This window comes from Orbicella franksi, chromosome 12, assembly GCF_964199315.1.
Source record: "Orbicella franksi chromosome 12, jaOrbFran1.1, whole genome shotgun sequence".
Lineage (NCBI taxonomy): Eukaryota > Metazoa > Cnidaria > Anthozoa > Scleractinia > Merulinidae > Orbicella > Orbicella franksi.
Genome location: NC_138156.1, coordinates 15,633,296 through 15,776,971, shown reverse-complemented (window position 1 = coordinate 15,776,971; position 143,676 = coordinate 15,633,296). Strand labels below are relative to the sequence as shown.

The following is a 143,676-nucleotide window of genomic DNA, read 5'->3' as shown; positions in this document are numbered from 1 at the left end:
AGCAAGAAAATACTGTTCACAAAAAATATGGTACTGTAATGGAATCCATTGTATGTTCAATACAGCAAGAAAAATGTTGAAATAGAGGAAAAAAATTTGACAGGTGCAAATGCAAACATTCTGCATACAAACTGCTCTTCTATTAAATAACTTAATTCCTATTTACATCAAGACAATTTCACACTTTCCACTTTGGACTGCTGCTTCTTATCACAACTGTTTTTCCTAAAAGGACAAGTTATGTCTCTTAAGTTGTTAGAATGGCTTGATTAATCAATGTCGTGGCATATTATCAGTGTAATTCTGTTGTTGACAATATCACTAGGGAAAACTTCAGATGTCTTGGATAAATAGTTCAAATGATTACCTTGTTTTCCTCCAATTCCCCATCACTCATTTCTGGCACACACTGTAGAGTAGTGGATTCCATGGCAAGATTTTCAGTTTCTTCATTTCCCTCCCCAGCTGCTTTGTGTCTTTTGGTCAGTGACTGCAATAGCAATGTTATTTATCCTGGTAAGAAACTCCTGTCGATGATCATTTTCATGTACAGTGAAACCTGTATTAAGCGGACCCCATATTAAGTGGACACCCTCTATTAGGTGGACACCAGCTTGAGTCCCAAAATACCTACTAAAAGCACCCTTAATTACAGCTTTAGGGGATTATAATTCAAAAGACACCGTGAATTTTTTTCATATTGTCAAATTTTGATAAGTACAATAAGACGCAACTTTTCACAAAGTTTCAAAAAATCTGTACATAGGGTTCAGAGCCACCTTTAATTTTCACAACTTTAAGGTGGCTCCAAACCCTATGTACAGAATTTTTTAAACTTGCCAAAAGTTGCACCTTATTGTGCTTATCAAATTTGGTAATATTAAGAAATTTCACCGTGCCGTTTTTTAATTATAAGCCCCTAAACTTATAATTAAGGGTGTTTTTAGCAGGTCATATTGTTGCTATGGTAACCTATTGTGTCACAAAAATGATAACGTGTTTACCAATGATTAGGCAGTATTTTTGATTCCATGATTGTATAGCATCAAATGATAAAGAGTGGTCATAATGACCCAGTGAGTGTCCCAAGGGTGTCCGCTTAGTATATGTAATAGGACTACATGCTGTCCAATTTGGAAATAATTGGATGAAAAAAATTCCGAGGACAGCCAAAATTGGACGAGGCCACAGGCCAAGTCCAATTTGGCTGTCAGGGGAATTTTTTGAATCCAATTATTTCCAAATTGGACAAGCATGTAGTCCTGTTACTTATTAATTATATGGCTCGTGAGGTATTAAATAAGCTTTGGAGGGAAAACTACAGTAACTGAAGAAAAACAGACTAGGCCCTTGATCTTCCGAAAGTTGGGAAAGCTTCAAAAACATCCGGTGATCTTCAGAGATCGCCAGAGATTGTCACAAGTCTTCGGAAATCCTGGGAAGTGTTCAGGTGATCTTTGGAAATCTTCGGGTGATCTTTGGAAATCTTCAGAGGTGTTCAGGCGATCTTCAGAAGTACTCATTTAAGTGATCTTTGGAAATCTTCGGAGATGTTTGGGTGATCTTAGGAAGTCTTTGGAATTGTTTGGGTGATCTTCAGAAATCTTTGGAAGTGTTCGGGGGATCTTTGGAAATCTGCGGGAACATTCGGGTGATCTTCAGAAATCTTCGGAAGGTTTCCTGTGGCCTTCGATAATCTTTGGAAGGTTAATAGCTTAATTTCATTGGCTAAGACAAAATGTCCTATTTTTTCCCAAATTGGACAGTTTCTGCGTTTTTACTCAAAGTCTTTATTGAAAACTGTCCAAATTAAATCCCAAACTGGACAGTTTTCAGAAATTAAAGGATAATAGCTGTGCTGACAAAACTGGATTAACTGACTGCTATATAATTAATAATGGTAATAGGACTGAGTTCAATTCAGTCTGTAATCATATAAGTGATTAACAAATTGGACGACCGCGAAGCGGAAGTCCGATTTGATCATGAGTATGATTACAGACTGAGTTGGATGACACAACGTCCTGTTACCAATTAATCAAAACTATGACAAAATCCAAGAAATGAACAAACCATCGATTGAGTGCTGAACGATTTTAAAAGGTTGTTATGAATGCTGAAAAACCCAGCAGTTTACTCAACAAAGTGCACTGCAACAGCGTGCGCAAAATGACGCATACTGTCCAATTACAAGCATAACGTGTACACTGTCCAATTAATGCTCAAATCGGGCTGCTGATAGCCAATCACATTCAAGAATTTTGTTATAGTTTTGATTAATACAGGTTTCGCTATACATGTATCTTAAAATACACTCCCAAGGTTATAGATGTACTGCTTTCTGAGACAATACTTAATAATTGAATTAGAAAAAGGCCAAGAATACAGTACAGGTCAGAAAAACATGTGTTGCTACCACATTCTGTTACATTCTGTAGACAATTAATTATGACATCAAACACTGATTAATTTATGCATGCATTAATCAAAGTGGGGTGAAGTCTCTCTACAACCTTTTTAGAATCCAAAAATTTGTTCATCACTTGTACAGTTGCTAAAGGAAGCCTTGTGAAACCCACTTTCAAACTTCAAAATATTACCCTGTGAAAAACTTGGCAAAATGGCTCTTAATTACATTTGTTCAACACACTGACATTTAGCATAGTTCACGTGTTGATAAAGTTGAAGTTTTATTTCGAACATATGCTAACTGTAAGCTCCATGTTTAAGTCTATTCATTTGTCAACCCCAGACACAAGTGTGGTTTTCCATTGGCTGAGGAACGAAAGAAGCAAAAAACGTTTTTCTCACAGACGGCTGGGAGTCTGGGTACAGGTGTGGCCTCGTGCATGATGTTGGTGTAAAATTGCCTAACAAAAATGGTCTTACACTAGATTTCTTATTATTTCTCGTCATTCTTAAAGCCAGTGTCGTAAAACTTCGCAGAATTAAACTTCCATCTATGTGCACCCCAAAAAGCAAAATTTTCTGTCTGAAAGAGATTTATTAGAAGAACAATAACAAAATTCCGAAAACAGGTTAGGCAAAAAGTGCCGTTTTTCCCCTATGTTTTTACCGTTATCCTCACCGATCCTTCCGCAAAGTTGGTGAACAACACCATAAGATTAAGAGGTCAACCAAGACAGCGATGTCTTGGTTTGCTTCTCTTCATGCGGAAACCTTTCAATCCCAGCCTAACTCAACTCGTCCATCCATTTCCTTATTTGGACATAACTTGAACTTGCTGTCAATAACAAAATGGCCGCAATGAACATGAAATGGACAAGAAGATGCAGGGAAGATGCTTGCTTAGTGCGTGTAAAAAGAAATAAAAAAAGACACAAAATGATTCATTCTGTCATTTTCTTGAGATCACAGGGCTGGACAAAAATTGGACAAACATGTATTTAAAGTTACATCATTTCCAAATCCTTGGTAAGCTCTCTGATAGCGTAACTTACTAGCATGTGACGTTCTCTTATAGTTTGTGTTCTGGAGAATGCTTTTCTCCATTTTTGTGATTCCATTTTTGTGATTCAAAAGAGCTCATTTGACAATAATTTACAACGCTTTGCCTTGTGAAACCTGTAATATGGTTAAGGAAGCTTACATTCGGAATTGAACCAAATCATTTTGCTGGATGCAGAATGAAGTCAAAATACACAAACAGACAAAAGGGCGTGATTTTTTTGCTGGCGCGAAAGGCAAAAGCAAAAACCACCAAAAAGAGTAACGTGCACGATTTTGGCAAAAAGCAAAATTTGGCAAAAATGGCAAATCACGCCTGCAATGAGCACAATAAGAGTAGTGTAAAATACGGCCCAATGTGTTACATTACTTGCGAAGTTTAGAATGGAGAGTATCTGTTATTTTGACTCCTTACAAGAAAGGCACAAGCGCTTTTGAAGACGTAGCTAAGATGGAAGGAAACTACATGAAAATCACTACAAGATGGTGCTCATTTGAAGAGAAAAATTTAATAACCTGCGAATTACAGCATTTTTACCACAAATTTTCGTCCGATTTTTGCTAATTTTGATTTGTGCACCAATATCATGCGCGAGGCCGTGTGCGGGGGGGTTTCAGGTCACGTGGCTTGTGTAAGGTTTCAGTTTTTGTTTTGCCATCTGCCATTGCCTGACATGCCCCACCCACCCACCCATGAAGTACTTGTAGAATGTGTTAAGTTGAGGTGAAATTATTCTCTAGCCACTTTTTGTGTCATTGTGAGACAATTATGTTCTTATGTTCATAAAGGTCAGGCTGTGTGGTTCGGCTTGGCATGGCTCCCAGCAGCACGTGAGAATTGAAGTTTAATTAATTTCAACAATGATTTGAAAACTTGGTAATCATTCAGTTATGATTACCTCTTTGTCAAGATACTCTGATATCATGTAGGACGACGAATCTTCCATTTTTCTTTTTTTACCAGTAGATTTCCTTTTGTTAGAGGTGGCTTTCTCACTCTGCACACACTCAACAGAGCCATTCAATTTCTTCAGAGCCCTTCTAGTTACTCGGCCTTCTGCCTGAGGAACCTGCAAAATACCAAACAGCAGAAAATTTTACCATGAAAATGTTTGACAGCATTGTAGCATATACAACAACTGTTTCCGAGGTTTGCACTGGTTTACTGCTTGTCTCGTAAAACTCTCTCAATGCCTCTCCCAATCTCTTTTATTCTCAAATATTAGTTTACTTCAATGTAAAACGTTCTGCAATAAATCCCTAGATTGCTGTTGTTAACTTTAGTCTCCATAAATAATAAATTCAAGTAAGCATAATACAGTTACCAACAGTTTTTGGTTCATGCAGAATAAAAGACAAAATTTTGACAAGACCAGAATCTTGCCAGTCGCCAAGGGAAAATGTTAGCTCCTGAAATATTGTGGGAAATTTTTGCGCCTAGGCTTGTACCCAAAATGAAGTAGAGGCACTTAGTCTCACAAAAATCAATTTAACTGCTACTTGGTCTTTTAGCAAAAATGAGAATTACCATTTGCATTAAGTCCTTTTCTTTGTTCTGTTTCTTCTGCAGTTGATGTGCTGTCTTTTCCCGTTGCTTTCTTGCCTCCAATTTCTGCCTTTCCATTTTTTCAAGAAGAAACTGACAGTAGATGTTTGACTTCTCTAATAATAGCTGTAGCCGAAGGTATCTTTGCTTATCCTCCACACTCTTCCACTCTTTTTCAGCCTGGGTTGAGATGCACATACAGTGTACATGACACCACATGGAAACAATATTTACTACTACAAAAACAATAGATAAGGGCCCACCTTCACTGGTTAAAAGTTGTATTTTAAGATAAAGTTTATGTTGCACCAACATATTACAAATTGTGCAAAGGGTTTGTCAAAAGTAGCAAAATTCAATCTAAAGTAGACAAATTTTAATTTCACTGCTGACAAAGTTTGTTCCACCGGAAAAAAGGGTAAATCACTCAAATTTGCAGGGTGACTCACAGACGTCACTAGGCTTGGGTAAACCTTGGAATTGCCAAAGCAAGAAAAGCTTGCTGGGCTTGTTAATGAGCCAGCCTTAGCGTTTTCTTCTCTACGTCCCTGATGGTTATCCGACACAATGTTAAGTGAAGTAAGATGAGCCGGTCACAGAACACATGCTGAAAGGAGGAACACAAATGAACAGCTACATGTACAGGACTGAAAATTTTTATGCCTATAAGGTCATAAACAAGAAAGCAATTGGAAACTAGCTATAGATCTACAATTCTCTACCTTATCCATCATTTGCTGCTGTTCTCTTGAAGTCTCTTTGTGAAGAGCTCTTTCCTCTTCCTCCATGGCTGTAGTAATCTTGTCCACCTTTGCTTCTTCCAGTAGTGATGAGTGACTTGCCTCAATATTCACCTGTAGAGATCATCAACTTAAGAAAATTAATGAACTTGTAAGCCAATACGATCATGTGTACTAAAGGCATCCCCAGTCGAGAGTCCATCAATACCCTTGATTGATGCCTCCAATCCACCCTCAATTGACCCTTATTCCACATTTCATCAATACTTGATTGACACCTCAGTTGACACTCAATTGACATTTGATCAAAATCTTCGTCGAGAGTCAACTACTTTTTGGAGACATGCCATTGAGTGCCGATCGATACAATATTGCTACTGCCATGCCTACAGTATCGTAACTTACCTTGTTTGTTTCTTTAGTAGAATCTGTGCTTTCATTGTTGTTGACATCTAAATTTGTCTGACCCACCGGTTGTGACATACTACTGCTGTCAGATTTCTGGAAAATGCAAATTGTATTTTCATTTTACTATAAATGGTTTGCTGTCTTGTAATAATTCAGTGAACATGTTTGTACATTGACTTAGTAATTGAATTACACTATCTCAGTTGGTCAGAGGACTGACCAAACATGGACGCCAGCATTTAAAGGCAAGATTACCAAGAGGAAATATTGCTATTGACAGCAGCCGAAATCTGCCTTACTGGAGTATCATTGATCACTCTGTGCTATCCGCTGCTTCTGGTAAGCAGTCACACAAGAGCAAGCCCCTGTTGGAGAAGCTGTCTGGGTTCACCATTCAATCTTTTCTCCAAACTAAAAATTATTTTGACTTGCTATGTTCAGCTAAATATTGTCTACCTTGTCAGAAACATAAACTAAAAATGGGTGACTTAAATGAATTTGACAAGGAATGCCAGTGTGCAGTAACTATCATACTGAGAACACTGCTATCTTGTATATGTAATAAGAAGGGTTTATCTTTTCCATCTTTCTTTAGTTGGGCTTCTGTTGCTATGTTTCTTAAATCTTTGTTGCAGTTTATGAGTGACATGTACACAAGTCAACTACACACTACACAGTTACTTAAAAAATATATTTGCTACAGTACATGCACATATATTCCAACCTTCTGACTCCTTGATTCCATTATTTCCTGTTCTCCACTGGAAGTAGCTTGATCATCAGCAGGGGAATGTGCACTATCACCCTTCCAATACTTTACAAACTGCAATGGTGGATGACGAAACATTTGTACAGTCATTTTTCCATGTTGACACCGTGTTGATTGGCTCAAATGTTATCTACATTTCTGTATCATTTGTTCTAATTCATACTGCACGGTTCACAGAATACACTGTGGGAGCAGAAACTAAACAGGAAGACAACAGTTATATATCTGTGAGTTTCCAGTAACAGCTTACTTTGACGTGCTATCATAACCCATTATTTTTGTGGCACACACATGGACAAATAGAGAAAACAACACATCATTATATTGAAGAAATGTGGGTGGACACAACCCTGTAGTTGGCAAGGGAAGTGGCTTTGATTTACATGCCCTTTTAAAGCTTCACTTACCATTAGCACTACCACATTGAAATCGCACAAGAGTATCAGCAGGTCAACTTAGTTTTAGTTAGTTTATTGTAATCATATAGTAGATTAACTTAGTAATAGTTCTAGTTAGCAATTAATTAAATAATTAATTTTATTGTAAATCTAGGAATTGTAATCTAAACATTTTAATCGTAATTTTAAATTTTTAGCAAAGTTAAATTTAAATACATGACCCCACAAGCTTTTAGCTTTAATTATTATCGTGTTTAAATAAAGTTTATCTATCTATCTATCTATCTATCTATCTATCTAACTTGATTAGTCTACAGTAACACAAGAGCAAGAACACTGACCTTTTTAAGTTTCACTTATCCCCTGCACTACTCTACACTGGAAACATTCAACAGTATTGGCAGGTCAAATTTGAACACATGATCTTTGAAAGCCTCAGTTATTTTGCCAGTGATAAGAAAACCAGCACCAGGTGGCAGGTGCGCAAACGAAAGGGGCAAAACAATACATAAAGCTTTAGGCTATTTTGAAAAATTGGGGCACGTAAATCAGCATGATCTCCAGGGCAGAAATAAACTATCGTAGTAACATTTTGTATAAGTGCACCAGTTGTGTTAATAATTCCAAATGTTGCCTACATTTTCACAAAACTTAACCCTGCAAGAAGCATTTCAAACTGCCGCACAGATAAACAAAATAGTTGAAAAGAACACAATTTGATGGTGCATTTTGCAAAAAATTCAAACTTCTAATTGATAGATTTTCTTCATTTTTTTGCTAGACATAGAAAATACGTAGAGAAAATGATCCATCAAAAGAAAAATAGGGGTCACCAAACTCCAAGATCGTTAAATTTAGGCAAAGCTATAGCAATGGCCATCTGCCCTATTATTGTTCATTTTATTACTTAGCGCACACTCGAAGCATGACGTGGTGTCTTAATTGGCATGCGCAGTAAGGATGTGCAGAAACAATTGGGAAAAAAGTGTTAACCATTAAATTCAATCTGCACAAACCATAACTACTTTCTTTCCCATCTTCTTTTAGTTATTTAAGGAAAAGAGTCTCATGCATGAAAGAGAAATCCTTTTCTTATCCAATTTTCAGAAAATATACATTTCCCCTTCCAAGAAAGGTTATTAGAATTTTGGAGAGAAAAAGGGGGTTCAAATGCCAAATTTTTTAAAGAAAAGTGTGAAGCTAAATTGGAATTTCCGGAGGAATGGGAGGGTTCAAAACAAAAGACCCTTCCATGGGAGGGGTTTGGGTATTTTCTGGAACAACAAACACATTGTCTCGATCTTGATGCCTTCTGCAACTATTATCATGATCTCGAGGTATCTTGTTCAAACGGTACTTGTAAAATGTACCCTTGCACATCATCGGCACATAGAATGTGATAATAACAATCATTCCGGTTTTTTTTTTTTTAGAGAAAATTACAGTTTACAGCATTTAAGCTTAAATTAATTAGGCTTAAATTATCCTTTGGACAGCACAATATACAATCGATGTAAGCTGACTGTGCCTTGGAAGTTTTCCCCCGGTATTTCCCCTCAGTTATTTCCAAAAAATCAAATTCAAATTGCTTTGAGGTCACTTCTTTGGAGGGTCGTTGGTTTTGCAAGGTCGCAACTATCGAGATTTACCACAGGGAGTCGTTATTTTCAGCAATTTCAGGACTTTACGGTGAAAGAACACAACCGCATGGTACACTTACGCAACACGGCTGCATATCAAATGAAACAACTTACCGCCGATAAAACTGGGTTCATACTTTTATCCGCATGGATGGACGTAAAAGTTGATGTTACAGGTTTAAACTTCACAAAACAAAATGTGTACACGATGTGCAGGCCAACGGAGCAAGCGACCAAACTCTTGTCGATCGATCACGCATGCAAAGATTCGCGCCAAATAGTCGCACTGATAGTCACGTGGTTTAGCACAGCTTCGGCTGTCCTTCGGAAGACCATCGCGTCGGGTTTCGAATCGGAGTCTGCTGCCAGGGAGTCCCCTACAGGGAGTCTGCAGTGATCGTTCGACAGAAAATGCGGAAATTTCCCACATTTTCCGGTTTACTTTGTTTTCGTACTGGTCCGTATTGGAAAATATACGCTGCCAAAGGTTCCAAATCATATTTAAATACCGGACATTTCCACTGGCGTGTGGTGCGATACATTTTATCCCTAGGAGAAAACCCTTGTGAGTTATATCCAAATTTTCATAAATTTCTAACCGGGATTTGCTCCCACAGGAGCTCCTGGCTCCCGCAATTTTCATTTGAAGGTTTTTGAAAGGGTTGCAGTTCGGAAATTCAACAATTCTCGCATTTTCCGGAAACTTTCTCAGAAAATTTCACGCAATAGCATGAAATTTTTGCGGGACTTTTATTTTGCGGATTGGCGATTTTTTTTTGAGGGTTGCGGGAACAAATTTTTGCGGCTCGAATCACAGGTATCCCAAGCTCCTTGGCAGCCGTGAATATTATTATATGACATTGCTTAACAACGTAAATATAAGAGTTTGTATGGGAATGTAGCCGAGTGGATCCGCAGACCACTTTGACAATGTTACGACGAAATGAAAAACCGACGTTTATAATTTGTTTTTTACAAACAGTAGGTGATATGCTTCTGTTACAAATTATAACAAATTGTCAAATTGTCCGATCTCGCTCGTTGCCACATCGCATAAATTATAAATTCATGGCACGAGCGCTTTTTGGATATGAGATGATAGGTAGCCAACGAGGCACGTAGGGACGACTTGGCTATAATCATTTCATATCCAACAAGCGCGAGTGGAATAAAACTAAAATAAAACTGAAAACGCTCAAAAAATATATATTTGTGCAGCATGGTATAATGGCTCATAACCCATGATGCCTAAGCCTGATACTCAGGTTATCTCTTCGATCACCACGCTTGCGCGCTTTGGTCAAGAAAGTTTTGCGGTGAGGTCCTGGGGCAAGTACGGTTTGGAATTCAACATGGAGAGTGTTCCAAAAGAGTTAAGAAATCTTCGAGCTTGCCTACTTTGTTCATTGGTGAAGGTAGGAAATTTTAGCGAATGGGAAACATGCTTAGATTTCTGTGTAGCTATATACGGCATAACTATATACGGGGGTGTGCGGAAATCTTGCTAAAATAACCTATTAATTAGCTGTGCCCAAACCAAAGAAAATGTGGTTCTCAGTGTTTATAAGTTTTACTTTCATTATGATTTTCCTTAATTTCTTGCGATGAAATCTTACAACCTTTTTCACAATATATCAAGTTCGGATAGACGAGAAATTTAAACACGAAAAAAGTAGGGGTTATGCCGACAAAGTTATGTCTTTTCACTCCACTTAAAAATTGGTCAGATTGACTTTCCTGAAAAACAAACAAGCTTATAACCAATGTACCCGAAAGAGAAAAACAGAAGAAAATTCACTGCCTGTTTTGCTTTCCATGATGTCCAATGTGATAAAATATAGACCTTATCATGGTTTTGGAGGCCATCTTCGGTAGGGTAGGCAATGGTGTCATAAATTACACTGTTTGTATGGTAATCTGATGGAAAGATGAATGTGACAATGACATCATTATGGCTGCCTTCATTACCCTCTGGAAGAAAATTTCTTACCGCATAGAAAGGTGGAACAATGCAGACAAAGGTTGCTTTGTACCTGGTGTAGTCAGTCAAACGTTCAGTGATCAAACTCAATCAAACTCCAATCATTTTCTTGATTTTGATTGGGTTTGGCGATCAAACAGAATCAAACTCACCCAAACTTTTTGCCAATCAAACACAATTGAATGTTTGAAAATTGTTCAGTCAAACTCCAATCGTTCAATTGATTTGGATTAGGTTTGGCAGTCAAACATAATTGAACTGTAGATTGATCAATACTTGTGACATTCTTAGCCAGTTTCAGTCAGTTTCAAACAGGACATTAAGGTCAACTAAGTTTGTGTAAGCTTGAAGTCACATCAAAAATTGCCTGTGCTAATGGGCCTCAGTTTAGCTAGTAAGAGAATATCCCCAGTCAATATTATCCCACTTGACTATATTGAAATGTGTTGAAATATTCTTTACACTTGGGTCGCATATATAGTTTTCACAGGGAAATCTCTCTTATGACTCAATTCAGATAAGACTGCAGTGCTTAGCAATTTTTTTACTGGTTTTTTAAGATTGGTTCAACTGATTGGTTCGATTGGTTCAATTTTTCCATTTGGTTTAGTAATCAAACCCCTGGGTTTGGAAATCAAACTTATCCAAATAGTGTCCAGTTCGATTACATTCAATTATCAAACCAATCGGCAATCAATCAAACGATTGGAGTCAGTTGAGTTTGATTGATTTTCATTGAGTTTTGTTCTATTGACTATGCTGGGTTTGTGATATTTTCAGGCAGTACTGGCGAGTGAGATTTGAATTACTGTAGGTGAAATGATATATCTGCTACCAATTTATATTGTTTTCATTGATGGGTAACTGGCCATTGCTTGATTTCATGATTATTGATTTGTCCCTATTAATTTGTAGACTCTTGAGCAATTTGAATATGATGGTTGTGAAAATTGCGAGAAGTTTCTCAGACTAAAGAACAACAAAGAAAACATTCTAACATGTACTAGTGCAAACTTTGATGGGTAAGTTACTGTCTGCCTAAAGTGGCAACTTGATTTATAGAGTGTTAACTAGTAGTAATGGATGATTAAAAGACATTTCCCCAACAGGGTTTTTTTTTGCATTTCTAAGTTCCACTGGATAGGAAATTATTTCACCCCAGAAATATTTTGTTTGACCAAAGTGCATTCCACTTCCCTGCTAAGAAAAGCTCCTGAAACATCTATGGAGCTGGAGAGAGCTGAAATTTCTACATGATTTGAGTGAGACATTGGTAGAATTCCTACGAAAATTAAGGTTCATAGGTTTCTCTGTCAGAGCATATACAGTGTACAACCATCTGAGTTCACATTCTCTGAGAATCTCAGGCTGAAATCACATTTTCAAACTCATTAATAATTCATCAAGTTAAAACAAAGAAAATCACAACCATGAAGGAGGTTTGGATACCTGGTCTTAATTAGCATAGATTTTGATGATTTTACTTCTTCGTTTACTCCCTAGTTTTTGTTTCGATTAGAGGATATATCAACCATGGAGACAGTGTTTCATTGGCTGTCCAAACACCTCGAATTTCACCAAAAATACTCCTCTGCACATCATATTTTCAACTCTCTTCTCAATGTTTGGATATGCTGATGAAACACTGTCTCTTGTGTTTGATGTATTACATCAAATTGCCCTGAAGTTGTATGTGACTTAGTGTTCCAGCCCTAGTACTACAAAACTATGATCAAAATTCAGTTGAAAATTGGCCATGTTAGTAAAGTCTTGTTCAAATCAAAATTTTTTTTTGCAGTTCTAAGTCCTTTGGGTTATGGGTAGATTCAAGTCAGTGAAAAGTAAAAAAAAATGTTATGAGAACTTGAAGTAGTAGACACCATGTAAATGAGGTACATTCACTGTGTATTGCCTCTCAGAACAGGCTAATTCATTGGTTATAAAGAAAATTAATAATTGGTCTTGCAAAATAGCCCAATTCCAAAGAAAAAATGCACACTGATTGGTTGAAAACTGTATTTCTGTAACTCAATAGAAACACAGAAAAGTTGTCATAATCATGTTGTTCATCATTTTCTTTGGGCTGTTTTCTAATTAAAAGGATAGAAAACATTTTCATCATGTTTCTATGGAGTTGTAGAAACACTTGTGAAAGTTTGGGAGAACTTGTTTGTCTCATGTTCCAGCAGCATTTCTTGTTCTCCCTCTAGAGGTAGTTTTCAAACAATAGAGGTAGTGTTTATGATGCAACCTCATTCCTAGGGGAATGAAACTCAAAGTAGAGGTTCAGTGCCACTGCTGACTGGTAGTTTTCTTTCCTCCTTTTATGCAATTACACCAGAATAATATCACTCATGACTCCTGAGGACAGCTGGGTGGCCAGGTGGCAAAGAATTGGTAAGCCAGATCACCTAATATTATAGTACAGTGTGATCATCTGGGTGAGTGTCTGGAAAAAACTGTTGGCAACTTTTGTACTGACGTTTCAAAAACCTGGGAAGAGGTCGTTTTCACTATCAAGTGTTTGCCAGTTGGTGTTAAAGTCAAGTCTGTTGAAACTGACTGGTCAGTTTTGCTTTGATGTTATTGGCTGTAAGACCTGTATAGAGTTTGTCAAAAGTGATTGTTCAGTTAGTACAATTTGCTCAGTCTATTGTTAGCTATTGTTAAGCCTTGAGCACAGTCCTGGTCAATTTTGTGGTTTGAATGTGAACAAAGTTCAACAATGTGATTGTTGACATCACCATTTCTCATCACTTGTCAGTGTTCAATCAGTCTCATGTTATTTTTAGTTTCCACCAGTCTCACTACTAATAGAGGAAGCCTATTATTTGAACAAATTTTGATCCTGTCAACAGCTCCCTTTCCGTCATAAGTGTGCTGTGAGATTGGAGGACTTTTTATGGAAATTTTATGTTTCACTTTTTGGGATGCAAGATACAGTATTAGTTAGGACTTTTTTTGGGGGGGGGGGGAGGGTTGAAACTTAGGGTCCTCATTGTTGTCAAGCAGTTGGAGCATTTGATCATCAGTCGTACAAACAATGACATGCAAATGACAGGTCACTGGTGTTTATTGCAAGCAGGGTCTGCAACTAAACTTGCACTCTGACATGTATCATAATGAATAGTTTAACTACTAGTAGGTAGTCTATCTGATGAAAAAACGTATTAAGCACTAATACTTCTCAATATGGCTAAATAGATCTCAGCGATTAATGTAGTCTGCCAAGGCTCTTGGATAAAAGATAGCAGCAATGCAACCTCAAGATGGGAGTCTTAAATCAAGCCGAAGGGAAATCACTGGTTCTGATTAACAGGTCATTGTGTAGTAGGCTATTATTGTTTTACCTGTAGGAGTGCAAGACACCTATGAATATTGTTGTCTGAGAATTACTTTGGAACATCCCTTTGACAATATGCGACTGGTTCTTTGTTTATTGTTAGATACACAAGCAAGAGGTTGCTATGCCATTTCTGTGAGCGGTAAACTACCAAGTCATGTGGTGCGTGAACTAAAGGCAAGAGGGGTTACTTACAGATCAAGGGACAGAACAAACCAGTGAAAAAAGCTGGTTATTAAAGAAGTTCCTATTGGACTCATCTACTTGTTCATGTAAGATTGCTGTCATGAAACAACTACTAGACACTCAGTTTCAAGAGTGAAGTCCTCATTTATTTTGACATGTCGACAGCAATTTCACCCTAGCTTGCATGTGCACATGTATTAAGATGCTGTTAGAAAAGCCTTTTGCTAGGAAATTGCTCAAACAAAAAGTACTAATATCAACGTCATACTGCATCCGCCTTCACATGTTGGCTAATGCTTACACATTTGTGAAAACCAGTCTGACATGTGAAGTTAAAATTTATGTACTTTTTTTAAGGTTGAATAGATGTGTAGAATGTAATTTAATTGGCAGAAAAACATTTCAGTAAATTCATTGTAAGTTTCATTTTTGTTAGCAAAAAAGCTCCCATTCTCTATTGAAAGTCATCAATAAAAATGATTAGCCTTTGAATCATGGGTGTAGTTTTTTCTTAGTCTTCCTTGAGGGCAGCTGTTGCATAGTCAACAGATGTCATCATAGCCTCTGTGCAGTAAAACACACTGTGCATAGACAAATTTTCTACCAAAACTTTCAGGCCAAGCTTTTAGACAACCACTGAATAATTTATCTTTGTCAGTGTGCAAAGAAAGTCCTGTGTGATAGTCAGGGGCTAGTGGATTCTGTCTGTAGGAGCATTCATGGAGCTGTTTACAGTAATGATTTGGTCAATTTGACAAGTTTTTTTGGTTGCGATGTACAGCAGGAAAGAAACTGGGAATTTATGATGTACATGCGATGTTACATCGGTCATGGTAAGATAGCTAAATAGTAAGCCATAAAATGTTTGACTGAACAAATTACAGTAATCTGACACGTCTCCAGATTAATGTAGATACCATCTTATTTTTTAACAGGCAATTTGACTCGTTCTTTGATACAAGCCACACTGTGATTGATGTGACACACGCACATGCATAACTTCCTCACTCACCAATCACATAACCCTTCCAACCCCCAAGAGGAGTTTTTGCTCAAAAATACTCAAGTTAATTAAGAGACCTTTTCGCATTTTATTCGAGTCGTAAGTTTACCCTTTTTACACAACACAACACTACTTCATCAAAAATAGAAAGAAAGAGGAAAAAAAAAACCCTCTGACACTTTGAAAGTCTGATTTAATTAAATTACACCTTAACTTGTTACCACGCAGTCTTCAAAGAACATGTGAGCAGTTTTCATACTTTTTATCTTTAAAAATATGGGACTGAAATGAATGTCATCAAATGAAACTATTGAACTGCTACTGCAGAGACGTAAAAACCGTCCAGAAATGAAAGCTGCTTTTTTGTTTAATATCCTGGAAACAATAGCCGATAACTTGTCAGCTCTAATTGAATTTACTCCCATATAAAAAACAAAAGTGTTAAGTTACCATTTGTACCTAAAGATAGCAAACATCTTGTGGGAAAGAGTGGTGACGATTTGTCAGCTCTAATTGAATTTACTCCTATGTGAAAAACAAGTGTCAAATTACCCTTTGTAACTTAAAAATAAAAATATCTCGTTATATTTACATGCAACAAGAAGAGAAGAGACGAAGATATCCATACCAACAGTATGACCTGTTAAAAACACCCTTACTTTATGGCAACTTCCACTAGCAGGCAATATCAACCAAACCATGTAGTGTGATTGACCATTTGAGTGGCAGGATGGGGTTATCCTCCTTGCTTGAGATTGCCCATTGTGTTGCAGAAGAAAAATGGATGGCCCACTGATTATATATATTGACCATGACCATGAAATGAAACAAATAAACTTCTTTAAAACTTTTTCTGACATTTTATTGCTTCTTTTTCACATCTCTAATTACAATTTCTTTAAAATTGTTTGAATTCAATGAGGATTTCTTCATAAATTGCTACAAACTCATTGCAATCTTCCACATTTCCACTCTATACTGCACTGCATCCTGTCAGCACCATTCTTAAATAGCGGCTCTAACAACTTGTGTACTGGTTGTTATCGGTTCCTGGTCATTATAGAATCTGAGGAACACCAAGGACAAAACCATTGAACACTAATGACACCACACAACGAAGAGTATTACTTACACCCCTTTAATTACTACAGTGCAGATTCGTATAATTACTACATCACATCTCATTTGCATATTCATAAGGCCTCTTCCAGAAATTTATGGCTAGTTTTATCAAAGAGTATCAACAATAGAAGTTATCGAAAAGTATTTTTTCAAATATTTTCTCTTTCAAGTATTCTCATGAAATGACAAAATACCACTCAAGGCATAAATGGAGTAAGACTGATGTATCATAAGATTGATCTATCTTTTTTATTGTATTTTTCAGAACAGTGCTTGGTAAGGAACATTTTCGGGAAGTGTCAAAAAAAAACTCGTGTGGCAAGTTTAATTTTTGAGGAATCACCTCCAGTTTTAAGTTTGCATCATTCTTTGCCCAGCTCAAGTGAAAAGCTGTGCTAGTCAACTGGGTTATATTTTGCCTTTTTTAACTCAAGTTTTAATCAAACTTTCACATATTTTGGTTCTCTAAATATTAAGTTAAGGGCTTCACATTTTGCATTCCCAAGTTACTTTGGTTTGCTCATAATGTTCACAAAATGTTGCATATTTAAGAAAACTAGATTTGGATGTAAAGTGCTGTCACTTGCACTTAGCGGGGTTGTTAGTTAAGTCATACTTACCTCTGTCACAATTCCAGCAGCAATAGTCTCACTGCCATAGCGCAGCATAAATCTTCCAAGATCTTTGTAGTCTTTATACAATTCAACACAAACTGGTTTGTAGGTTCGAATAACCACCTCAGCATTAGAATTCTTTGTTAAACATCTGGCAGAGACACATCAAAAAGTATCAGCAAATATATTATGTTGAGGACTAAAGCATAAAGAACAATTTTATGCAACTGCACATCTGCTTGGAACACTTGACAAAATGCCATGTAACAAATTATTTTGGAGTATGGAAAGTCGTTAATAGATTTTCCATTCCCCTCCTGCAAAATATTGGCATAGTTTGGATGGATCAACAGCCTGGCTTTGAGGTTGAGGTTCCTCAAAGCTCACAGTTTTCCTCAAGCTATACTCTCGGAAAACTGTTTATTTCTGGGAACAGATAATGTCCGCGGACAAATATATCCGAGCATATTTTTGCCCACAATGGAGGCTATTGTTTATTTAACAGACCTTTACATGCTCTTGCTCTTGTCCAATCATTGAAATACATAATCGACAACAATCAATATCAATCAATATCATTATTAATGAATTGGTATTGATAATCAATGGCCAATCAATGAAGAGGATTTGTGTGACCTTTTATTGATTGTCATTGATTTCTAATGACAATGGATAGCCTAATTGGTATCGATTTTTGTTGCAAATTTGGTCAACAAGCTGTTGGGGTTAGGTGCCTAATATCACAGCTTTGGACATAATCCTTAACAGATTTTATTTGAATTCTTGGAACATTTAACAGAGATATTTGTGTGTGGTGAAGAGCCTTCTACTATTTATTTTGTCTCCTAAAAGCGGTTATACATATTCACATACAAAGTCTTCTAATTTTGCCATCATCACATGAGCTCTATTATGCAGGATGATATTGCTTGCAGCTTGAGCTTGGCTGCCAGTTGTGATATATGCTTTGTGTTGAGAAGACTGGGTGCCACTTGTTTTCCCAGCTGATAGTGAAAACTATACATTTTTGTCCACTTTCCCAAAACCTCAGCATAAATGGTATTACGTAGAAAATTGCAGTTGGCACCTCATACCGCAATGGTTATTGCAAGCATTTTCATGATGCCCATAACAAGGGATTCTTGACCAAAACAATTTTGGCTGATTATAATAATTTGGATGCATCATGTATAAGTACTGAGTATGCTTAAAGATGAATTAAAGAAATTATGTTACCTGGGCTTCTTTTGTAGAACTTCTCCTGTGCTCTTGTGTAAGACACTACAAAGCCTCTCCACAGTGGCTGGTTCATTTATTGTTTTATAGTGAAACAATACCTGCCAACAAAAAGTTTGCTAAGATGAGCAGTGTTACATATTCAATAGTTGGTAGTATCCTCTATAAGCCCACAAAATTTAATTGACATATGCAGGTGGATTTAGTGACCCTGTGGTAATGATGACTTTGTAGGAACCTTAGCCCATGCCCATGTAGGTACATGGGAGGTTTGAGGAAGGGGAAACCATTAATGAAGTATTAAAACAGCTAGTCCGTATAATTGTACTACCGGTATGTATTAGCCATTTAGTGAAATAAAACTGTCACACTAATGGCAATTTACATACTTTCTTGATATGCACCAAATTTCCACATATATTTTGTACTTGGCACATTGAAATTTATTTTACACGCTAGAAATGTAGCTTGCCCAAAGGGCAAGTTAAAAAAATGATTTTCTTTGCACCCTAGTAAGATCTGTGAAAAATCCTCAAACAAGTCAGATTTCTGAGTCAGAAGTGAGGCAGTTACTCACCATAAATCCTTTTGTGATTGGAACATGAATGTTAAAAACTAAAATACGAGCTCTCAGTTTTGTAGTGCACTTGATTGGTGAAGAGGGTATACACAAAACACTTCCAACTCTGAAGATTAAAAAAGAAAGGGCATTATCGTTTATTACACAACCTTAATTCTGAGCTAAGAACTGACAACTCTTTTAATAGGTTAATTTGAAACATAATGTTTACAAATGGCTGGAAGCTTCACCAAGCCAAATGAATCATAGTATACAGTATTGCCATATTATTTATTATAACAAAATGTTTGCAATGCTTGTGTTAGACCTTTCAGCTTGAGATGATACATTTTTCATGGCTAGTCTTGCACAGCTCGTTTCATTCCCAGCCAAGGGACTCATCAGATACCTTTCCGCTCAGCAAACTCATTGGGCATTGTGCCCAAAGTCCCATTTGTTAACAAAGTGATGACCGCAATCTCGCCTTACATCACGGCTGCATAAGACTGGCCACAAACAATGTATTATCACAAGTAACTGTCAACTTTCTTGTCAACTTTCAGCTTGAGAAATAAAAAAAATGTTTCAGATAAATCAATATTTACCCAAGATGCATCATGTCCAAGCCTGATAATACCAGTGTCAACTGATCGCCAGCGTATGCTAATTGTACTGGATCATCATGTACACTCAGTCCTATGTCAACATATCATAAAATATTAAGCTGCCAAAACTAAGTAATTTTACTTGTCAATACCACGAAGAAACTTTTAAAATTCAAACTAGTCATTGTATACAAAGTATTTCTTTTTCCATACTTTGAATAAGCTCTTTAGCTTTCATTGCAAATGAGTAACAATGATCATAGATCAGGGAATTGCATTTGCAGTCACAATCCTATTTTAGAGCTGCCTTGTTCAGTAATCCTCCCTAATCCACAGAATCAAGAAAACTGGCTAATAATACTTTAACTACCATAAAAAGTTGCTTTGTGACTGCATCTAATTTTGGTTGGTTAAATGGTAGTCAGAACAAGATGTCTCTTTTTCCTGTTATGTTTAAATCTTCCTCCAAGAGGTCCCCTGTTAGTCAAATGAGTCATGAGTCACTGGTCAAATTCCACTCCAGTAAGCAAGAAACTTAAAAAACACTTTGGTTACCCTTAATAGCCTTAATTTTGGTTTCAAAGCCTAAATACAGTCATGTAGAACTTGGGTCAGCCTAAATAAGGACTCTGGTACATCTGAATAGCACTTGGCTGGTTAGCCTGAATAGTGCTCTAGTAAGTCTGAATTTCACTTACTATGTGAATATAGATTAGCCTGCATAGTAACTTGGTTGGTCTGAATAGTACTCTGGATAGCCTGAATAGCACTCTGGTTAGCCCTAACAATTAATTCTTGTGTTAGGTTGTTTACGTTAGCATAATGACGATGGTAACACAATAATGTATACTTGAATGAACTATTGACTCATTGACTCACAGACTCATATGACTCATCCACACACAGCGACCACATTTCTGGAATCCTCTTGCCAAAGTCATTAATGGGACAATGAGATTGGCTGATTCAAGGCACATTATATAGTATCCAGTGAGCAGTTGAAAAAATAAACCACAAAAGTTTCAGTCATTGCTAAAAAAATGTTGCTTGTTTTTCTGTGGGAAGTATTTACAAGACTTCCTGAGGCAACAAGTTTGCTTTGTGATTGTTCTTTTAATTTGTGTTGCATGTTCTGAGATTTGATCAGCAGGGTCTGGAAACTAAGATAAGCTTTGTGTTTAGGTAATATTGACCTTTCAGTATCAATATAAACACCTCTTCTAAAATCCTTAAGCTAGGTGCATGTAACTGACATTTCTTTTGCCTTAAGTCTGTAGTATGGGGTTAAACACTGCATGATGACCATCATCAAAGCTTCATGGCCAGGAAGCCTTGTGTGACTGTTATTTCACAGTTGTTGCTTTGCATTTAGTGGTAATTTAGATGTTTACATAATAAAACAACACTTCTCTGCACTGTAGGGTGCAACATTGTATGATGATCACAATAAAGGCTTGATGTGAAGAAGACAACCGTAACACACTGTACACTCACCCTTCACCAGTCCTTGCTTCCCTGCTGGCATGACAACAACCTTGTCACCAATTTGAAGTTTACCAGCTTCTAGCTTTCCAGTAACATTTATTCCAGTTCCCATTCCTAGAATAAGAAAATTTCTCACAAATCATGTCTTTACATATTAAGATATTTTGATTGTAACAATTAAAGCTAAAAAAAAAACATTATTGAATTCTCCATACTAATCACTGCATATCCCCAACAGTGTTTTCCTTAGCTCAAGTGTTGGTAGTGGTGCAGTAGCCAAATGGTTGGGGTACTGGACTCTGGATCTAGCAGTCTAGGCTCAAGTCCTACACACTGTTCATACATTAAGTCCTTTGAAAGTTGGCAATGACAGACTTTTACATGCCTGACCCCCTTAGATCTTCAATTGGTGGCAAGTAACTAACATTGTTGTTGCCTCTCAGCTTGCAGATGATGGATTGTATTTCCCATATCTCAAGCTTATTATAACTCATAATAATTCAAGTTTTCTCACATACATTGCCATGCTATGTGATTGCCACTCATGGGTCACTCTGTATAAAGGGTGGCAGTTTGATTCCCATCGCTGGTCACTGTAACCCTCTGCAGATCACTACTATTTGCCATGCTTCAACTTGCTAATGTCGGCAGATTGCTATCACGGTTACAATCATCACCAATGTTATGTATTAGTCCTTGAGTCCCATGTCAACTTGTTAATGGTCCCTCATCCCAACCTCATCTATTAGTTAGGAGTTTAAAATTAATGAAGACTATAGCTTACCTTTATAAACATCTGACACACAGAACCTAAAGGCTTTGTCAAGGTCCCGCTTTGGAGCCTTTAAATTATCTGCAAGAGCAAAACAGTGACATTATGTGGTTACCTCTACTGAATCTTTTACGTTCCACTGAACATTGTATCATTACATTTTCAGATAATGTTGTGAATAACCTAAAAGCTCAAATTCTCTTCAGCTATCTTTGGAAGTTAAATTTCGACCATCTTCTAAAAACTCGCATAGTATTTGAGTGCCTTTGTACTTACCTCAGAAATCTTCATTGTAATTTGCACTGGTGATACACTTTTAATTCTGCATTAGTGTTACACTTGAAGGGCACCACTTTTAGTCAATAGGAATTGAGTATTTGTTTTCAAGTGTATTATTAACAATGTAACTTGATAAAATCAAAGGTCTTCATCCAAGCTTCAGTATACCTTTATGTTAGCAAAAGGGAAACTATCATTGCTAATTCTGCTTTCCTAAAGTAGCTTCAAAATCTGTTGATGCATTGTACATTGTACTCAGAATAGTGATTGAGTCACTGAATTTTTCTCTCAAACTATGCACATGTACCTATTCTGTCCAGTAAGGAAGGTCCATTATACCATTTCAATAGTAGGGGCTCTTCACAAGGCCCTACAAGGTTCTCACCAGTGAGACCACTGCAGGGAACATACACAACATCAGAGTCCTGTAAGAGAGAGAGAAAGAAACTCCACTGACACGTGGACAAAACCAGACAACGATCATGTTAACTTCTTCCCTATGCTGCTGACCCCAGAATAGCATGAAAAATAGCCTGTTGCTTGAATTCACTGGTCACTTCTAGTTCAACTTCCTATTCAGGAAAAATGGGTGACATATCACAGGGCATAGACTACTGAGCTGCATAGGCTGTAGAATATGCACCATGACTTTGCAACTGAAGTTGTTTTGCTCCTGAACCTTCAAACTTCCAACTATATATTAGATAGACACATTTCTGTATTTTCATTGCAACTTTGATAGTCACAATTATAATTTACTACAATGTCTGCATTGTACGTTTAGAGTTTTTCATGTTTTCTATATGTAGTGTACATTGTCAGAGAATACACATACCTTAAATCCCGCCTGTTTTAGGAAGTGCTTAAGCTTTCCCACAATATGATCATATCGAGCTTCTGACCAGAGAGCCTAAAAAAAAGAAAGAAATATGTCCTCTAATGTTGATAAAAAACGCCCTGTAAGAAAGCATGGCTAAAGGCCATACATGGATATAACCCCGAAGAACATTAAACTAACACAAACTACAAGCTGTTGACACTGCAATGGCACAAGTGCTGGGAATTAACATTTTGATAGTCAAAATAAATGAGTGATTATCTTTCATTTTTGCAAAGTGTATTCTAAGCTAAAAAGAAAATATTTTCTCAGTGGGTCTATTTAACAATTAGATTGTGAACTTGAGAGTTCTCTCATGTGATAGTTGACAAGGGCACAGCTGCCTGGAGTCACATCTTTTTGCTCTCAATTTCAGACATAGTAAAGATACTTTGCCATCAGTAGACACTGCTATCAAATTCTGTACCCTTAGACAAGTTTGCCTGTATTTGATGTTAGTTAGGACACTTACATTATCAAGCTTGTTGACTGCGACAACAATCTGTGTTACACCCAGTGACCTCACCAGAAGTGCATGCTCTCTAGTCTGTCCTCCAGCTTCAAATCCTGACTCAAATTCACCAGTGCTGGAGCCAACTACCAATACAGCAACATCAGCCTGAAAATCACTTTGTCTTGGTTAGTATGAGTGAAGTGTTTGCCTCTCACTCATGGCAACCATAACTCTAGACAAAACTGTTGGAAACATTGGCATTAACTACAAGAGTCCCACTATTTTATATTTAACAATTAGATTATGAGCTTGAGATTTCTATAGCGTGACAGTTGACGAAGGCATAGCCTTGACGAAGGCGCCATCACGCATAGAAATCAAGAGCAAATAATCTAATTGTTTTAGTATAAATTTAGTAGTCATTCAAAACTTTAATCTAAATCCTCTTCAAAGACACTTAGAAAACACAAAGAAGGGGGCCCCAGCTGCCCCCACACTGCTAAGCTACTCACTATTTACAACAGAATAGATAGTAAGTAGCCTAGCCAATCAGAGAACAGCATTCATGATAGAAAGCTAGTAGATTAATGCTAACATAAATTATACTACATAACCTTCCAAAACGTTGAAGCTTTGGTTTCCTGTCCTAAATGAATTATCTTGAACAGGTTAGTATTTCTTGTGCTCCTCAAAAAAAGAAATCCAGTGCTACAACATTTTTTTGTCAATATAGTATTTTAGTCATGTTAGTTCCATAAGTTGTGTTAGTATCATTGTAAGTGCATGTGTCAGTGCATGTAATGTTATAGTATTGTACCTCTGGATGGTATTCTTAATAAGTAAGAGAGGAGAGGGAAAAATTTATTTCTAAAAATAGTTTAATAGGTGCATTGTTTCTCTAATGTACATATGAGGTGCAGAAGTCACACTAAAGTAGGGTCTTCTCTTTGTACCAAGGACAATTTATTGTGCCTTTTGCTTGCCCTCTCTGTGCCATTTCTCTGGACCAAACTACCTCTGGAGATAGGGTCCAGTCTGATGTTACTGTTTTCAAATCAAAGTTGAAGATGTGAAGCAAGTGTACAATTCGTGTTGATTGTTAATATCTTTATACTTCATAATGTTTTGCTATGTTATTACACATATTTCTAGTCTTTTGAATAAGCACTGCATTTAGCGCTTTGGAATATTTGTACAATCTTAGCACTGTATAAATGTAATTTATCCTTATTTTTTATAAACAAACCTGAGCTGCTCCAGTGATCATGTTAGGGATGAAGTCTTTGTGTCCAGGTGCATCCATGAGTGTAATCAATTTGGTATCTGTCTCAAACCTTGTTAAACCTACATCCATTGTAATACCCCTGTTAAAAGACAGTTAATGTACATTGGTGCAATTCTAAAAGTACATAGTCAAGTAGTGCCTTTTTAAATCCTTTGCTGGAGAACAGAAAACTACTCAAAAATTGGATTATTTGCTCTCCATTTCTATTGCATGATAGTTGAAGAGGGCGCAGCCCAAGTCAACTATCACACATAGAAATCGAGAGCAAATAATCTCATTCTTTTAGTATAAATCTCCTAGTCATTCAAAACTTTACCTAAATCAGCTCTTCACAGACACTTTGAAAATGCCAAGAAGTGGCCTTCATTTTGTTATGATAAATCAAGGGTATGCTGCTACGCTGCCCACTATCTATCAGAGAATAGCTACTAAGTGAGTAGCGAAGCCAATCAGAGAACAGCATTTGTGATAGAACGCTAGTAGATTTATACTAAATTTGATTATATATTGGTATGATCATGTTCACTTGAGTGTGTTACATAAAACATGTATAAATATTGGACTTTTACAAAGCTTAATGAGAAAGAACAAGGGGAAAACAAAAAAAGTACCGGGTCTGGAAGAATCCACAAGGGAGTATTGATCCACAAAGATCAGATGAATGAAATGCACTGGTAAGGCAATACACTAAGAGAGCCAGCGAAATGCCCATAGATTTACAAGTCTCTTACTAGAGAATAGGAAAACTACTGAATGCACTAGCTCAATATATACTTTGTCTACATAATATTCAAACACATTTGTGACTAAAACATAGACCTCTATAATGTAGAAGCATATAGTTAAAAATGTGATGTGTAAAATGAGATTAAACCATAGAGCCATTCAAGTGTGGAGTTTATGAAGCACACTAACTGTGACTTAAATGTAGAGCCAGCGCTGCCGGTCTTAACCTGTAATACCTGTTATGTCTTAGTATACTTGATAGGTCTATTATATCATGCATGAAATTTCCTTTTGTAGATATAACTCACCCACAAGGTAACAAGTTTGTTAGGGGTGCAAAGACAATGGCTAGAGGTGACTCAAAAATTAATGACAGCCCTGATAGCCATAAAAGTGAACAGCTTTCACAATAGATATGATGCTTTGACTAAAATGTAGACCCATTGAAGCATACAATTTACTGAAAGCAAATTTCATTAATAAAGCTTTAACGTCAATCGTTAAAGCGCACTTAATGGAGCGTGACGCTATTTACGTACAGTCACTAGCTACAATCTTGGACAAAATAAATGGAACATCTGGACCACCCCTCCCCCCATTTCAATGATGCCAAAATGGTGCACTTTTGCTCTTTCACGCCTTCATCATTGCTTTGGGGGGGATGGGGGATAATTGTTCCATTTTATTCTGTCCAAGATTGTCTGAGGACCACACTGGCATTACAAGAAGCTATATTTGCTATGCAGATCACATCTGATCTGTTGTCGCACGTTCGATAACCAAGGGAAAAGAACGTTAGCTGAAATAAAATCTGATGATCTCTGTGAGCGATTGAAGCAGAATTGAAATAAAATCACGACATGGTTTATGTTTGGTGTGTCATGTACTTTATTAATAAGAAAATTGAATATGCATAAGTGCGTGCTGAAGCGTTGGCCAAATGCAAAGTTATTTCTTTAACCAAGCCGAATATATTTTTATTGTTGGTATTGCGTGCACGGGAAATAAAAATATTAAACGTTGCACATCATTGATTAAGCTCGTTTTCTTAGTTTTTCAGAATTTAATTTTGAATTGCGGTCCTTTTAAAAGTACCTTATCGATACCTTCACAAGGTGATTTTCTTTTTTTTTTTTTGCACCTCTGACGTGGTGGCAATATGTGGATGGCAATGGTGCACGTGGAGGGAGGGTTCATTGATGTGAGGGAGACAGAGTGAACTGATAGCAGTGCATTGGCACTGTTTGCCAGCAGATGTTACGACAAAAAAAATATTTCAACTTACCCGCAGAAAGAAAAAAAAAAAAAAGAAAAGAAAAACAGCAGAAGAGGAGGACGTTCTCGAACCCGGGAGAGTTCTCACACTCCACCTTGACCCGCGACTTACGCACTACTCCAGTGCACCATTTAAGCCCTCACGCTTTCATTGCATTATTTTTAGAGCCTTAACTTTTCAGGCAGTTATTGGATATTTTTCTATTGAAGTATTTTCTTTCTGTAGAATAGTTTTCTTCATAAAAAAGAGTCTTGCACGATTTTTATCTACGTTGAAATCAAATTCAACGATTTACAAGTTTTTATTGATGACTTTTTACGGTTTAGTACGGTTTTGTAGCAGGGCAGTAAAATAATATTCTTAGCTTAGTTTTTATTTTATTGATCGCTAAAATCGTCAAAAACCGTTTTAAACCGTCCAAAAACCAACTTAAATCGTAGGAAATATGTCGTAAACCGTCACTTAAACGTGTAAGCATCGTTTTAACATAGTGCAAGTGCCTATAGGAGAACGGTAGTTTTATTGACTTCAGTCTTTCATGATTACTTCGTATTATGGCAGTGATACGACTATTCATAGACTCGATAGTTTTATTGATCAGCTCCTGTGAAGTACGATAGATTGTTCTGTATTAAACATCTCGCTTAATGTGAAATTCAAAGTTGTCTTCAGGTATTTGTACTGAAACTCAGTGTTTCGTTCGGTATTCTTTTTTTTTTCAATGGCATGTTTGTACTGAGTTTTTCGAGCACTAATATGATTCGTTATTAATCCCAATACTACTCTGGAAAGTTGGGATGAGAATAACGTTTTTATTTATTCATTGTTATCAAAATACACTCTACTTGTAGTACCTAAACTTAGGCTATCAGTGTTACCATTGAGCTCTGACGTGTGTGACTGCGACAGACACCACTTCCTTGTACTGACGATAAATGTGTTGACATATTAGTTCCTAATTACTGGCTCCCTTTGTCTTGTCACGTTGAAACCTTAAATACAATCTTGGACAAAATAAATGGAACATCTGGACCACCCCTTCCCCCATTTCAATGATGCCAAAATGGTGCGCTTTTGCTCCTTCGCGCCTTCATCATTGCTTTGGGGGGGATGGGGGATAATTGTTCCATTTTATTCTGTCCAAGATTGTAGCTTACTATTGTTAAACGTAACGCAGTAGAACTGTTATGCGGTAGAACATTATATGTCTTTCTCATCTAGTTTAAACAATATTCACGATAGCCTTTCATGCATACATGTCGCAACAATGTCTGGTTTAACTATATCATGCGTTTTGTATGGCTAGTCTTTTAAATAGCCCTATTCTTGTTTCATTCAAGGCCGCATGGGCTCTGTACTTTTCATGGTACACGATTTTATATTGGTCTAAACCCAGACATTTGTCTACCTATAAAAGAGTCTTAGCTTGGACTTAAGCATCATTCACTCGTTACATCACTACTGTAACTTTTAGTTAGCCCTCGAAATTGTAACTCCCACCCTTCCCTCCCTTTAGAGGTTTATTGTTGTTGTTCATTCATTGTGCTCGTATAACGCAGTCCTAATGCAGACTTGAGTCGCGTTTCATGGGACAGTGGGCCTTTGTCCGAAGTTGCGACACCGATTTGGCCGCCAAGCAGCAGGGTCAAAATGAATGACATCATCGCCAAACCATGTGCTGTACATTTCTTTCGAGTGCAGGTCTTTGTTTCATTCAAGTGCAGGTTTTTGTGGACATTTACACTGTAATTTGGAAGCTGTAAGTATTCAATTGTGCTCTCAGCGTTGGATTTAGGTGAATTTAAATGCCTCGACGGTGGCATTTATCAAAATCCGGTGGAATTGTCCTTGTTTAATTTATTTGTTTTAAAACGAACACAACTTTGAAACGCCTTGGCTTTCCGGATGTTAACCGTGGGAAAAGCTATATTTTGATTGCATTAGTTGATTATTTCCAGTCGCGACAGACACGTAGATAGCTCAGTCCTTATCCGGTTGAATATTGTTTGGAATCGGTGGAAAAGTACTCTGGAGGCAAGATCCATAAGAGTGACCCTGAACCAAGGAACGGCAAATTATTTAAATACTGTCTACCTTATTCATCAGGGGAACATGATACGCGAATTAGTCACACGGAGTTTGTTTACGCTGATGATAAACGAGCACACGATTGCAAATGTTTGCTTACATTTGTGTTTCCAGTTTAGAATAATGTATGTAAAATTTACTTTTACAAATTAGCTTTTACGTTCAAACATTACCAGTTAATGTGAGAATATTTAGCACGAAATTTGAAGGCTATAAATGTAAATATTTTCGTTCTATTAAACTTGTGTTTCTACGGAAACTTGTGCTGTCACACAACATGTCAACAAATGGTGGACTTTGACACTATGATAAATCTGTCTGTATAAAAACCGCTGTTGTCGATGAAAAATGTTGATTTTAGCAATAGAGAGAGGTTAAAAGTCAGCCAGTGAAATCATTTACATATATTTAATTAAGTGATGACGTTGAACGCACTCTCATAATCTTTGATTACTTCTAGTATAAATAATAAAATGGGGTTCACCTCTTGTGACACGCTATCGGTTAAGTCTTGCAGCGACTTCCCCAAGCTTCATTTTTGCTAATTTAGTGGCGCTATTTAACGCTCTTTTATGCCTCTTCTTGTCCGATCCAGCACATGCCGGCGGAGTCGGCTCATAGTGCTGGGAAGATAAGTAAGGCTTGAGAACTGTCTACACTCTAGCACGATGCTGACCGGAGGTCAGCTTGTAGTGCCATTTAGAGTTATGCTTATAGGACGTGCAAGCTTTTGGCCTCGCCCACTTGTCCGATCCAGTGTGGAATTAACCGCTGGGGAGATAAGTTTGGCATTTGGTCACGCAATGGAAATTTGTCCATCACACCAATTGCGGAGCGGTGTTCCCCCCTTTACGCCATAGAACGCGTGTTTATTGCTTGTGATTGTCAGGGTATTGAAAGCATTACTCCCTAGGAACTGCAACATTAATCTAAACATGTATCACAAAAGGAAAGCTTTACAATCTGTTGAGCAGCTACAGCTACAGTAGTGTATTTCAAGTGTAAATATAGAAATTACTATGATCCAATCTACATTCCATGGTTAATTTGTACATGGTTATTAGGGCAGGTTTCTTTGCCTCTGTTCTAAATGATATACACTGATACTGATATAAACCTGTGACATGAAAATGGTGGTGGTGTAACAAACTGTATGGCCTACCGCTCTCTTTCCTCGCCAGTTTCATCTAAAATCCAGGCATATGCAAATGAAGCTTTTCCTGCTTTTTTGGACTCCATCTCATATGTACACAGGTCAAAGAAAAACAAATATCAAAGTAATTATAAGGGTTTTGCCTCCTCCTATGCCATTATTCGAAAGTTTTTAAATCTGTTTTCTATGTAAATATTCCCAACTTTAAAACTGTCGTCTATTTTATATATTGTTGCCTTTATTAGTTTCCCTAACTTTTCACTCAAAAATACAACTGAAAGAGTGTGCCTCAAGCTCACACCAAATTCTGGGAACACAGTAATGCAAACCACAATATATCATTTTGTTGACTATACTTAATTTTCTCAGTTCAGTTACTAGCAAAGGTTGAGTGAAAAGGATATTTATGCATAGACTTTTTTGAGACATTTCCAAGAAGATAAAGAAGATGACCCATCAGTGTACTTTTTCCAGCATCAACATGACCTGCAAATATAACAACACAGATGTTAAATAGAGAATACATGGGCATGTGTAGATATGGAATTTCTCATAGATTGTTCAACCTCAATATCTCATGAGTGAGTGCACCAAACAAGTCACATATAAAGTTAAACACATGAAGAGAAATTCTATATCTCCAAGCAACCATGCATTATTTTGTGTATAATATAAACATACTAATACAGGGATTTCACTAGGGCAGGTACCAGGCAAATTGAGCAGCTGTGAGAACAATTTTGCTCGCCTGGTCTGACCATGAAGCAGAAAGTTTTCCAGATAAAAAAGTTCAGTTCAAATAGTTTTGCCTGTCAGTGAAGACCAGTTGCCCTCCAGCCTGCAAAAAATGTTAATGAAAACAATAGTGATGATTTTGATGATTTTCTGAGAATTCTGACCACTTTCTGAAGATTTCTGAACATTCTCCAAAAATTGTCAAAAGACCACACACACAAAAAAACAAAATCTTGTTACAAATAGAACGCAAGAATTCTCCATTTCTGACACAATGAATGTTCTTACCAAGTCACTGCAGCTGTATTCTAACACTAGATGTTCAATGCATGTATTCTTTAGTTTAGAGACAAATGAGAAGTCTTGAGTAAATTTTTTCATACATTGCTGTAGCTTTCTGCGAAGGTGGAGATGATTGATGTCCACCAAACAACTTGCCTATTCTTTTTGCTCTGTAGGTCGCATGTGATTGATAACAGTTGTAAAGACCAACTTACCAATGACCACTAAATTAAGAAGTGTTTTTCCTTTCTGATGTATGTCATATTCTTTTTCTGCATCAGCTAACAACTGTAGATGGTAGAAAACAGACAACAGTTTACATACACACTAACTACCATGGATCTCCCAGTCTAGCAAATGGGCAACTGCAAATAAACCACAAACTCCTTGCAGATGAAAAGAATGAGAACAATAGATTCAATAACCTGCTCACTGCTTTTTCCAGCTGTTCTTTGCTTGGTTGTCTCTGTCAATTTTGCTTGGTCAGTTTCCACCTCAACTTGCCCTACAAAACAACTACAGGAAAAGTGTGTAAACATTTCAGATTGCACTAGAACCAGAGAGGAGTCAGAGGAGTGCATGACCAGTAATAGGCCTTTTTCATACGATTTATTGTCATCCAGTTAGCATAATCCTACTACCCAGGGAGGGATGCCACCAGGAATCCCAACTCACTGTATATAATTATCCTGCCAAGATTTGCATATTTGATTTACTTTTACTTTATTCCCTTATTTACCATCGAACATTATGCATGCACCTTCATTAAGCAATTTAAATCCTATATCTATTAGATCATTTGTGTCAATTTTAAATCAGGTGTAACCCGTCAGGGACATGTATGCAATTTAATTAGGGTAGCTTTGGGCTGTATTTAAATCTTATTTCATAATTTTTAGTGTCAATTTTAGTATGCAATTTCATTAGGCTAGTTTTGGGCTGCACTTAAATTTTAAATTTCCCTTCTTAATTTTTTTTAGAATGCTTAATATTGGAGAATATTCTTTGTATGGGAATTAAGCTTTCCCCAATTATTCTCCAGTCATGTACTTTTTGTAATTTCTGTGATTTATTCACTTGTACTAGCATGACAAAGTATTATTAAACTTAAACATTTGGAATATATATATACGCAACAGACCCACTTCTACAGAATATGACTAAGATCATTTGCCTCTGTTGACTCCCCTTTGATATTTTTAACTTTAAACCCCGTAGACCATGCTGAATTACGTGCACCAATTTTTCAAAAGCAGGGTAGTTTTCCACACGCTTTATCTCTGACACAAAATGGGTGACCCCCAATTTTTTTGCAATTCTGACACAAGTAACTCATTATCTGATTGCAGTAAAAATTTATAAAAATCTATCAACTGGAAAATTTTTGCGCAAGGACTTAAGTCTTACTTAAATAAATCACCTAGAAAGTGGAAGTGCATGTCTTGATAAAGTTGATTTGACACAGGCATTATTTCATGATTGTCTCTAGAGTATTGTTCTCCTAAGACTATGAGTAGTCCCTCTTTTGCTTAGTCCATCATGCACAACGCAAAAGAAACCGTGAGAAAAAAATGGCCGCATGAAATCCTGGGGGCGAGACGCAGGTGAAAGAAGAGACTACCAACTAAGCCACAGAGTTTGAATTATGCGTTGCTCTCACAATGCAAAGGCGTTGCTCTCATGACGCAAAAATATGATTGGCCTATGCTAGGAGCGTTGACAACACGTTGTCAACATTCGAGATTCGATATATCTCGCTCTCTGAAAATGGAAAACTTTGGAACCAGAGCAAATCAGAGTGCTGGAATTGCATCTCACAGGTGGTGCTGTTCTTGCAATTCTGCCAACAGGCTGTGGAAAGAGTTAATTTATCATTACAAGTATTTTGTTTGGCAAAGCTTTTCGCCTCGAACCCGAATGCGAGCATGTTAGTGATTTGGCTGCTTAACTCCAGGTCACCAGCATTGTCGAAGAACAACTGGAACAATTCTGTAAATATGGATTGATTGAGCTTGGCCTTTCTGCTGTCCATTTTAAAGATTGAACCAGACTTTCACTTGAAGCTTTCCACTGCTATCGGCAAACATATCACCACAGTTGGATGATCTCCTATGTCAAATGGATAATGTAAATTCCAGTTGAAACTCTGCATTTGAAAATTTTACAACAACTTTTAAATTTAAACCTACAGACATGGCAAAAATTTGTCACAAGATGACTCCTTTGCCGTCGTCTTTTCGAAACTCCTTTAGCAGTTCCGCTTAACAAACACCATAATGAAGATATACTTCTCATGGCATGTTTTTGCCTCGCTACTTGAAGAGAAGAGATATTTTATTCAAGACATCTTCCGGGATGTCAAGATAAGGAATCCTACTGGATACCCGTAATGAAATTGAAAATTTACATCGAATAATCACTCGGCCATGAAAGGTCAAACTCTGTGACTTAGGCGGTAGTCCCTACTTTCGTGTGCTTCTCACCCCGAGGAGTTCGCGTGGTCATTTTTATTGCAGTTTCCTTTCGCTTCACGCACGACGGACTAAGCAAAAGAGGAACACTTACTACTCGTAGTCTATGTCCTCCTTGTATGTTTGGGATCCAGCAGCAATCTACTCTCCTACAAACTTCAAGTGGGGTACCTTCTCACCTTTGATAAATCTTTTTCTCCCCCTCGTTTGTTGCTATTTTTTAGCTTCCTTTACTCTTTTTCTGGGGGTTTTTAAAATCCTTGTTCATACATTTTGCACATGCCAACTTTTTCCAGCCTTTCAATATTGATGTTTTCAAGACAATTTCAACAAGTTCTATGTTTAGTTGGGTTCATTTGTCTCATTTTGGCTGTCATTAGCTAGAGTTGTTATACTGGTGGGACATGATGAAGATGATGATGATCTAGCTCCGAGAGCTTCACAGTATATTGGTTGCCAGTACAGTTTTTGCTTGTATGGGAAAGGCAGTCCAACTGCAATAACAATACCCAAATAATTAACAATTATTGGATGAGTTTTTGTGAGGTTGAGGTAGGGGTTATAAGCCAAAGCCAAAGGCCAATACTGGTAACCCTTCCTGATACTTTGATTATTCTGGATATCACAAAAAAAGAATCTAATAATTGTTTTATTATACACTGAACCAAAAAAAATGAAAGTCATGTTTTTGTTTCTTCACTGGCGGCAAGCAACACAAAGCACGCAAACTTGACATGATTACCCTTAAAAATCATGCAGTGCGGTCATACATGACATGATTAAATGTGACCTTGAGTGTGCCAGTCAGTCAGCCTGATCTGATCACTGTTAAGATTTCACTTCTACCTCATCTGAGCAAAGTCAATTACCATAGGCAAAAACCAACATCTCCAAATTCCAATTCCACCAGGATAGAGGTCCCACATGAAAACCAGCTAAGGATGATGTCGCTTCCACTCTAAATATTGTAATTTATTTATTCATTTACCATTTCATTTGTAGACCAAAGCCAGACAGGTGGAAAACTGTGATCAATCATGTTTGACAGCAGACCATTAGATCATGAGTGAGACAAAATAATTATTTCTGCTCCACAGCCACAAGGTTAACCGTGACCCAACTGCTAACAGTACCCCTAAAACTTCCAACTCATCCATTCTTAGCCTGGAACCTATATGGACACACCCCTCTGGGTTAACACTTTTGAGCAGTAAACCCCATGATTTATACAGTGTTTGAAGAAAAAAAGACTTCAAAACTCAGTTAACTCAACCTGTTTTATACTTTTAAAAGTCAAACACATAATTCTTTATTGAAACTCCCTGAAGAGGACTTCTACAAAAAACTCTTTTTCTATGGAAGATTGCAGAAATTCCTTTCTGCACAATGCAATGTATTCTTGAAAATGTATAGTGTTGGAAAATGTTCTTACCTTTCCCTCAATTTTGATTTGTCAACTGGAGGAGTTGAGAATCCTACAACCGTTTTTTCTGACAAAGAAGTAACCACAGGAACATGTGAATCCACCACTCCTTCCTTCTTGATGCCATTGGCTGTATGATTTAGCAAAGGATGTTGAAGTTTTACCTGCAGCTCAAGGTCTTTTCTTGGAGTGCTGAAGATGCCTAGTTTATCAACCATGCAACAGACATTTCATTATAAGAAAAGCAATCTTATGGTAACTTCTTGTCCCTATATTATATTTTTCCTTTTCATCCTGCACTACAGGGCTTTAGTTAGCACATGATGTGAATGAATTTTCTACAAAGTAAACTGTAAGTTAGAATTACCAAGACTATGTGCTAAACAAAAGAAATATACGCATACCAAACAAGAATACAATACTTAAACAAGAGTTAACAGCCAAGTCGCTAGTGGAGGGAAGGTGCCTATGAAGCCCGGGGGCTGCAACCACAGTCACATCCCCAAGGCGCTAGAACACCCGACTGGCCTGCCCAACCCGCAACCAAGCCACAAGCCCCCCGTGCCAAGCCCCCTACAGGCACCGGTCACACTCAAGCCAGATGGCGTTGGTGGAAAAAAAAAAATGCTGAAAAGAAGGGGGGGGATAGGGAGGGAACGCCGAGAACCGCTAAACTATAATTCAATCCACAACGCCACACTAACAGAGCGATGAACACACTGCGAGCACATGGGACAACAACACATGTACTAACCACATATACCACTGGACAATGTCAGCCCCAGGGCTCTCACAACCATATGACTGTTGCAAACGCTACAGAACGCACCAAATGCTAAACAAACGCTAACAGATGGCCAAGGCACTAACAAACGCCTACAAAAACGCTACTGACCAGACTTGCTCCTGGTCATAAACTATGTAAAATTTCATTGAACTATATCAAATGCTACAAAACGCACCAAACGCTAACCAAAATGCTCACAGACGGCCAAGACACTAACAACCGCCTATAAAAACGCTACTGACCAGACTAGCTCCTAGTCGTTAACTATGTTAAATTTCATTTAACTATATTAAATAACAATAGTTTTCACTTTTCAGCTTGTAAAACTCCTGTAGTAATTCCTCCCTATTGACAGTTAATATAAATATAACTAGCTTCCTTCAGTGCCTTAAATCTCAAACAGAAAAAAAGTACAATACTGCAATCAGAACTTTTGTGGGCCCTAATTCCTAAAATGGGTATGCAATTGCATACATGTGTCCAGTGCTAGCTTGTTGTTTCTATACATCTTGAATTGATGCAGTAATAAGCAACATCTTCTTCTGGGCCACTGGTGAGAGAGAGTTTTGTTGCCAAAGGCCTTAGTGTTACGTTTGGGATGAATTGATTCTCATCAAGGAGATTTGTAACATATTGATGCATTGCTGTTGTAAGAGAGTATATAAGCAACAAACATAATTAAAAACAAGGAATGTATAACACAACACTTTTAGTAACCAGAAACTGCTAAGGGACCACTCCTTTTTTATAAAGTGGGGGGGGGGGGGGGAATTTGGGGGGCCATGCCAAACAATGTGGCATAATAAATGTGCGATGTTTAGGGGGACCTTATATTACCTTATTGACAGCTTCCGCAATAGTCCAAAAGCTCTGCCAGAACTCCTAAAATAACATTCCCGAGGTTCTGAAAATTTAAAAAGTTCGGCCCCCTACTTTGTAAGGTACCCTACAACAGGAACTAAGCCCCTACTAAGCATTTGGTTGCTAAATATAGCTCAACCTCCACAAATAACCTCCCTTTGATAATACAGCGGCAATGTCAGCTTTCTGTCATGCTTTTGTCTATTTTCTATAGGTATTGTTAAGTAATGACAGCATCTATAACAGTGCAAAAGTTCTGCCAGAATACGTAAAATCGCGTTCATGGGGCTCTGAAATTTAAAATTTTCAGGTCATGTTAAAAATTAAACAGGCTTGAAACTGGTATAATTTGTTTTTCAGACTGCAACAATTTCACTTTTTAATTTTCATGGGGGATCATTCCAAATATTTAGGGCTACATAAAGGTGTCTATCTATCTACAAGGGCATGGGGGTCAGGTAAAAAATTTCTTATGAAGGGGGGGGTGGTCATTATGTGTAACAGGAACTATCTATCAAATCCCACCAGCCCCCTGCAAGATAGTTTCCAAAAGAAAATTTATGTGGAGACAGCTTTCACTCCTATCTTTGACTAGTTTGTCAGAAATTATGCCTGCCTAAACAAGTGCTCCAGTCATAAAACCTCTTTGAAGTTGAAAAAATTTTATTAATTAGAAAGATTAGTTCTTGAAATTTATACATCCCCTACCTAAATTACTATTTACCTTTGGCTGATTGAGGTGCAATTGTCAGTTTACAATGACCAACACTGAAAAATGTTCCAGCCATGCTATTTAATTCTAAACTGGTTGCACCTGTCAGTAATTACCGGTGATCAACACAGTCATTGATAAGAAAATTATAAAGATTACAACGAAAAGAAAGGAATGTCATTTGGACCATGACTTTCTAGCATAAAACCAAAATTAAAAAAGTAATGTCTGTACATGTACAATCCTAGCAAAAAGTCTTGTGTGACACTTCACTTATTGTTTAGGAGCAAATGGATATACTTGGTATTAATTTGGCTTGCTATGAATAATGATCTCGTTCCAGATTAAGTATGATTTGTACTATTTGTTGCTAACAATAAACTAATCAAATTTGTCAAGTTTCCTTCCAAGGTAGTAGATAAAAGAAATATATGTACATATATAGTTAAAAAAAATTCACGCAAGCTACAAAAGAACTGAAGTATACAATAAAAGTCAAGCAAAATATAATGTACAATTTGGTATGATCTTAGCAAACCACAGCGCTCCAACCTATGAAGACAAGTGAGTGTTGAGCCTCGATCCTTCACTTCTTTCTTGAGAAAGCTCTTTTTTGCTTTTCATTCACAACATCATCAGGTGATGGGGAGCAAAAATTAAAAGGAGTTATGTTTATGAAACTTGAATTGTTTATGTCATTAACAACATTTTGCTTTACTGGTTTGTCAGCAGAGGGTTTTTTTGCAGATGCCTGTGTAGAATAGCATAAGGCCAAAGCAAACATCGAAGGCTTGGCAGCCAAAGGAGGAGTGCTATCCAATGTTCTGGTCTGCTGTCTTTCCCTGTCAACATATTTTTTCTGAAACCTTGCATTGCAAATGTCTACTGTAAGTTTAATAGGAGAAGCCAGGGGTTTCTCATCAATTGCATATAGTGATCTTGTTCCTTCCTGGACAACAGATGAATCAAATGTGGATGATATCACTGATATGGCAGAGGGTTTCTTTTCTTCTTTATGGTTGTGGTTGTAGTCCTTTTCTTTTGGATTACTATCACTGGCATTTCCAACACTGTCTGCATTGTGCAACTTTTGGCACAAAGAATCTGATGTACCATGTTTATGTTCTTCTTCTTGTACTTCCACTGATGGGATTTCTACAGCTCTTGAAAGAGTACTTAATGACTCAAATGCTTTGGAGGTTTGAGATGCTATAAGTGGACACACTGGTTGTGATAACAATGATGATGATGATGATGATGAGGCTGATGATAATGATAATGAGGCTAATGGCTGACCCAATGAAAATTTTCCAGAAGATGATGACGATGATGACATTGACAAGGCTGATGGCTGACCCAATGAAAAATTTTGGGAGCATGATAAACTGCTGAGTGAAGTTGATAACAAAGGGTCTCCAAGAAAGTTTGCTTTTTGCACATCACATTCAGATGTTGGAGTTTGAGATAATGTACTTAGGGAAATGGATAAGAGAGGGGTTGGATATGATAATGACGATGATTCTGGTTTGCATAACAACACAGGAGGATTCTGCGGCGTGGTCTTTAAAGGTTCTGACAGTGATTGTGATACTACTTGGCCTGAGAGACTACTGAGAGGAACTGAAAGCACTGAGTGTTGAGATGATGTTTGAAAAAGACTCAGCGGTGATGAACCAGATAACAGCTTTCCTGGATGTGACAAGCTACCCAGAGGAGCTGATAACAAAGATTTGCTTGCAAATGACATTGTCAGTCCTGTTGATGGCTGGCTTAAACTTTTAGTATAAGATGATTTTGATGCCCCATCACCCTGCCTGCTTTCCCTAGAATGTTTAGCTTTTGTTACTAAGTGAGTTTGATAAGATACAGAGCCTTACCTTGTTAAAGCCATACAGCGAACAAATTGCACAGAAAAGGACATGAAAAAAAGAAAGAACAGGCAGCCCGTTAGCTTTCAACTCCTGTCAACTCTAAAAGTACCACAACCTATTCTTTTGACTGCTTTTGTTAAAAAGATCCTATTAAGAGAACTACATGTATCAGGTACCGTAGCACCAAAACTTTAGAGTATGTCTCAGGGTAACATTTCCTAAAAATATCTTTTTTTCTGAAAAACACCCAGATGGGCACCCAGGTATCCTGTGAGGATGCCCACTTTTTAAAGAATTTTTTTTTTTTTTTGACAGACCGTAAAAGTCTTTTTTCAGTCCATATACAGCTTGAAAATTGCATCTGATTAAGGGGACTCAGATTATTTTCACATCTTCCTTGAGCGAGGGGGTGAAGGTGTTTGTTGATGTATATGGTTTGTATGAATGGTAAAGGTGGTTCTTGATCACGACACAGTAAAAAAATTGCATTGCCTTAAGAGGACTTAAAATAATAGAAAATAAATCACTTTTCATCTGAGTGAGGAGGTGAAAAGGCTTCTGGTTTTCAGAGTTTTAGGGATGCTAAAGGTGGTTTTCAGTGTGTATATAATAGTGACCAGTCTAAGTCATTTCAATTTGTAGCATGTCTGAAGGTCCATATCTAGTGGCACGGAATGGTCTTTGCGAGAATTTGCAAGCATGTGAGCAATGCGGTTTTTTTTCCAAGCACAAGCAGTGATCACACTTGTCTTGCAAACAGCAAGCACTTTAGAAAATTCAAATGGCGAGCATCAAGCACTTCGTAAATTTTCCGCTAGCAGGAATCTCTCTTTTGTTAAGAGGAAACGTTTTGTGCCAAGTAATCTGGCTGACACCTCCAAAACAGGACAATTGGTACATTTACTCTTCAACCAATCCCAGCAGCTTACAGCCAATGACGCCTTGTTTGATGCCAAATTACGTCACATAGCTTCACAAGAGTCAGTGAGCTTCAGGGGGTGGATGCTTAAGGAGATCTAATTAAAAGCTTTTCCTTTCTAACCTGACATTGTGAACACACCACAAGAAGAAGCGAAAAGTTACAAGAATTTGGAGTGTTGGGACAAAGAAGGTTTTTTGGTTATGTAATTCTTAGGAAATGTAAACAATGTAGCATTGACTAGTCTGACAAGGATTTTGACTTTCGGTTTCAATGATTGGCAAACTGGTTTCCCGCTGATTGACTGAAAAAGATTCAATGCAATGAAGCTTTATTGCGTTCGTAGAACGCAGTCCTAATGCAGACTTAAGTCAAGTTTCATGGGACGGTGGATCTTGGATCTTGGATCTTGCGACACTGATTTGGCCGCCCCGCAGCGGGGACAAAAACGAATGACATCATCACCAAACAATGTGCTGCACATTTCATGTCCATGTGCATTTCGTGTCCATCTGCAACATCATTCTTGTTCTCTTTTGTGGCTTCTTTCAATGTTTTGGAGTCTTCTTTGAACTGGTTTTTCACTCTGATTGCATTTGACAAAGAAGGGAATGCAGTCCCAATGCAGACTAGAGTGATATTTTGGCCGGGTGAAAACAAATTAGCACGTGTAAACAAGATGATTTGCTTTTTAGATTGTTCCCGATCACTTGTTTGTTGTTTTGATTCTGGACCGCGAGTGGCCTCTTTTGTCAGGATGCGACACAACATGCTTTCGTTACATAACTGGGACAACAATTATTTATTCTGTTCATGACCACGACTTTAAATCGTCTTGGCTATGGGATGTTAACTGTGAAAACAGCTATATTTCATTGGCTATATTTTGAGTACATTAAACAAATTTTGTTGACTTTAATTACTTAGTTCTAGTGGCCAAAAATATTTCAGTGTTCAATGAAGCTCAAAATTAAATCAATGGAAGAGTACTCTGAAGCCAAGATCTATAAGAGCAAGCCAGAACTAAGGAACAGCAATGTACAGTACCACCTGAAAGTATTCACCCATTTCCCACATTCTCACCGCGGGGCCTCAACGCATCATTGATGCGGTAATGACATGGTATTCCCGCACTCGACCTCGTCTTTACCTAGGTAACCCAAGGATGGTATTCGTCCTGCCATGGCAACGTTTGGACGAGGTATTACCTCGGTAAAGAAGACGCATCAGGTTTGGATAGCATTTTGTTTTCTGTTTCTTCGCGACAAAGCGTGCTTGAATGCTCAGTCTTGAATCTCTGCATTTTCAACACAAAAAAGCATTTGATAAAGCCAATCATCCATGTCAGTTACAAGATTGATAACACAAAAAAAAATTGGTAGCTGCATTGTATGAACTTCACCAAAAATATCTGTAACTTGGTAAAATATACAGGTAATGTCTCAGTTCTTAAACACTGTATTTCAAAAGCACTCCATTTTGCCAAGAAGAACGTGACAGAGCATGTGTTTGCTATCTGATTTTATGTCCACGCATCATGCAAATGTTACATCTGTCTGTAAAACATCTGTCTGTAAAACTTTAGCTGTTCACAAAGATGATGATTTCAACAACAGACAGCTATTTAAGTTAATCACCTGCGTAGAAAACGAGTGCACTCATAATCTTCGATTACTACTAGTTTAGAGGTTTCTAGAATCTAACCAATTGAAGCCATACATATTTGACAAGCTCTGAAGGCCAAATAGTTATATAGAGGATATTACACAGTGGCAAGAAGATATGAATTTTAAGTTTGAGTGGCAAGAACTACATCTCACTTGTTCCATGCGCTCACCCGTGAGATATTGTTTTTGTCACAAGAACATAAAATTCATATCTTCAAGCTAACATGTAATGTTCTTTTTATCATATAGACATGCTGATGACACCGTTTTTGACGATTTTCCGAAGATTTCCGAAGATTTTCCAAAATTGTTCCGAAGGGCAGATGAACATTTCTGAGCATTTTCCAAACATTTCGGAACATTTTCCGAACATTACCAAAGATTGCCAAAGATGACCGAAGAAGATACGAAGATGTTTCGATCATACACCAACAAATTTAAGCGTAGTTAAAGGAACAGAAGAGAAATGTTATCAAACATGATATCTTCACATGTGAGGATATCATATCGTTTTTATCAATTTGTTACAAGTCAGTTTAAAACTGATTTTTATATAATAAAGCAATATTCTACATGTCTTCATGTCTAGATTACTTGCTACCTTTGCAGGTGCCTTTCACAAAGAATTCTTGCATGCGTCAGTTACAATAAAACGTCAACAAAATGAGCAAAACCTGTTTCCAGAAAGATTTGCGCATGTTTCCCCAATGTTTACCAGTTTTGCCATATGGGAATCAAGCACATTTTAATGAGAATGCAAGCATGCAAGCAATTGCAAAAATTTTGCAAGCACAAGTAATTTGAGCAAAGGCCAAATTTTGTGAGAACTTTTAAATTGAATAGGACCATTCCATACTGCTATATCTAGGCACTTCAGTCTGTTAGCCACCTTGTCTTGTCTGACACCAAATGGACAACAACATCTGCAAAGATGACAACCAGTCAACTAACCATTCTTTGCTTTGCCAAAAATCACCCTGTATCTAATAAAACCTGCAGTGTCAGAATAAACTTGAAAATATGGGAATGGCACACACTGGGGTAACAGCCAAAGACTGTAGTCATTCAAAGAGAGGAAAGACAAGTGCCACCAGGTAAAGTCCAAGTCAAAATGCCTGATGAGGCATATCAGGTGGTCCTTGCGCTGAAAGGCCAATGGTAGATTAATCATGCAGGGAAGAAAGGTGCCATTGGAGGAACCACTTGGTAGGCAAGTCAGAGAGTGCCAATTAGTGAGTGACTCAAGATCCTCATGTGTACAGGAATGTTTTTGTGACAAGGAGTCTTGTAACTAAAGAATTTGGTCAGATTTTATTTGGGAGAGGCATGCCTGATGCTGAAGAGCAACAACCTTTGTCCACAACACTGTCAAACATGTTGAAGGACCCTCCAGTCTCTCCGGGTGTAGAGGAATACCCTATTCCTTAATGAATGAAAATAGCTAAATTGTGCTAGCACGTCTGAAAGTGAGACAGACACAAGGAGTGGAAATCTGCACATCATACCATAATTTTCCTTAAGAACCCATTCTGCCAGATCTGCTACTAAGTACAAGATATACTGGGCTGAGGGTAGACCAAATGGAAGGCCAAAGTCATTGAAGTATTTGCCTCTCCACTGCATGCCCAGTAGGTAGTGATGATGACGATGTAAAGGGACAATGCGATAGGCAGTTACCACATGGAAATGGCTGATGAGCAGAGTAAGCAAAGGAGAGGTGGAGAAAGGGCCAGCAACTCATCCCTTAGCTACTTCATTCTGCATTCTGCAAGTAGTCGTGTGTATTACTGAGGTTTGAAGACTACTGGATGGCATATTCTGTCTGCCAGATTTTAAGGAAACAGCAGCTGGATTATCTCAGCAAACAGCTTATCCTGATTGGCACATAACCTGGGCAAACAATGAAGGCTTTGCTGACCATCAGCACCATGATAGAGGTGCTGGTGTCCAGCCATGTAGGAAGCACAAATGATGATAGTGCTGGATTGTGCACAAGGGTTGGCTGGGTAACTGTAAAAACAACTGGAATTTCCACCGAACAATACACGAAGTTGAATGAGGGAACCACTTAATAACCTGTCACCATGCAGCAATTTCAACAGCATTTGGAAGTTGGTGGCTACCTAAGTATAGTACCTGACAGAGAGTAATGAGAAGCCCAGAACAATTTTTCTCAAGAAAAAATTTGTAAAAATTGTGATATGGACGATGCTGTGGTTTCATAGTCTTGAAAATTGAATGCAGCTGCAAGGCTGCCTACAATAACTCAGCAAACAGGTTACAGAACCAAACAACCAGCCCATGCAAGTCAAACCAACAAACAACAGGGGAAAATTGGCCCCCAAAGCTCTCAGCGAACAGAGTGTGCCAAGAAACCTTGAGACTGCCTCAAAATGCCACACACATGAGAACTACATGTGCCGTGCCGCTCGTAACCACCCATGCAAAAAACCTCTCCAATTTCCTGTGCTGCCCGTAACCGCCCAAAATAAAGCCCCTGGGGACAATAGCCTTTCCTACCCTCCCTGAGGACTTTTTGGTTCTCTTATTGTTCAATTGCTCTTGAGGACAAATAAACCAATCAGAATTGACTTACTGAGCATATTTTTAGAAGACTTATGGGGTCCAAGAAAGACGGTTTTTCTTCTTAAAATCGTGTGCTCGTAAAGTGCAGGTTATCATGGCGTGCTGTGAGCCAAATGTAAAAACTTCAGAGGTCTTGTTTTCATTCCTAACAAGGTGAAATTACTACTTTGGGATTTAAAATAGAAAAGAAAAATACAAATTAATGTTCAGGTGGCCTCAGAGTGGAAGATCAAGGAGTACAGAGTCCTCAAACCTTTCTGGTGAAGAATTTTTCCTTCCTTCAACCGCCGCGAAAACATGACGATCGGTCTGCTTTCAAGTGAGTTTTGAACACAGATCACAGACTTAAAGCAGCTTCCTGGACTTAAGAAACAAAAATGGTAATGTCTATTATCACTTCAAAGTTGAATTCAACTTTTGGAACGATCGGTAAAGCCAAGGCTGATAAAATGACTGCAAAAGTTGTAGGGAGAAACTCAGAGATTTCGCTTTAACATGAAGAAGTAATTTGAACATGCTGTCGTGCAGCGAAGCACGTCTGCAAAATTTTCAACCTTTTTTTTGCTTTAAAATAGGTTTCTTCACCTCAGCTTGAATGAAAATTTATTGTCATTGAACTTCCTTTCGCATTTCTTTTATCTAGTGTCCTGTTTTGGGGAATTTTAGGTTTTAAAAGTGACCAGTATTTTTGCACACTAGCTGGATTTCTGTGATGTTTAATTTACGGCGACCTCTGCGGTTTGTTTGATTAGTTTATTTGCTTCATTCAAATATATTTTTTCAAGGCTTACTCAGCTATTACAGAACTACCAAGAAAAGAACTAAGTGGCCTCTAATTTAGCACAGTTGAAATACGATTGATCTCAAAATAATTAGCTTGTTTTTGTTGTCTTTTTGACTTACAACTCTTCCTTTCACAGCACTGCAATATTTCGTCGTGCAGCAAAGAAATTATTTGATTTCTTGCTTTCAAATTGGTTTTTACATGTGCCTTTCGTGTTTAATTTCCGTTGTTTTCTCAAGTGTTAGCTGTTATAGTACAAGAATGGAAATTCTGTTGTATTTGGTTTCAATTTGTTCTCCGAAGTGAATAATAACTCATTTTCGCATATTCAATTTTCTCGGAGCTGTCGGGCATTTTGTAGCGCAGCAAAGAAATAATGTAATTTCTTGTTTTCTTATCAGTTTTAAACATCAAGTTGACTTCTTTTTGTCGATATTTTTTTAATATTTTGGCCCTTCATTTATTCAACTTAAAATAAACAAAGTCTTGAAGCCTAATCTTGTGTGTGTGGTTACTGTGCATCTGGTTTATTTTTAGCGCTCGTGCTCGCTCTCAAATGTCCAAAAATTGCCCGGGAATTTAGGGGTGGGTCGCATGCAAATCATTAAGGAGTCAATGGGTTAAACTACATTTAAAGGAATTAAACTCCCAATGGAAAATATGTGATCTTTAGGGAGCAAGAAACGGGGTAAGGATATTTTATAAATAATACTCATTTTGAAATCTAGCATTATATTATATGAAAACAAATAAAACTGATTCCTACCATTCAGTAAATTCTTCATAATTTATCCCAGATTCATATTAAACTAATGAATATATACATAGGAAAGCAACTGTAACACTTGCAATTAGTAAATTATACACTGCCACAAACTTCTAAGCTCACCTTCAGTCCCAGAAGGGTGACAATTTGCTTTCAAGTCTTGTTTTCCCCCTGAAAAACAAAGAAGTTAAAACTCTCTCTTCCGTTCCCAAATATATCATTAACAGGTAAAATAACAGTTATTATGAGTTAACTTAAGATTTAAAATGGAAATGTGTTTAGCTGAAAGACAAAATTGAGCCAAACATAGGCAAAATGAAAACAGTTGTTATTAAAGAGCTAAGTAAATCCTTGCAGGTTGTATTGTTGTCATTTCTTGATTACTGATGGCATACCATCCTCCAACATATAAGTAAATCAGTGAAATCACTAACACTAAAGAAACACAAATTCTCAAATGAAATGATTGTTCCATTAATAACTACCAATTGGTATTTCCAGGCCTGTGTCGCCAATAACATAGAATGCTTTTAATAACTGTGGAGACATTTCGAATCTGGCATGTGTTTATGCGTTCAGTGTTACAAAAACTCAAGGCCTGTGTTTCAAAAAATGCAGAAAGGTCAGAAGGGTTTTTTCCAACTGTGAAGACATCTCACATCTGGCAAAATGGTACAGCTTGTTTGCAGTTGGTTCAAAGAATATGCCTTCCAAAACAATTGTCAATAGTCAATTTTTTTGTTGTTAATAACTATGTTTGCATGATTTATCCAAGACTGTTGACAGTGCAAATAAAGTAAATTATAATTCCAGTAGTTGATAGTGAGTCTACAATATATTTGATACCTTGACTGAAAATGTGATCCAGAGCCCTTTCTGTGTCAAAGTTACTTTGTATAATTGCTGTGACAGCTGTGGGTTCATGCAAGCTCTCACCAAGAATAGAATGCAGTTGATCCAGACAAGATAACAGCTTGGCTGAAATTACATTGTAAAAAAGATAAGGACCATGGGAAAGCCTACATGTAGAAGCCCGTATGGCCATGCTAAACTTCTCCCCCCCTGGATGGGATACTAGTCCTCTGCAATTGTTTACCTCAGATAGTTAGTTAACTTACCATTAATGGGTATGGTGAGTGGCAGAAAGTTTGGTTGGCTAATAATATTTTGGACCATTTTGAGTTCAAAGAACTATGAAAGAAAAACATTTTACTTATAAATAAATGTGAAATCAAGCCTAATTTTACTTTGACAATGCGACCAATAGCTTTGTTTATTGGAACTTCAGTAGAACTGTTCACAGCAAGATGCTGTAAGCAAGAGGGATAGCACGTACAAGATCCTATGGCAAAATACCTGGCTCTGAAACCTGCCATGAAGAGCTAATGTCTCAAGTCTTAGGTGAACTCATTAAAAAGTTGCCATCATTAACAAAACATAAAAAAATTTAAGGAACATAAACTTGTACATTGGTAATAACAGCCATGATGAGGACAGGTCCTTCCCAAATTTGTACTTTGTTGTTGTCCTTCTCTGCAAGGGTTTCAATTTATTTTATCCAGGTGGGTAGGATGGCCCAGAGGGCATGGCATGTCCATCCCCCACTGCCCCCCTTGGAAAATTTTGAAATTCTGCACTCTCAGACATGCATAATTCCCTGCATTCTGAGGCAAATTTAGGGTCACTCTGCAGCACTTAACTACTGAGTACAATGTAGCATGAATTCCAGTTATCACTTAATTCAAAGTTGCAAAGTAGTTTATCTTATTCAATCAGACATGCTACAGTCAGCTCAGGTATATTGTGCTTAGCTATTTCTACCTGCTACTCAGCTTTTGTTGAAACCCATGTGGAGATTCTCTTTAAAAAAAGTATTAACCTAACAGACTCTAAGACCATACAGTGTGGTACAGATAACTTCTGAATCAAACTGCCACTTTCTTAAAAAACAACCATCAACCATCCTTCTTTCCTATCTCCCTCATTCACAGTGCTATTATCAACACATGATGGTACAAGAGGTATTCATAACACCATATGCAATATATAGAGTTACCAAAAAAGTACATTAAATTTATGCACACCTTCACTAATTGGATCTAACTGAGGTCTTCTGTAATCCTGAGAAACAGAAAGAGGTTCTTCCTCGGACTCCTCATCTTCTTCCTCTACACTAGCGAACCTGCCAGCCATATAGGCAGAGAGACTTGAATCCCGACTGTTGCTACGTCTGAACATAAACTCCTCAGCTACAAGAAATGCAAAATCATGTAAAAACAAGAAGCTTATAAAATAAGGCAGCTTAAAAGCTGCACATTAAGTAATTTAAAGTGAATTTTTGCTCATAAAAATAGTAGAAGATTAAGAAGTTCAAATTGTGATAAATAGAGTGTGTGAGTGTGGTTTTTGGGGTTATTGTTGTAATAAATGTTTAAGGTGATTCCTCAGTATTGCATTGCGATCACGATTTTCACATTATTAGCGTGTGCACGAACACAACATAAGACATGACCTTAAGTGTGTTATAATGAGGCAAAATTTTGACCCAATATGGTCTAAGCTGTCCTAGGCAACCACCTCCCATAAGCAACCATCTAGGCTTGACATTTTTGGTGGTCATTTACGGGAGGTTCAGCTGTATTGACCAAAAAAGTTACAGAAAGGTTGTTAGCAAATGGTACGTCCTGTTGAATGCTTCTTCTTTTTCTTCTTCTTTTTTTTTTGTTCGTTGAATGCTTCTGCTCAAATGTTCAGTATAAACAATATCAACAGTTGACTGTAGAATGAAGGTCAGTGAATGTGTTACGAAAAATTGTCTAGGTCTAGTTCCAGAACAATCTAGAACCGGAAGTCATTCAGCCGTGACCAATTTGTATAAGAACATTCCAGAACATTCTAATCCTTATGTAATTTCTCAGATTAGAAAATGTGTCAAACTACTTAATTTAGTTCCAAATAGAAGTTTCTAGAACTTTAAGCCTCATGTATATTAGAGCGAGAGGTTCTGCTGTAAAAGAGATTTATGCACATTTGAAGAAGCTTAGTGCTGTAAATTCATGAAGTTACCTTACAGAAATAAATTAGTTTGTTGCTGTTACCAGCGATCCTGAGTTCTGTCTGGAAACAACCCTGCTCTTCAACGATACTTGTAACAGAATGTAGCCCAGGACCCGGGGGGGGGGGGGGGGGGCACAACCATATATGGGCTATATAGGTATGTGCCGCTGTGAAGGGTATGGTTTTCAAGCAGTTTACTCTAGGATAGGGTATATAAATCAAAGCGTTTGGGTCTAGAATAGGGTATCATTTTTCGCAAAACTGACTGGCTGGTGGAAGAGTTTATCTAGAGTAAGGAAACCAGGAATTGCCACTCAAAAATATAAAAAATCAAATTGGCAAGTTTAAATTTACACAAATCAGCCTCAACAGTGTCGATAGATGGGGGGATTTGGGGAGTTTACTCTAGTATAGGTTAGCAAAATTCAGCTGAACTAGCTCTGGTATAGGCTAAGGGTTCCAGGGTCCCAGTGGCACATCCCCACCCAGAAATTCCCAAAGTACCCCTCCCCTCCCAGGCCCAGGACAGGAATTCAAGAAGTTACAAAACAGTAGAACACAATAACTGTCCTAACCAGTTGTTGGTGATACAGCCATGTCATGGTCTTCCACTGAATGTCCATAAACATCATCAGACATGTCTGAAATTCAAAAAAAAAATTATCAACTGATAAAGATCATTTTTATAGTACTTTTCCAGTCATCACCTACTATTCCTTCACATTGATTGTAATGGATAAACAAATGTCTGCAAATAATTCAGTTTGCTTCTAATTTCACTTAACTCCTTTTCATGCCTTTTGCAAACAGGTTTGCTAAATCATACACCTACTTACCTATTCTTGTACTTACATGCTAATTATATCCCATAAACAGATGTTGTACTGGAAATTTAAAAATCCAAGTAATAGTCACAAATTTCACTCTCTACAATCATCTTAGCAACCTCTTGGGAAATACTTCATCAAGTTCAAAAGGTCATGTCTGAGAGGTTTCAATCCAGTTTGTTAGAGTATCATTGAAAGGTATGTAATGCACTTTGTTTCCACATGCATGGACACACTCTCCTCTCCCTCCATCCTCCTTATAGTCCTTCCCTCTTTCCACTTTACCTACCAAAACTGTTGAGAAAGTCTAAAGCACATACATACATGTATGTATGTATATTTTTGCTTATTTTGTTCGACAGGGTAATTTACCAACGAAGGTATGAACTATGTATCTGATATAGTGGAGTAATTCCAAATCAACTGTTCGCAAACTCTAACTAGATTATTCCAAGCAGCACCACGTGATAAGTTTTCAAGCTTAGATCGTCATGTTAACCTTTCATAGAAAGCTTAAAACAAAAGAAAATAAACAAAATAAGACTCGACAAGGCCACCCGGTTGAGGCCGCGTAGAACTCGCGTAAAACTTTAGACCATTACTTTTGATTGCCCTGTTCATACATGCACCAGTTGCTTTAAATATCGCAAACAACATCAATGAAATGTTTTGTATAAAATATGTGGAAGCTTTAGTTCAAATCTGAAATAGCTTATCTTCTCATAAAAGTCTAAATATTCATGAATATTGTAATATTAAGGAACGTTCCCTGTACCGTCTTCATAAGCATAATTCCTGTAATTTCTATGCCTTGCCATTTTACCGATCTCTTCTAGTGAATTAAATATCGGTGGTCTTTTAAGTGATAAAGTTGTGGAGAGCCGAAAGGCCTTCCTGAAATCCAGGAAGCCATGTTGGATTTGCAAAAGTGAACCTCGATTTCGGTCCGATTTGAACTGAACCAAGAGGAACCCAGACCCTCTCTGCAGATGACGAATTCCAGATGGCATTTTTTTTCCCAAATTTTCGAAAATGAGGACAATCTAGAGATATAAACCGAAATTTTTGAAACTCTTTTGCAGGAAATTTTCCGTTCCACTAGATTTCGATGCGTGAATTTTCATAAGTTTGGATTGAAGGGTTCCTATTCCGGAAATTCCACAATCAACAGTTTTCCTCAAGTTTCATGAAATGACACTACGGCAATATAATTGAGCCTGGCTGAGCACTGTCGAGTCAGTGATATTAAGGCTAACTTGAACGCTATTTAGGCTAACCGTAGCGCCATTTCATCATTAAACACGCCCAGTTTTGATCGAATGGAAGGCGCTCCTAAAGGCGCCCCTAGTTTTTTGACCGCGTGCTTTCTAATAAAGACGAAAGCTTTGGTATCTCGGAGATAGGACACCCAAAGGTTTTAGAGAACATAAGAAACGTGACAATTTATTGTTTGCAAAGAATGGAAATTTTTTTTTATTACTTTTAAGGTATTCAGGGAATTGTTTCGATACATTGAGGAACATTTACTCTCCACGGATTGTAAACCATTTAACACCATTTGTTAACGTTTAGTTGCACATGGTCATGAAAATGGGGGAATTTTTGAGATAGACAAGAAAAGGTAGAGGAATCAAGATATCAGTTACCAATGGCGGTTCATCTTGTTGGAAAGCACATAGTTTAGCTAACTAGAGTGACAACAGGTTGGCATTCGGTGACAGAGGGACTGTTGAGTCCCAGTGATAATTAAGCATTGGCAGGAGCCAATTGGGTTTGTCAAGGGTTCCCAGATGGTAGCAAACCCCAATTTTTTCAACATGCATACATACTCTATTTGATAAATACCAGTAGGTGATTACAAGAATGGCAGGCGAAAGATGATAATTTGATTAAAGGTTGAGCAGAACGCTTGAAGAGTCGAGAAGGGCAGTGCTTAACACCATACGCTCATACTTTATTAGTTCCAGTCCACCCCCCCCCCTCCCCCCCCCAAGCACCGCTGCCAAAAAAGAATATTGCAAGCTTACTAGAGAACAAGTCTGTGAGATGAGAAACTAGAGTTATTTCGGTATGGACAGAGTGTTCTGCAAAAAAGTGTCCGTAATGTGAGGACCAAACTCTCCATATTGACTTACACACAGTGGGACCTCTAGATATTCAACCAATTGATTTATAGATCGTTTTCACGTGACGTCATCACTTTCGAAAATCCAAAACTAAAGAGCCACCAAAGTTTTTATCGTCATCAGGCATAAGAGGCGGTAAATTTATATCTGTTTACAATTTTACAGCTCAATAGCGTGCTTCGTTTGGAATCCAGAGCATTTTGAATTTCAGGTTATGGAGGTGCGTGACACAAGGCTACGATCGAGTTTGTCGAAAAATATATATTTATCTCATGATTTTGAGCCTTTTTAGAAGTTAGAGCATTATGAAAAGTGCTTATGTAAATGCTTGTTTGGTCAGTACTGATAATCAGTCGCCTAGATAGCCAAAATAAGTTCCAGATGTTTACACTATTTTCCGGCCGCCATATTGGTGTACCACGGAGGTACACCAATATGGCGTTTTCATACTGGCTCTGCAAATATCTGCGAAACATTTCGACGAATATCTGAAGTTTGGGGAAACGCACAGGCCTAAAACTTGCAGAAGTGTCTTATTTAGTTATCTTCTATAACATCGTAAGTTCATAGCTTTTTCCACTGGATGGTTTATATTTCATTTTTTTATTGCGTGACAGTGAAAACGATCTATTGAACTTAGAAACTACGTTACAGCAAAGGCTGCATAAAGGACAACAAGAAATTGTACAAAACAGTTCAGTTGGGGGTGACTCAGTGGGCTCAGTTAACAATAACCTTTCTTCAGGAGAGTGTTGGAGCTGGTATGAAGACCCGAACCTGAAAGCTTATAAAACATTTACTCAAGATCCCTTTAATCCAATACGTTTTGTAGAGGACTAGTGATCACTAGTGTATTGAGATGAACTATAAAATGCGTTGGAATACAATGTTTATCACGGCTATTTGTGTTATATTCTGTAAGATAAGGTTTCTTCTCGATGGCGTATGACGGGACGACACTGTTTATCACCGCTGTTTATGTTATGTTCTTAATCAAGCTACAATAGAGATTCCAGAAGTTGTCGAAGACGAAGACTCAGAGTCGTAACAGTCATCCAGAAGAAGCTTTAGAACGTGTTTTGGGACTGGATGACTATGTATATTATAAGTAGAAACGAAAATTGCTTCGAATCATGTGAACATGTAAAATAATTTCTAGGAACAAGGGAACCTGACGAAAATGAAAATCGGGGAAAAGTTGAGTTTACTGTTTAGCTGCACAAGAGAAACACATTCCGATATCTTATAGACTTTATAATACCAAAAATGAACACGAAGAGCATAACTTTTCGTGTTTCCGTTTAATTTGGCAGAGTTGTGTTATGTAGACAGAGGGAAAACAACTCCCAGTATTGGACCGGGCACTGTCCCGAAAGCTCCCGCTCAACGACTCTGGAAAATTTTCTGGTACGTAGTTTTCTGACTAACTTGTCTAAAAAAAGACCTGCTTTCAAATAAGATTCCTTTTCTTTTTCTTCCAACTCTCTTTCCATTCTGTTTTGTTTAACATCAGACGCGAGAATACTCCTTGTCTGTTACTAATCAGAATTGCGTGCTTGAAGTTTGCGATGTTTTTCCAGTCCGTGATCGCGGCATATTTTCTTGTAAATCTCTTACTAACCAAGCCCTGGTATAATTATGGACTTTGATCCGTTCTGTCAAGACCTCGGGCCGCTATTTAGGCTTTTGTACATTATGCTTTTATTTCCTCACCTTAATGCTCCATTTTTTTCCACTAAAATGCTCGGGTTCCCCCCACCCCCACCCCCCCTCCACAAAAAAAGTCACTGAAATGCTCGGTTAATGCTCATACATAGGGTTTTTTAAATTTTAATCATTTTAACTTTTCAACACGATTAACAGTTCAGAGTGCTTAACAAAAACGTATACTGAGTATAATAAGTTAACAACAACGACTATGGATGGCTAAGGATGGAGAAGATTAACACGAATTACAAACGACGAATTTGAAAAACTTTTTAATATGCGCAAACCGTGACTGAGCCCCTTTAATACACCAAAAGATAATTCTCTAAATGATCTGTTGTTCTGTTAATCCTTTGTCCCCTTTCAATAATACTTAAGTGAAGAGGCGAAGTTTAGTCTTCATTTTCTCGTAAAAAATAATTTTTATTTCTAATTTTTATTTCTAATTTTGATTGTGGAAAAAAAATGTCAATTTTCCGAGAAAATGCCACCAAAATGCTCGAATAATGCTTGATGCTTTTGCCTCACTAAAATGCTCGAAAAAATGCTAGCATAATGTACAAAAGCCTACCGATATTCTCCCGAGAAAAGGTTTCTGATCTGTACTTCCACGGAATGACCCCAGATCGGAACCGAAGTGATCGTGATGATCCCCATTTTATTTCGAATTGAGCCCGAACTCATCCCAATAAATTTTGCAATTGGACTGGCATGTAGGGGCCTTAAAATAACTGCAGGATACTGAAAATAGCCTCCTTGGTCAACAACCCATATATAGCATAAAACCAATTAAAAAGCTGACCGGACGGCTGAAAAGGGTACCTTTAATGCCCAATGTTTCGGTTAAACAGGACTAACCTTCTTCAGAGGCTACACTGAAGCTAAGTAGATATGGATAAAACGGTTACAAAATTTTAAATGATACTTAAGGAAATATTTGACATGAGTGGTTGACAAAAATAGAGAAAAATGAAACGTGTACTAACCTTTCTTAAGAGTTATGAACTTTTCCTGGACTTATCGTTGCAAAATCTGTCCATGCGCTCCCATAGATATCTGCCCGGGCCCTTGGGGAGCTCCCCTGGGGGTTTTCGCTACGCATCCGACAGCGTAGACTGCTTCCGGTTTACAGTCAAACCTGTATATAACGGTCACCCTTGGGAAATAGCCAGGTGACCGTTATATACAGGGTGACCGCTGTACACAGGTTTCCTTTAAACTCCACTGGAAGTCAATAAATAGCATTTTTATGTGCAAATAATCACTCAATTTACGTTTTAATGACAATAATGAGTAACAGCAACGCAACAAACACGATAAAAAAGGCCCATAAAATGTCCGTGGTGTACTTTAAGGGAGGTGCAGTATACTTTGATTTAAGTCTCCAGTGAGTGGCTGCATCGGACTGAAGCTGATAGAAGAGAAATTTTTTGATGCCGAGTACTGTCTATAAAACAGTAGCCTAATACAGTGTAAAGCCGCCGCTGTCAACTTGATAAGTATCGCAGTACAGTGTTATAATCTGGGAACTATGACGAAAGTGAAAACAGTGTGGTACGGTTGTTACGATTACAGTAGCTAACTATTGTTTGAAAGCGACGGCAGCAGGCATGTGTTGGACGTAGGCGATGAAATGTATTAGTAGTTGTGTTTAGTACTAATATTTGTATTTTTGTGAGACCCCTGCCTTGGTAGCTGCTATTTAACGAGCGGATGAATAAAGCTTGTCATCATTCGTTAATATTACCCAATTTCGTGATCGTTATATACTGCAGGTAAAAGATAATAAAATTGTGGATTGAGGAAGTCTAAAGGGTGACCGCGTCCGTTATATACAGGGCCGTTATATACAGGTTTGACTGTAGTATTTCGGCGGCAAACAGTGATTGTTTCAAGCCATTCTTGTGTAACCACGCAATGACACTATCTGCAATAGCTTTTGGCGTTCTTGTCGTGACGCATTGATCTTCTAAAAATTTATGGGGAAATTAGTAAGTACTGATTCGTTCCGTTAGACCCACTCTATGTAAAAATTTGAAATAGTACTTACCTCCATTATCTGTCAAAAACGCTAAAGATTCAGCAGAGGCGGCAATCGGGGATTCCTGCGTTCCGGGTTGGGGTTCGCGTGGTTTATCAGAAACTGTACATTCTCTAATACTGAGACTTAAGAAAACTCATAGCAAATTTTATTGATAACCGTTTAATTAAGGAAGTTGTTGGTGGTGGCTTTTTTTGCGAGCTTGTTTATATCTTTTGTTGGTTTTGTTTCGATAAATTGTAAGATAAACTCGAATCGATAATTTCGATATTTATCGATAAAATCGATAGCGCTAAGCGAAAAATCGATAATTATCGATTACTCACAACGAAACCTGTTATAGATGTTTATCGATTTTCGATATCACTAAGTTTTATCGATTTTATCGAACGCTATCGATTATCGATTTTATCGAGTGACTACCCCGGGCATATATAGTTAGATTAGGGAACGCTCGTAGTCCGTCACTGGTAAGGCATTCACCTCGTTCGAGGACTAACCGGTCATGGTGTTGTATTCCTGTGCACGACTTTTTACTTTCACAGAGATGGGTCTTTATTAAGGTCAATGAGGGGAAGTAAGACGAACGTTTCACTGCCTATGGGCCAGGGCTAAGCTATTCTCCCATCTATAAAGGTGTCATGTCCAAAATAAATAACGTCATTTCGTGCCATAAATATGCAGCCAAACGTTCCCACTGACTGTAACACGCGTAAGGAGGAGGGGGGGAGGGGGGAATAGTCAGTAAATCGTTGGATAGGGGTGTGCCGCTGGGACAATGAAATCTCTACCCTATACTACACCCTAACCCAACCGTATCCTAAACTACGCACCAACCCCCTACTTTATCTCAGACTAGCTATTTTCAATGCAGAACCTTTATCACTATCTTTATTACTATCGTAATCCAACATACGCTAACTGAACCAATATCTTACAAAGTCACAGCTGTTGCAAGAGCAAAAACAACTTTCTTAATAACTTGTACCTGTACATTTACAACCAAAACTGTTTTTCCAACTTTTAACAGAACTTTACAAAGTCGCCAATTTGCCAGGATTTGTAATTCTGTTTTATATGTGAAGTTCTCAGTTACAAGTTTCAATTTCTATTATAGAACCCTGGGTAAAGAACTCTACCCTAGACTAAATCATTTATACACTGGCCACATTCGCGAAAAATTGTACTCTATCCTAGACTTAACTGCCTGAAAACCATACCCTTCACAACGGCACAAACACAGAGAGTCTGTATATGGGATTGCCCCCTCCCCCCGGATAAACTGTTTGCACGTTAAAGGCATAATGAGACAATTCTACAAAAAAATATATATATACAGGACTCAGGAGAACTCTGTTTTTAAATTACGCACCGCCCCAAACGTAATCACCACCTCCAATAATTGTGTCCCCCAACAGAGGAAGCTACGCACATATTTCTTCATACTACCCAAAGGTATGCAATAAAATGCTTGCAAATGTTTCTTCGCAAGTCTGAATTAAAATAACATTACTTTCAGCTTCAATAAGAGCCACATCATCTCATTAAAATTCTGGCTTACTTTTCAGTTAAACCAAATCATGGAAAGAACATGACAACAATAAGAAGAAGACTGAAAATATATTTATTGTCGTGCCACTGACGCCTTTTAAGGTGACACATAATGTTCTTGGAATGCTTGAGGATTAACAATCTACAAATCATAAATCGTCAATCAAGTTTTTAACTTCTTCATAAATTAGCCTGCAAATTTTCTTGAGAACTTTGACAGAGCTTTACAAATAAATGAAATTGTCAATTCAGCAAATTTCATTCTGAAACATTTCTGAACTGCCCATAGGTTCACCCAGATATAAGCCTCTGCACCCCACCCACCCCACCCTGCACCCAAAACCCTTACAAAGTATTTAGCACAGGCTTGTAACCACGATCATCCACATGTATCCAAACATCTGTGTTTTCAAGTCAATATTCATGTTTCAGGGACATGTCATTGCTATTTGTGGCTTAGAACATATCTCTTTGCAATTTTAAGCCTGCATTAAACAGCGAAATCTGTTATTGTACAATAGTTTAATAGTCTTTAAAGGTCGTTCTATTTTCTGGTTTTCAATCTTCCTTGAGCGATCCAGTTATTAATATATAACTGATCTTTCTTTGTTTCCTAATCCTCTTCGGATGAGCTTTCATCATCACCATCGGCAATATCTGGCATGGGAAAGCGCAAGATAGCTGCAACACCAGATAACTGACCAAGCTCTGTACACAAAAAATGATATTATATTACTGTCAAAATAGAATTTTTTACACTGAAGCACCTTCTTGTTTACATACGTTTTGGCGAAAGAATGAATTTCAACCACCCCTCAAATCTTTCTTGAAGAGCTCAAATCTTAATAAAGCCTGTTTTCTGGGTTCTTTTCAACTCCCAGTTCACTCTCACCTATCAAATGTAATAACCAATGATGAAATTGTGTTTTGCATTCATCTCAATTAAAATAGTGGCTTTCAGCCTTGAATTAAAATTACCCAAACGAATGAGTTCTTCAAGGTTTCGTGGCCTGAATGTTATCTTCTTGAATATCCTCTAGTGAAATCTTCCAAAAGACTCACAGTACATCGCAACCGGCCAGAGGAGAATTTTAAATGTGAAAAAAGTAGGGGTATCTTGGCAGTTTCTTCGTTTTGTGCAAATGTGTTTTCTCTGTGCACAACGACCGGTCAGATAGATATTCCTGCAAAAAAGGCTACGAAGTAAAGTAGAGTAGTCAACTAATCTTATAAAATCATACGGGGTTTCACGGAAGGAAACATAAGAAAGTTATAACAACCCGTTTGTTTTTCTTTTGAGCGCACGCAGACTACTAAAGCTTTCGTTCCCAGTGCGCGTCCGGGCGTAATCTACTTTTTAGAGATTGATTGAACTGTAAAATTCTGATAGTAAGCACATTTTCTTAAACTAGACTAAAAAAAGTGTGTACATACGTTCCCCAGAAACATGCAGGCTTGAAAACACCCTGAATAACAAGAAGAAAAGGGCATATAAGTCATATCAACTAATCCTAAGAACAGAGAGAACACAGAAAGCTCATTTAATGGGCATTTTCATGTTAACCTGACATCACCACCATTATCTTTGACATTTTCAACAAGTTTGACATATCTCTTACGAGTTGGCAAATCTGTTGACCTGAAAGAACAACCAACCACATTTATTAACATCTTATATCAATTATCTATTGAATTTCTCCATTTCTATTGATCCAGAACCTTTTTCTTTGCGACGACGGACTGTTAAATGATTAAAGAAACATTTTCTGCTTGGTTTCCCTAGTGGTCCAAATTTCGAAATACAGACTGCTAAGATGAACTGGTAATAAGTCATTTTGCCAAAGCTTGGTTGCATAGGTATTAAAATATTTTTCCGTAGTTAAATGACATCCTACCAAATTATTGCTTTATGACACATGTAATTTCTGCCAGTGCTTTATTGATCCAGAGTTTGTAATTCACAAGCGCACCAGAATTACAACAGAGCCACGAGAAGTCAATCCAAATGAATATTGACCAATGAAAATCAGTTGTTATCGATGGAAATTCAGTGGCAACAGCTTAAATCAATCATGTTCTGGCAGTCATGGCATTCCTCTGGCCTTGATTAGTTGTCAATTGGCATTCATTGACAACAATTCTCACTGACTGGTTATACTGGTTAGACTGGATATACTGGTTATACTCGTTTTTTTCCATGTGTATCGTATTTACTTATAAGGAGGCTTGTAATTGGGCTTGATACAGGATGTCACTCAATACTATGGAGACCAGAGTAAGCTCCATGTGTATGGGCCAGTTGGGCTGATACAGACTTAAAAACTCTTTTAAAAGATTATATGACATTTTGTTTAACAAGACCATGTGATATGTTTTCAAGGTAAATGTCCTAACCTGAAAAGTTCATCTGTCACAAGAAGAGTTTCAACAGCCATTGCTTCATTTGCCCTCTCGATATGTGCCATACTAAAGGTACAACAACACTGACTCCAACACAACAGTAATATTAGATGATTACACAATGCACTTGGAAATAAAACCAATTTAAAAAAAACGAAATTGCCAGTCATCATTTTTTATTTTTTAGAATTACTGTACAGTACTGTTTCTGGCTTGTGACATTGCCAGCATATAGGTACGAATGGAAATTGTAAATTATTATGACAAATGACATTTAGCCAAAGTAAGTTAAATTCAAGGTGTCATTATTAATGCCGTAACACTACAAACTTGTAGATGTAGATTTCTCCTTCACTAACATGGCAAGGAGGAAAGAACTGTAAGAGAGAAGTTCAGGATCTGCTTGGCAAAACCGCCACCCTATGTTGCTTTGTGACTTTATTTATACCTTAACAGCATTACTTATCTAACTTGCACTTCATCAAGTTAGCAATATCATCTAGCCTTAGAATGCAGAATGCAATATAATTCTACAGTATGATCTAGTGAACAAACCCATAATAAGCTCTCTCAGGCTCTGTTTGCAGCATTGTGAAAAAATTATCCAATGCTTTAACTTCAGCAGCCGCCTGTAATAGTTAAAAAATCGTAGTCGGTGGAGATTTTGGAATATAATAACTATTTTAATTCTCTGCCACCCCGACCCCTGCTTATAGCTTGTTGACCTGGTATATCACCTATAAGGGACTATTCTTCAACAACTCTTAGATCTGGATTAGCAGCCCCTTTGCAGGCATTACTAAGAGGGTTAAGAAGTCTAGAATCTAGAGTCATGGATGCCACCTGACCATTACATTGTGCAGGGGTTTGGTTGGTAAAGAGCAGCTCTCTGAAAAGATCTGAAATGAGCATAGAAGTGACAGGTGGAGAGACAAAGAAAGTGAACATTTTACAGCTACTGTATGTGACCATTTTAGTGTTTGCTAAATCAATACACAAATAACACCCTCTCATCAAGTGAAGATGTACTTTGATTTAATTCCCCACCCTACCCTTGCTTTTCCCCATTTAAACCATAGTTAGTAACTATGTTTAAACAGAGTTACATGCAATGACATACCCAGGTAATTTGTCTGTAGACCTGACAAAGTGAAAAAATCAATTTAGGACTAGTCAATGAAATTCACAAAAAAGGAGCTATTTACCTTTGTGTCTGCAAGCTTTGCAGTAACAGCTGGGTTGGCAAGAACTTCTGCACATCATGTTAAACAATGAACAAAAAAAAAACACACTGGTTACTGAAAAGAAGAGAACTAACTCAAAGCTTTCAATTCTTTTTGTAATTTCATGTTGGAAAAAAACCCAGGAGTTTTCTTCTGAGCATAATCTCAAGAAAGGTAATGAAGTTACCATAAGAGGCAAAAAGAAAGTCTTTTGATCTACCTTGCAAAGAGTTACTAACTTTACTACAAATGGCCTGCTCTCATCTAGCCTTACAGCTTGGTTTGAAGAGCAGTAAGGAGGTCATACCTTGGGAGTCCCACCAACATGAAAAAAAAACCTCTCTTTTGCTTTTTTATGTTCCTCTGTTTCCTTCCCTGGCTTATGCTCAGAAGGACATTCAGGAGGAGGTGAGGGTTCAAATCCCATTGAGGTCAAAAGAATATTTCTCTTCCTTAGGTGCTCCACTAACACTTAGAGGGATATTCATATTACCTCAGAGTTTACTCTCTTACTCTAGCAGTGTTGTATAACCCAACACTGTGTTTGTAATTGTACCTTCATACAAAATGGTTAGGCTGGTAGCCACTACCTAAACCAGTGCCAGCCTCGTTCCTTGGTATTCTTGTTCGTTTTAGTGACACCACTGTTAATGATAGAGCCCACCCTACTGGAAAATTGTAGGCACCAGGCTGTGGCAGTGCTTGATCAGATGTATATACCTACCTTTCAGGGAATGTTTGTGGCCTGAAGAAGAATGAGCCTAACAAAACAAAACAAAAACTGTTGGTATTTTTACTGTTTAGAATTATTTTTATTTATTATTTAACGAAGTCTTTTGACACATACAGTACCTATTTCTATCTCTATATTACCATCAGTTCACTTGGTATCACAAGAACTAGAATTCATACAATCATTTTTCCACTACAATTTGGACACTACTATAATAGAGCCACTCAACTCTGGCTCTCTGCCTTATTAAAGAGTTTCATCACTGTAGTGGCAGTGTTACTCTCCTTACTCTTTCTTATTTCTTTGTCACAACAAATCTCCTTACCTTATTGATTTTAAAGGCTTGTTTACAAGGACAGAGGGTTACCCCAGCAAGTGGGTTACCCTAGCAAGCAGGCTACCCTAGCACTCACACATTTCCTCTTTTTTTTCTCTGTCATGTTTACAAGGCAGCCAGGGTTACCCAGGTAGGTGGGTCACCCTATCTGCATGCTAGGGTTACCCCAGCAGGCAGGTTAACTTTTTCCCTTGTAAACACTCCAGGTAGGGTTAACCTGCCTACGCAGGTTAACTTTCTAATTGTTTCCAGATGCTTTGAGTGTAACCACGCATCAAGTTGTCCCGGGTTGTAGGGTTACCTTACCTGTGAAACTCCAGGCTATCTTTTGCCCTCCAGCTAGGGTTAACCCGCTAGCTAGGGTAATCCTCCCTTGTAAACAGGCCCTAAAAATAGTGCATAAATGTGCATACATACTTACCAAAAGAAATTTTGATTTGTTCTCTGGGATCGACTTCCAGTCATTCTTTACAGCTTGCTGGAACATGTAGTCACAAAATTGATCCTGGAGTCCAATCAAAAGTAATAATAAATACCTACATTTTAGTGATGCACACTTTGCTTTAGGTTAACTTACATAGCATTCACCATTCTAAGACCTAAACACCGTAAAAATCTGATACTACATAAGGAGTAAACAGCATGGTAATAAAATGTGTTTAATCACCATACTCTTACTGTCCGTAGAGAAGTTGAAATAAAAACCAGATCCAGTAATTTACATTAATTAACACAGAAATTGAGAAACTTGAAATTCTATAACTGACCTTTACAAAACCAGGACTAGCAACAAGAATGCACTTGAGGACTACAGAGTGAAACAGGAAGTAAATGTACTCATTAAACTTGGTGTCAGACAGACACTTATAAAAACAAAGTAATTATATCATGTTACCAGTATTGATCAAACTTTATTTAACTTACAACCCACATGAATTGCAGGTTTTCATTTTATTTTGCATGAATCTGTAGATTTTAAGAAAAACTTCATTAAATCTACTGGTTCCCACTTTTCTCTGGAACACTTTCACATTTGGTTTGTTTAAATGTCTTGTGATGGTTAAAGATACAAGCAAACAGTAATTAAGGAAGGAAAAAAACATCTTGCGACATTTTACAAAAGAGTTGCAACTTTGCATAACTGCGATGATCAATCATGTCTTCATATCTTTCTCCACAGTTCAAATATATATTATGCAGCCCACTGCTGGTGAAGAATACAAGTGAACATATGAAAGATCATATATTTGAACTGTGGAGAAAGATATGAAGACATGCTTGATCATCGCAGTTGTGAAATTGAAGCCTGAAAAAAACATTCAGGCCTGAATGGGATTCGATTCACCATCTACGGATATATTATGAACTCGCAAAGTGACCAGCTCCCAGATGGCTTGATAGCTCAGTTGGTAGAGCACTGCACCAGTATTGCAGAGGTCATGGGTTTGAATTCCATTCGGGCCTGAATTTTTTTTCAGGCTTTAATTTCACAACTGCTTTAGTTGTGTGCATAACTGTGATGATCAATCATGTCTTCATATCTTTCTCCACAGTTCAAATATATGATCTTTCATATGTTCACTTGTATTCTTCACCAGCAGTGGGCTGCATAATATTCTCTAACTTTGGCAGCCCTGTGGCTTTGACAAGTTTTCACATATTTGCACCGAAATTCTACAAGCATTTTGAAAACTTAAATCATATCCATCTGGCTTTCACACATTTGCACTTAAATTCTACATGCATTTTGAGAACTTGATTCATAAATATTTTAGATCTTGCACTATAATGTGGACTGAAACTTTACTCCATTCAAGCGTGTAGCAGCTGAGGTGAGAAAAGTTATTCAGAAAAAAGCACATGGCGGTGGCGGCTCTGACAGGCTTAAATTCTGGAAGACTTAGTATTTTGAGAATTTAAATCAAACAGGCTTTCAAGTATTCAAACTATTATACCACAGGCAAAGAAATTTCTAAAATGTGATTGGCTAAGACCAGTAGTATTTAAGCCAAATTTCAAATACCTAAAAAATTACGGCCAGTTTCCATGGTAACTGAAATATTATTGTTTCTAATTTTAAAACAATGGTGGATAGATTTCCCGATTGTGATGCAAAAGAACTGCAACAGTTTAAGGACAGTGCCTTGCTTTGTTAGTGTGCACACGTTCTGCGCATCATGCAAGGCACGGTTTAACTACCACACGTGCGTTGGGGTTGACGTTGATGCAATCAACTACGCTACCAAGTACACAACTAAAATGAAAACAAAATTTTCCTGTTGTGATCAAGTTTAATAAACCTGTACTTAAAACAGGAACACCAGAATAGCAGCATATTGCTAACTACTGTAACTGTTAACATCTTGAAGCTGAAAAACTAGGTGTTATTTGTCGAAAACTATACTGAAATCCAATTGTGTACATGTACCTGCAGATGGTGTGGTGTGCATGCAAAACAGGTGGGAGATATGCAAATGTTTTACTTACTGGGAGGTGACAGGAAAAAGTGTATTGCAATACAAAGTTAACAGACATGCAAAATAGACCACAATAACCTCAGCAATTTTACATCCTTAGGCTACACTAGTCAATATTACACAATATTATTGTACATGTATATTATATACAAGCATGCATACCTACCCTCAAAATTAAAATGCCGGAGAATGCCCTGGATTATGGCATCATAAAACCTAAGCAACCCCTGTTCAACAACAAAATATCTTGCATGTTATTAATACCAGTGACAATCATAATCTTCAAGCTAGAAATTAATTAAGAAAACTTCAATGGATCACAGACATCATAGGATAATCAACATTACTTTTATCCTTGTGATAATTTAGAAACCTTTTTGATATAGATAAAAATTGATTTTCTACAAAAATATGGCAATAATGAGTGCTGGCTATTATACCAGTGACACTTAAATTATTCATAATTACATTATAATCATCATCTTAAGACAAGAAAACATCTTATCATAAACTGAAACTGAAACTGACCTTATCATGTTGACTACAGAATCCTTTTCTTTTCCTTGGAATATTCATATCAATTTTAGCTCTAACAATTGTCATACTTGAAGTGACTAAAAAGATGTGACACAGGCCTGAAGAAAAAATGTGTAGCAATTGTAATGTAAGGGGGTTTTTATTTTTATATTTTATTTTTTTTAATTCTCAAAAACCACAGGTTTCTTGTATTGAGTTTCTGACTCTAAAACTTCTATGGTCCTATATAAAAGATGTTGAAATGAAATGTCAAAGAAACCTGTATTTAAGTGCATCATTTAATATTTCAACCATTGTTTGGTTTGAACATCATTCAGTGGCTATTTTTCCAGATTATTTTGGTAAGCTCACCTCAACACTGTGAGAGTAAACAATGGAGGCTTTGGCATTTAGTTCTGATAGAATGCAACATTAGTCATTTTTAATTTAACGACTTCTTGTTGAGAGATTTCTGGGAAAGAAATCACAAATGCTCAAAACTTATCTTTGACAATAAGGTGACCATCAATCAAAATCTAGCACTGCAATTGGGTAATTGTGAATTTTAGAAAACCTTGTTGGGTGGCTTCAGTAAGTGGGGTTGCACTGTAAAAAAAACTTTCTATCATTGAGTGTGAGTAACTTTAAACATAATTCAAATAGTAACACCTACCTTCATGAAGTAAGATGGCTCCAAGATCTGCATGCTGTGCTGGATCACAAGCCATGTCTAGGGCACACAAAACATTATTTTCTACAATATTTACCACAAACTCCTATTATCTTTCACATTTGATTTGCTAAGAGTAGCAGTAACACACAAAGGAGTCATTAAGTACTTTAATTTTTAAAAAAACATTTCTTTGCAACATTTCTAAATTTTAAAGCAAAACTGCCTTGACCAAGACCATTTCAAAATCATTTCCATAAGATGTAAATTAAAGCAGTTTTGGCACACAGTCTGAATTTTTGAAAGTGTCTATACATAATATTATATGTGTGACGAGTGTTTGTGCGTGTGTGGTTTCAAGATTTATTAACAAGACAGAATCTCAGAAACAACATTTTGTTTAATTTGTTTTATTTGCTCTGTTTACTGCTGACTGACTGTTAAAGTTTAGCAGTGACCTCAATTTTCATATATAGTTGTATTTAAATTATCATTTGAGATGGTGGGTAAATGCTTTATCTATAAGCGAAGTACATGTAACTATTATAATAAATAAATTAGATTTTCAATTAAACTTACCCACTCTTTCAAGAGCTATAATATCCCAATATTCTTTGATCAAAGTAAATTTCCTATTCAATTCCAGGTCTATTGTATGATATGCGCCCATCTGTTAATCATGAAAAAGAACACAATTATAATGCACTGTTGGTTAATAACACATTCTGTCTAAACTTTGTTTTCCCAATAAAACTGGGCATTACCAAAAAATATTTTTGGTTGATTGTTTTATATTTATCAGATATCGGTATCACACTGGTATTGCAGAGGTCATGGGTTCGAATCCCGTTCTAGCCTGAATTCTTTTCGGGCTTTAATTTCACAACTGCTTAAGTTGTATGCATAACTACAATGATCAATCATGTCTTCATATCTTTCTTCACAGTTCAAACATATGACATAGCATATATTCACTTGCATTCATCATCATCTACAGGTGTATTATGAACTCACAACGTGACCAGCTCCCAGTTGGCTAGTTGGCTCAGTTGGTAGAGCACTTCACCAGTATCACAGAGGGCATGGGTTTGAATCCCATTTAAACCTGAATTTTTTCATGCTTTAATTTCACAACTGCTTAAGTTGTGTGTACAACTGCGATGATCAATCATGTCTTCATATCTTTCTCTCCAGTTCAAATATATGATGTTTCTAATCATATTATTCACTTGTATCATGAGTCTTGTTCCATTCACCTTATCAGGCAGTTTATCAAAAGCAAACCATGATACTCTGAATAAATACTTTGGGAAGCTTATAAATATTTTTGCACCTACCAAAAGTTATTACATCAGTTTAGATAGGCATATGAAAAGAGATGAAGTGATGGCGTCATTACGAGTGGTTGTGTGCTATTTCGCACTGTTCACTTTTGCTATTTTCTACATAAAAAAGCAAGCCTTCTGCAGTTCAAACGCGCTATACAATATGGAGCAAAGCCAAGATTTACAAGAAACCTTTATCTACTCTTCACTTTGGTCCTACCACCGGATAAATGGAATTGGGCATCGAACATCGAGAACTTCGCTAATTCAGCTCCTGCTTCTCCTATCAGGCGATATCGAAACTTGTCCTGGACTGATCGACAGGTGTGGCTCATGCTTAAAAGCTTTGAAGAAAAGACAAAGCAGGATGGTTTATTCGCAATGTCATTTGAAGTTTCACCTGAAATGCTTCTGCTCCGATGATAGCGGAGTCATCTGCAACTCTTGTCTGTTTAACAAAAACACTCAAGATGGAGCTGACCAAGATCAGCAAGAAGATGCTCAACGATATGTCATCCCTGAACTTAGCGAGCTTCTCTCTAAAAAGGGCCTTAAAATTCTGCATCAAAATATTAGAGGTTTATTGGCAAACAAAAGTATCATCTGTCAAATCCTGGATGGCTTTAGGAACATACACATCTTTTCAGTCAGTGAAACACATTTATCCACCGAAAGCGAAGCCAAGGTTCAAATTGAAGGTTACACATTTATTGCAAAGTCAAGGGCTTCTGGTCAAAGTGGAGGTGTTGGTGTTTATATTTCTTCATCTATTCCCTTTCAAAGACGAATGGATCTCGAGCAAGAGGATATTGAATGCATCTGGATTGAAATTTTATTTCCTAAATCCAAAAGTTTTCTAGTTGGAATTATTTATCACCCTCCGGATTCTTCTAAACATCTGTGCAAATTTTAATTGCAAATTTGAATCTATGCTTTCGACAATATCAGCTGAAAACAAGGAATGTATTCTCTCAGGCGACATTAACTGTAATTTTTTGGTGTCCTTGGATCACAAAGAAATGAAATCCATTCTCACCTATTTTGGTCTGAAACAACTCATTACCAGCTCCACCAGAATTACGTGTGAGTCCAAGACCCTAATTGATGTTATTTGCAGCAACGTACCACATAACATCTCTTTGGTGAAAGTAATTCCAGCTGGCCTGAGTGATCATGAGCTCATTGGATGTGCTCGCAAGCTAAACAATGTTAAGTTCAATCCACGAATCATTACTTGCCGAAATTTTGCTAACTATGACCCAAAGCTATTTTGCGAAGAGCTAAATTCTGCGAATTTTGAAGAAGTTTATTCATCTGTCAGCATAAGTGAGGCATGGCCCTCTTTTTGTGACATACTGCAACAGTGTATCAACAAGCACGCTCCTTTAATCTTAAAGAAGGTCAAAGGCCGACTATGTCCTAGGCTGGCCGGATGTCAAAAAAGAGATAAATCTCAGGGACGGTTTGCTCAGGAAAGCCCGCCGTACTTATCAAGAAAACGATTGGTCTTCTTATAAACGGCAACGCAACAGAGTCTCTGGCATTGTTAAAAAATGTAAAAGCAGATATCATCGCGATCTCCTTAAAGATTGTGCTGACTCTCCTGATAAATTTTGGGCAGCCATCAAGAAACTCTATCCTACCAAGTCACCTTCTGATCAAGGTTCGGTGTTTGTGATAAATGGATTGAAGTCAACTGACAAAAGCTTTATTGCAAATAGCTTCTGCAAATATTTCAGTTCCATTGCCAGATGTCTGAAAAGGAAATCAATCTTACTCTGTGACTTTGTCTGGAGCAAACCTGCTGAAGAAAATCTTCCCAAGCAATTCATGGAAAGTCAGTTTACTTTTAAAGCTGTGAAAGAATCAGACATTCTTAAAGAGCTAAAAAATCTTAAGCAGAAAAAAGCATCTGGACTGGATAATTTCCCCCCAGGACTGCTCAAAGACGCTGCCTATGTTTTAACTATGCCTTTGCCATTTATCATCAATTTATCTCTTAAAACTGGAGTTGTGCTTAGTGAGTGGAAAGTGGCAAAGGTGATCCCCCTATACAAATCAGGGTCTCTGGCTGAGATTGACAATTACAGGCCTATCTCAATTCTCCCTACTTTGTCAAAGATCTTGGAGAGGATAGTCTACAAGCAGCTGATGGCTCACCTAGAGCGTCATAGTCTACTTTTGAGTACCAATTTGGTTTCCGTCCGAACCACTCAACGGAACTAGCTGTTACTTACTTCACTGATCTCATCAGAAAGGAGGCTGACAGTGCAAAGGCAACAGGAGCAGTTTTTATTGACTTATCAAAGGCATTCAATACCATCAGTCATTCCGTTTTATTGAGTAAACTGTCCCGTTATGGCATATACAATATGGAACTTCAATGGTTTACTGATTATTTATTCCATCACAAGCAGATCATTCAATTTCATGGTGTGCTTTCTGAACCAAATCCAATTAACACTGGAGTTCCTCAAGGAAGTATTCTTGGGCCCCTCCTTTTTCTCATCTTCTTTAATGATGTGCATAGTCCCCTTTGTCATTGTAAGATTATCACATACGCTGACGTAACAGTGATTTTTACATCCTCAAGTGATATTGATGCGATACAAAGCAGCCTTTCACAGGACTTAGATAATCTCTCTAACTGGTTTTGTGATAATGAACTTATTTTTAATCTGAAGAAAGGAAAATCTGAGGTGTTGCTGTTTGGTACCGGTAAGCGGTTAAATCTGTTTCAAGGCTGTCAAGTCAAGTTCTCAGTCAACGGTTTTCCCATCAACACCACTACATGTTATAAGTACCTCGGCATGCATCTGGACCCGACACTTAATTTTGAAACTCATTTTCAAAAAAATTACAAGAAGGCAGCAGGAAGAGTGAACCTCTTACGGTGCATCCGTTCCAGTATTGATACTTTTACTGCCCAATGCTTGTATGAATAGATGGTTTTCAAGTATAAAATGAAATTGCAATTTTCAATTACAAGGCAAAAATTAACATGCAGGTTGGTTATAAGAGAGACTGTCTTAATTTTAATGTAGTGCAAGGAAACAGCTCTTGGTAGGAAACAAAGGTAAACAAGAAATTCCCACCTTAACATACTGGTTTTCTTCCACATTGCGCCCTTTTATTCTCAACATACATGCTTGAGTGTCAAACTCAATCCCCTCCACAGCTATCGCCAGAGTAGTTCGTACTTTATTGCTACTTACTGATCCTGTAGCAGACTCTGTTTGGACTCGCCTGGCAAATAATAGAAACAAGTTCGCATCACTAAATGCACAGAGTTTTTAATGAAAAGCACCTAAGGCCTCACAGTGCCAACTTTTTTCATCACATTGGCTTAGTCTGGGTACAAATGTCTCAGTACTTTCCTGTGTTAATTAAAAGAATGACATCTCTCATGTTGTAGACATTTGTCCAGCCATAAACTTACTTATTTTCCAATTATTTACTGCCATTTTAAGGTACAAGTACTCATATACTACTAACTTACTTTGAAATGTTGGGTATCCTTTGTTGAAACAGAGAAACCCGGAACTATGCCTTTGTGTACTGTATTTAGACTCTTCAAGAGATGTCACTTATTTTAAAGTACATGGGGACACACAAGAAGTAGCCAGGGATATACCTTATGGTTGATACAATTGCCATAATGAAAGAGTTTTTATTTAACAAATAAAGAAGCCTAAGCTGTGTATTACACTGTGATAAAACATAACAGGAATTTCAGAACACAAGAGAAATGTAGAAAACATGAGCCGCAGACGAGTGGTTTCTACATTTCTCGAGTGTTCTCAAATGTCCAGAGTGTTTTATTACAGTGAAACACATGGCTTAGGCTTCTTTAAAAACAATAAAACACACTTTTTCTATGTTTTATACTCTGACAAAACATGAGTTTTTGACTAATCAGAGCACGTGCAGGGTCCTATCTATATTATAATTATCTATACAGTTGTGTACATGTCAGTGATGCACAACTTGTAGCAACATTTTCTTAACTGCTATGGAGTAATGCCTCAACACAAATTTAAATGTGAAGGGACCCTTGGGCAGTCTTATTTCTGCTAAGGGTCCAGAAGCATCTTCCTGGAAAGTTGAGAAAATCGCAACATCCTAATACAACATTGTTTTTACATTCTTCAACACTTACAGACATACATGAATTATAATGCCACTGTCAAGTCATTACCATACCCAAATTCACAATCAGCCAATCAGAAGCCATATCTACTGTCTTGATATCCATTGATATCAAGTCACTGACATGATATGGCTACAATATCTTGGTCAGTTGAGCCAGAGTGGTACATAACGCCAAGGTTTCTGTAATCACATATACTTTTTATCGATCAGGTGATTAGCCTAAAGCCCATCCCCCAACCCGCAGGACCAGGGGCTCTACTTCGTCAGGCCTCAATCTCTCTAACAATACGGTACGCTGAACTCACCAAGGACTGGGTCAACACCAGCATGTTCTGGTGTTACAAACATTTCTGTTTGCATATTCCCAAATAGAAAATAGCACAAAGTTGAATAACACAAATATACTTTTAGAGGGGGCTTACAGAGTAATATCTAAGTCTCAATTTTTTGTGTTCACCATCTTTACAACACATACCTGTTTATTATTATTATTATTATTATTATTATTTATTATTATTAGTCTTCTTGCTGTGCACAGTTAACTAGAGCTTATTAACTTCACACTTTCCATTCAGAAAAATGCATGCCATGTTTTCAAATCAGACTACATACAATCAGCTTCATTACACTGATAACTGCTTATAAGAATTCACCAGTTCTTTACACACTCAGGTCAAATCAACATGTACATTTAAATGAGAAATAGATTTGAGAGACGAGCTTTGACATACACAACATGTTCAGCTCGTATCTTTCCTGTGAGTAGTAATGTACTTTGCTCTTCTATTCATAACAAAATAATGTTGATCAAATATGGCTGATACCAGTACATGAGAGCACAGTTTAAACTAACCTGATAGTGGTTGATTTAAGACGGTCACCAACAGCTATAAGGTTGTATGCATGCCACATGTCTTCAGCTTCCTCTGGTACTAAGACAACAAACCTAAAATTTACCAATAATTAAGTATTGAGAAATTTAATATCATTTACTGTATGAGGTAATACAGTAAACTAAGCATCAAAAATGAGTTCCACTAGGATTCTGTAACAAACATACAGAAGTGCAGGCAATAGTTCTCTCTCTACCTTTCACTGTCTGCCAGTTTCTTTCTTTAAAAACATGAAGTCATGAATAGACAGAAACATGCACACTTTTCTGTCTGTTTTCAAGTCTTTCCACCAGAGATCAGGTATGTAATCCATATGCTCAACCTATATTCATTTGTGAAGGTCAATTAATCAACATGACACGAGCGTGGGACAAAGAAAAATTCTGAGTCCCCGACAGGGAATCGAACCCATGACCTCCCGAACACCGGGCGGGCGCTCTATCCACCAAGCTACAAGAACTCATGGAGAGTGAGGCCATTTAACTGAGTTCATATATGACAGGTGTCCTGCATACTGCTAGAATCGATGCTATCGAAGTCACCGTGAGTAGTGATAAATTAATAAAGATGGTGACTTTTAAGCTCGGTAAGGAAATGTGAAGGTCAATTAATCAACATGACATGAGCGTGGGACAAAGAAAAATTCTGAGTCCCCGACAGGGAATCAAACCCATCACCTCCCGAACACTGGGCGGGTGCTCTATCCACTGAGCTACGAGAACTCATGGAGAGCGAGGCCATTTAACTGAGTTCATATATGACAGGTGTCCTACATACTGCTAGGATCAACGCTATCGAAGTCATCGTGAGTAGTGATAAATTAATAAAGATGGTGACTTTTAAGCTCGGTAATGAAATGTGAAGGTCAATTAATCAACATGACACGAGCTTGGGACAAAGAAAAATTCTGAGTCCCCGACAGGGAATCAAACCCATCACCTCCCGAACACTGGGCGGGTGCTCTATCCACTGAGCTACGAGAACTCATGGAGAGCGAGGCCATTTAACTGAGTTCATATATGACAGGTGTCCTGCATGCTGCTAGGATCAACGCTATCGAAGTCATCGTGAGTAGTGATAAATTAATAAAGATGGTGACTTTTAAGCTCGGTAATGAAATGTGAAGGTCAATTAATCAACATGACACGAGCTTGGGACAAAGAAAAATTCTGAGTCCCCGACAGGGAATCAAACCCATCACCTCCCGAACACTGGGCGGGTGCTCTATCCACTGAGCTACGAGAACTCATGGAGAGCGAGGCCATTTAACTGAGTTCATATATGACAGGTGTCCTGCATGCTACTAGGATCAACGCTATCGAAGTCATCGTGAGTAGTGATAAATTAATAAAGATGGTGACTTTTAAGCTCGGTAATGAAATGTGAAGGTCAATTAATCAACATGACACGAGCTTGGGACAAAGAAAAATTCTGAGTCCCCGACAGGGAATCAAACCCATCACCTCCCGAACACTGGGCGGGTGCTCTATCCACTGAGCTACGAGAACTCATGGAGAGCGAGGCCATTTAACTGAGTTCATATATGACAGGTGTCCTGCATGCTGCTAGGATCAACGCTATCGAAGTCATCGTGAGTAGTGATAAATTAATAAAGATGGTGACTTTTAAGCTCGGTAATGAAATGTGAAGGTCAATTAATCAACATGACATGAGCGTGGGACAAAGAAAAATTCTGAGTCCCCGACAGGGAATCAAACCCATCACCTCCCGAACACTGGGCGGGTGCTCTATCCACTGAGCTACGAGAACTCATGGAGAGCGAGGCCATTTAACTGAGTTCATATATGACAGGTGTCCTACATACTGCTAGGATCAACGCTATCGAAGTCATCGTGAGTAGTGATAAATTAATAAAGATGGTGACTTTTAAGCTCGGTAAGGAAATGTGAAGGTCAATTAATCAACATGACACGAGCTTGGGACAAAGAAAAATTCTGAGTCCCCGACAGGGAATCAAACCCATCACCTCCCGAACACTGGGCGGGTGCTCTATCCACTGAGCTACGAGAACTCATGGAGAGCGAGGCCATTTAACTGAGTTCATATATGACAGGTGTCCTGCATGCTGCTAGGATCAACGCTATCGAAGTCATCGTGAGTAGTGATAAATTAATAAAGATGGTGACTTTTAAGCTCGGTAATGAAATGTGAAGGTCAATTAATCAACATGACACGAGCTTGGGACAAAGAAAAATTCTGAGTCCCCGACAGGGAATCGAACCCATCACCTCCCGAACACTGGGCGGGCGCTCTATCCACTGAGCTACGAGAACTCATGGAGAGCGAGGCCATTTAACTGAGTTCATATATGACAGGTGTCCTGCATGCTGCTAGGATCAACGCTATCGAAGTCATCGTGAGTAGTGATAAATTAATAAAGATGGTGACTTTTAAGCTCGGTAAGGAAATGTGAAGGTCAATTAATCAACATGACACGAGCTTGGGACAAAGAAAAATTCTGAGTCCCCGACAGGGAATCAAACCCATCACCTCCCGAACACTGGGCGGGTGCTCTATCCACTGAGCTACGAGAACTCATGGAGAGCGAGGCCATTTAACTGAGTTCATATATGACAGGTGTCCTGCATGCTGCTAGGATCAACGCTATCGAAGTCATCGTGAGTAGTGATAAATTAATAAAGATGGTGACTTTTAAGCTCGGTAATGAAATGTGAAGGTCAATTAATCAACATGACATGAGCGTGGGACAAAGAAAAATTCTGAGTCCCCGACAGGGAATCAAACCCATCACCTCCCGAACACTGGGCGGGTGCTCTATCCACTGAGCTACGAGAACTCATGGAGAGCGAGGCCATTTAACTGAGTTCATATATGACAGGTGTCCTGCATGCTGCTAGGATCAACGCTATCGAAGTCATCGTGAGTAGTGATAAATTAATAAAGATGGTGACTTTTAAGCTCGGTAAGGAAATGTGAAGGTCAATTAATCAACATGACACGAGCTTGGGACAAAGAAAAATTCTGAGTCCCCGACAGGGAATCGAACCCATCACCTCCCGAACACTGGGCGGGTGCTCTATCCACTGAGCTACGAGAACTCATGGAGAGCGAGGCCATTTAACTGAGTTCATATATGACAGGTGTCCTACATACTGCTAGGATCAACGCTATCGAAGTCATCGTGAGTAGTGATAAATTAATAAAGATGGTGACTTTTAAGCTCGGTAATGAAATGTGAAGGTCAATTAATCAACATGACACGAGCTTGGGACAAAGAAAAATTCTGAGTCCCCGACAGGGAATCAAACCCATCACCTCCCGAACACTGGGCGGGTGCTCTATCCACTGAGCTACGAGAACTCATGGAGAGCGAGGCCATTTAACTGAGTTCATATATGACAGGTGTCCTGCATGCTGCTAGGATCAACGCTATCGAAGTCATCGTGAGTAGTGATAAATTAATAAAGATGGTGACTTTTAAGCTCGGTAATGAAATGTGAAGGTCAATTAATCAACATGACACGAGCTTGGGACAAAGAAAAATTCTGAGTCCCCGACAGGGAATCAAACCCATCACCTCCCGAACACTGGGCGGGTGCTCTATCCACTGAGCTACGAGAACTCATGGAGAGCGAGGCCATTTAACTGAGTTCATATATGACAGGTGTCCTGCATGCTGCTAGGATCAACGCTATCGAAGTCATCGTGAGTAGTGATAAATTAATAAAGATGGTGACTTTTAAGCTCGGTAATGAAATGTGAAGGTCAATTAATCAACATGACATGAGCGTGGGACAAAGAAAAATTCTGAGTCCCCGAGAAGGAATCGAACCCATGACCTCCCAAACACCAGGCGGGCGCTCTTTCCACTGAGCTACAAGAACTTATGGAGAGCGAGGCCATTTGTTACAATAAATGGGACTAAGATTGTTGTTACAATCTGGAATAAGATAAAGGTGGCACTGACACACCCTGTAGGTGTGTGCAGCAGGACCCATGCCTGCACTCAAGCTTAACTGATAAGGGAAGGGTGAAGTGGAAAAAAACTACAGTACTAAAATACTTAAGTCTCAGTGATACAAAACTGTGAGAACAGGCAATTATGTAATAAGGCCTGATAAGGCATAACTTTGAATCAATGGTAAATAGAGTATTTTCAACAAAAAGAGTACAGTAAACTACAATATACAAAACTGAATTCGCAGCAATACGCGGTAAGCTGTGCAGAGTGAGAGCAGACATTTGTGCAGTTATATATAAAGACCTCATAATTAAGGTATAACTTTGAACTTTAACATGGTTCATTAACGTATGCAGTTCATGTTGTGAAGCTCGGACATGTCATGTGTAACGACACTATTGGCCAATATGTTGACCAAGTATCAGCTGATGTAACAGGTTTTGTTTTAACGTGAGTCAACATGTGCTGATGAAGCACAAATTAATATTTCACAATGCTTTGTGGCATAAGCAATACCTTGATTTGTTATAGAACGCCTTAAATCAAGTACATATGTTACTTCCACTTGACTATTGATCAGTAGAAACTAACTATACTATTGAACCTGGGTCTCACTTTTTACAGGGAGGTGGGGTAGTTGTGGGTGGGCTCGCTACTTTTGTGGGGTCAACAGAGGTCACAATTTTTTTACCTAACTTTCGGAGATGTACCACCAACATATATCTTTGACAGTCAAAGGATACACCACTGACAGTCGACCAATTAATGTCGCCGACTGTTGATCACAACGTAACAGTCAAGGTGTCAGCTGGTTGTCGATTGACATACTGACCAAGTGTTGACTGATAGTGCAAGTGTCAACTGACGCTCTACCAACTTGAACAACATGTCGATCGACACTTGACCAACTCTCGGTTGACATGTGGACTGAGCATTGGCCAATACATCAACCGACACTCAGTCTTGAACATATTGACTGATACTCGACCGACAGATGTCTTAAGTACACATGATCTGCTTGGACAAGAGCAGTTCTATGTAAGACTCCATAATCATTATGCACAAATTATTTCTCCTATATGACAAAATTAGAGTTTTGACCACCACTGAGTAGATGGGTGAGCTGTCCTATTTTGTTGCATATTTAACACAAATATATAGCATACACTTGTAACGCATTAAGTTGTCAATTCTATTTACAGGTAAATTATGATTAACACATCCATCATCTCAGGATTAAAACCCTTGTAAAAAGCCACAAGTCACATGTTTAGTCAAACAAATAAATATTAATTATACAGTCTGAATTGTGACCCTTCTGAAGGGACTCTCGCACAATTCTGCATACATTACCTCCGAAAGAGACAGCACAGAAAAGCTTTTCAAATGGGTTACCAGCGACCACAAGGTTGCCACAAGGTTATCGGTTACCAGCCCACTGGTCGATTAGCCCCAAGTCGGTTAGCCCCCAACCAGAAGGCGATTATTCACGCTCAACGAACGAAACATAGACAGTGTTTTCCACTTCTAGTTAATTGGGAGCTAGGATAAACCGTTAGCGGCTAATCGACTCGAATCGGTAAGATGATGAGGCTAGTTACGAAAGCGAATACTGCGAAAGCAACTCTTGAGCTTTTTCCAAATATTTTATGAGTTATCTCGTACAACTACAGTTTGCTATATATAAAACCATCACTGTTACAAAATTAAGCTAGTTACAATAGATTTACGTACAGGTTAAAAAAAAAAAAAAAACATCTTTCATATTGTGGACTGTTCAACGCTTACCCCGAGCTGTCTTTCTCGAAACTCTTCGCCACCAGCTTCATATTTCAGGAAATAGATCCTACCGATCCCCACAAAAGGCTATAAATTTCAAAGGTGATGAGACAAAAATTATCCAAGCTCTGTTCGCCATCTTGGTATTGCACACTAGAGCCAGTCCTCCCCGATATCGCTAGTCCTCGTTACTGTAATACCAGTGTCACAGTGATTTGGGTATCCCCGTGTTTTGGGTACCCCCGTACCCAAATCCCTAGTGTTTTGGGTATCTCCAGTAGGGATACCCAAAACACTGAAAGTGTTAAATACCACAGACTGGGGCAAGTGAAATCATGCATAATTCTGCTCAAAAACCATTTATATTCTTACGAAGCTTTGTCTCAATAAATAAAAGCTTTCTTAATCTTGATATAAACACATAACGTCGCTGAAAATAATCGCAATTTATAACAGACTGTCTGATCCTAGTCCGCATTTATAACGACATACAAAATCATATTCACGCGCCAAAGCTCCGTGTATGAATATGCGCTTAGTGCCTATCGACAATCCTTGAAATGCACGTCATTTTAAACAAGAAAGGCGTATTCTAAACCTCGGATAGTTCGGCCATTGAATAAAATCAATATGCGAGCGGGCACACTGAGATACGGCCGTCACGCAACATGCCGGTCTCAAGCTGTGACTGCCCTCTGCGTATGTTGCCCGTCTGAAATAAACTTTGTCTCAGACTTGTTTATTTATCGCTCTTTCCTTGATGATCTCTCCTATTACTTCCCTTTGTAATGTGCCTGCTTCTTATTGTTTCTTTGATTTAGGGTAGCCAAATCTAAAAGGCAAAGCAAACTTACAAAGACGAAATTAATTCTAATGAGGAAAGGACTAGATCAAAATGCTGAACTGTAAGGGATACCCAAATCCCTAGTGATATGGGTATCCCTTTCTAGGGTGTTTGTTTGTTATCGTTTCTTTACTTCAGGCAGTCAAATCGACCGAAGATTAAAAAGGCAAAGCAAATTTTCAAAGGCGAAAGGCCTTGAAGGGGAGAAAGGACAAGAAATGCGAAAAATTAAGGGATACCCAAATCCCTAGTGATATGGGTATCCCCTTGCAATATGTTTATTTCTTATCGTTTCTTTAATTCAGGGTAGCCAAATCAACAGAAGATAAAAAAGCAAAGAAAACTTGCGAATACGAAAGTCATTCCAATGAGGAAAGGTCTAGAAATGCTAAAACGTAAGGGATACCCAAATCCCTAGTGATATGGGTATCCCCTTGCAATATGTTTATTTCTTATCGTTTCTTTAATTCGGGTAGCCAAATCGACCGAAGATAAAAAAGCAAAGCAAACTTGCAAAGACGAAAGTCATTCCAATGTGGAAAGGACTAGAAATGCTAAAACGTAAGGGATACCCAAATCCCTAGTGATATGGGTATCCCCTTGCAATATGTTTATTTCTTATCGTTTCTTTAATTCGGGTAGCCAAATCGACCGAAGATAAAAAAGCAAAGCAAACTTGCAAAGACGAAAGTCATTCCAACGTGGAAAGGACTAGAAATGCTAAAACGTAAGGGATACCCAAATCCCTAGTGATATCGGTATCCCCTTCCAATATGTTTATTTGTTATTGTTTCTTTAATTCAGGGTAGCCAAATCGACCGAAGATAAAAAGGCAAAGCAAACTTGCAAAGACGAAAGTCATTCCAATGTTGAAAGGACTAGAAATGCTAAAACGTAAGGGATACCCAAATCCCTAGTGATATGGGTATCCCCTTCCAATATGTTTATTTGACATTGTTTATTTAATTCAGGGTAGCCAAGTCGACTGAAGATAAAAAAAAAAGCAAAGCAAAATTACAAAGACGAAAATTCCAATGAGGAACGAGGACTAGATCGAAATGCTGAAATGTAAGGGATACCCAAATCCCTAGTGATATGGGTATCCCCTTCTCGAGTGTTTGTTTGTTCTTTTTTTTTTTTTTCTTTTAATTTAGGGTATGGAAATCCACCGAAGATTAAAAGGAAAAGAAAACTTACAAAGACCAAAGTCATTCCAACGAGGAAAGGACTAGATCGAAATGCTAAACTGTAAGGGATACCCAAATCCCTAGTGATATGTGCATTCCCTTCCAGAGTGTTTGTTTGTTATCGTTTCTTTAATCCATGGTATAGCCAAATGAACCGAACATTAAAAGGCAAAGTAAACTTACAAAGACAAAGGTCATTCCAGTAGGGAGAAGACTAGAAATGCTAAAAAGTAAGGGATACCCAAATCCCTAGCGATTTGGGTATCCCCTTACAATATGTTTGTTTGTTATCGGTTTTTGAATTCAGGGTAGCCAAATCGACCGAAGATAAAAAGGCAAAGGAAATCTACAAAGACTTCACCATTCAACGAGGAAATGATTGGAAATGTTAAAATGTAAGGGAAAGCTGAATATTTGGTATATGTAAATCTTTAGTGATACTGGTATCCCCGTCCAATACATGGCTGTCTACCGAGAACATTCCAAACGAGAATACGGCTTTACAAATCAGCAGTTTATTACACACTCCATCTAATATAATTATCTTGTTTTTTAGACGCGGCCTATGAGAATATAATAGGGGTAAAGGGAAATAACCAACTGTTAGGTTGACTATAATAACACAACAAAGAAAATATAATCTAGTAGGCAATGTTGAAACTAGGCTTTATAATGTTAGGGAAAGTAGGAGAAATGACATGTCGTATGCCCTGATGAAAAATGAAATGGTCGTATGCCCTTGGCCATACGATCAAGCTCGTCTTTGGACATTTTTAAAAAAGATTGAAAACATATCTTTTTAAAATCGCCTGTGACTGTTAATAATTTTTGTTGCATGAGCCGTTTTATATTGTTGTATTTCCAGCACATTTTATCCTTTTTATAGATCTTTGTTTTAGTTTGTGAGCTTCTTTTTATATGTAAAGAACTTTTGAATATTTCATAGTATTAGCGCTATATCAATGTGTAATTATTATTGTTATTATTATTATTATCATTATTATTATTATTATTATTATTATTATTATTATTAAGGTATCCTTAGTCGACCGATCATACCCATATTTCCAGTGACATGTTATGGGTAAGGATAGGAAATTTCTAGTTTTACCTCATAATATTGCCTGAATACGGTAATTTCTTCAACCGTTTTTACTAATGATATTATGGAATCTTTGTGTCCTCTGCAGTATAGAGACAGTTGGGCACGTACTACCAGATTGGAGTCTCGGCAAACCCATGGTCAAAATTGAGTTCACAAGAAGGAGAAAAAAAAATCACTTTTTAAACCGACGCAGTATTTCACCGGTTACGTATGTCATACGGTGGGCGATCATTTTCACCGCTGGGCCAGCAACTGTCTCTCTGTCCCATCTCAAGTGCTTCGGGAAGCGACGAGCTAATTGTTCTTCCAAGGTACTTGACAAGGTTTCTGAGGCTTGCAATCGTGCGTTTAAGCTTTGTCGAAAGCTTGCAACGCCTTGATTGTCGCCTTCTTTTTCTGTGGTAAGCTCACGGAAAGCTAAATAGCCTCTTTTACCGCCTCGACCAAGGTCTGCGAGCGCTTCTTCGCTTATTTCACAAGCTTTCTTGATGATCGTTTTAAGCACGCCCTATTTTTCTACCTCGTCGATCATTTCCTTGGCTTCCTTCTGCGCTGCTGCTTCATCTTCCGATTCACTGTTTTCGAAGAAAAAGTTAAGAAAAGTATAGTAAGGCCCTTGCACGTCGAAATACTGTTTACTGGGTTAGACAGACAGCCAGCCAGACAGACAGACAGACAGACAGACAGACAGACGGACGGACGGACGGAAGGGTGGATGGATGGATAAATAGATAGATCGCTTGTGCTACTGCTAGTGACAGTCCACAGTTCACCATGATAATAGCTTACCCTAGTTTTTACTGCGCATGCTTCGGTTTTAGATGGTGTGCCATTAACCATTCCGACGACTTGTATTTTCTCTGTTAAAACCAATGTAACAAAAATTGACAGTAAATTAAACTACTGAAAAGACGAAGTACAAAAAACTGACAGGTGGAAAGAAAAGAACACTGACCTTAATCTTGGATCTGAGTCGCAACTTCATTCCTTCTTCTTCTTTTTCTTTTTCTTCTTCGTTCTTTACCAACGGACTGACAGATTCCTTCAGCACCGTCTGATTTTTTTCCACCGTATTACGTGAGTCAGGACCCACCTTTTCTTCAATTTGAGTGTTTCGGTTGCTGAAGTAATACAATGAAAAAACAATATTGTTATCTTTAAAATAAATCTAAACTGATCAGAACGCGTAAAGTGTGCGAAATGAGAAATTTCCTATTATTTTGTGTAAGGGTTAATTTTTTTCCCTACCGGCAACGATCAATGATCTCATCACATTTTAGAACGTTACGTATTATTAGGCTCCTCAGCTTTGACTGGCTTATCTGAAAGGAATGCAAAAAATTCCATGATTCGTCAGTCACACCATATTCCATGGCATCTGTCTAATCAAAGTCGATAGGACACGAGGGAGAACTGTTTAGTTCTTTTAGCATAACTCATTGACCAATCTATAAAGCAAATCAATATTTTGATGTGCAAACTGCAAGAAAATACGAAGTTCAAACCCCATTTTCCCTTTCATGTTTCTATCGATTGTTAGACGGCCGCTGTCATAAGCCAATCAGATTACGCGTTTCCCTTGTGGCCGCTAACATACATACAGATTTGATTTAAGAGAAGCACGAAATATCTTTTCTTCATCGTTATAATGTACGTCGTCCTTCTCGAGGCCAAGTCGAGATGGTCGGCTTCTATTGCAGATAAAGGAGAGTAAGGATACTTTCCTCATTTTCATTGCATTTTAGGTTTACTTACCTTGCTGAATGGAGATTCACAATTTCCACGTACGCTCTGGGCCATCTGTTCCAAAAAACAAGGATGGTAAAAACAATTTACCATAAACAACAGCCACTTTCCCATACACATGACAACAAAACACCGCGAAGAGTTCGTTAAGGGGATTCCTTATATTGCGCATCCCTAGTGCGCACGATTTTCTCGTCACTAGCGCGCGAACACGAGCGCGTGAACATACACAAAATCAAGAGATTTCCTTAGCTGGACAACAAAATAAGCACAGGTTTCTCTTAAATGATTATGGTGACCATTTTCCTATTATATAATTTGGTGTAAAAATTATTCCTTTTAACTTGAAAAATTGTAGAAAAGATTGTTTGGAAGGGAAAAAAAGGCATAGCTAGAAGTGCACAAAAAATGCAATAACGACTCGGCGAACTAACGACTAACTAATGAGAATAAAGACTCGAGGAACCTTTTGAGTGGATGCAGTTTAAAATTGTGTAGTTTTTTCCATCGGATATATATTACATTATTACATATGCTCGAGACTAGAAAAATAGACGTTCGAACTGTCAATTTTTTTTCAACTTCTTTATTACAAAGCTTTGCGTACAGCTATCGCGAAGTGTAACGTGAACCGATGACATATCGCACGTGATTCAGGATAAATGGAGTAATATTGGTCCAGCTTATCTCTTTTGCAAACACGGTAACCTATCCTACATTATTGTAATTTTCGACACAGTGCTTCGTAGGGAACATTCAGGAAAAGTTTGGAAAAAAGGTGTAACAAATTTTATTTAGAGGGATCATCTTGACATAATCGTTGATTGTAATGTTTTACTGGCTCGTTTATGCATTCAGCGTTCAAGATGAACTGGATACTTCACCATGCAAATATCGCGTTAATGTTTGGACTAAATATTTTGTATCCCGTAAATTTTTCTTCAGTCAAAAATCAACAATTTTACTAAAGATCTCCGGGGACACTCTCGGTCTACTTTAAGGCATGAATTTCTTTTTGTTACTTTTATTTCAAAAGGAGCCCATCTCAGTCCTTTCCGAGTTGAATGGTGAATGGTATATTCGGTCGATTTGGCTACCCTCAATTCAAACTAAAGAAAGGATAACACCTAGTCATATTGGACGGGATACCCATATCACTAGAGATTTGGGTATCCCCTACATTTAGGCATTTATAGTTCTTTCCTCCCTTGAATGAATTTCGTCTTTGTAAGTTTTGTTTTCCTCTTCGTCCTCGGTTCATTTGGCTACCCTGAATTAAAGAAACAATGACAAATAAACACACTGGGAGGGGATACCCATATCACTAGGGATTTGGGTATCCCTTACATTTCAGCATTTCTAGTCCTTTCCTCATCGGGATGACTTTCGTCTTTGCAAGTTTGCTTTGTTTTTTTATCTGCGGTCGATTTGGCTACCCTGAATTAAAGAAACAATAACAAATAAACACTCTGGGAGGGGATACCCATATCACTAGGGATTTGGGTATCCCTTAATTTTTCGCATTTCTATTTTCTTTTCCCCCCTTCTACGCCTTTTGTCTTTGAAAGTTTGCTTTGCCTTTTTAATCTTCGGTGGATTTGGCTACCTACATTAAAGAAACGATAACAAACAAACACTCTAGGAAGGTATACCCATATCACTAGGGATTTGGGTATCCCTTACAATTTAGCATTTCTAGTCTTTTTCTCCCTTAAATGAATTTCGTCTTTGTAAGTTTTCTTTTCCTTTTAATCTTCGGTTCATTTGGCTACCCTGAATTAGAGAAACGAGGACAAACAAACACTCCAGAAGGGGATACCCATATCACTAGGGATTTGGGTATCCCTTACAATTTAGCATTTCTAGTCCTTTTCTCTCTTGATTGACGTTCGACTTTGCAAGTTTGCTTTGCCTTTCTATCTTCGGTCGATTTGGCTACCCTGAATTAAAGAAATGATTACAAGCCAACACTTCAGAAGGGGATACCCAAATCACTAGGGATTTGGGTATCCTACTTTCACTTGTTTCCCCTGTCCAAAGATTTAAGCCTTGTCCACTCTATTTATACTTATTTTGGATTTCTTCCCAAAACAAAGGGGAAAAAAAACCTCGTTAAATGGCATAGAGAACTGTTCGCCGGCAAAATCTAATGGGAGGGATGGTCAAGGAAAGAGCGATAAATAAACAAGTCTAAGACAAAATTTATTTCAGGCAGGCAGCATACACTGAGGTCAGTCACAGCTTGAGACTAGTGTGCATATTGCGTGACGGCCGTATCTCAGTGTGTTCGTTCGCATATTGATTAAATTTAATTGCCGAACTATACGAGGTTTAGAATGTGCCTTTCGTGTTTAAAATAACGGCATTTCAAGGGTTATCGATAGGCACCAAGCGCATGTTCATACAAGGAACTTTGGCGCGCGAATTCGGTTTTGTATGTCGTTATACTGCGGACTCGGATCAGACAGTCTGTTCTAAATTGCGACTATTTTCAGCGACGTATTGTCTTTATATCAAGTAAAATAACGCTTTAATTTATTGAGACAAAGCTTAGTAAGAAGATAATTGGGTTTTGAGCAGACTTGTGGATGATTTCACTTGTCCCAGTTTTAAGCTTTCAGTGTTTTGGGTATCCCCAGTGGGGATACCCAAAACACTAGGGATTTGGGTACGGGGGTACCCAAAACTCAGGGATACCCAAATCACTGTGACATCGGCGCGTTTCGCGTTTCGTCGGGAAGAGACATCGGAGGAGACACAAACGAGTATGAGCAATACTGATCGCAGTACTGTGGCACTGAACGCCGAAGGGTATTTGGAACCCTCTCCAAATGAGTACGAAGAGACGCATGATTTCAAGGGAATCAAGGACATGTAAGATTAGATGATTTACTTACAAACTTTTGAGTCAAGATACAAAGAAATGTGTAGAGTGATGAAGGTTACAATCATGTATATTCGTGATCGGCTTACATAAGGAGATGTTGATCTCCGTTTTCTTGATTTAAAAAAAATAGCATTTGATTATCCCAGAGACACTTAACAACAGAAAATGTATAACTGTGTAGATAAAAGGTGTTCTAGTCGGTGGCAGGTAGTCAGGGGTAGGGGGGGTTGGGGGAGTGTGGTTGGCCGGATTGATGTTGAAGCTGTTGGACACTGAGTGTGGTTTCGCAAGCTAGTGGGGGACATTTCCTAAGATTTTTCATTAATTTTACTTCTACTTTGATGGATCAATTCTACAATTCTTTTTTTAAAACAAAGGCACTAAGCAAATACCCAATCATTGATAACCAAATCATGGTCATTTTCCTTATGTAAAAGGTTATCATAGCCACAACATTACCAATGAAAAGCACCCTCAATTAAGGACAGTTCTATGCTCTTTCCAGTAGTTTTAATTTGACTGATCAATAGTACCACTCTTTATCAAATGGTGTTTAAATATTGGTATCACACAAATGCCCAACCATTGGTCATCTTCATGGCATAATAGATTACCATAGCAACAGAACAACCACTTCAAAGCACCGTTAACGCTATCTTTAAGCACCGTCATGTTTAAGTGCTTTGAAACTATCTTTCAGAAAGGAGCTTGGTGACTCCATTTTTTATTGTAAGTGACATCGTGAATTTGGGCATGATAATATACAACTTTTTGGTTCAGGAGGTTCAGGATTCAGACTCAAATTTTCAAATATTTAAGGTGGCTCTGAAGCCATTCCACAGTTTTTATTAACAGTTGTACTGATCCTTTGGTAACCTATTATGAAAAGGTTGACCATAACTTGTTATAAAGTATTTTTAGGGTAGGGAATTTCTGTGTGACCATTATTGTAGTATCATCTGATGAAAAGAACTGGAAACTGTTATAAAGCCACCTTAGTTTTCACTTTAAAGGTGTCTATAAATCAAAAATGAGTCTGGTGAAACCATTTTTCATCATTGAATTCTGATGAACGCGTCAGGTTTTCTTGATTTATCATGGACTTGCAAACTGAGCTCTTGAGACGCTCACATTTAGAGGATGTGAAAAATGCATCAATTCAGGTTATTTCAAACTCCTTGGTATAGTTTAATTTGATATACCGGTAGAGGGGTTTAGATATCCACAGTTAAAACTGGGCAGGATACATTGCTTGGACGCAAGACTCCTATCTAATTTACCTGAAAGTGTTTTATTCCCGTAAAGCTTTTCATCCTCTCCACCCCTGATCCCTAGTACATTCCCCCTCACCCTCACTTTTCTCTCCACTCACACCAACATCACCTACATCATTTTATGATGAGAGATGATTAATATTGAGCTAATAAGGAGACATCACCTTGAAAGCCCTTTCCAGGAAAATATATGGTTACTAAAGGTATGAGACAGGCCACAGCTGCTGGAAGTCTGGGCCTGTCTAAAAAAAAGTTTTTTATGTAAAGTTAGTAGTGATAATAATTCGTTTTTCCTTTTTTTGTGTAGCTTTGGTGGGATGACAATCAACACAGAGAAGGAGAAATGCAAAAATGAAGAAGAATTTGAAAGAAAACTTGTTTGTAAGTCTTTGCTGTTTTTAGTGGATAAACTCATGATCAGTCAAGTAGTGCTTTTTACCTTTAACTCTTACATGTAATTCTTACAGTCTATCAGATTAGTTTTAAGTGAGTTATTAAAAATCAAAGATTCTACTGCAAGTCAATGGCAAGAACAAGATAAAAGCATGTAACTAGGGTCTGCTAAATCTGCGAGCCAGCGAGCCATGCGAGCTACAGTGTGAGCCATGCAAGTCATGTGAGTCATGCGAGCCATTTATGTGAGTATTTTTTTTTTCTTCAACTGGTCTGGGAGGTCGTCGACTTTTCGCCAAGAAACATAAATCTCGCGCCCGACTATCACTAAACTATCGCTATAAACCGCTCGCCTGCCATCTTGAAAGCGGAGATGACCCTGGGGACGAGTATAAACGGTACAACCTCGCTCCTAGGGTACTCTCTCTTTCCGGGCCTGGGAAATTAATTTTAAATAAAAATTTAGCTACAAAAGTGCCTACAATTGAAATATTCCCAAAAGAAAATCCTAATCTCGCTTCGGTTACCAGAACTATTGCTGGTACGGCAAATATGAAAAATGCTCTAAACATCTGCACATCGTGCCAAGTCTTGCGTCATAGTAATGGCTACCCTGAGTGTGATGAATTTTTTTCTTTGTTTCATATTTTTGTTGTTTGGAGAAAATTTTGTGTATTCAAATCGCCCAGGATCCGCAAAAAATAAAAACGATGCGTCAAAAATTTATTAAGGTTCAGGACTAAAGTAAAGAAATTTTCTGAGAGAAACATACGGCTCCACCGCCCACCGCTACTCGAATGGGTAAGTGAATGGTATCCATTGGCACCTGTCATTCATTGATGTCCACATTGAAAATCATTCAAGAAAAAAGAAAACAGTACTTCAGGGCAACTCCGTGTATTGGTGTCAAGAATGGTGAGTGAATCGCGTAATTTTTACAGGTTCGCTCTTTAGTGAATCAGAGTTACCAAAACTTTGTCGATTGGCTGACTGCTGCATGTGGTTGTCCCTTCCCTTAGAATTTAATATTGCAAGAATTTAATATTGTGATCTTATTCATCTTGTTCCGTTGCTCTTGTTCTTGTTCTCATGTGAATGTAAATGTAACAAACAAAAAATCTTAACATTTTTACTAGGGCTCGCATGACTCGCATGACTCGCATGACTCGCATGGCTCGCATGGCTCGCCCTTTGGCTCGCATGGCTCGCATGGCTCGCCCTTTGGCTCGCATGGCTCGCTGGCTCGCAGGTTTATAAAACTCATGTAACTATGCTATTCTGTGACTCTCTGATTAATGAAACTAAACTGATTAAATAATATTGTCAAACGTGTCAAACTGATTTTCCTTTTATCATCGCCCTTATTCCAGTGTTTTTTTTTCAGCATCGTTGGCAACATTCAAACAAAGTGCTATTAGAGGTGTTTGGCTGAGGATATCAATTGATAATTCCTCATTTATTCCTATTGCCATTAAGGTACAAAGCAGCTCTAAGTTAAGGGGTAGTGAAATAGCTGTCAAACGGTTAAAAAAAATGTCTTTTACCTATCCTTTTCAAAAGAAGATGTGAAAGCAATAAACAAGTATAGCTGCAGTACTTTAATTCACTCTCTTGTTTATTGTGAACTTTGTCATATTGCTATTGTTTTTTGTGTGAAATAAGCAAACAATCAATATAGATGGTATTGTAATTTTCTCCTCTTTTAATGAAGATACTCATTTTGGAGTAAAAGGAAATGAATAACCCTAAAGAATATTCTACCACTGTTTTCACCATTGTTTAATGTCAGTTATTAAATTATTGAATCCTTCCAGCTGGTGTCTCAATGGAATCAAACATAAATTATGGAGTATAGTATGACATTGTGTATAATTTTGATTAGTTTTAATTATTATTATTTTAATTTATTATTAGGTACATAATGTATGATTTAATAAGAGTGATTGGTTTTTTTTTACATGCTGTACAGAATGTTTGTTATGTTCCATTTCAGCATGGTTTTGTTTTTCATCATACATATCCAACTTATATTGTGTTGACTCAATGGCTTCCTGAAGATGAACCAAACACCCTTCCAAGTTTTGCCACAAGCTACCTTGGTATGTACTATATTTGCCCTCATTAATTGCCGGGCCCCAAATAACACTGCATTTTACCTTCATTTGCTACAATTGTTTTTCAGGAGCTGGTGGGCTAGTTATCAATGACAAAAACCAGCTGTTAGCTGTTTGTGAACGGTTCAGTAAAAAGAAGCATTGGAAACTTCCTGGAGGGATGGTAGACAGAGGTGAAAATTTAGTACATTGTTTTTCAGCTCAATGATTTGTCTGTTTGATAGAATTTTTTGTGGTTGTTTGAATTGTTATTTCCAAATTCAGATTCAACTATGATCAGACACTACAAACTGTACCCTGTTGTTATCCTATGAAAGGAGTAAACACTGTGCTTCTGTAGTATGCCACAATGGGTGATTCCAAAAAATATCCATACCCTACCATGGGCGGCATGAACATTTTAACCCCCCTTATGTTTGGAAATTCCAAAATGCTCTACCCCCTATGCTCTGTGAAGAGTAGATCATATTGATACCAGTGGAAGACAAAGGTAAAGTTCATGATGTGCCGTTACCAACCATATTGAAAATTATGTTCATTGAGTAAGTGCTGACCACTAGTCATACAGCCTACAGATCTGTCAGGCGTTCCATTTGGAAACATGAGACTGGTGTGAGTTTTTCGCACACTACATTATGCCAAAGATTCCAGAAATTTTGGTTGGAAGTCAAATAGAAAGATCCATTTTCATTCTTTTGACCGGAATATTTGGGATCACCTTTGGAGGTGGTCCACTTATTTCAGTCTGAATATTCCGACTGAAATTCACCGTTCCATTTTTGACAAACAGGTTTTTTGTCCTACTTCTCTTCACTTACGTAGGGAATTTGGAAAAGGAATAAAAGATGGTGAGAGCCATTCCTCTTAGTTGGCCCAGTTTAATCGGAAAATGGGGTTCCATTTTCCTTGGGTATTCCCTCTGATCTCTGACTGGTCGGTTTGGCATAATGGAAAGCACCCCATCAATCAACAATTTTAGATCAGAAAGAAACACAGACTTGTTTTATATTTTATTAATCTATCAACTAATTCAGGCCTCTTTGATGTGAAGCTCGCTGCAGAACCCATCCTCTCACTCATCTGCATGAACGCCAACACCTATCTGGTTGGTCTTTATCCTGCATCCGTGGTCGATTCGTACTTGATTTTCAAACTAGAAAAGGATGACAGATCAACAATTTCAAGCAAAGCTTTCATCATCTTCCCCCTCTGGAAATTAAGAGCTGAAACCCCACCCATGCATTTGGAATTCAAAACTGCATTACACCCCCTCTTCCCCGTGCCTTCAGAATTCCAGTCCAAGAAACCTCCCTCTCCCTCAGAATTCCAAGATGCTGCCTGTTGTATGGTATGGATATTTTCTGGAATCACCCAATAATTATGCTTTTTCCTTATAATTTGATGTAACAGGATAATCCAGTGTTTTGATTGAGAGAATTTTTACTCTTTCTCAGATTTGATTAATAATTACATGTATGAACCAAAATATAAACCATGGCTTACCTAAACTACCCTAAACGTGGTTAGGTATATAAATTGTGATGCCCTGTGACTGTTGTATGACAGTTGACTGTAATGATGTTAAGAATGTTCATTGTTTTTTTTACAGGGGAAGACATTGTCGATGCTGTTAGGAGGGAGGTCTTAGAGGAAACCGGCATTCAAACCAAATTTGTTTCTCTTATTTGTTTTCGTCACATGTTAAACTTCCGGTTTGGCTGTTCTGACATCTACTTCATTTGTCATCTAAAACCTTTAACCCAGGATATTAATGTAGAGCCAAGAGAAATCACTGATGCACAGTGGATGGACGTGAGTGAAATGATTGCCAACTCTGTCTGCCTTTTTTGCCTTTGTACATCTAGTTTCATAAATTAAATTAAAGTTGCTTGAAGATTCAATAATTCAGCATCCAGACACGTACATCAGCTTGCAAAGGAAGAACTGACTAAATTAACATGTACTGGGAGTGGTACATTTTTCTATAGGGCCATTGGATTGGATGATGAAGTCACAATCATGTGTGATGGACAAGTATCATATTTTGGACTTTTTCACTAGCTGATAAAAGACCTCTAAGCTAGCATAAAATGGTTCTATCTTGCCTGGAGGGCAACCTGGAAAGACAATTTTATTTGCACCTTGATTTGCTCTGAGTAGAGCTTTTATTATGAATGAAACATATACTAGTATCCTTCAGATCAATGATAGCTATTTCTTTGGGCGTGTAAACACTAAATCTTCTTCATTATCCACTCATTTGATTTCTGAGAGGGAATAAATGAAGATTTATGATACAAATCATTTACTAAGGGCTTTTCCAAAAATCCCAGGTGGCAACTCATCAGTTATGTCACACTTTTTGATGGTTATTGATTTCCTGTATCATTAACTGGCTCGTGTTGCAGTGGATTGAGGTGCTAGAATTAGGCAGAAGTAGTGTCCTGCCAATCAACGCATGGGTAGCGTGAATCGTTTTAAGGTGGCTTACTACAGTTTTTTGGAGACTCAGTAGCACACGCTACAATTGCCTGCCAGACGTCAGTTTTAGTCGCGCATGCAAAAATGATGCAAGTAACCCTAAGAAAAAACAAAAACAACTTCAGGACCTTAAAGGCATGAAATCACTTCGGTACAGAGCGATAGTTTCAAACTGCTTTCAAACATGTGTTTAAGCCTAGGGCCAATAAAATATGACAGAAAAGGTCCATAAACAACCGGTAAAAGAGCTTTAATTTACTCTTGCTTTCTTGTACGCCATACATGGTGTCACATGAGCATGCCCATAAATAAAGGGCATGCGCAGTTCAATTCTCATCCAAGGTTGTAAAAGTAAATCTTTCATGAAGGATTGCTCGAAAACCTACCGTACAACCCATGATGAAATTTTCATGGTTGATTTTAGGGGTGAATCGCATTTAGAGCCAAATTTTTTAAAAAAATCTGTAAGACAGATTTTAAGCTATTTTTGATTTCACATTTTCTTAGTTTCTGAAAGATCTCTTTTGCAGATTTTTATTTTACGTTGCATGAATGTTAAATCAGAGCCAATTTCTTATTCCTGAAATTTTGAGGTGGGGTCATACAGGTGAATTTTGAGAAAAACGTGATTTAACCTACTAGTGCCCAGTCTCTCCTGAGGTACTTGGTCATTCATTTTGGCCATTTATTGAGGTTTAAACTGTTCGAGTTTCGCCTAGAATGGTAAAAGACTTAAGCAAACAGTAAATAGAGAAAGGAAAAACATTTTGGGGCATTTTTGGAAAGAGTTAGAAGTTGGGCTGTTATAATCCATCAAAACTGTAGTAAGCCACCTTAATAGGGCAAAATTGGAGATGATTGTGCAAAGTCATGTCACTTGCTAAAATACACCTGCACATGAGCTTTACATTTTTTGATAGAAAAGAGTATGAAAATGATATAATGACATTACATGAAAGTGAAATTGTCAGCATTGATCAATTCTTCACTTTAAAAAGCAAATCTTCTACAGGTGCTATGGATAAAAATTTAAAAGGTTCCATAAAAACTACATGTGTGAACCCCTTAGGTGGTACCTTAAAGGTTTTACATGCTTTCTCATTTCTGTTGTCATGTGTCATATAGGGACCCCCTGATTATTTCCCTGCTGTCAGTTTCTCTACTAACTTCCACCATTAACATAGTTTTACTTAATATTATTGTTCTCTTTTGTAGTTGGATGAATATATAGCAAGCCCACTGGTTAATGACTCAAATTGTTTAATTGCGGTGGCTTACAAGAACAATTTTCATAACAATGATGACTTCAAAATTGAAACAAAGAAAGTGCAAGTTGGTAGAACGGTTGGAACTCTCTTTAGCTTACATCAGTACAATCAATGCAAAGATCAGAATAGAGAAGGTGGGAACTGATCGCATCCATGATAGAGAATACCAAGTCAGTGGACCATAGTCATTAATAAAATAATGTTTACTTTATGTAGGGTACATCAAAATATAAAATTGGTGTTTGAGTCAAAGGGTTTGTTCCTTTTCCATGGCTTTGGCTCAATATCGCAGCCATTTTTATAGTTATACATCCTGCCTTGCTAGTGAGGTTACAAGTCTTTTTAGCATTCTTCACAATTAATTTTTTTCTACTTGGTTAAAAATTGTTAATTATTCTGCATATATGTAATTGCAAATGAAGTACAATACAATTTCAGGATCATTATTAGGTGTTTTGGTGTGGGGAAGTAGGCGGAAAGGGGGGGATTAAGAGAAGAAAAGTTACAGTCAGGGAGAGGAAAGCAGCAAAAATACCTTCCTTCCTTCCTTCCTTCCTCTTCTTTCCTACCTCCCTATCCGACCTATCCTTAGGAAGGGCTAATAATGAACTTTTGTGAAGTATTGTGTTGTAGTTGATATTTTGAGAGTAAAAACTTTGAGAGTAAAAGTGTCTTATCCTGTCACTGTGTTTAACCCTTTGAATACCAATGATGCATATACGCATAATTAATGGTTGTGCTCTTTGTACCACTTGTGACGTCATCAATTTAAATGTCATCAGATATTCTTGATAAGCAGATAGTAGAACTAGGTTAGGCCTTTCCGTACAATGGTCAGGTTTAGATATTGACGACATTCCAACGTTGTAAATCAAAAAACGTTATCGATCAGTTTTGGTGCAGAAATGGTGGTAAAATGGTCCACTATGCCTATGATTGATCAGGGTCCATTTCTAGGCTTCACCCATAATTAACACCCAACTTTTCACAGCAGCCACAAAGAACATGCAACACAAAAGGTAGCCTGAGTAAAAGGGCCGAGAAAAAAAGAAAGGAAAGGGGCAACAAACAACATTGAGAATAGGTAATGGCAAACAAAAAAAAAATTGACTTATGCACATGCCCGCAATTGAAATAGTTCAATTTTGTACGTAATCCTCAAAAAATCTCTCCTTTTGGTAAGAAAAAGCTTTCTTAGCAAAACTTAGGCTTATTTAGCATCATGGCAAACAAAAAAACCTGACTTAACGGTTAAAAACAGTATTTTTTGGCGGAAGTTTGGTATTCAAAGGGTTAATTCTCGTTTACGTGCTTCCTAGACTGTTTGTATAAGTAATCATATGGTTTTGAGTTCAATTTGGAATTAATTTGCATGAGTGAGTTTGCATGAGCCGCCTTGGCGAGTGTAATTTCAGTTTTTTGAAACATTCACGAGTGCAAATTAATTCCAAATTAAACAAGGAAAACCATATGATTACTTATTAATAGTTTAAGTTTATGGCATCCATAAACTGATGTTAATGAGACCTGAGAGACCATATCTCAAAGACAGGCACACACATTCTGCATTATAACACTTTATTTCAGAGACATGTAACACTACGAACCTCCTGTCACTTTCGTAGGTAAATCTCAGTAACATGAGTAACATGCCACCAATTCCTGATCTCAAAGTCCATCAGGGATTCCGAGTTGAAAACAATCACCCCCTTTAGATATCACAACAAACCTTTCATTTCCTAAGAAAGGCCACTGTTATCTACATCTGTAATAGACGGTGTATCAATGGTTCCAGTCATGTCTCTCACGTGTCCACCTCATGCCCCTGACCTCTAGTCAAGCACACGTTCCTCGTTGTATTCAGTCTTCTTGTTTGTGCTGATCCTTCGCCACTAATTTTTCTTTTTCCCCCCATGACTGGAACCCTTGCTCCAGACATTTTAACCCTTGATACTACGCTTTAGGACAATCTTTAAGCGGGTAAACAAAATCATTTAGATCTATAGAAATGTTCACCATGAATAAGGCTAATACTTTGTCTTTCCCCCCTCCCCCCCCCCCCCAAAAAAAGGGCAAGCTTTGACACTACAATTCAGAACGTCGTGGATAGATACTGAACATTACTATTCCGTTACTTTTAGAAAAACACATATCCGTATATACTTATAGATATCATTTGTTTATAAAAAAAAAATTGTGCCATTAATGGTCATAGGCTATGGCTATCTGTCTCTTAGCAAGCCTTAGACCTTGTCATTCAGAGTGCAATGAACAGAGGCTTTGTATTTTGGTGAGTTTCTGTTGTTTGTTAATAAAGAACGGTGGCAGGGAAGTGCACCCATTAGCTGCACTTTACCCCACAGTAAGGCTCTAGCCCACTGGAGACAGGTCCGGAGAAATTACCTATTCCAAGGTGGCTACCCCCGGTACCACCTGATCTGTACTCCCCCCAGGAGGGGCTCTCCCTCCTGGTTCCCTCAGTCCCCCGGGACTGTGGGATATGGGCCTCACCCCTGGAGGCAGGTCTGGATCTTTTATTCCAGGGTGGCTACCCCTGGTACCACCTGATCTGCACTCCCCCAGGAGGGCCCCTTCCTGGGCCCCTACTTCCCAGTCGTCCTTCCCTGCCACCGACATTTTACCCACAGCCAGTGTGTTATCTCCTAAATGTAGTATCATTAGTGGCAGCTCAGACCAGGCCTCAAAAGAGGATCATTAAATATAAACACGAAAAAATTTGCGTTGGGGAAGTGCCGGAAGACCTTTCTTGAAGCCATTTTTTCTCATTCAAGAAAACTTTTTTCAAAGTTTCTGCCCAAAATTTCCGTCATCATTTTGCATAATGTCATTGGCTTCGAAAATTTCCTATTGTCTTTTAGGCAATCAGAATCCGGAATTACGATGTGTAATTTGCACTGGTGTTACACTTTTTGCACCGGTGTCACACTTTTTGCACTGGTGTTACACTTCAACTACACTGCCCTTTGCCAATCAGAATCGAGTAATTTTTTCACATATAGTATTAGAAATGATATCAGCAACTGGGTGATCGCTATTTAGTTTGTCCACTAATAACTCGCCATAATCATAACTATTACAAAGTTCTCGAAACTGATTGGTAAATGGCAAGCTGTATTGTAGCATTTATAGGACAGTGTACGTGTCATGCCTGGTGTTATTAGACACGTGTCATTTGAATGAGCAGTTGTAAAACAGTTACACCTGAATGGGTTCCCTCTTAGAAATTTTGGAAGTTGTTTCAATGGCCAATTCCCTCTATGAGACTCACCTGCAGGGAATCATGGTAGTTGTATTCATCAAAACAAATATCCAGTACAAGCTGATGAATACAACTACCATGAATCCTGCAAGTGCATCTCATAGAGGCAATGGGCCATTACTTTTACTTGGCAAAAAAGTAAACCTCTTGACTTCTCTCAAATTTTGTTATAGTTAACATTAATTAATTGATAATAGGACTTTGCGTCGTCCAATTCAGTCTGTAATCACACTTTGCGTTCGTCCGATTTTGTTATAAACATTTCTGATTACAGACCTCATTGGAATCCACTCAATATGGTATTTATACCGTTACAATTGCTCCTAACCGGGAAAAACGTTGCCATTAACGATCAGGGCACTCTAACCATGAGCATTGACATTCCGTGTGCATTTTTTATGATTATATCCAATGTGGGCTCTAAAAAAACACTGATCCTTTCGTGTGAGGAATATTGGATAATTAAAAAATGAACAAAGAAATGAAAGTGTTCATGGTCAGAGGGTCCTTCACTGTAAAGGTTTCAAATATGTTACAGGGAAAAGAGTCAATTTGACTTATTTACAATACTAATTCCTTTGACATTCACAAATAAAAAAGAAATGAACAGTTAATGATTTCAAGTTGAACCCCACCCAAATGATCCCACGGGTAAATATTGTGGCACTATTTCCTCGGATAGATTTAACCCTTTTCAAAGCCAGTGGCGGATCTAGGGGAGGGGCCCGCTTTCCCACCCCTTATTGTGGGTAAAACAAATCGCAGGTGGAAGAAAAGCCGGCAGGATAAGCAAAAAAAAAAAAGCGCGCCCCCTTAGCTCAAGGTCTGGATCCGCCACTGAAAGCCTTTCGCCCTTTGCTGCAGAAGATCACAAGACTAAGGCCCCGACCACACTAATGCGTTTTCGTATGAGAACGCATACTTTTTGATGCTTTTTCGCCTATAGTCCGCACTAAAGCGACCAAAAACGCTGATGAAAACGGAGGTTTTCGAAGACGGTTTCAAAAGACGGGCCTTTTGGGAACGCATCATTTTGAAAACGCTTCGTTCCTAGTGTGGACAGGTCAAAACGGCTTTTGAAAACGGTGCAGAAAAAAGCGTCCTTTCTATCAGCGTTTTCGGGCATTTTAGTGCGGACGGTGGGCGAAAACGTATCCAAGTCTGCATTTTCATGCGAAAACGACTTAGTTTGGACAGGTGAAAACAAACCGAAATCGCTTATGTGGACAAAAATATCTTTCTTCGTTTTCGTTGAGACAAATACGGATACTTTTAAAAAACGCATTAGTGTGGTCGCGGTCTAAGGGAAACGCTACGTTCGTTTCGGATACGTCACCTATATCAGTTGACCGTGAAGGCCTGGGAGAAACCGGTGCAGGAACTGGCAACAACGTAGGTAGCGAGGCAACCTGAAAAGTCATACTTGAGCCCAGAGCCTTTTGATCCATGCCAATCTAGACCCCAGAGCGCGCGCTTCTGTCAGCTCTGACAGCACGCCCAACGCTCCAGGAAAATCACTCCAGGAAATACTGGCTCCAGTTTGAATGGGCGTTTTCTTCCATGTTCGATAACGGTTTCTAAAGATGCTGATAGAAACGTATCGTGGCCTCTAGGAAGCACGTTACAAAAGGGGTGGAAATGTGGCTACGTTGGCTTCATATCACGCGCTTTGACGTCTAATGCAGAACTAGCGAGACAGTCGAAAATAGTGCAGAGTTCAAGGTACAACACTTAACCCCAGTTACTTACATGAAGGTGATAAGCTATCTCCCATCTCAGCCTTATGTACATGGCCATAGTGGAAGAATAAACCCCCACCAATAATAGATAACTGCTTCCAGTTGTTCTCGAAGCAGTTGGTCAGTAATGTACGACAACTCCAACAATACTCAACTTTGGTGTAATGGATTTCAAGCTTTTCTCATATAGGCTCACAAATTCCGATTAATTATGAAACATTCAGCGTAGGCTGAGATAGAGGGCGATAAAATAACCAACAACGCATCCAGTTTTAGCAATGATTTCATGTTTGAACTTGAGATAATGAAAGACGTCTACTTCTAATTCTTTGCAAAAACAAAAACAAAAAAAACACGGCAACCAACTTCTGCAGTATGGGGCTTCAAATTTATTATCAAAAAGAGTTTCCAAAGTGTCAAACACTATCGAACCGGTGAGGTCCTACTGTGAGACATACTTGAACTAATCAACTACTGTACATATGAAACGTTTTCAGTTCGTAAATAGTTACAAATAATTGGCATTCACTCCGTTTCATCGTCAGTCAAATCTGAAGTGTCTGCTGTAGAGCTGTGTTGACTTGTACCTTCAGTTTCGACATCTGTATTCTTAGTTGCACATTCTGCAGGGACATTAGAGTCTACGCCATCGAGATTGTCTTCATATGGTGTGGGGCTTGTCGCCAAATCAGATTCACTTGCGATACTCGAGTGGCGGGAAGAAAAGAAATCTGATTCACCTTCTGTTGTAAAATTGCTCTCGTCATCTGCGTATAGCCCGTCGTCTTCGCTTACACTGCGATTGAAGCTTTTGGCTCCTTTCATCTGAAATTTAGGTTTCCCTTTTGCTGTTGGTTTCTCTTTTGAATTTTCATCCTCAATCTCGTCCTCACCATCGGCTGAGGGACGCGCACTTTTGAGCATTTCAATAGTTTTCAGCAACTCTTGATTCTGTAACATTAACTTGTCTGCACGTTCTTGCTCTTCCATGGCAAAAGTGTTAGCTATCTGAACAGCACAGCGCATATCATCTTGAAGGACTTCGGCGTCTCGAAGTTTTTCTTCAGTTTCGTCGTTAACCGCTTCAAGTCGGGAAATTATATCATTCGACTGTCGGAGTTGTTCGTCGGATTTTGCGAGCAAGGTTTGTAAGGTCTTTATTCCTTCCAAATGATTTTCCACTTCCGCAGCCGCCCTTTTAAGACTTCCATGGGACGGTTTCGTCCTGATTTCCATTGCAGAGTCTCTCCTTTTGAGCAGGTAACGGCGTAACGACTCCACCTCAGCTTGTAGATGTTGTTTCTCTCGGCATACTCGATCGAGATTTGACTTAACAGTTGACGCTTGTCGCTTGAGAAGACGCTCGCCAGGGGGAGGTTTTCGGAGCCTTGATTCAACGCCATTGCCAATGTTCTTATCTTGCACATCACCTACAATTAAAACTACCTCGATGAGCGGTAACAATAAGCCTACGAAAGCTGACGAATTGCTAACGAACACCGAAACAACACGCGAAATTCGTCTATGTTCGCAGGCTATGTTAGAATGGGGACTGTGTAAAGGTTCCGCGTCAGTTTTAAGGTGCTTTTTCACTGAGCAGACCAGGGCATTTTTCAGTCGTGCAATTTTCCAATTGCATGAAAAGTCCTCCATTTCTGGTTCTCTGTTTGTCGCGTTTTGACGCAGAGTCGCGTGACAAAGAGAGGGCCAGAACTGGACTAAATGAAAAATTGTAAAGATGAAGACAATAGAGTGTTTGTCTAATGGTTACCTCTGGAAATTTTTTGTTCTAATTAACTTCATATAAGCCCTCCGAAAAGGAAATTTTTGTTCAAATAAACTTCATAAAAGCCCTCGAACTTCGATTTCGGGCAAATATTTGTTTTTTAGAACAAAGAATTTCCGCGGGCAACTATCAGTCTATTGATCCTCAACAGAAACCGGCAAACTGTTGTTTATATAGTACCACGTGAAAAAGTCTCGCCAAAGTCATCCATGTTCACAAACACAAACTTCCTCGTTTTGTTAAAACTCGGTGAGTTTGATCAGACTTTCTCCCTTTCATAACTCATTACGAAAAAAATATTTCACAATTGGCAGTGAAAATCCCTGTAAGAGCAAGGTAAGTTTAGTTCCCACCGATCAGACAAACATTACTAGAAGGTGACTGTTCACAGACTAAAAGTTCTTGTGTTGTATATCTTACCAGACGTATCACTGCCTCTGTTATTCAGGCGCTCCTTGAGTTTTCCAAGGTCATTTTCGATAGATGCCACTAAGTTTGCCAGCTGCAGATCTCTATCGTTAGCAGGTGATTGCGTCTCTTCCGGTTGTCCCTTTTGTCCGAACTGATTATCTGGAGTTGGGTGTATCACGGCTTTATGATTAAGTTGGGGTTTACTCCTGTTTTCATCTTCACCGTCTGATGACAACGAAGCGTCAGAATCTTCCTCGTTCGATGTTGCTTCACTAGCTTTGTCTTCTGCTTGAGTGAACGACTGTGCACGCGCAATAATTTGGTCCAGATCTAGTTGTGGCAATGGAGACACGGGTGGTATTGGCTCAGGGTTCCTCATTTCAAGGCACTGCAAAAGCGCTAGCTTCTCGTCTTGAACTTGCCTAAGGGATTCCCTCATATTTTCTCTATCGATTTCAACCTCCTGAAGCCGGGCTTGCAAGGTTTCTTTATCTTGCTTCGATCTCTTTGACAAAGCGGAGTAATCTTCCTCGAGTTTATCAAAGTTTGCCTTGAGGGAATCAAACTCTTCGCATAACTTATCAAGACTTGATAGCAACTCTTCTTTCTCCTCATTGGCTTCACTTAAAAGTGTTTTGAACTGTTTGTGCTCAGTTTTAATTTTCTTTATATGCAATCCAGATTGGGACGAGATCTCCATGTCCGTATCTTCTTGTTCACTCTCGCTTTCTTCTTCGCCCTCCGTTCGTTCGGAACTATAACTATATTCCGACTCGGACAAAGATAATTGAAATCGAAACTTCAGTTGTTCTCTGCGAGAAATGGAATCGGGAGTGCGAGAATCTTCACTCATGTTTCCTTTCTCTTGATTTTCATCGTCACGGTTATTTTCAGACTCTTCGCTAGACATGTTTTCTTCTTCCTCCTCGTCTTCCTCTTTGACAACGTCCACTTCGTGACCAGAATGAAGGTTCAAAATACTCAACAACAGAGTCTGCTTTTCTTCCTGAAGTCTTCCAACTTCATCTTCCAGATCGATTACTTTTTTCTCTGCTTCTACAAGGTTGGACTCCATTTTCACCAGTTCCTTGTTCTGTTCTTTTGACATTTGTAAACTCTGTACGTCTTCTCTGTAAGAAAGGACGTACTTAAGATACTTAGCTTCGCGTCTCAACTCGTTTCTTTCCTCTACAGCGTCATCTCGATCACTTTCTGTTTTCTGCAAAGAAGCCTTAAGCGCGTCCAAATTGGATTTTAGACATACTCGTTGTTCTTCAAGGCTGATACATCTCAAACATACAGCAGGCTTGTTTTGCTCATTCGCTGTGTTTGGCGTTGCAGGCAATTCACTTGTTTCACCTGGCTTTTTATTTTCTTCTATACTGGGTTCAACTGTCAGCTTGCTTTCTTCAGCCTCATTTAGAATCAATTGTACCGACATTAACTCGTCACATTGTGTATCTTTATCAAGCGTCCCGACATTGCAGGACACTTGCGTTTCTTTCTCAACTTTTTCAGTCTTGTGTATTTCCAAACCATCGATAACCTTTTCCAAACCACCAACACAGTTTCTCATTCTTTCAACAAGTTCACTTCCGCTCTCAATGATTTGCATTTGTAAGCATTTGTTTTCGTCTTTCAGCAGTATAACAGAATCTTTTAAAGATTGCAAGCCTTGTATCAGTGTTGAAATCGTACTCCTTGATTGACTCTCTTTCGATACCAAGGCTGCGTTCGAAATTGTCAATTTTTCAATGTCCTCGTGGCACTTTGTAATCGTTTGTATCTTTTCTTCATTTTCTCGCACCAGAGTAGATTTCGATTCCTCAAGCGAATGGTTTTGTTTTTTAAGCTCTTCGAGCTCTTGTTGGCTGTTTTCCAGTGCTATCACCAATTTATCGTGTCTCACCTGGAGTTCATTTTTTTCTTCTCTTTGTTTCTCCAAATTCAGATTTAAAGACTGCAGTTCACTTGACTTTATCGCGTTTTCCTGGACGACTTCGTTGAATTGCTTTTGTAGATGAAGTTTTTCCTTTTCTAATAGTGGTACAACGTCAAGGCGGTGTTCCATTCCTTGTATTTTCTCCATCAGTTCAAGCTTTTCAGCCTCGAGCTCTTTAACTTTATTTTTCACTGACTCGTGGTCAGGCTTTGATTTCGCTGTCAACAGATGACATAATACCATTAGAAGCCTATTTATGACATTTGCAGACTGCAGACTGCATTTAATCCTAAATAGCACTCTGATTACCCCGAAAAATGCTCGGGTTAGCCTGTTTACGGTTAGCTCTTGGTAATGACAGCATGATCGCGTCGTAAATTTGACCAATGTCTTATTTCTCTTTAGCCTCAAAGGCAGACATCTTTTTGGCCCGTCACGCACTCGAAGCTACTTTCTCTTGAAAGAGAGAAAATATATGCAAATGATGATGGCGTGCTTGGAAATGGAAAAGAACGGCCCACAGAAATCATCTGTTTTTATTTTTAAAAAATAATAGGCTTTGAATTTGGAATTATTTTTTGTTGTAAGTTGGTTAGTTTTTCATTTAGTCATGCATACGTTACCTTTTGTATCATTTGCGGCAACCACTGAAGGTTTCTTCTTTCCATGAATCCTACAAAACCCAAAGCAAAGTTTAAATTAATGACTAAAACTAAATTTATATACCTCTGACTAATCGAGTTCGAGGTCCGTACTGTAAGTTATGGACCGAGTTTTTCCTCCTTTCGAATTATGGCCGAAGCGCGAAGCGCGCGGGCCATACATAAATCGAAGGGGGTAAAAACGAGGATCCGTAACATACAGTACGGACCGAGAAGACGAGGCTAGTTAGATATTTATTATATCTCTACTCTGTGTCTGACGGGTTCAACAACAGTCTATTCATGCGGAACGGCTTCAAATTTCTGACGCACGTCGAAAGCAAAACGAGTCAATTTGAAATCGTTGTTAAGTCGTTAACACGTTTAATACACAATTTAAAGTGACGAAATGTTTTAAACTTTTAATGTGGCTAAATATGATTTAGGCAAAGTTAGACTCAAACCAATGCAGTCAGCGGTTTCCCGTTTTACAGTACGTGACTTGCGGGACGGCCCTTTGGAGATTTGCAGGGCTGTTGTGTCACATTGCATTGCACGTACTGTACTGCCAGCTGATCGTTACGGATCGTTTGCTTTGTACTTTGGCGAATCTTTGCGGATTCTCGCCCCTTCCCGTCCCTCCCTCTTGGTTGCTGGTCTCTAGGTAAGTGTGGGTCAGGTAAGTTGTTTCCACTGATTCATTCAGTGTGACGGTGCCAGTTAGCGGCTGCTTTTGGGGGTGGTTCCCACTTCCAGGGTTGCCATGGATACCTCCCCTTCCGCTTACGGCTTCTGCTCCCCGCTAACCTTTTAGGCACCAGTTCCAAAGCTCATCTATTTGTGATGAGTTTAAGTTGCTATAAGAGTTAAGAACACTCGGCGATAAATCACGAAATATTTTGGCAACAAAAACAGAATTAAATTTCAGCGGGCCGTACAGGAGAATACGGCCCGCTAAATTGACCAATCACAGCGCACGTAGTAACTGAGAAACATAATGAAGACTCTTATTTACTTTCTATACGCCCGCATATACACATCCATGCATATACAGGCATTCATTTAACCAGCGGTCGTTTATTTGCAAGTCCTCGAAAATTGCGAGACGGGAGGCCAAATGAAAAACACATAACATCTTAAACACCATCATAGCCGACTTACTTTTCAGCGATAAGTGGGTCTGAATGAGGTCTGTTGTGACTTTCTTTGTTTTTCGGCTCAGCTGTCTTTCGAGTTCCATTAAGACCCTTGCTCACATCTTTAGGAGTCGCATTTCGTCTCATGAGTTTCGGAGAAGTTGCAGGACTTCTTGATTTTGGTGTTCCGGCAGGACTCGGCGGAGTATTGGAGGGACCTGGAGTCAATTTAGTTTTATCCCCTGCTGTGAAGGACTTCGCTCTTGCCTTGCCTAAAGAGTTGTAATATATAGGTTTAGCCAAACCTAAAAGCGGCGCTCCTGATTGCAATAAGTTAACCATAAAGGGAAAAAAAAGGAATGTGCTTTTTTTTGGATCAGAAACTCAAATAATGATAAATTCTTCGCAGTTAATTGTTCAGCGTATGCACAAGGAATATCTCGGGGAAAAAAGTCAACAACGCGCCAGGGCCTAATTCACGCGGAAATTTTGCCTTTGTACGCAGCCCCCCTCCCCCCCCCCTTGCCCCCTTTCTCCCTCAGAGCAGTAACCTGGCTTGAGTCATCGATTCCATCGAAAACCAGTATCTGGGCAAAGGTTCGAAAAAAACAGCTCTCAATCTGATCCCGCGATATGATCACGTGTTACTGGTCAGCATATACCTTTATTTGACAGCTGTCAATTGAAGATAACATGGATGTCCAATATCAAAGATGTACCTATGGTAATGGTGCTACTCTCTCATTTTTCAGGGTATCGAGCTCAGCTCGCACACGCACAGTGCAAGTGGCATAGGGACGTCCGGACAACCAAAATTTTTAGATCGATTACCAAATTTTCAAAGGTATGAGCCTCCGCTCGCGCGCTTACGGCGCGCAGGAGCTCCGCTAAAAATATAATAGAAGCATGTAAATGCATTTAAGGTGGGTTTCATTGACCATATTTCTGAATGAGAATAAATTTCCGTTCAATTCAGTCGTTTCTCCGATTCTAGCATAGACGAAAGATATCCCAAGCACTCTGCTCAAGGACCAGAATCTTGGGAAATAGTTCGGAATAATGATGTCACATATTTTCGCGTCAAGGTCTATAACAATATAAAGAAATGACGGACGCTGATGCTGGCAGTGAAAAATATTGATATAATTTTGATCATCGAATTAAAAGAGTGAATTTTATTTCATTTTATTTCTTTGAGAGAAATAAAATACATTTTCTTGGTGTTTCTATCGAATTACTCATAAACGTTCGTGAAAACTCGAAAAAGCTGTGGAGAGACTCGCTTGCATTCCCACAGATTTTCTCATTCTATTAAACTTCAGTGTATTTCTATGACTCGATGGAGCTACGAAAAATGTTATTTACTTCTCAATTAAACGTGATCGATCTTACAGAGTGTTAAGTGTGGTAAACGAGCGTAGCCTGCGAGTGTACACCCCGCCCCCCCTCCCCCTCCCGCCCCCCGCATGCTGTTAAGAAGGGAGAGCCAATGTTAACCTAGGCAAGGCTTTCCAAGAATCTGAGAAGTTACACAAAGTAAAGAACGAAATTTCAGAAGCAAAATAATGGTCAGGGCGGCATTTCTGGAATAATCCGGAACACTGTATATTGTGCTATCTTATCATTCCGGAATAAGGTCAATCGACCACACCCTTAATATTCCAATAGAAGCATCGGATGGAGCAAAAACTCAATAGATCAAATCAATAAAGCAATCAAAAAAAATGTCTGCATAAATATTTACCCAATTCCAGGGAAAACGTAACTTTACTAAAATTGTTCAAAACATTGCAGTTCTTAATATTCATAAATTTTTGATTTTATGTTTTTTTTACGTGTCTAGTTACCAACAACTTTTTTTAGCAGAAGGTTACATCAACATTCACTATCAAATTGATTGTTGCTGTTTTGAAATTTCGAAGAGCAGTTATTCTAACTTGAAAATTTTATTGTCACGAAATAAGCATCACAGCAAGTATATGTAAAGTCATCGTTCACTCGAAGGGTTAATATAAGCTGAACGATGGTATTTTCGATAGACCGCGTTCCGTATACTGTTCATTGTTTATGCGCAACAACCTTGCTAAAGGCTTGCCTATTTCAGTGGGTGATTCCGACAGATTACAGGGAATTGGAAAGGAACTGAACACCTACACTGATATGCACACGCAGGAAATAGCAAATGTTCATCGGCTTTCACATGTTCTTTATCGTACATTCAGATAAACAGCGAGATAGCCTTGATCTGACGTGTCACGGAAATCGAAAGAATTAAATCACTTCCTCCTCGTGATCACGCACATTTGTTTCATCACCGGCTTTGTTCCTAGCACAGCCTAACTTCGACGAGTAAGCGATAAAGTTCACTGATTGAACTTGACATTTCGTATTATTTAAAAATGCGCATTGATGTAATGCACAAACACGGTTCCAGAAAATAAAACAGACAAGGATGCCATACCTATGACACATACAGTGGTCCGATATTGGTCGCCACACAGACGAATGACTCCGTGCGATGTGTTCAGTCTCTTGTTACTCAGTTGTAAATGGAGAACAAATTAACAAGCGGTAGAGACTGCCGTTTTCACGAAACAAAACTGTGGCAAGAGAACTGTTTGAAGAGCTTATCGAGCTACAGATGACCAAAGAATAACATTACTTTGGCTTGAATCAACACACTATTGACATAAGAATGAAAAGCATGAAAAGAATTTGATGAGGTGAGCTTTGTTTTTCAAGACGCAAATGTTGTCCGCTGTAACTGATAGCCAAAGAAATGTGAAAAATTATAAAGCAAACAACCGACAGGAGATCAATCGTCTGACGCTACTATAAACACATCGCTGCAGTCGTCCGCTGGACGTCTTTTTCCTTTCTCACGACGTCATGTTACCAATAAAATTTCCTTGCTGGGTTTAACAACAAGTGGTTGTGCCGATTGCGTAGGAATTCTTTCAGCATTGAAAGCACCCTAATCGGTCATGTTTTTATAATTCTTTACGTAAAACTGAACTTTTTTCATTTCGTTCATTTGTATTCATTAATACGTGGTTGCCAAAACAGTAAAATAACATCGACACGAAACCGTGCCTACTACACGGGGTTGTTCCGTGAAATCTGTAAACACGTTAGCCTCTTAGCGTTCAGTTAACTTAAAACTTTACCTGCTGTTGGGCCTTTCAATGCAGTCGAATTCACTGGTTTATCCATGGCTTTATGTTTACTAGCTTCTTTGCCCATGGTTTTTGACCGCTGTTCCTTTGAAACTCCTGAAGCTTGAACCTTCTCCCTGCTATGATTTTCTGTAGAGCGAAAGTTCAATCGTACAGACAGGTTATAGATCCATTAGTCAGTGACACAGAGTCTTAGAAAGCAATTTCTGCTGTATCGAGTACGGTAGATCACAACAGATTCTTGTGTGTATGTTTATCGATGAACATATTCCCCTTTGGCATTTCTAAAATGCGCCGGTCTGCCCTGTCACGCGATATTGCTATTTCCCGGCGTAGTGAGTCCTAAGTCTCTAATCATTTCCTTCTTATTTCTGTTCAACACTTGAAAACAATCGTCAATTCTTTCTATAATTCACGACACCTCATAGACGCTCAACAGCATTATCAAAGCTAATCGTTATTTAAATATAATTTTTTGGCTCACTGCGGTCGACTGATTTTGAAGTCATTCCATTAGGATATTTTAAACACGCATTTATCTGAAAAATTCTTCAACAAGCGCATATCATGAATAAATTAGTTTAGTATAAATCTACTTGCGATCTATCAAGAATGCCGCTCTCTGATTAGCTACACTATTCACTATCTATTCTGTTATAGATAGTGAGTAGCGTAACAGTGTCCGCTTGCTAACAAACTGGCGGCCACTTCTTTGCAATTTGGAATTGTTAGTGAGGAGGATTTAGATAAAGTTTGAACGACTAGTAGATTTATACTAAAACAATTAGATTATTCGCTCTCGATTTCTTTGCGGGATAGTTGACTCGACCGTATCACGCAATAGAAATCTCGAGCTCACAATCCAATTTCTTACATGTCATTTAAACTCGGACGGAGCGAAAATTCATACCATGTCAAAATAAACCAAAAGATCGCGCTAATCACTCGTGTTATAAAACCCCTTTGTAAAATTTTGGCATTCATAAAAAAAACATCAGTCAGGATAGTGTGACTGGTTGGTCGATCCCTTTACATATATTTGAATACATTATAACACAAGGAAAACTTCTTGGCCTTGTCAACTGGCGACAATGTGAACCAAAGGGAAATAAACGCCTTGCCAAGATAATGTTTCGGCTCTCAACCAATCAGGGGCGAATACACAGCACTGGGTTGTTCGACTTAACGCTAACGCAGGATTAAAAGTTACCCGAAGGAACAATTTTTCTTGCATGAAAATGTTTTTCACTCCTTAAGTTTTGTACAGTTTGTGATTATTCAAACTCAAAACTCAGGGATAAACAATGTAAACAGAAAACCTCACCGCAAATATAAAAAACTGAAATCAAAATTCTCGTGAATCCTGGGTTAGCTTAATCGGGTTTTGAACAATCGGGTCAAATTTAAGTCCAGTGCGTGCCTTATTTAGTTCGCACACTACACATTTAGAACCAGTTTTAATTTCCTCACAAATTCATATCATAAAAACATAGACCACCAGCAAGAAGACAGGAAACTACGCTGAAGAAGTTTTTCACATACCCTCTACAAATGGATGTGAAACAAACTTTTCCTCCATTTCGAATGGCTCTTACTAATTGTAACAGTTTAATCCCTTTCCTATATACTTGATGGCAAAATATGCATTAATTACCCACCTTTAAATAGCTTTCGCTTGTCCGGTGTAGGAGAGGGATGTACACGAGGCTTGGTAGCTGTAGCTGCTCTTCCATCGGTCATATCTTGAGAGACACCCTTGTCACCATCCGGACAGACGAATGAAGAACTTTCCACTGGAATTGACGGCTCCGAAGATATTATTTCATTCATAGCGGAAGAAGAAGTCTTTTCCGTTTTCCTCTCCATCGTGAGTGATTCAGATACGCTCACGGAATTCGAGCTCTGTAATTTGGGCGTTTCTTGAAGGAGGGGAACTGAACCTGCGTGTACAAGCACTCCTGTGGTTTGCTTGTCGAGTAAAGATGTCGGCAGTAGCTGGTTGTCAAAAGAGGATAACACAGACACACCAGCACCGTTTTCATCCACTTGAAATGGCACACATATGGAAACAAAAGATGACCAAGCATTTGACTGCTGCTCTGGTCTGGAGGACGGCTGCTGACCGTGGACTTGGAAAGGTATAGACACCATCACTGAGTCAGAAACCAACTTTGGACTTAAAGGTGAACTTGGTGTGATATCCTTCGTACAAGTGTAAGATGGAGACATAGATACCACCATGGCATGTGATCCATCGCTAATTTTTTCATTATGTTCTGGGCAAGACAAGTGTCTTGGCGGGAAATCTATTCGCTTACTAAGTGATTGGGTGCTTTGTTCCGCGCGGTTTCTGTCCAGTGGCTGAGAGGACAATTTAGAGCTACTTTTACTTCTCTTTGTGTCTTCTTCAACATTGTCTAATCCAGCTTGTTCCATATCAGCATTTCCAAGCACTTGCCAGTCTTCAACATAATGTGGCAACAGTTTGTCTTGCTCGTTCGATTTCACTTCAGAACATTTGTCGTTAGAATATGAAGGGGAGCAATTCTGATTCGGCGTGTCAAAATGATAACTCGGACTTTTAACTACAACAGAACTTGGCCTTTGCGACTTGGACTTTGTCGACGACAAGTCCTCTATCATACCTTCTGAATACCGTTTTGGATGCTGAACGGAAGGCCCCGACGAACTAACAGCGCTGTTTTGTTGTTCTCGTCCATCATTCTTTTCCCCGAGGAACAATTTCTCTTGTGTTTGTCGTTTATTCAATACGGACAAAATGGTGGTTCGTGCTTTCTTCTTGAGGATGTTACCATTGCTGGGAAACGCTGACTGCTTTGAAGGAGCTTCGAGAGGAAAGAAGGAGACCGTGTTACGTAGAATTAACCTCGATTTCACAGGTAGGGTCAGGGATAAAAGAAAACGAGGAGCTCGTGAGAAAGTTCAACAAACATGGAAACAGTTGAGGGAAGAGAATCCCGTCAAGTTCTTCAGGCTAACCGATAACTATTGAAACAATTAACAAGGTGCACGAATACAAAATCCAGGCTGCTTTGGAATTTCCCTTCAATTATCAATTATTCTTGGAAATTCCAGTCAAATGGTCCATGACTGGTCTAAACCGATCACGCGATGTATTAGATGCAAATATAACCAAACCAGTGAATACGGCTTTGCATGCGCTCAACTCTGAATATACTTTATGCGTTCACTCTACTTTCTCAGGTGTAAAAAGCAGAATTTGTCTCTAAATTAGGACGCTAGACCTCTTTGTACACGTGTTCAGCAATGCAAGTAGCTTTACTCACATTCCTGATTCAACAGGTAAAACATGATTGTTTTTGGCCGATTGCCTTAGGCTACTGAACGACTGTTCCTGTGCCTTTCTTGATCGCATTTACCTTTGAAAAGGATTTTCGAAATTTCGTTCTAAAGGAGGATAAATATCATCAATTTAGAGTGGTAAATCCAATTCACGCCCTCCTTGATGAATAACTGTTAATTAACTACACCCAAAATGATATTTCCCAGATTATAAAGCTTGAATTTAGGGGAGATTAAAATACCTTTATCAGATTTGGAGTTGTGTTGTGACTTGGAAAACATGGCTTGAAATATCCAGGCTGAAGATTTCTTTCTCACAGAATTTCGTGTCTTCCCCTCAACCTTTGACAATTCCTCATCAAATGTGCCAGCGCTCTCTTGATCTTCTTTTGATTACTTGCCTTTAACAAAACGAACTGTTGCACCAAAACTTGTTTTCGAGTAGACTTTTCCTTCAAAGACGAATGTAACAATCAACGCTTGTTAGGTAGGTATACAAGAAAACTACACAATTGTCTGGCAATAAATGGGACCAAGGTTGTTGCATGGAATCTGGAATAAAATTAAGGGTCGCAGCAACACACCCTGAAAGAAATCGGAAAAGGTCAACAAGGTTGGCGTACGCCAACCTTTACTACCTCGTGGAATGTCACTACAGGGATAGCTGTAAAACCAAGGGATGAACCAACGAGTGCAGTGCTCTAATTTCACAACTGCTAAGCTGTGTGTATAATTGCTATAATCATTCATGTCTTTAAATCTTTCTCTGCAGTTCATGATCAAATATATGTTTATACATATGTTCACTTAAATACAAATCATGGCGAACACACAGCCATGTGCACATGTAAAGACCCGATAGAGCATAACTTTTTGTCTGATTCACAATACTCGCATCGCAGAATTATTTCGAACAGCTTCTAAAGGACCACATAAATCGCATTGACGCATAATTAATCAATCTTAACACCGAACACAGAAAGTATTATTTTTCTGATAATAACTGAGGCATGATAACATTGCAAAAAAAATCTGAAAAAGTGCAAAACAAAAAAAAAAAACAATTTATCGTGACTTTACAGTGCTGTTTATCGTTCTACATTATCAATACCGATACTCCTTCACACGTCAACGAGTTTTCTTGTACACTTTCTATTTTCATGTCACTTCCGCGATTTCCTTCAAAAACATGGACTGATGGCTGCTGATATTTAGCAAATAATATCAGTTTAAACAACAGTACAGTGTTTACCGTAATTTAAACTAAAATATGTATCGTGTTTATCAAAACGAAGTATTTGTGAAATGCAGTGGGCGGTCGTTGGTGTTACGCATTAAGGAGTCGACTGTGAAATAAAGATGAATGAGGCAAATATAAAACATATGAACTCATCACGGAATATAACAAGTTAACACCTAAAGCGAAAACACTTGAACTTAAACTTGACAGTATTAAATTTGAGGCTTTTCTAATATATAAAGCCTGGAATAAAGATATTATCCCTACAGCTAACCGTAGGAATAGTAAAGCCTTTTAAAATATCTCCTCCAACGAAGATTCTGTTCTCTCAAGTCGAAGATATCAAGAATTTAAAAACCTCTATCAGAAAATAGGAAATCTAAAACAAAAAGTTTTAATTTAATTACGATTTCACTTTTAAGAGACAGGATAAACAGTGTAATAATCTCGCATTGACGTGGTCAATATGTTCGGCATTGTGTTACAAAACAAATAAAAAAGTGTGATATAATTTCTACATTGAAGCGAGACGTTATAAGCAGTACATTCATCAGCACAGACTATCTAACCCAACAAGATCTAATGCACGTAAATACCTTTCGCATTGAACCTTCCTGGCGTAGGAAAACCAAGTGAAAGTCACCTCTCAGCGAGAAACCGAATTTGTCGTGTTGCCTTATTTCATCCAGTGAAACATTTCTCGACGCGAATTGAAAGAAAGTTACCGAAAAAATCGCAGTGATCAGCCGTGAATTAATCCATCTCTGTATTAAAAGAGAAGACCAAATAAAACTTTAAAAACTTAATAGCCCATAATAGCGCAATGTGTAAAGTGTGAACAAATTAGCTCGAAGAACAAAGACAAACATGGCTGGTTCGAAACGACTCTTGCAATCATAATAAACACTGACTTGCACATAATAACCTCGCATTTTTAGCTGACTGGTGTCGACAGCTTTCACGTGTATATCGGAAGCTGTTAGACGGTTCCCGAGGTAGTGAAGTTGGGCTACTCAGTTGCTTAACTTTCAGTGTTTGCTCGTGATGTTTGAATGATTCATTAAATCAAAGATTGGTCGTGATCATGCAAAATTCACTCTACAACAATGACCTAAACATATTGACCGTTGAGTGAAAAGTGTATAAATGTGACGAGAACTGCAAAATTCAACAAGGTTATTATCGTACAACGGGACTACACAAAATACTCGAGTTCAAATAGTCCAAACAACACAGTGATAAATTCTTGAACACTTAAACCGCTTGAAAGCTAAATTTGTACATACACACAATAAAGTAAAGTAAAGCAGCTATCCTTTTCGGAGACGGAACAGTTCTCGTGCGTTTGACAATTAATGTCGGTACGAAGTCTAGCCTGCTCACAGAATCAGAGCTGAACTTGCCACAATCAGGTTCAGGGATACCAAACAACTGGGAAAGTATCGTGGTCAACTGAACATCAAATTTAACGTAAATCTGTCAGTAATATCAACAAGACCGAAGATAAAATTTGTTCGATGCTGCACCTACATAAAATCGGACTAAGCTATTTCATAGTGTGGTACCAGATAACGTCATACTGCGAGAAACTGTTGCAATGGCTACAGCACAAACCGCTCCAATCTGCGCAAGAAACGCTGAACGGCAACAAACCAATATCAACTTCACGAAATAACAATTTAAAAGCGAGCAGTCGGTACATACCCCGATTGTTGAAATCCTTGTCAAACGTGCAATGCAAAGTGGACTGGATTAATCAGAACAAAACTTAACGGCAGCGATCAATGGAGGGTCGAGGAGAGTTATTGACAAGCTGCGTTAAGACAACTGTTCCTGTCGATAAACGCTTGGATGCACTCAGTAGCACCGCTTTCTTGAATTTAAATGACCCGAGGGAATGTGCTAAGTCGCTAGCTGTGAACAACGCACAAAGAACTCGTGCTTGGTGTAAGCAGAAAAACAGAGCTAAGCCGCAAGCGATCAGCTCATTGTCAAAGGTTACGGCGCAATTTTACACTCAGCGGGTATTCCTTGAGATATGGAATGAATGGAATGCAATATTATACCTGCACGACTCAATCATATTGTTCATTCGTAGAAATTGAACCTTAGTTCGAACAGGACTGTCTGCAAAGCCCGGGGGGGGGGTACTTTGGGAATTTCTGGGTGGGGATGTGCCGCTGTGACCCTGGAACCCTTAGCCTATACCAGAGCTAGTTCAGCTGAATTTTGCTAACCTATACTAGAGTAAACTCCCCAAATCCCCCCATCTATTGACACTGTTGAGGCTGATTTGCGTAAATTTAAACTTGCCGATTTGATTTTTTTATATTTTTGAGTGGCAATTTCTGGTTTCCTTACTCCAGATAAAACCTTAAACCAACCAGTCAGTTTTGTGAAAAATGATACCCTATTCTAGACCCAAACGCTCTGATTTACATACCCTATCCTAGAATAAACTGCTTGAATACCATACCCTTCACAGCGGCACATACCTACATAGCCCATATATGGCAGTGCCTCCCCCCCCCCCCCGGGCTGCAAAGAAACCACAACAGCAAACAGTTCTCGTCAAAATTAAAATTCGCACATAAATAAATAAATAAATAAATAAATAAATAAATAAATATACATTTATATAGCGCCATTTTCCACTAATTGTCCATGGCGCTTTACAATACTTTAAAATTAAAATCCTAATTCTTTAAAAACCTAAACTCCTAAATCCTAAAAGCACATATCATAGTAAATTTTACGGTGGCTCATAGAGACAAAACACTTCAGAAGAAACGAAACCCAAACCGCGGTGATAAACATGGAACCAAAACGCATGTTAAACAAAGTTAATTTCCTTGACGTTTCGTATGTACAACATACATCTTCAGAAGTGACCGTAGCTCCTGGGCCGGGTTGTTGTTAACCCAGAAAAAGGTAGAATTTTGATTTGAGTTTTGTAACTTTGCGGTGAGGTTTTCTGTATATTGTTTGGCCTTCTGTTTTGAGTTTTAATAATCACCCTATACACAAAACAAAACAGCAAAAAACATTTGTATGGAAGAAAAAGCTATAATTTGGTTAACTTTTAATCCTGGGTTAGCGTTGACCGGCTTCCGAGCAATCCTGCCCTGTTTCCAACAAGTTAACCTAATATGAGTCCGCGATCCAATCGATAACCAGCACTTGGTCAGCGGTCAACTTCAAAAAACACGTAACCTCGAGGAGCTGTAAACTTGAGCCCGCGATATGGTCACGTGATACTGGTCAGCGGATACCTTGGTTTGACAGGTGTCAATTGATCATAACATGGATGTCCAATATCAAGGAAGTACACGGTAAACCAAGGCTGCATGTCTGTCAACCTATTATTTGGAGTATGGCCGCCATGTTCGGCAACTCTGTCGCCGTCGTGCGTACGCGCCCACAAGCAATACTGCTAGCCATGATAACCATGAGAAAATCAACTCGTTGGTTTCTTTTTCTTTCCTATATGAGTATGGGGCTCCGCTTGGCGGCCGCCGGAGTTCCGCTATTATTGGCCGTCAGGAAGATGCCTCGCAAGCCATTGCACTGTTTCGTTTGTGTTCGCTTAGTTGCAAAGCTCAGTTTAAGTCATCACTCAACATTATCCTTGCAAAAATGCTTTAAACGGCCACAATGGTGGATAGGGAGCAATACTAGCAAATCAGACCGAATAACAGCATTAAAATATATGATAGAACACGTACTCACCTTCTAGTTGAAGTTCGAAGTTTGCTCTACCCGCGAAGTGCAAACTGACCTTAGCATCCCGGCCTTAGAGCCTTAGTAGCCAAGCCAAAAGGCACTCTGCACGTGTTAACTGTTCGATAAGTTATTCAGGTTGTGCAAGTGTTTTGTGATTTGTGGGGGTGTTTCGTATTTGTGGAAATGTATACTGATTTGTGAACGTGTTTGTATTAGTAGAATCGTTTTCGATCTGTGCAAGTGTTTTGTCACCCGTGCAAGTGTTTTCTATCCCAGCAATTGTTTTTTTTCCAAGCAACTGTTTTCCATCCGAGAAAGTGTGATTTGTGTGATTTGTGGAAGTGTTTTGCGATTTGTGGAAGTGTTTTGTGATTTGTGGAAGTGTTTTGTCCCTATGGAAGTGTTTTGTTCCTATGAGCCACCGTAGTTGAACATACCACTCTTCCGCACTGCTAGCTAGCGGTCAAAGGACTTTTCAGTATAGAGCGACCTCTCTGTGAAATGAGTTGCAGCCTGAACTTAAACTTTGTCCATCCGTGACGGATTTCAAGCGCCTACTCAGGCGTAAGCTTCTTAATGACTGTTTTATTTAATTTTTATTCAACATTTGTCTTCTTTTTAAGTTATCGTTATGTGTTTGGCTTTCTGCGTTTTTAAATTTTGTAATGTAACATTGACTTTGAAAAGCCCCACGGGGACGAGCCAATAAAGTATGTATGAGTGACACTCTTACGCAGCTTTTCTTTTTATGTATTTTCTAACGAACCAACGACCCCATAGAAAGTGCAGCATATAATTTCTCTTAAACCCGCAAGCACGGCCGCAAGCAGGCGAAACTACTAACGGCTTGAGCTTGACAATTTATTGAGCGACACCATAATTGCGCTAGCATCACAACGAACTAGTTGAGATTTCATTGTTTTGTACCGGACATTTGATTGGCTGGATTTGAAAATGTTGGAATCTGTTGTTCCATTTCTGCCATCTGATTGGTTTTCATTGTCTGGGTGGCCTCGGTTTCAGTAAACACACTGTAATAGGTCCACTGAAACAACATTTTGGCAGAGAACATTTCACTTCAAAGAACAAATTGCAATATTTTGGGGCTTACAGACACTGTGACCTTATTCACTAACGAAGCTCGATTTTTTCAGATTTAGGGTGTTCTTCTGGGCATGTTCTCTCCACGAAGTCCACGACCTCCCCATTTTTTTTTACATTTTTGACATAACTACATTGCAACTCATCATGTTACAGTGCTAAAAGTCTCAGAAAAAAATCAATGTTGGAAAATTTTCGGGCGAACGTCATTAAGTGAACATTTTTACTAATTTTGCCCTATTTTACCCTCTTTTCAATATTAGCTAATATTGCTTTTACAGGACCCCTCTGATAACAGTGTTGAATACACCGATGGATCATCCTGTTTAAATATTCGTTGTTATTGTTATTATCATTGTTATACCAATATCAGCAGCAGAAGAGTATTGTAAATAGTCTAAAAATAAACAAAGCACGTGCTTCCGCTTGGCACTGAAATGAACACGACACCAACGAACAAAAGAAATCATAACGCAAAAAAATCCAAAAAAACACTTTATTTAAGTGTCAAATGTATTTAGCACTTCTAAACGTGCTAATTGGGGACACTGTAAATAAATAAACAAATATAACATAAACTATTAAGACTCCCAACCGGTTGGAGGCTGACCAGTTGGCTATTTACACAACACGGTCGAGGAGTTGAACTCGGGGCTACCGAGAACAAATCCAGATAGCGGTAGAGTGGTGGATTTGAACCAGGGACCTCCAGACGCAAAGAATAACACTCGAAGAAAGCGACAAAACCAGGCTAACATTTGCAACATACTTACTTTTGCTTAATCCGCTGGGCAATAATCCACAATAGCCTGCAAACAGGCTCCTGGTGAGCCTGTAGACATTCTATTGATGCCGCCGTTCTATGATACCAGCTCCCGGTATCATGATATCATTGGTTAAATCGCTGATTGTTGACATCTTCGAGATGAATATTTGACAGATCTTCGTAAAATTATACGACTCCAACGGTTCGTTACAATAGTGCATTTGCTGTTCTCTTTTAAGTCTCGGTCTCTTGACCTCTCGTTATTTCACAAGTGATTCTGAAGGGTACTTTATGCTCTGTTACGAGCAGGAATTTTAAGGTCATTCCCCAGTATTGCATTGCGCATCCCTACTGGGCATAATTCACGCGTGATTAGCGCGCGCGCATTAAAAAATGGCGGCGTTTTCTTTAGAGCTAATCTCGTTCCCAGAGCCTTCGTTACCCTTGTCCAGCGGAACGGGAAATCAGTGTTTCAGCTCGATATTTCATTGGCCCAGGAGGGAGAGGTGAACACGTCAGATTTGGCTGACCCTATGATCATGGCCATTATGACGTCACGGCGACAGAAGCGCGCAAATGCACAAAATTTTCGAAAATGGCGTCGTCGCCTCTCGCTAATACAACTTTTTGAGGAGGATTTCTCCAATCATTCCAGCTTCAAATGGTATTGTATTTGGATCTCAAGGAGTGATTATCATTTCCTTTCTTGAGAGGTAAGTAGATTTTAATTATAACCGAAAACTCTTGCATAAAGTGTTACAGTCATTGCTCTCCGGTGGAAATATGTGGGGCAAAATTTTGACTATTTGCCCTGTAAAATTTCCTTTTTTTACGTGATCGGTAACTTAAAGAAACGTGTAACGTGGTCACATAAGAGCTTACATGTGTAGGAACACATTGTAATTGAAGATGAGTTTGAAGAATCGGTAGTAAAAATGATCAGTCTATTTGAGTATGAAATATCTGCGATCTCGTGCTCGACACATGTTCTGCAACAGGCCTAGCAAAGAGAAATATCCACAATGATGGAAATGAGAACTTTCACAAACAAGAACTTAGGCTTAATTATTTAAATAAGAGTTAAAGCCTGCCTACTGCACAACGGTGGTTAAAATGCAGACAGAGGATAAAATGAATATGCAGACTGCAGACTTCTTAGAAATATCCCATTTCCTTTTATAGAGAGCTAAGTGCTCCGGTTAGCCTGAAATATACGGCTCATGTTAGCCGGTGTAAGGTTAGCTCATTCTCTCTATAAATGAAAATGGGAATGTGATATTCTTAAAAAGCCTGCAGTCTACATTTTACCCATAGTTTGCGGTCTAGTCTTGTAAGACTTCTCTGTAAACATATGGACATACAAGGCCCTCTCTCCTCTGCATAGGCTTCTTTCATGCTGCTTAGACCGTAGGCTGGTAGTTTGGAGTATATTCAATTTCCATGGGGAGCTTCTGCAGAGGAGAGAGAAGAAGGCCCCATTTATATTGTCTTGGGTACTGGAGACCCTATCAAACCCTTCTGAAGCAACTTTATCAAGTTTTTATATGAACCGAAGTTGTCCCTCCAGGATTACTTAAGCCTTTTTTCATATTCCAATGCTCAGTTATCATTCTTTTTTTGGCTTCCTTTCAGTCATTTGATCACTACAGGGTTTTGTGAGTTAATTTTGATTTCTTCATACCATGAGTTGTCCCAGGTAGGCCAGTCATAGTATTTTGATGAAAAAGGTTACCAGGCCTACCAGGGTTACCCTGGTAATGTTGCCAAGGGTGACTTGTGTTTCACTTTCTCAACAAAATGGTGAAAATTAGCTCGTCCAGGGTCACTGGGGCAAGGGCTTTCTTGGTTACCTAAGACCAAATAAGGAGCCTCACTGCCAGCTGGAATCATGTATGCTTATATAACAAAACTTGAGTTCCAAACTCTGGTCACCTTGAGTTCCTATTGTTGGATCTTATTATGTTTACAAAACTGGCACAGTTGATCAGCAATATTTAGGAATTTGAAGTTTGATTTATTTCAATTCCTAAACAATATTCTCTATGTAAGGATCCAAAAATGCTTTATGCAGAGTGTTTGATGTAGTTTGTTTGACACGCTTCAGAAATTTTATTTTTCCTTTGTGCAGGTGAGGGTGCTGAAAAAATTTCTTTATATGAATCTGAAGACCTCAATTCAATGCATTGATACTGGAAATGAGCTATTTTATGTTTTATAGATTATGATATTAGCTCCATGTACATTACCGCATTGTATCTGCTTGGACGGGACTTAAAAGGTGGATGGGGTTTGATTGTTTAATTGTGAGAGCTACTTTTGTTAATTGTAAATATGCATTGAGTTCCTGGTGCTAGATCTCATTAGGAAATTTTTGTTTTAGTTTTTTAATACACTTTCTATTGAAAAGAGTTAGGGGCGATGTAAAAACCAAAGAGGGAAGGGAGGTGATATAAACATTTACCCCAATTTTCAACTGGTGATTATTAAGAGGAGTCTTATTTGATCTTTTTAAACCTTAGGTTACCATCTTCCACCACCTTAGCGAGACCATTCAAGCAGGCCCCATTTCTGGCAATACATGCAACCACCATGGAAAGCTATCTATTTTTTGTCATTGTGCTGTCAATTAAACATTTAAAACCCGGTCTTGTGTGGTTTTTTTTTTGTTATTTGCTGAAAATGTATGGTTATCATTCTCTTGAAGCTAATAATAAACTCATCAATACAAAAAGCAACAGGGAACCTGGGATGGATGGCACTGGGGAGAAACCAGACTTCAGGTTCATGTTTACAAGTACAACCTCTGTGACACTTTTCTCTAGAATATTTCTTTGTAGGTCAGTTTAAACTTAATGTAAAATAATTGTTAAAGCTATCTCTATTTACATAAGATTTATGATGAAAATTAAAAGCATAAAGTATAAAGAAAATAACTGATTATCATTTCAAACGTAGAGACAGTAAGCTATTACAGTTTCTCAAGACAGATACTATTAGAAAACAAGGGGTTTGGTTATGATAAGAGATCACCTGATATTGATCTTTCCAGCTTTGTCTTAACCTTCCTTACTGAACTCTATGTTTTGGCAATAAGTCATTTTGACGTTACAAGTTTCTCCTGGATAAGTTAACTCTTATTGCCAATGGCTTAGCATAGGAAGTGTCCCTGTTCATATTTTCTTTCCTCTTTAATTCACTTGCTGCTTGGAACCAGATTCTGTATTTTTTAGTTCTTTCCATACAACATCCTATGAGTTTTCTTTTACAGCCTATACAAGTTTAATTGAACTCACTGTGATATTAAAAAAAAAATTAGAACCCAAAGCACTAGTTTAGGATACCTTTCTTGTCAGAGGTGCGAGACTAGAAATAGCTTTACACTGCATGCGGACGCCCGAGGAAACAGATCTTGCTCCGATCTCATATTTGAAGAACATTTTGACATGAAATAAAGCACCTTTCTGCCAAGAGGTCTCATCCATGTTATTCTGAATATCATCTGTTTCATCTAGGTCTCCCGTACAGTGATTTTATATCATTTTACCACCTAAAAGATCCACACGTCTGCTCGGCTTGCGTCAGTTGGTTGGTCTCGCCGAAGAAAATGTTATTGTTGACAGTTTTGCGGATAATTTAGCGCAGAAAAATAATTTCTTGGTACATTATTTACTTTAATTTCCAACCCAGCATATGACTTGATAGTTCAAATGTCTTTGTAAGGGAGCATTTTCCATCAAATACTTTCTCATATTTCGAGGGTTTCGAGTATTGATCAGCAGGTCCTCCACGCTATCGTCTCCAAAATAATGGGTTTAAACCCACTGATCATTTTTATGCATATGTTAAATGATTCGTTCTTATCACCATTCAAACGTTTTAAACCATATCAAGATCATATTTTTGTGTTCGTGTTGTTCATCGTTGGGTTCTCCAGATATCGCCCAGGAAACGGGCGTGAAGCTTCACCTTGCAATCGCGTTTTCAATTGAGCGATCTCCAAATTTTGCGTGTTTTTGAGCCTTCCGACATCTAATGTTTGAAAACCAAGGTAGTTTTGGACACAACATTAATAGGTTATCTTATTCCTGTGGTCTGTTGATCGCTTTCTTTCAAATTCTTTGAGCAATCATCGGATGAAAAACTTTTCTGGTGTCATTTTTTAGCGGCCATTGAAACTTCACGGGCTGGCTCACGAGTGACGTCATAATGGCCAAGATCATCGGGCGCGTAATCGCATCGCTACGCAAGCAAAGTTGACCTCTCCCTCCTGCATTGGCCATAAAGAGAGCTTGCGCAGTTGCACCGGAAGTTGAAAAACAATAAATTTGTTCCCAGATTTCCAATTCTAAGCCGCCCGCGTACAAGCTCTGGGTACGATCGCTTCGAGCAAGAACAAGGCGTACAAAACAGTGGGAAATCGCTTCAATTTCTAAATCACTTTATGCAACGTGTTTGTAGATGCTGGAATATTTCAGCTTCGCCAGCAATCCGATTGATTTGTTTGGAGATAGATTTGAGAGCGAGAACCTTTCGAGTGTTACAGTGAAGGTATCTGGTCTCAGTGTTTATAGTGAAAGTGATGGTCTTGTACAGGAAAATTTATGGAACGCCAGAACTGTCTTATGATATATAGAAGATATTACACGGTGGCGAGAAGATATGAATTTTATGTTCTCGTGGCAAGAACAATATCTCACGAGTGAGCGAAGCGAACGAGTGAGATATTGTTCTTGCCACGCGAACATAAAATTCATATCTTCGAGCCAACGTGTAATGTTCTTTTTATTATATGGAGAAACCAATTCAACAAAAGCAAAAGGCGGGAATCGTGACTTCATTGAACGATATGACACTCACAAAGGTGACATACGGAAAATATGCCACTCGGGTCCCAGATGAAGTGGGGTATGGAATCTACGAGTGGTTTAGTTCCCAGTAAAACACTCTTCTCCATATAATAAAATGACATAACCACCAAATATAATAAACAAAATTATATGGAGAAGAGTGTTTTACTGGGAACTAAACCACTCGTAGATTCCATACGCCACTTCATCCAGGACCCGAGTGGCGTATTTTCTGTATGTCACCTTTGAGAGTGTTGTATCGTTCAATGACGGCATGATTCCCACCTTTTGCTTTTGTTGAATTGGTTTCAATATTTAGTCTCCATATAATAAAAAGAACATTACACGTTGGCTCGAAGATATGGATTTTATGTTCTCGTGGCAAGAACAATATTGTTCTTGCCAGGAGAACATAAAATTCATATCTTCGAGCCACCGTGTAATATCCTTTATATACTCTGTGCTTATTCCACTATATTCGGTGCTTATGCCTTTATATGCGGTGCTGCCTTCATTATATTCGGTGCTTATTCCGTTATATTCGGTGCTTCCCTCGTTATATTCGGTGCTTTCTTCGTTATATTAGGTGCTTTTTTCATTATATTCGGTGCTGTCTTTATTATATTCGGTGCTTTCTTCGTTATATTCAGTTCTAACTTTGTTTGGTGTTTTCTTCATTATTACAGGTGCTAACACTTTATGTGCGTTGCGTGACTGTCGGCACGTAAAAAGTCAACACGTAAAAAGCACGTGAAGGTCAAACCGATTGAACCGCCATGTCTGGTCTCGAAATGTGAGTGAACGAAAATTGAAAACTGGCGCAAAGGCCCTGCCACAAGGCAGATTTAATAATTAACTAATCCAGGCGGTATGAAAAAAAAGAAAGAAATAGAAGTGTTTGGTTTGAAACTTACTGTTTCCTGTAAGAAATATTCACTATTCCCGTTATAAGTTGGAACGCAAACATGGCTATCTCTATGCACTCTTTTTTTCTTTTTTTTCCCTAAATTTTGTTAATTTCTGCGGGTTACGTGCCGACAGTCACGCAACGCACATAAAGTCCAAAAGCAGATTGCGATCAAACGAGTATGTTTCAGAGAACAACACATTTTTTTGCTGCATACGATTGCATAAAAAGGGTCTGTTTTGAAAAACAGTGTCGGCTGCTGTTCTAAACCTTGTTAGTTCTTCACTGTTTGACTGACGCGACAGCGATAAACCTGAGAAGTTAAATATTTGTTTTTCACCGTTCGATCGATGCAACAACATAAACTGGAGAAGATAAACATCTCGCCTCATTGTGGCCATAGAGCAATTCAGGTGATAACAACTGAGTTTTTAATATCGAGGGGTCTGAGTTTTCGGGGTCTGAGGTTTTGGGGTCTGAGTTTTCGTGACACCCGTTTTTCCCGGCTTTCCCTAGACTACCTCCAAATTGTACAGCCCCTTGCGAAGACTGGTGACGATCATATCAAAGAAAGCACTGAATATAACGAAGTAAGCACCGAATATAATGAAGTAATCACCGAACAAGGAAGTACCGAATATAATGGCCTTTGCACCGAATATAATAGTGTGAGCACCGAATGAAGGAAACACCAAAGTTAGAACCGAATATAACGAAGAAAGCACCGAATATAATGAAAAAAGCACCTAATATAACAAAGAAAGCACCAAATTTAACGAGGGAAGCACCGAATATAATGGAATAAGCACCGAATATAATGAAGACAGCACCGCATATATGGACATAAGCACCGAGTATAATGGAATAAGCACTGAGTATAATGAGTTAATCACCGAATATAATAACATAAGTGCTAAATATAATGACATAACCACCCAATATAATAAAAAAAAGTATCATAAGACAGTTCTGGCATTCCATAAAAATTGGTTGAAATTAATTATCATCACACTCGACTGTAGCAATTTTCTGAGTAGAACGACTTGTGTCAGAGGTCTCATACCGAACAAGAAAATTCACAAGAGGGGGAGGAGACGGAGAAAAGTCCTTTTGTGGCGAAAGAACGAGAATCAAAGCGGGTAACACAATTCAAAGGAATCGAACGCAGATTGACACCAAGGTTTTATACAATTCTTCCAGAATCTATTCGGGCACTTCCAGCCGCTGAACCAGCCAAGAAATGTAAATTTTGGTCTGTGTAATTGTGAGGTTTGTAAAGTTGCAAGATGGCATAATGTTTTTAAGTTTCTGACTTTGTGTTTACATACCATTGAGTTCAAAATTAATAAAGTTTTTTATTTTAATATTAGCCACATTAGGGAGAGAGGGTAAGAGGCATATTTAGCTTTTCTAATTTCAGCTCAGTGACAACTGGGTCTAAAATTTCACCTTATTTGTTATCTCCCCTGACTGCACTAACATGAGAAGCATAAAAGTTATTTTCCCTGTTTGGATTACATTGAATGACCACTGGATTTGATAGCCCCATGATTATTTCACACTTTGTGTCTCTCATAGCAGTTCCTGTAAGTGCAAGTACTGGCACTGGGGGGAATATTAAACTAATTTGTAAGGAAACCAATCTTTGCAAATGCCATAGTAATTTTTCTTGGACAATTCTGTCCAAGGGTTAAAGGTGCAATAAGGTTAACCCCATGTAAAGCACCAACCTGTAACACAAGACCAGACCACAACACCGGGAACTATGTGCCCTACTCTTTGCGATAAGTGTGTGGGTTCTTTAACGTCCCCTGCTATTAAACCATGTAACACTGAAGATGCAGGAGACTGGGTGTACGGTTTATAGTCCTCATCCGAGAAGACTTGAGTGTCTAACCATTTGCATATGTAATTACAAAGGGAGTACATTCTCCTCAGTTATTGCAGGGTGTCCAGCGGCATGGTTTTTCAGAAAAATAGGAAAATAGGAAACACACTATTGAAAAATAGGAACTTTCTTTCAAAAATTAGGAAAATCAGTACTACTTTAATGGACAAATATAGCCTCTCTACACCCCTTCTATCCCAATCCACTGCTTTAGTCCAGCAACATTGACACAAATGTACATATTCATGACAATGCAGACATTTGGATTTTAAAATTATTCTTCTTAGCTCTCACTGTGATAACAACATCAGTTTATTTAATATTGGAGTATAAATAAGAAAAATAATTCAAGAGCAATGGGGAATTAATAATTATTGTCAATTGTCATTTGTATAACTGGATACAACAGATTCGATACAAAATCACTGAAAACCATGGAAACATATATCTAAGCTATGACCAGAAATCCACTAAGCAACAGAGAACAAAGAAATAATGACTGTCCCTAACATATTTTTGTTAATTTTAAACACCAGAGTCACAGACACCAATAGCTTTACACTAAATCTACCTTTGAAACATGCAAGGCTATAAATCCATTTTAAATTCTGTAACTGTGCTACTTAATTAGCCATTAAAAAATAGGAAAAAGACGTACTGGCTAGCCTGAATGTGATGGAAAAAAAAGTATTACGTATGTAAAGCAGAGTATTAAATTGTGCGAAGTGTCTCTGATCAGTAAATAAATAGATTTAGAATGAACCTCAACTTGAAAAATCTTAGGCTAACGTTTTTCAAATTCTTTCTTTCTAGAACATGGACAAATCATAAATACTTCCTCTCTCATGCAATCATTTTGTTGTATTCTTTTCTCTTCATTTTCAGTATTATTTTGTTACTAAGTAATTTTGACCAAGTTAGGTCAAAATCTTGGTGATACTTTCCCTTTATGTATGAATATATTTTTTTCAAGAACATAACTTAAAGACTTCTCCACTTTTAATAAACAATTACTTCACATATCAACTCACTTGCCTAAGTACAGTGTGGTAAAGAGTTGGATATTGATTGGAATATTTAACTGAAAATAATTATTTCATTGATACATTAAAATACAGGTACACATTGCTGCCACAGGCATCCTTTTCAAAATTCCCTGAATTTTTCACTGATAAAAATGAAATTTCCCTGACCAAAGAAATGCAAAATGTCAGGTTTAGTAGTGGCTTCATCCTCGACTTGCCCATAAAGTGGGATATTTTTCAACAAATTTTCCATCTTCATATTGAAGGAAAAATATTGTTGAGATCACAGTGACCCCAAATGTTTCTTCCAGCCTTCAATGGTATTAATTCAATTTTCCCTGACTTTCCTTCAAAATGCCAATTTTCCCTGACTCCAAATAAAATTCCCTTAGTTTCCCTGACCTTGAAGAATTTTTTCCCCGACCATTTCCTGACCTGTGCCAACCTGGTACATGCAAACATCAAATATAATTAAGTATTGCAGCGATCACTGCTCAATAGACTGCAGAATACAAATAACAACTTGAACTTGCTATAAATACAGTCGTAAAAACATATGGAACTAGAAGGTCAATGTTGTCAAATCCAAACAGCAACTAAATTCCTATAAATCATTAAACGTAAAACATGACATAGCTATTGAAAACAATGATAAGAAATAACCGGCACCATTGCAGAACCAAATGAACTACGGCTTGGGCTATCCTGTTAAACTCCTCTCGATGTTCTAAGCATTTTTGCCAAACTATTGATATAAACAGAGACCTCTATATGTGCAAAAAGCAAACTACGCTTGCTGATTTCTCGGAATATTTGTTACTTTTTGTTTACCTTGATTCTCTAAGATAAGCTTACTTTGCAGAATGCAGACGTAAAAAACGCTTCCAACTTGTCTAGCTGCTCTCTCATTACTGCGCTTAGAGAAGACACAACGAGCACAGCAGAATCTTGACGTACAGGATCGAAGCCGCTTGGGACGAAGTCAAAAAGTCCTAGTTAAGGTATTGATAAGTCAACGATTTGCCAGATCCAGTTAGTAACACCGCTAGCAGCGACCTTTTTTCTAAGAACATTTTCCCCTTATGGCATCGTATTGTTCCCTCGTCAATTCTCGTTCGGGTTGACCTAGTTTCTTTAAGGAAAACGTGATAACCTTCAAAGAGTCTCCAAGTCAGCCAAGGAATCAGACGCCATCTTGAACTAGACACTCACGCCTGCGCAGTTTGACCGGAATAACAAGAATCGAAAACGCGTGCCTAAATCCTACCGCTCAGAAGGACAACCGAGGAGTACTAGGAGCGAATTTCCGAGTCGAGCGCAGTTTTCGGAAATTGTCGGCTATTCCAATATGGCGGACTATACCAATCACATAATATGCGAATTGCCAGTGGTAAAACTATGTTGATCAACAAGACAAGTACGTTTTCATTTACCTGACATGTTAAGAATAATGTGTAGAGAGTAAAGCAGTGGATTGTTCGGCAAAATGCTGTATATTTCTTTAGGTCTCTTCCCGTCTAGTTCGCAAACCGTAAATTTGCACGCTAACATGACATTGTGGACGTCTTTGACTTGGGCACAAGAGTTTTTTAATACTTCTTTCCTTGAGGACAATTTTTTTATTGAGCTCTTGATTCGGTGGGTCCCCGAATTCAAACTTCCTTTGCCTTGTCCCTCTGGCCGGTAGGATCTTAAAAATACTACCGGCCAGAAGGACAGCTTGTGTATAAGGTAATTGGACTTAAGTCCATGCACAGTTTTATCTGCAGAATAGTTTGATACATTGCTCTTTAGTTGTATACCACACTAGAATCACTCTACAGTAATATTTTCAGTTTTCTGTGATCTTGTCCCTCTGACCGGTAGGATCTTGAAAATACTACCGGCCAGAGGGACAGCTTGTGTATAAGGTAATTGCACTTAAGTCCATGCACAGTTTTATTTGTAGAATAGTTTGATACATTGCTCTTTAGCATTATACAACACTAGAATCACTCTACAGTAATATTTTCAGTTTTCTGTGATCTTGTCTCTCTGGCTGGTAGGATCTTGAAAATACTACTGGCCAGAGGGACAGTTTGTGTATAAGGTAATTGGACTTAAGTCCATGCACAGTTTTATTTGCAGAATAGTTTGATACATTGCTCTTTAGTTTTATACCACACTAGAATCACTCTACAGTAATATTTTCAGTTTTCTGTGATCTTGTCCCTCTGGGCGGTAGGATCTTGAAAATACTACCGGCTAGAGGGACAGCTTGTGTATAAGGTAATTGGACTTCAGTCCATGCCAGTTTTATTTGTAAAATAGTTTGATACAGTGCTCTTTAGCTTTATACTGCACTAGAATCACTCTACAGTAGTATTTCCAGTTTTCTGTGATCCTGTCCCTCTGCCTGGTAGGATCTTAAAAATGCTACTGGCCAGAGGGACAGCTTGTGTATAAGGTAATTGGACTTCAGTCCATGTGCATTTTTATTTGTAAAATAGTTTGAGACATTGTTCTCTAGTTTGATATTACACTTGAATTACTCTACAGTGAAATATTTTCAGTTTTCTGTGATTTTGTCCCTCTGGCTGGTAGGATCTTGAAAATACTACTGGCCAGAGGGACAGTTTGTGTATAAGGTAATTGCACTTAAGTCCATGGTGTCTGTAAAAGTCTATTCGTGCTCTGTGGCCATTGCAATAATTCAATGAACATGACAGTATCTGTGTGGAAGTTTAAACTGAACAATGGATCTAGAGTGTTAATTTAGTGAGGGAAATTGTTATATATATGTACATTTACAACTGATAAAGGAAATATGGAGACTAATCCTTTGCAAACAAATTCAATAGTTTACTACTGATGACAACTTTTGAGTTCTTTTGAAGGTACATTCCTTCAGTTTGGTAGCATTTGCTGTAAAATCTGCTTTTTCATCACTTCACGGAGAGAGGGAATGTCATCCTAGAAAATAAGACAAACATGGTGAATTTCTGCAAGAAAGTGTTATATAAATAGGAGATGTGTAGTTTTGTTCCAAATGATGTTCCATTACTTTGTCATGTGATGATAAGTGTTGATACTTGCTTTTGATTCAAAATACCTGGTTGAAATTAGGAGTTTCTCCTCTGCTAAGGTGCTCTGCAAACTAAACATAGATAATTAAGCAATAAGTTTAAAATGTATCACCAGCACAAGTGATCAGTTAAGGTGAAAATGAACACTTTGATTTGAATTAACTCAAGCCAAGCTAATTATTTAAAGAGACATGGTAATTGATGGAATATGGTATTTGCACAACTTACCATATAGACAAAGACGCGACAATCATAATCATTCTTTTGCTCTGGTCTATCCTATGTATAGGGATTCAATTAAAATGTGTAAGAAAATGTTCAGTCAAAAGAGCTAGGGCTTGTGTGGACTAAGTGCAGACCAAGAGTTTGGCACATTTATATTACTGTAAATCTAACTATCTGGCATATAATTAACTGACATCATCGCTACCATGTTGGATGACCATTAACAAAAGAAGTAGCTTTATTGTTCTTGTCATCCAACGTGGCTGCCAGAGTCTTTGTCACTTGAATTTCTTGGGAGTGGTTGCAAACTACCTATAGAACTTTCTTTTTTACCATGGGAAAGTGATCCTTCCAATTGTCCTCCTTGTACAGCTTTCCTCTTTTGCTACTTTCTTCCTTCAGAAAATCCCTAGTCACATTTTATCATCGAGGCATTGGTTAGTAAACTGATCTTGAGGGACAATAATGCATTTTCATAATATTTCTTTGTTTTACAAATGGATTATTGGAAAAGATACCTGACTTTCCTGTAGAATAATTTATTGGCTGTAGCTGTCTGAAGTGAATCCCAGTAAGAGATGGTTCTTGTTGTCATATCTATGACCTAGGAATGGCATGTTAGTTACTTTTTTTATGAGTTAATTCCCTTCTTCCCAACCTTCTTAACTTTCAAGGATAGAGGGGAGAGGGTCAAATAGTTGATTTTGATATGCAACATACTATTTCCATAAGAAACTGTGAAGTATATCATACCCCAAGTGTCCAATGACCAGGGAGATGACAAGGTATGAAAACCTTATCAAAAGCAAATATGTTGGTCTGATGAGAAAAAATAGGAGACATAGTAATAAGTATCGACAGCATTTCTAAGGGAAACTGACTAGCGCATGGTAATATATCAGAAGTCACTTACCTTCTTTGTCCACCTTGTGACCCAGAATTGGTAGTTTATGGGCTCTGGAAATAGACCCGTTTCTTTTTGACAAGGTCTGCCAGTCTGTATGGAATAAGAGAGGAAAGGAACGATTTATCGCAAAAATTAACGCCATCTTTAGCAATAAAACGAAGCGAAGAAGAAACCGACCAAAACTTTACCTCTTCAGCAGCAATAGTATACATTACAATTTAGCAACACTGTACTTTACAGCATCAGTATTAAGTGACTAATCAACTTAAGCAACCCCTAGTAATTTTTTAAATAGTGCACTGATCTTTTGAACCAAACTCTTTGTCTACTCTCCGAATAATAAATTTACTTATGGTGTCTGTCTCATATTCAGAAATCACCCTGCATACTCCATCATACGTGGACACAAACATTTCTTTATCGGGAGGCAAAGAATCTTGTAAACTAGTTGAAGAATCCATTTTTCAATCTCAAAACATGGCTTTGATTTCATCATGACCACAGGGGAATTGTCCGCCTATTTCACGCCAATTTCATCACGTATCATTTACTAGTTACTGGGGGTGAGAGATTATGAACTATGTTAGCCACATCATAAGGACCCCTATAAGCTATTTAATGCAACTGTAGCTCTATTTGGTCCATTCATTTATAATTATTTTTTGTGCTCTGACTAAAAAATTCAATTGGGTTCCATTAAGTTGTCGTTTAACAATCTTTCTTTGGGGGGGGTGGGTGGGTGGGACAGGGGGTCGGAACCTCCCACTTCTCATACCATGTTCTCCCGCTTCCCATACCTTTATCTCCCGACTCCCGTCCTCGTCTGTTTTGGTCCCGTCCCCTGTAAATAAGGAGACTGAAAACACATACTTGTCATTTAGCTGCGCAATCCTGACATCCTAAGTGACAACATTTCATGACCTATGATGTGACCACCGTGAAAGGGTTTCCAATGTTACCGCAAGTAGGCCTCAGTTTTTCAGCCCAGGGGTGAATTTTCATGTTCCCTTCAGTCCAGAAGTCTCAAAATAAGCTCAATGGAAGTCAAAAAGCATTTTGGATTCTTGTGTTTGAAAGTATTTTAATGCTTAATAGACGATTCTCACCTACTTAGAACTCTCACTTCCTGCCCTTTCCTCTCCCAGCCCATATTCTCCTGGTCTTCCACCCCCTGTCCTTCTCCCACACAATTTTATTCATGGGTGCAGAAATATGCAAACTATTCAATCTGATTTATTCCAGAGTAACTGGGGTTACACTGCGTTATTTAAAAAGCTTCATTTTAGAAGTGACTTATCCTCTGCGCGATGACTTAATATACAGGAGGGAAATAGACTAGAAATGTTGCAATGAGTAGCTTTGTGAGTATGTCAGGTCAGTGTCCTTTAAGCAGTACGTTTTGGTTAAATAAAGGATTTCCTGAAACCCATTTTTGTTAATGGAAAACACCATTCACCAAAACAAAAGATAGAAGGAAATTTTTGTTACTTTAATTTCTGTTTATTCCATACACAAAAAGTCTGTCTTATCCTAGGGAACAGTATCCAACAACTCTCCTGAAGAGATTTTTCTATCCTTACACAGAGTATTAAAGGCAGAAACATGTTTCATTAAATATTGATTTCTACAACTTGAACCCACTGGACATATAAGAAATGTGTCCCACTTGGAGTGAATGCAAAATTGATTTTATTAAGGCATTGAAATCAAGTGTCTGATCACCTTCATATAAATGCAACTCCTCAATATTCTAGCCTGCTTTATGACTTAAGAATAAGAGGAATGCATCAAACTATTCTGGACTTAAGTCCAGTTACCTTATACACAAGCTGTCCCTCTAGCCAGTAGCATTTTTAAGATCCTACCAGCCAGAGGGACAAGATCACAGAAAACTGAAAATATTACTGTAGAGTGATTCTAGTGTAGTATAAAACTAAAGAGCACTGTATCAAACTATTTTACAAATAACAATGCACACGGACTTAAGTCCAGTTACCTTATACACAAGCTGTCCCTCTTGTCGGTAGTACTTTCAAGATCCTACCGGCTAGAGGGACAAGATCACAGAAAACTGAAAATATTTAACTGTAGAGTGATTCTAGTGTAGTATAAAACTGAAAAGCAATGTATCAAACTATTCTGCAAATAAAACTGTGCATGGACTTAAGTCCAATTACCTTATACACAAACTGTCCCTCTGGCTGGTAGTATTTTCAAGATCCTACCGACCAGAGGGACAAGATCACAGAAAACTGAATATATTACTGTAGAGTGATTCTAGTGTGGTATAAAACTAAGAGCAATGTATCAAACTATTCTACAAATAAAACTATACATGGACTTAAGTCCAATTGCCTTATACACAAGCTGTCCCTCTGGCTGGTAATATTTTCAAGATCCTACCGGTCAGAGGGACAAGATCACAGAAAACTGAAAATATTATTGTAGAGTGATTCTAGTGTGGTATAAAACTAAAGAGCAATGTATCAAACTATTGTACTAATAAAACTGTGCATGGACTTAAGTCCAATTACCTTATACACAAGCTGTCCCTCTGCCCGGTAGTATTTTCAAGATCCTACCGGCCAGAGGGACAAGATCACAGAAAACTGAAAATATTACTGTAGAGTGATTCTAGTGTGGTATAAAACTAAAGAGCAATGCATCAAACTATTCTGCAAATAAAACTGTGCATGGACTTAAGTCCAATTACCTTATACACAAACTGTCCCTCTGGCCGGTAGTATTTTCAAGATCCTACCGCCCAGAGGGACAAGATCACAGAAAACTGAAAATATTACTGTAGAGTGATTCTAGTGTGGTATAAAACTTAAGAGCAATGTATCAAACTATTCTACAAATAAAACTGTGCATGGACTTAAGTCCAATTACCTTATATGCAAACTGTCCCTCTGGCCAGTAGTATTTTCAAGATCCTACCGGCCAGAGGGACAAGATCACAGAAAACTGAAAATATTACTGTAGAGTGATTCTAGTGTGGTATAAAGCTAAAGAGCAATGTATCAAACTATTCTACAAATAAAACTGTGCATGGACTTAAGTCCAATTACCTTATACACAAGCTGTCCCTCTGGCCGGTAGTATTTTCAAGATCCTACCGGCCAGAGAGACAAGATCACAGAAAACTGAAAATATTACTGTAGAGTGATTCTAGTGTGGTATAAAGCTAAAGAGCAATGTTTCAAACTATTCTACAAATAAAACTGTGCATGGACTTAAGTGCAATTACCTTATACACAAGCTGTCCCTCTGGCCGGTAGTATTTTTAAGATCCTACCGGTCAGAGGGACAAGATCACAGAAAACTGAAAATATTACTGTAGCGTGATTCTAGTGTGGTATACAACTAAAGAGCAATGTATCAAACTATTCTGCAGATAAAACTGTGCATGGACTTAAGTCCAATTACCTTATACACAAGCTGTCCTTCTGGCCGGTAGTATTTTTAAGATCCTACCGGCCAGAGGGACAAGGCAAAGGAAGTTTGAATTCGGGGACCCACCGAATCAAGAGCTCAATAAAAAAATTGTCCTCAAGGAAAGAAGTATTAAAAAACTCTTGTGCCCAAGTCAAAGACGTCCACAATGTCATGTTAGCGTGCAAATTTACGGTTTGCGAACTAGACGGGAAGAGACCTAAAGAAATATACAGCATTTTGCCGAACAATTCACTGCTTTACTCTCTACACATTATTCTTAACATGTCAGGTAAATGAAAACGTACTTGTCTTGTTGATCAACATAGTTTTACCACTGGCAATTCGCATATTATGTGATTGGTATAGTCCGCCATATTGGAATAGCCGACAATTTCCGAAAACTGCGCTCGACTCGGAAATTCGCTCCTAGTACTCCTCGGTTGTCCTTCTGAGCGGTAGGATTTAGGCACACGTGTCTTCGGTTTCCCGTTCCGCTGGACAAGGGTAACGAAGGCTCTGGGGACGAGATTGCTTTACAGCTGGACCTCGCCATAGAGGTAAATCGTCATTTTCTCGCAAATGAGTATGGTGGCCTATCATTTTTTTCTGTTGTTTTGAATTGAGTAATAAATTTCTCAGTGTAAAATAAATATGGACCAATTCTCAATGTAGAACAAAAAACAATCGTCGGAAACGTGAATTTAGCAAGCAAAAGTGACTACAATTATGGTGCTATTATAAGGATTTATCGGGTGTAAACAAGGTGCTGTTGCTCCTAAACGAACATGGTGACCCCTCAGTTTTATTTCAAAATTTAAGTTCCTACAATATAAACAATCAATGGGCAAAGTTTCACAAAAATCTCAATGCAGGTTCTATTTCAGTGGAATGACCTTAAGCTCCCTGAGTATTGGCTCTGGAGGGACAAGGTAAAGTTTGAAATATTCCGTGAACATGTTGCTTACTTGCACTCTATATTATGACGCCCGGCCCGGCTATTTGATTAGCTCGATTAGAACTGTTTGCAAGTACCGAAAATGAAGCTTCCTGACAGGTCTAATTACCTCATTGACTGATTTGTTACAGGCTTATCACCATGGGCAGATAGGCACATCAAAAACAAATTCTACAGGCTCCCCTGTCCTCCCCCCCCCCCCACCCCGATCGCTTTGCTCTCATAATTCTTCTGTTTCGCGCTCGCCGAAATTTTTTTCTGTCCTCGCCGGGAGTCTGTTCGCAGGCTATCCACAATAATCCTCGCGGTTCGATGCTCCCGTTTCCCCGTTTGCAAATCGAAACTCGTTTGCACCCGCAAATTGTCAGCGGAAAGCGCTTGAGCATGCTCCAAGAAAACAGACAGGAGGGAGAGGTGAACACGTCAGATTTGGCTGACCCTATGATCATGGCTATTATGACGTCACGGCGAAAGATGCGCGCAAATGCACAACATTTTCGAAAATGGCGTCGTCGCCTCTCGCTGATACAGCTTTTTGAGGCAGATTTCTCCAATCATTCCAGCTTTAAATGGTATTGTGTTTGGATCTCAAGGAGTAATTATCATTTATATTTCTTGAGAGGTAAGTAGATTGTAATTATAACCGAAAAATCTTGCAGAAAGTGTATTTAAAGTGTTACAGTCATCGCTCTCCGGTGGAAATATGTGGGGCAGAATTTTAACTATTCGCCCTTAAAATTGCCTTTTTTACGTGATCGGTAACCTAAAGAAACGTGTAACTTGGTCACAGAATAGCTTATATGTATAAGAAAACATTGTATTTGAAGATGATTTTGAAGAATCAGCAGTAAAAATGATCAGTCCATTTGAGTATGAAATATCTGCGATCTCGTGCTTGGAGTGTTCTTTCACAAAACTGAAACCTTTTCACATATTCTGCAACGGGCCCAGCAAACAGAAATATTATCCACAATGAAGGAAATGAGAACTTTCACAAACAAGAACTTAAGCTTAATTATTTAAATAAGACAAAGCCTGCCTACTGCACAAAGGTGGTTAAAATGCAGACAGCTAGAAGATAAAGGCAGACTGCAGACCTTTTAAGAATATGGTATTCCCATTTCCTCTATATAGAGCTTGTGCTCCGTTTAGCCTGAAATATACGGCACAGATTAGCCGGTGTATGATTAGCTCAATCTCTCTATAAATGAAAATGGGAATATGATATCCTTAAAAAGCCTGCAGTCTACATTTTACCATGAGTTGCCCCAGGTAGGCCAGTCATAGTACTTTGACGAAAAAAGGTTATCAGGCCTACCAGGATTACCTTGGTTATGTTGCTAAGGGTGACTTGTGTTTCATTTTCTCAACAAAGTGTGAAAGTTAGCTCATCTAGGGTCACTGGGGCGAGGGCTTTCTTGGTTACCTAAGACCAAACAAGGGGCCTCACTGTCGGCTGCAATTATGTATGCTTACATAGCAAAACTTGAGTTCCAAACTTAGTCACATTGAGTTCCTGTTGCTCAGTCTTATTATGTTTATAAAATTGGCACAGTTGATCAACAATTTAGGAATTTGAAGTTTGATTTATTTTAATTCCTAAATAGCACTGTAACTTTTCTTTAAGTAAGGATCCAAAAATGCTTTATGCAGAGTGTTTGTTGTAGTTTGTTTGACACGCTTCAGAAATTTTATTTTGTGAAAATCTGAAGGCCTCAGTTCAATACATTGATACTGGGAATGATGGAAAACATTAGAATCGTGGCATACTATGGTGACTCCAAATGCTGTCAACAATTCCTGCCCATGCCCTGGGCAATGCAACATTCTTTTTACACACATTCATAATTAATTTACATAGTCCATTCTTTTTATTTTTTACTCATTTATATTCATATTTTGTCATTCATCTTTACCTGTCGAAGACTGTAGATCTAACAATCGAAAGCTCTTATATCTGTAAACATTTTTAACCAGAGATCGTTTTTAAATTTTTATTGAGCTATTTAATGTTTTATAAATTATGATATTAGCTCCATGTACATTACTGCATTGTTTCTTGCACAGGACTTAAAAGGTGGATGGGGGTTGGATTGTTTGATTGTGAGAATTGCATTTTTTATGGTAAATACATATTTGAGTTCCTGGTGCTAGATCTCATTAGGAAATTTGTCTTTTAGTTTACATTTTCTGTTGAAAAGAGTTAGGAGCGATATAAAAACCGAAGAGGGAAGGGAGGTCACATAAACATTTACTGCAATTTTCAAGTGGTGAATATTATGAGGAGTCTTATTTGATCTTTTTAAACCTTAGGTTACCATCCTCCACTACCTTTGCAAGACCATTCAAGCAGGTCCCGTTTCTGGCAGTACATGCAACCACCATGGAAAGCTATCTATTTATTGTCAATATACTGTCAATTAAACATTTAAAGCCCAATCCTGTGTGGGTGTGTTTTTTTATTTGTTATTTGCTGAAAATGTACACTTATCATTCTCTTGAAGCCAAAAATAAACTCATCAATGCAAAAAGCAGCAGGGAACCTGGGATGGAAGGAGCTGGGGAGAAAACAGGCGTGGGGTTCATGTTTATATGTACAGCCTCTGTGACACTCTTCTCGAGAATATTTCTTTGTAGGTCAGTTTAAGCTTAGTGTAAAATAATTGTTAAAGCTATCTTTATTCAGATAAGATTTATGATGAAAATTAAGAGCATAAAATATAAAGAAAAGAATTGATCATCATTTCAAACTTAGAGGTAGTGAAGCTATTACAGTTTGTCAAGACACTGAGATACTATTAGAAAACAAGAGGTTTGGTTACAATAAGAGATCACCTGATATTGATCTTTCCAGCTTTGTCATAACCTTCTACTGAACTCTTTGTTTTGGCAATAAGTCATTTTGGCTTAACAAGTTTCTCCTGGTTAAGTTAACTCTTATTGCTAATGGCTTAGCATAGGATCCCTGTTCATATATCCTTTTCTCTTTTATTCACTTGCTGCTTGGAACCAGATTCTGTATTTTTTAGTTCTTTCTATGTAAGATCCTATACAGTTTTCTTTTACAGTCTATACAGGGTTAAATAAACTCACTGAGAAATGAAAAAAAAAAAAAAAAAATAGAACCCAAAGCACCAGGTTAGGATACCTCTCTTGTCAGAAGATCAGGAAGAAGCAGCTTTGGACTGCATGCGGACGCCCGAGGAAACACATCCAGCTCCGATCTCATATTTGACGAACATTTTGACATGAAATGAAGCACCTTTCTGCCAAGAGGCCTCGTCCATGTTATTCTGAATATCATCCTTTTCATCTAGGTCTCCTGTACAGTGATTTTATATCATTTTACCATCTAAAATATCCACACGTCCGCTCGGAGCTGGTTGGCCTCGCAGAACAAAATGTTATCTTTGATGGTTTTGCGCATAATTTAGCGCAGAAAAATAATTCCTTGGCACATTATTTACTTTCCAACCCAGCATATGACTTGATAGTTCAAATGCCTTTGCAAGGGAGCATTTTCCATCAAATACTTTCTCATATTTCGAGGGTTTCGAGTATTGATCAGCGGGTCCTCCACGCTATCGTCTACAAAATAATGGATTTAAACCCACTGATCATTTTTATGCACATGTTAAATGATTCGTTTTCATCACTATTCAAACGTTTTAAACCATATCAAGATCGTGTTTTTGTGTTCGTGTTGTTCATTGTTGGGTTCTCCAGATATTGCCCAAGAAATGGGCACAAAGCTTCACTTTTCAATCGCGTTTTTAATTGAGCGATCTCGAAATTTTGCATGTTTTTGTGCTTTCTGACACCTAGTTTTTGAACGCCAAAGTATTTTTAGACACAATATTAATAGGTTATCTTATTCCCGTGGTCTGTTGATCGCTTTCTTTCAAATTCTTTGAGCAATCATCGGATGAAAAACTTGTCTGGTGTCATTTTTTAGCGGCCATTGAAACTTCACGGGCCGGCTCACGAGTGACGTCATAATGGCCAAGATCATCGGGCGCGCAATCGCATGGCTACGCAAGCGAAGTTGACCTCTCCCTCCCTCCCCCTCCTGAAACAGATCAGGACGGATCAGGACCGGATTTTTCAGCCAATCGGCCCCCAGCCAATCACCAATTTCGTCCCCAGAGCCTTCGTTACCCTTGTCCAGCGGAACGGGAACCATTCCGCAGGACAAGGGTAACGAAGGCTCTGGGAACGAGATTGGCCAATCACCGTATTTTTCCGTGTAGCTGAAATGTTTGTTTCTGCGAGGTGGCCTGGATCATGGAGCGTATTTTGTGTTGGATTTGTGTGGATCTGCGTGGTAATATCAGACCATAATAAGTGGAAAGCTCGCAAATCATAGACTGAGGTGAGTGTTTTTAATTGTTTAACTTTCAAAGGTTCTTGTTGCATGTGTATTGTTGTTCTGCTGTATTGCTTTTTAACGAAACATGTGTCTTCGACGGGCGTTTGTAGCGAAAAGTGTTTTTCTTCTAGTTTGATTACAATAAAATAGGAGGACAGTTTTATCGTTTAATCACTGATATGTATTCAAAAACTAAATGCGCTATAAAAAACGGAAACAAAAGAAGCTCCTTCTTTAATTACAACAGAGGAGTGCGACAAGGTTGTATTCTTTCACCATTGCTATTTAACTTATATCTAGATGAATTTCCACGCATACTAGAATCCTCAACTGGTACAGATCCAATTATTTTACCAAATGGGTCTCCTCTCAATTGTTTATTTTATGCAGATGATCTCATATTAATATCAAGCAGTGCTGCTGGTCTTCAAAACCAACTTAATACCCTCCAAAATTATAGCGAGAAATGGTTATTAAAAATTAATTTAAAAAAGACGCAAACCCTAATTTTCCAAAAACAAAATCGTAAATCAACACGTGACAAATTTTCCTTCTTTCTAAATGGAAATCCAATTGCCAAGGCTTCACAGTACACCTACCTTGGCGTTACTTTTAACACTAATGGAAGCTTCTCAAATTCTAAAAAGGCTTTAGTTGAGAAGGCTAGAAGATCCATTTTCGCATCCAAACGTTATCTTGATTTCAATAAACTTCCTATCAATATGTGTAATAAACTATTTGATACTCTATTTCAACCTATACTTTTATACGGATCCGAAATCTGGGGAGCATACGATAGCATAAACCTCAAAAAATGGGAAAAAGACCCTGTAGAAAGACTTCATACACAGTTTTACAAATATTACCTCGGCCTCAACAGAAGAGCACCAAATATTGCCGCTCGAAACGAAACAGGATGGTTGTCATTAAAATTTAATATTCTTCCAAAAATTATTAAATTTTGGCTACATCTTGTCTCTCTCCCAGAAGATAGCGTTGCCAAACAATGCCTCAATATTTCCAATCAACTGGCAAATGAAGCAAAGTCCTCTTTCATGTTAACAGTCAATGAAATCATCAAAAATTATTTAGATGACCAAAACCACCCGCATAATATAAACACACACAATTACAATGAACAAATCATCAAACATAATTTACAAAAACTAAAATGTCACATCTCAAATGATATGAAAAGACACCAAATGGAGATAATTCGGTCTAACAGAAAGTTGAATTTCTACTCAAGTTTTAAAAGAGATGTAAGCAAATCTGAATACCTAGAACAAGTAATGAACCTCAAACATAGACAAGCCTTGGCAAAACTCCGATGTGGTAATCATAATCTTAGAATTGAATCTGGGCGACACTGTACTCCTAAACTACCTGAAACTCTTAGAATTTGTCAGTACTGCCGTTCTAACCAAATTGAGAATGAAATGCATTTCTTATTTCATTGTGACCGATACAATAATATTAGACAACAAGTCACAAATGACATCATCAAGAAATATCCAAAATTTGATTCCTTTAATAACACAGAGAAAACAATATTTCTATTTAACAATGCTGATACTTTTATTTGTAAAAAACTAGGTTACTTTACATATGAAGCACTACAAATAAGAGAACTTTGTAACCCTGGAACTTAAAATGAAGAATCTTGTAACTAACTATTTTTATTTTTCTTTCTGGTTGCTGTTGTATTTGGTTTCGTTTTTGACCTTTTATTTAGCGATTCTGCATTTAGGTAACACCATCTATATGGGAATACCAATAAATTGTTGTTGTTGTTGTTGATTGAAAATAAACGTAAATCTCGATCGCAGAAGCAGAATTTAGCAGTCTCTATTAGGCAACTGTTTTGCTTTCCGATAGACGTAAGACTGGCTTGTTGCATTTGATTATGATGAATGTAAAAAGTCACCTCGCCAAGGAATTTCGCCACCAAGAAACCACCACGCCACCAACCAACTTGCTACTAAGATAGGTCTCCTCGCCAACAAACACCAACGAAAAGATAAACTAGAGTGAAGTAGTGAGTGAAGGTGTATTAGCTGTTCGAGCCACTAGTTTGTTAACCGCGCGGCCATGGGCCGAGCGTGGTTCTAGGTTTACCCGTGGTTTATTATTTTTTTAACCACGCGGCCATGGGCCGAGCGCGGTTCATGGTTTACCCGTGGGTTTTTTTTTTTCGCAGTTTTGTCTGCGACCAGACCCAAGCTTGCACTCGGCCAAATTTTGAGTCACACAACCTGTGATGTTTACTCGCCAAAAGCCGTTGAAACATTAATAAATCTCATCTCCGATACTGACTTTCACGGGAAAAAATTAAAAACCCAGCGTTCGTCAAAAATTATATTTTTTCAGCAGAAATTTAGCTTGGAACATATACATATTTATATACCTTTGAATCGTCGATGAAATGACCTTTCCCGGATATTTTTTCCTTCGGGTCAACAAAAACCTCCGATTACAAAATCACGCCGAACCCACACGTTGCAAAAAAATCTCTACAAAACCCTGACTTCGAAGCGATATAACACTTCAGCGTTAATAGCTACCACACATCGGCAGGCGGTAAATCTATTCGTTAACAATCCAGCCTTATCGTGTTAAAATTTCAGTGAAATCGAACAAAACCAGAATTAATTAGAATTTTTTTGTGACCTCACTCCCCAGACAAAGGAAGCAACGGTCACCCATAGCAACCAAAAAACACCAACATAACAAAGCCGAATGTTTCGGCCAAAAATCTCCAGAATTATCGCCTGAGAGCTTAAACGTGAATGGGAACATCTTTTTCAAACTTTTTTCAACTGATTTAGACGAAAGACTGGCCTCGGCGGGCTACAAGAAAGACCAAGAGAAAAACAGAACAAGACAGCAGAACATGCCAATAATATTTCATCGCATGGCTTTCGGCACGAAAACGAAAATACAGCTTACTTCTGGATAAATTCAGCCTTAGAAGCCAGCAACCGGTCCCAAATTACTTTCTGTATCCTTACAAATGTCCTGACTTCCATCTCCGAAAGATTTTGCCCCAATTTTGAGCAAATAAACATTTCGTCGACGGTGACCGCCATTACGGTGGCTTGCATACTAAATTAGCTAACTTGACAAAATTCTCCCGTGGGGGGGATATGACGAAAAGAGCTGAAAAATGGCCTGTAATTGGCTAATGATGAGATCATCCCACTATCCAAATTTGGTGAGAATCGAAAGTAATGCAATTTTCTGTCACGTTTTCAATCTGTGGTCACTGGAGTGACCAAAATCGATACATCGGTCGGGATAGAGTTTTATTATTAAATTATATGACTTGTGTGACTACTTTGCTAGCCCTTTACTCGTGGAAAACACTGATTAAATTTAATCATGACTTTTAAGAAAGAAAGCTGTTGTTAATAGTGTTATTATCGTGTCATTATCGTGTCATTTATATCGTTCATGCCCATACATATCCCGAAGAAAGTTCTACAAAGATTAAGACCATTACGTCATCGGAGATTTGTCAATGGCTACCACTGATGGTGCAATAATACAGTTTGTGTTGATCAAGTGATGTGATGTCTACAGTAAGAAAAGAATCATCAATGACTGCTTTGGAAGGTGCACTGCGTTCCGACGGTAGTGCTAAGCAAACAGTTAAATTTTAAAAGCGCGGTTATAAGATCTAACAGATCTTCTTGTTTTTTTTTGTCGGTGACCAGACGCAGACCCCCGCTCAGCCAAACTTTGAGTCACGCAACGTGTGATGTTTTTCCGCCAGAAGCTGTTAAAACATCAATGCACGGACAATTTTACGGATACTGTTTTCTTTTTTGTAGGTAAAATATATTTTCTTTTTTTTATCAAAGCGTTGGATTTAAAGGGAATAATAAATACGCTGAAAAAAGGTATTACGTCAGCCATGGAATGCGCTGACGTTGCAGCTTTCACTTTCGCTACATGACAAATAAGATCGTGTTTACTTTGCAAGTTTATTTCGGCAGAAGCGACGGTCATTAATTTATTTGTAATTTTGCCAGTATTTCTTGCGGTTTTAGGCAAATGAAGTAAATCCTTTGACTGTTTCATCGCAGCGAGTTCATAGATCGGAAGGAAAATTAAATATTTGCAAGCCAAGCAAAGAACGTGTCAGAACGTGCAAAGATTACGTCATTGATAGGGAAATAACCACCGTACTAAAGATAGCCGTAGATAACGCAATTCTTGAATTATGTGACTCGTGTGACTTCTTTGCTAACCCTTAACTCAAGGGAAAAAAACAGTTAAATTTAATCGTGACTTTAAAGAAAGAAAGCGGTTTGTAATAGTGTTCATATCTTCATGCCCATACATATCCCGAAGAAAGTTCCAGATTAAGACTATTACATCATCGGAGATGTCACAATGGCTACGACTGATGGTGCGATAATAGAGTTTGTGTTGATCAAGTGCTGTGATGTCTACAGTAATCAATGAATCATCAAAGATTGCTTTGGAATATGCACTGCGTTGCGACTGTGGTACTAAGAAAACAGTTAAATTTTAAAAGCGCGGTTATAAGATCTAACAGATCTTCTTGTTTGCTTGCAGTCTGTATGCAAATTACGACATTGTCATCATGTCGGTGACGTGCCCGACGGCAATGAGAACGTGACCAAACTACAGGGAGCACGCAATCTTGTTGAATAGGACGAGAATAAAAAGAAGAATGAAAAGAACGGATAGTTTACCTTTGTCTCCTTCTGTTATTTCTTATGTGACCTTACAGAGAAAACCGTAGCTTTCAAACAGGCTCCCGGCGAGGACAGAAAAAAATTTCTGTGAACGCGAAACAGAAGAATTCGGAGAGCAAAGCGAT

At 38.3% G+C, this 143,676-nt stretch overlaps 8 protein-coding genes across 17 annotated transcripts in view; 2 read left to right on the top strand and 6 right to left on the bottom strand.

Moving 5' to 3' along the window:
- LOC145464359 (lymphocyte-specific helicase-like) overlaps positions 1-9,501 on the bottom strand; it is a 46,585-nt gene extending 37,084 nt beyond the window's left edge. The window contains exons 1-7 of the mRNA XM_081448215.1: positions 9,084-9,501; positions 6,887-6,985; positions 6,160-6,255; positions 5,737-5,868; positions 4,997-5,194; positions 4,368-4,538; positions 368-490 (exon numbers count right to left, since the gene is read on the bottom strand). Coding sequence (XP_081304341.1) covers positions 368-490; positions 4,368-4,538; positions 4,997-5,194; positions 5,737-5,868; positions 6,160-6,255; positions 6,887-6,985; positions 9,084-9,104 — 840 coding nt within the window. The 5' untranslated portion in view covers positions 9,105-9,501. The remainder of the gene's footprint in view (positions 1-367; positions 491-4,367; positions 4,539-4,996; positions 5,195-5,736; positions 5,869-6,159; positions 6,256-6,886; positions 6,986-9,083) is intronic.
- Positions 9,502-10,141: 640 nt separating this feature from the next.
- On the top strand, positions 10,142-14,971 carry LOC145463823 (transcription elongation factor SPT4-like). The gene is made up of 4 exons (XM_081447618.1): positions 10,142-10,384; positions 11,866-11,972; positions 13,292-13,347; positions 14,397-14,971. Exons 1-4 carry the CDS (start codon positions 10,211-10,213, stop codon positions 14,513-14,515), a joined length of 456 nt encoding a protein of 151 aa, XP_081303744.1. The 5' UTR covers positions 10,142-10,210; the 3' UTR covers positions 14,516-14,971.
- A 1,122-nt stretch (positions 14,972-16,093) lies between these two features.
- On the bottom strand, positions 16,094-50,684 carry LOC145464331 (HBS1-like protein). 2 transcript variants are annotated; one of them, XM_081448178.1, is made up of 21 exons: positions 50,537-50,684; positions 49,510-49,575; positions 47,962-48,126; positions 46,724-46,855; positions 46,001-46,048; positions 34,934-35,126; positions 31,456-31,546; positions 31,246-31,318; positions 30,418-30,499; positions 30,023-30,106; positions 24,732-24,849; positions 23,504-23,650; positions 22,990-23,064; positions 22,462-22,579; positions 21,888-21,956; positions 21,113-21,217; positions 19,619-19,709; positions 19,032-19,140; positions 18,455-18,555; positions 17,225-17,369; positions 16,094-16,548 (listed from the first exon to the last, which is right to left on the bottom strand). In XM_081448178.1, exons 1-21 carry the CDS (start codon positions 50,577-50,579, stop codon positions 16,540-16,542), a joined length of 2,064 nt encoding a protein of 687 aa, XP_081304304.1. In that variant the 5' UTR covers positions 50,580-50,684; the 3' UTR covers positions 16,094-16,539. The 2 variants fall into 2 exon arrangements, with proteins under 2 accessions (XP_081304304.1, XP_081304305.1); XM_081448179.1 differs by lacking the exons at positions 16,094-16,548; positions 17,225-17,369; positions 18,455-18,555; ... (11 more) ...; positions 31,456-31,546; positions 34,934-35,126 and adding an exon at positions 37,225-39,156.
- A 5,679-nt stretch (positions 50,685-56,363) lies between these two features.
- LOC145462425 (protein pelota homolog) lies at positions 56,364-77,825 on the bottom strand. Of its 5 annotated transcripts, none has more exons than XM_081445954.1 (16): positions 77,644-77,824; positions 71,873-71,951; positions 69,963-70,113; positions 66,122-66,212; positions 65,546-65,602; positions 64,885-64,991; positions 64,523-64,583; positions 62,647-62,687; positions 62,301-62,384; positions 61,534-61,570; positions 60,792-60,838; positions 60,142-60,215; positions 59,581-59,652; positions 58,751-58,825; positions 58,621-58,652; positions 56,364-57,894 (listed from the first exon to the last, which is right to left on the bottom strand). In XM_081445954.1, the coding sequence occupies exons 2-16, from the start codon at positions 71,929-71,931 to the stop codon at positions 57,800-57,802; spliced, it is 1,083 nt and encodes a 360-aa protein (XP_081302080.1). In that variant the 5' UTR covers positions 71,932-71,951; positions 77,644-77,824; the 3' UTR covers positions 56,364-57,799. The 5 variants fall into 5 exon arrangements, 4 of the variants coding, with proteins under 4 accessions (XP_081302080.1, XP_081302079.1, XP_081302081.1 ...); XM_081445953.1 differs by having other exon boundaries at positions 71,873-71,965; positions 77,644-77,823; XM_081445955.1 differs by lacking the exon at positions 56,364-57,894 and adding an exon at positions 57,909-58,370 and having other exon boundaries at positions 71,873-71,965.
- A 3,453-nt stretch (positions 77,826-81,278) lies between these two features.
- Positions 81,279-82,666, bottom strand: LOC145462252 (uncharacterized). Its single transcript, XM_081445755.1, has 5 exons — positions 82,526-82,666; positions 82,019-82,092; positions 81,726-81,891; positions 81,572-81,630; positions 81,279-81,345 (listed from the first exon to the last, which is right to left on the bottom strand). The coding sequence occupies exons 1-5, from the start codon at positions 82,634-82,636 to the stop codon at positions 81,279-81,281; spliced, it is 477 nt and encodes a 158-aa protein (XP_081301881.1). The 5' UTR covers positions 82,637-82,666.
- A 2,415-nt stretch (positions 82,667-85,081) lies between these two features.
- On the top strand, positions 85,082-94,990 carry LOC145464542 (nucleoside diphosphate-linked moiety X motif 6-like). Its single transcript, XM_081448470.1, has 7 exons — positions 85,082-85,390; positions 86,985-87,058; positions 88,455-88,546; positions 89,064-89,169; positions 89,253-89,357; positions 90,794-90,996; positions 92,881-94,990. The coding sequence occupies exons 1-7, from the start codon at positions 85,284-85,286 to the stop codon at positions 93,076-93,078; spliced, it is 885 nt and encodes a 294-aa protein (XP_081304596.1). The 5' UTR covers positions 85,082-85,283; the 3' UTR covers positions 93,079-94,990.
- Positions 94,991-98,326: 3,336 nt separating this feature from the next.
- LOC145464541 (uncharacterized) lies at positions 98,327-113,743 on the bottom strand. Of its 2 annotated transcripts, XM_081448468.1 has the most exons (8): positions 113,313-113,743; positions 110,611-110,820; positions 108,703-109,890; positions 107,036-107,173; positions 103,894-104,140; positions 102,715-102,764; positions 100,159-102,309; positions 98,327-99,382 (listed from the first exon to the last, which is right to left on the bottom strand). In XM_081448468.1, exons 2-8 carry the CDS (start codon positions 110,648-110,650, stop codon positions 98,478-98,480), a joined length of 4,719 nt encoding a protein of 1,572 aa, XP_081304594.1. In that variant the 5' UTR covers positions 110,651-110,820; positions 113,313-113,743; the 3' UTR covers positions 98,327-98,477. The 2 variants fall into 2 exon arrangements, with proteins under 2 accessions (XP_081304594.1, XP_081304595.1); XM_081448469.1 differs by having other exon boundaries at positions 110,611-113,743.
- A 14,674-nt stretch (positions 113,744-128,417) lies between these two features.
- LOC145463898 (sentrin-specific protease 3-like) lies at positions 128,418-133,898 on the bottom strand. Of its 4 annotated transcripts, none has more exons than XM_081447688.1 (6): positions 130,860-133,898; positions 129,909-130,152; positions 129,674-129,759; positions 129,159-129,564; positions 128,957-129,001; positions 128,418-128,817 (listed from the first exon to the last, which is right to left on the bottom strand). In XM_081447688.1, the coding sequence occupies exons 2-4, from the start codon at positions 130,017-130,019 to the stop codon at positions 129,468-129,470; spliced, it is 294 nt and encodes a 97-aa protein (XP_081303814.1). In that variant the 5' UTR covers positions 130,020-130,152; positions 130,860-133,898; the 3' UTR covers positions 128,418-128,817; positions 128,957-129,001; positions 129,159-129,467. The 4 variants fall into 4 exon arrangements, 3 of the variants coding, with proteins under 3 accessions (XP_081303814.1, XP_081303815.1, XP_081303813.1); XM_081447689.1 differs by having other exon boundaries at positions 128,418-129,001; positions 130,860-132,109; positions 133,806-133,897; XM_081447687.1 differs by having other exon boundaries at positions 128,418-129,001.
- Positions 133,899-143,676: the final 9,778 nt, after the last annotated feature.

Excerpts from the sequence above, each read along its gene's own strand:
- LOC145464331 (XM_081448178.1), bottom strand. The coding sequence starts at position 50,579 with ATGGCAAGGCATAGAAATTACAGGAATTATGCTTATGAAGACG. Across the intron at positions 35,127-46,000 it reads TCACCCTTCTGGGACTGAAG|GCATCTTCAGCACTCCAAGA; the intron begins GTGAGCTTAGAA and ends TTGATAAACTAG. Across the intron at positions 23,651-24,731 it reads TGATCACTGGAGCAGCTCAG|GCTGATGTTGCTGTATTGGT; the intron begins GTTTGTTTATAA and ends AGTGATTTTCAG.
- LOC145464541 (XM_081448469.1), bottom strand. The coding sequence starts at position 110,650 with ATGTTTTCCAAGTCACAACACAACTCCAAATCTGATAAAG. Across the intron at positions 107,174-108,702 it reads CAAGCGAAAGCTATTTAAAG|AAAATCATAGCAGGGAGAAG; the intron begins GTGGGTAATTAA and ends TTCGCTCTACAG. Across the intron at positions 99,383-100,158 it reads CAGAGGCAGTGATACGTCTG|GTGATGTGCAAGATAAGAAC; the intron begins GTAAGATATACA and ends TTTTAATTGTAG.
- LOC145462425 (XM_081445953.1), bottom strand. The coding sequence starts at position 77,684 with ATGAAGCTGGTGGCGAAGAGTTTCGAGAAAGACAGCTCGGG. Across the intron at positions 60,216-60,791 it reads CAAAGCTTGCAGACACAAAG|GCGGCTGCTGAAGTTAAAGC; the intron begins GTAAATAGCTCC and ends TAACTATTACAG. Across the intron at positions 59,653-60,141 it reads CCTGAGAGAGCTTATTATGG|TATGGCACATATCGAGAGGG; the intron begins GTTTGTTCACTA and ends TTGTACCTTTAG.
- LOC145462252 (XM_081445755.1), bottom strand. The coding sequence starts at position 82,636 with ATGTGTATGGGAAAGTGGCTGTTGTTTATGGTAAATTGTTTTTACCAT. Across the intron at positions 81,631-81,725 it reads GACTCAGATCCAAGATTAAG|AGAAAATACAAGTCGTCGGA; the intron begins GTCAGTGTTCTT and ends TGGTTTTAACAG. Across the intron at positions 81,346-81,571 it reads CTAAAACCGAAGCATGCGCA|TGAATCGGAAGATGAAGCAG; the intron begins GTAAAAACTAGG and ends CTTCGAAAACAG.
- LOC145463823 (XM_081447618.1), top strand. The coding sequence starts at position 10,211 with ATGATGCCTAAGCCTGATACTCAGGTTATCTCTTCGATCACCACGCTT. Across the intron at positions 10,385-11,865 it reads TACTTTGTTCATTGGTGAAG|ACTCTTGAGCAATTTGAATA; the intron begins GTAGGAAATTTT and ends ATTAATTTGTAG. Across the intron at positions 11,973-13,291 it reads ACTAGTGCAAACTTTGATGG|AATAATATCACTCATGACTC; the intron begins GTAAGTTACTGT and ends CAATTACACCAG.
- LOC145463898 (XM_081447687.1), bottom strand. The coding sequence starts at position 130,019 with ATGCTGTCGATACTTATTACTATGTCTCCTATTTTTTCTCATCAGACC. Across the intron at positions 129,760-129,908 it reads CTGGTCATTGGACACTTGGG|GTCATAGATATGACAACAAG; the intron begins GTATGATATACT and ends TGCCATTCCTAG. Across the intron at positions 129,565-129,673 it reads TTATTCTACAGGAAAGTCAG|GGATTTTCTGAAGGAAGAAA; the intron begins GTATCTTTTCCA and ends AAATGTGACTAG.
- LOC145464542 (XM_081448470.1), top strand. The coding sequence starts at position 85,284 with ATGAGCAATACTGATCGCAGTACTGTGGCACTGAACGCCGAAGGGTAT. Across the intron at positions 89,170-89,252 it reads TTTTGCCACAAGCTACCTTG|GAGCTGGTGGGCTAGTTATC; the intron begins GTATGTACTATA and ends ATTGTTTTTCAG. Across the intron at positions 89,358-90,793 it reads TGGAGGGATGGTAGACAGAG|GGGAAGACATTGTCGATGCT; the intron begins GTGAAAATTTAG and ends TTTTTTTTACAG.